General features: G+C 33.9%; 7 protein-coding genes and 1 pseudogene across 14 annotated transcripts in view; 3 read left to right on the top strand and 5 right to left on the bottom strand.

The window, feature by feature from the left end:
• LOC126719522 (uncharacterized) overlaps window positions 1-9966 on the bottom strand; it is a 14753-nt gene extending 4787 nt beyond the window's left edge. The window contains exon 1 of the mRNA XM_050422064.1: window positions 9517-9966. Coding sequence (XP_050278021.1) covers window positions 9517-9966 — 450 coding nt within the window. The remainder of the gene's footprint in view (window positions 1-9516) is intronic.
• Window positions 9967-21218: 11252 nt separating this feature from the next.
• LOC126717784 (RNA demethylase ALKBH10B) lies at window positions 21219-31929 on the top strand. 4 transcript variants are annotated; one of them, XM_050419675.1, is made up of 8 exons: window positions 21219-22585; window positions 23741-23845; window positions 24658-24752; window positions 24882-24999; window positions 28949-29080; window positions 29181-29293; window positions 29377-29531; window positions 30910-31929. In XM_050419675.1, the coding sequence occupies exons 1-8, from the start codon at window positions 21991-21993 to the stop codon at window positions 31637-31639; spliced, it is 2043 nt and encodes a 680-aa protein (XP_050275632.1). In that variant the 5' UTR covers window positions 21219-21990; the 3' UTR covers window positions 31640-31929. The 4 variants fall into 4 exon arrangements, with proteins under 4 accessions (XP_050275632.1, XP_050275635.1, XP_050275634.1 ...); XM_050419678.1 differs by having other exon boundaries at window positions 28949-29068; window positions 29193-29293; XM_050419677.1 differs by having other exon boundaries at window positions 21222-22585; window positions 24673-24752.
• A 10470-nt stretch (window positions 31930-42399) lies between these two features.
• On the top strand, window positions 42400-47841 carry LOC126717786 (uncharacterized; annotated as a pseudogene).
• A 1782-nt stretch (window positions 47842-49623) lies between these two features.
• Window positions 49624-93485, bottom strand: LOC126717787 (purple acid phosphatase 8-like). Of its 5 annotated transcripts, none has more exons than XM_050419684.1 (7): window positions 93392-93484; window positions 51910-52066; window positions 51372-51479; window positions 50793-50920; window positions 50147-50275; window positions 49954-50021; window positions 49624-49867 (listed from the first exon to the last, which is right to left on the bottom strand). In XM_050419684.1, exons 2-7 carry the CDS (start codon window positions 52064-52066, stop codon window positions 49651-49653), a joined length of 807 nt encoding a protein of 268 aa, XP_050275641.1. In that variant the 5' UTR covers window positions 93392-93484; the 3' UTR covers window positions 49624-49650. The 5 variants fall into 5 exon arrangements, with proteins under 5 accessions (XP_050275641.1, XP_050275640.1, XP_050275638.1 ...); XM_050419683.1 differs by lacking the exon at window positions 93392-93484 and adding an exon at window positions 77872-78079; XM_050419681.1 differs by lacking the exon at window positions 93392-93484 and adding an exon at window positions 55504-55741.
• On the top strand, window positions 64708-70138 carry LOC126717785 (uncharacterized). The gene is made up of 6 exons (XM_050419679.1): window positions 64708-65044; window positions 65279-65351; window positions 65800-65895; window positions 66001-66051; window positions 67902-68264; window positions 69735-70138. Exons 1-6 carry the CDS (start codon window positions 64761-64763, stop codon window positions 70062-70064), a joined length of 1197 nt encoding a protein of 398 aa, XP_050275636.1. The 5' UTR covers window positions 64708-64760; the 3' UTR covers window positions 70065-70138.
• Window positions 93486-97843: 4358 nt separating the features above from the next.
• Window positions 97844-102221, bottom strand: LOC126717788 (purple acid phosphatase 3-like). Its single transcript, XM_050419686.1, has 7 exons — window positions 101872-102221; window positions 100256-100412; window positions 99465-99572; window positions 99207-99334; window positions 98534-98662; window positions 98366-98433; window positions 97844-98277 (listed from the first exon to the last, which is right to left on the bottom strand). The coding sequence occupies exons 1-7, from the start codon at window positions 102064-102066 to the stop codon at window positions 98064-98066; spliced, it is 999 nt and encodes a 332-aa protein (XP_050275643.1). The 5' UTR covers window positions 102067-102221; the 3' UTR covers window positions 97844-98063.
• Window positions 102222-109874: 7653 nt separating this feature from the next.
• LOC126717789 (purple acid phosphatase 17-like) lies at window positions 109875-113651 on the bottom strand. The gene is made up of 7 exons (XM_050419687.1): window positions 113379-113651; window positions 111553-111709; window positions 111365-111472; window positions 110960-111084; window positions 110718-110846; window positions 110329-110396; window positions 109875-110223 (listed from the first exon to the last, which is right to left on the bottom strand). The coding sequence occupies exons 1-7, from the start codon at window positions 113574-113576 to the stop codon at window positions 110004-110006; spliced, it is 1005 nt and encodes a 334-aa protein (XP_050275644.1). The 5' UTR covers window positions 113577-113651; the 3' UTR covers window positions 109875-110003.
• Window positions 113652-114635: 984 nt separating this feature from the next.
• On the bottom strand, window positions 114636-120316 carry LOC126717791 (annexin D5). The gene is made up of 6 exons (XM_050419688.1): window positions 120148-120316; window positions 118595-118740; window positions 118166-118384; window positions 115772-115987; window positions 115602-115691; window positions 114636-115104 (listed from the first exon to the last, which is right to left on the bottom strand). Exons 1-6 carry the CDS (start codon window positions 120221-120223, stop codon window positions 114901-114903), a joined length of 951 nt encoding a protein of 316 aa, XP_050275645.1. The 5' UTR covers window positions 120224-120316; the 3' UTR covers window positions 114636-114900.
• Between the last annotated feature and the right edge of the window lie 23863 nt (window positions 120317-144179).

Raw genomic sequence — 144179 nt, forward strand, 5'->3', positions numbered from 1 at the left:
GTCAAGTCAAAAACCAGAACAGGACATTTCCAAGTACTTGAGCAGGTCTTTGAAAGATGCAGGAAATACAAGTTACGTATGAACCCCATGAAGTGCGCCTTTGGAGTGTCTGCTGGAAAGTTCCTTGGGTTCCTGGTACATCACAAAGGCATAAGCGTGGATCCAGCCAAGGCCACAGCTATTGCCACGATGAGAAGACCAACTACTGTTAGAGAACTCAAAAGCTTCCTGGGAAGAGTCTCATATATCAGGAGGTTTGTGCCTGGTTTAGCCTCAGCTACGGCAGGCTTATCAAAATTACTGAAAAAGGGAAATGAATTCACCTGGGGAACAGAGCAGCAGGAAGCTTTTCAAAGAATTCAGAGCATTATGAACCATCTGCCCACCCTCCAGGCACCAGTACGTGGGCGACCTCTGTTGCTATACTTAGCATCGAACTCTCAGGCAATAGGAGCCCTGCTGGCACAAGAAGATGACCAAGGAAATGAGCAGCCCATATACTATGTAAGCAGAACACTCAAGGATACCGAAACCAGGTACCCCAGAATAGAGAAAGCCTGCCTAGTAATCGTTTATGCATCCCAAAGATTGAAGAGGTACTTCTCAGCTCACCAAATCCTCTTGGTAACCAAGTCACACCCTATAAAAGCACTACTGCACCAGCCCCTCCTCACGGGAAGGATGGCACAATGGCTAGTATTGCTCTCACAATATGATATAGGCACAAGAACTCCCAAGGCTGTAAAGAGCCAGGCCATAGCAGATTTGCTAGCTCAATTCCCAGGGAAGGAAGAAGGCCCACTGAGCGAAGAAATCCCTGGTGAGGTAGCAGTGATGGAGATCCCGGGAAAGAAATGGACCATGAGGTTCGACGGATCGGCTACAGCAACTTCAAATGGGGTAGGAATTGTGCTAAGCTGTGAAAATGGGGATGTCATGACCCTGTCTTTTAAGCTTGGTTTCTCGTGTTCTAATAATGCAGCTGAGTATGAGGCATACTTGACTGGGTTGGCTATAGCACTCAGCATAGGAGTAAAACACATGAGAGTGCTGGGGGATTCTAATCTTGTAGTCTCCCAAGTGAAAGGTGACTTTGCATTACGGGAACAAAGCTTAGCAGCCTACAGAACTTGGGCACAAAGACTGGAAATGGAGTTTCAAACCTTCAGCATAGAATACACTCAAAGATGCGAAAACAAGTTCGCAGATGCTCTCGCCACCCTGGGATCCCAAATACCGTTTGATGGGAGAGATACACTGATAAAAATAGGAAGGCAGGAACATTCTATTGTGAGGATCCTCCAAGGAATGTACCCAGGGGAATCCAAACAGTGGGACTGGAGGGACGAAGTCAAAGAAAGGATGAAAGAAGTAAACCCAAGAGGGAACATCAAAGAGCTAATGGATTACACTCAGATAGAAGGAGAATTGTACAGAAGACTGCCAGGAGGAATACTGTCCAGATGTATCACCGAGAAGGAAGGAAAGTTGAAATTAGAAGAATTACACGCCCAAACATGTGGAGTTGCAGAAAAAATTAGCCTATACAGGGGAAATGCAAAGAATGTCGCTTGGCAATCGATAAAGAAGAAAGCTACGCTGTGTTTGTTATAGAAGATTGGCGGGTTCCTTTCATGGGATACCTGGCTCAGGGTATCCTGCCAACCGACAAGGAGCTGGCCCATAAGCTCAAGAAACTGGCGTGCAGGTATTTCTTGCAGAATGATATTTTGTTCAAAAAAGGATACCACGGGGATCCCCTCAGGTGCCTAGGACCAAAGGAAGCTAGAGAAGTGGTCAGAGAAGTGCACTCTGGAGATTGCGGAAGTCACCCAGGAAAGAGAAGGCTGCACAAGCAGTTACTGTTGTTGGGGTATTACTGGCCAACGATGAAAAGAGACTCTGAGGAGCTGGTCAGAACATGTCATGCTTGTCAAGTCCTAGGAGATGCGATTCACACTCACCCAAATGTCCTACAGGATATGACGACACCATGGCCTTTTCATACTTGGGGGCTTGATCTCATAGGACCCATAAACCCTCCATCCAATGGTTATATATGGATCCTGGCAGCCACGGAGTACTTTACAAAATGGGTAGAGGCCATCCCTTTGAAAAAAGCTACTGGAGCAACTGTAGCAAATTTCATTCGAGACCACATCATCACAAGGTTCGGGATCCCCAGAAGACTTATCAGCGACAATGGAACCCCATTCATAAACAAAGATGTGAAGGGATTAGCTGAAGCATACCACATCAAGCATAGAAGATCTACCCCATACTACCCACAAGGAAACGGCCAAGCTGAAGCTACTAACAGGGTAATATTAAAAATCCTTAAGAAAATGAAGCATGAGTATGGAGGAAAATGGAGTGACCATCTGGCAGATGTGCTTTGGGCATGTAGGAGCTCTGTAAAGACAGCCACAGGATTCTCCCCGTTCTCCCTGGTTTATGGAACAGAGGCCATCAGTCCTGTGGAGTTAATCATTCCTACACCAAGGGTAGTTCTTGAGGAAAATCAGGGAGAAAGTGAAGATGCAAGCAACAAAAAGAGATTAGTAGATCTGGAAGGAGTAGAAGAAGAAAGAGAACTGGCCAAGAAAAGGAGTCAAAGATACCAGCAAAGAATGACTAGAGCATATGCACAAGCAGTACGCCCAAGAGTGTTCACCAAAGGGCAACTAGTGCTAAGGATGGCGGAGCACGTGAGGAGGAACCTGCCAGGGCCTTCCAAGTTCACACCAAAATGGGAAGGACCCTACATCATCAATGAAGCTCATGAAAGTGGATATTATTACCTTGCCAAAGAGGATGGGACAGTCCTGACAGAACCCATAAACGGGAAATGGCTGAAGCAATATTATGCATGAGGACAAGGGGATTCCCAGTACCTCGGGATCCTTTCACCAACTTCACCATCTGCTAAGTTTCCTTTTAATTTATCTTTTATTTTTCAGCTTTTATCAAGAATTCTGGCTTAAGATAATTTTGTTCAGGAACATGTGATAGATTGACACTTTGTGGTCAATGCTGCACCAAAAGACTTTTGCTTTGTTCCAAAAAAAAGATGATTATGTTTTAACGAAATTCCTGTTTCTTCAAAGTTTAAGTTTTTCTTATTGCAAAGACCAAATGTGGAAAAATTTAAGGGAGGATACCTGAGTCAAAAAAAAAAGAGGAGAATATGTAATACCCCTTTTTTCATATGGCCCAGGATCCACCTCACCAATAATTTCAGATATCCCGCAAACAGTTCCAAGTGCATAGGTTTAGGATCACAGAATAAAAAAAATATATCTAGGATACCTAGCCTAGCACTTGGCAAAAAAGGGAACCTGTCAAAAGTTCATGAACTGGGACCGTATCTCAAAAAATAAATAATGCATAGAGAAGGATACTAGTGTACCCAGTTCAGTACTTGCACAATAAATCACCAGGTACCTGGACCAGAACTTACAGTGAAGCCTGTGGGAACCATGGTCCAGGACTCAGGAAAGAAAAGAATCACAAGAAAGTAAAGACAATATATATACATCCAAGAAAAAAGGCAGATTCACATACCAAGAAATAAGAAGCAGTTTTGAAGCACAAAAGAGAAAGAGCAGAGCAATGTTTTAAAAAAAAATTATACAACCCCAAATTGTTCATATGAATAAAAAAAAAGCTAAGGAATAAGGCCGGCCAGCAGAGAAGCATCTGGAGAAATAGCAGGAACAGCCAAAGAAGAAAGGATCCTCTGCCGCTTGACTTTCAAATCTTGTAGAACTTTATGAGCATGAGCCAAAGCTTCCTCAGCAACAGCTATCTCAGTGTCTATGCTCTTGAATGATTGCCTTTGAAACAGCATATGAGCCAGCAGACGCAAGTGATCCAGTAGGAAAGACAAATTAAACTTGGCCTCTAGAAGGTCCTGCACCACACCTCTCCATTCCAGAAGCTTTTCTTCAGACAACGAATCAACAGAGGAATTCTTTAGAGAAATCAACACAGCACACAGCAACTCCATCAGAATATTGCCTAGAAAAATGCCTCCCCTAAAGCCACTGGTAAAATCCCCGTGACTCTTGAGCAGGCTCTCTAGCAGCGGCAAGCCCTCCACAGGAACAGAGAAGCGCAGGAAGTTGCCATAAGAAGACCCAAAGACATGGAAGTGGCTAGCAGGAAGACTGTTGAATTCCAAAAGATCGAAGCGAGCCAGGAAAGAGGAAAGCCTTGAATCAAGATCTGAGGCAGCCACCTTCGAGGCATCCCCCATCACCGCGTCACCACTTGCAGAAACCTGAGGACTTGCAGCCTTTTGTTCTGGATGAGGGTCAGCAACTTCAACAGGTCTCACAATTCCTTCAGGGATAACAGGCTCAGAACCTGCAAAGCCTGTATCAATATTCAAAAAAAAAACGGAAGAAAAAAAAAAGGGGGAAGAACAGATTTAGAAGAAGCAAGCCGATTCCAGTTTCTTGAGGCAGAACCTCTTCTTCTTGATCTTCTGACGTCCTCGAAGATTCTGGGAAAGAACATAAGGCAAGTTGAAGAAAAGGTGAAGGACCGATGGCAAATTGGCTAAAGGAAGGGATAGATGCAGAGGGCTTCGCCATATATAAAAAAAAAAAAGAAAGGGGAGAAAGAAAAAGGAAAACACGATGGAACAGCCTGCACTCACCTTCTGAGCTCTCTGATTCTAAAGAAGAAGCAACACTATGAGCAGGTTTCTCACTGGTTTGACCTAAAAGGAAAAGAAGGAACTCAAGAGAAACTGGGAAAGAGAGTGAAACATAACGTTATTTCAAAAGAAAAACAAGTTTTACCTGTTTGTTTGGATAAAGGAGTGTCTCCCAAAGCATCTTTATCTGACGAGGACAGAGGAAACACAGTCTTGATAGGACTAGGAGTGCGTTCAAGATGGGGACTCTGAGATGATGGGATCCTAGGAGCTTTGGGATCCTGAGAGTCCTGGGAACCTTGCATCTGCTGCCCAATTCCATCAGCAGGGTCATCAGTAGGGGGCTCCTCCCCCATAACAGGAAAAACGACAGAAAGAGCTGTGATAGTTTCCTCCCCCAAAACCTTGCCAGTCACAGGAGGGGATACCTCCACCTAAAGAAAGGAGAAGCAGAGAAGACAATACTAAGTAAAAAAAAAGAAAGGAAAACAGCAAGAATACTAGCAACACAGAAAGAACAGAAGAAGGGGGAACACACGTACCACGTCGTCTCCAGAAGATTGACTTTTACCCTTCTTATAATCAGACTTGCGCTTAGACTGCAAAGAAAATCACCACTCGTCAGCAAAGATAGAAAAATGAATGCAACCAAAAAAAAAAAAGAGAGAAGAAGGAAAGAAGTCTTGCCCTTCTCTCTCTCTCTACAGATTCTCTGGAAGTCTTTTGCCTACTACGAGTACGCCCAGAGGGTCCTAAAGGAGGCTGGGATACCAAACCAGAGGATCCTAAAGAACCATGGACTGAAGCAGTCACAGGAACCTGGGGAAAAGAGGACTCTACCTTGGTCTTCTTCCGGGTCCTTGAAACTAAAGGTTCCTTGACATCCTTGCCTTCGTGAGATGCCAAGTGTACTTGAGATTTCCCCGTTTTCCTTCTTTTTGCTTCAGAGCCTATCTCCTCACCCCCTGCACTTTCGCCAACATCAGCAGCTTTCATTTTCTTCAACTTAACATCCTTACCTTTAGCAGTAGCAGCACTAATTGTCTCTGTTGCACCCTTTTTGATGGGTACCCCAAAGGAGGTACCAATGATAAGACTATCACCCAGCCAGGCCTCAGGAAGATCCTGTCCATAAGTCACCCAACCTCCCTTGGAGGAATGCCACTCTGCGAACCCAGTCTTGCTGCTTGCAGCAGCAGAAACAATCCCAGCAGTAGGAAGGGATAAACGTCTATTAGCTGTCGGAGCAGAAACAATGCTAGAGTTCGGGACTTCCCGAATTGTACCAGTGCCAACATAGTCAACAAAAGATTTCTGTACTCTTCTCCAATAACCGGTATAGCCATTGGAAGCAAAGACTCCTCTCTGGGAGTTAGGCACCACGAACTGGGGGCTCCTCCGAAACCAATAAGAAAAGGCCTGCAGCCTCAAGAAAGGATCCAAGGAAGGAAGGGATGGCACCACATCCTTGAAAACTGGCGGGATATCTTGATCAAAACCAAACTGTCGAAGCACCCGGTGTGCTGAATAATGAGTGTACTTTGGGCCACTTTAAGAAGGCACGGGAAGCCAGGAGGGGCTAATGCAGGCAAGATAAGCCAGACTGCCCTCATCGCCACGGCGCAAGTCGAAGGTATTACCTGTTGAAGATAAAAAAGAAGACAACACAGAATCACACGCAAAGCCAGGACCAAACTCACGAGGGGATCTCCAACATAAGCTCCCTGCTTGGTCAAACAACTCCACAAGGTTGAGGCCACCACCTTTTAAGCTAATCCAACGGAAAATAATGGGAAAGGCATCAGTAGAATTGCCACAAAGACCCTTCACTATGTCGGGGGATCCTTGGAACTTGTCCTTCACAAACTTCAAATTTCTACACTTAGCCAAGGTAGCTGCGGAACGATCCCACATGAAAATCTGAAGAATGGCACAGTGAAGGGATGAAGTAATCACATAGCAAGAGTCACCCTCAGCCTCATCTCCGTGAAGCTGGTCCAGTTGAGAATAAACGTGACCCAAAAACAGAGGGGCCAAAGGATATTGGGTACCTCGAGCCAATTTGATTGCCAACGGAAAAAGTGAAGACTTGACTCCGTACCCAGGGAACTCACTAAACAAAAATTTACTAAGCCAGAAGGCCAGGAAACCGGCCCACCTCACTTCTTTATCCTTTTCACGAGAGAGGGTCATCACCCATCTCCCCATCCTAGCCGGCTTACCACCAGGAGAGGCGGAGCGACCACCAAAATGACCAAACAATTTCTCTTCTACCACAAGATCCTCACTAGAAAGATCAATATCAAAGGGATTCTCTTCACCAAACACCGGGAGGAGGAAGTTATTAACCACGTCCTCCAAGGTGATTGTCAATTCACCAGTAGAAAAGAAAAAAGTATGAAGGGAAGGACACCAACGACGTACCAGATGCCTGAGCCCTTTGGCGTCTCTGAAACCCTCAAGGTTTCTGGAAATAGCCACTGCCTTTAGGATGCCGGCGCGCTCCAAACGACCCACAAACTCAGCATCAGACAGTTCCTTGTCTACCCATATGGGCCAACCCTGAATCTTCCCCGCCACAAAATCGAAGAAAATAGGAACCGCCTCTCGGATTCCTTGTCTGATCTGGAGATCAAAAATCTCTCTAGGGTCAGGAACCTGGACGGAACCGGCGAAACCCGCTTGGCCAGAAAATAGCCAAACGTGAGGGGATGGAGGAGCCTCACCATGAGAAATATGAGGAAAAAATAAACTGGGAGCATACCAAGGATCCCGTAGAGGAAAGGCTGGACGCGCAACAACCTCATGAGAATCGCTTGGAGCAGAACCAGAAGAACCTTCACCCTCAGAAGGACTGGGAGTACGCTCTCTCCTTTTCCGAGAAGAAGAAGAAGCCATGGAAACTCACACTGTGAGAAGGAAAGAAATTGAAGGTGCAAAAAAAGGAAGACCAAAGTAACGGAGAAGAAGAGAAAAGAAAGAGAAAACACAGAGAGCGAAATAACCCAGAGAAGCAAAGTGATAAGATGAAACGGCTACAATAAAGGCGCAAATAGCAGTTAGGGAAAACAGTTTATGAAAAGACGCGCCAGTTGCCAAAGAATTTAATTTGAAGTAGGAATTACAGCAGTTATTAATGAGGAGTAACGGGAAACGAGGAAAGTGGGTAGAGGAGTTTCACCTCAAATACCCAACTGCCACGTCCCGTATAAAGAGGAAGCTGCGAAAGAATAAGGGAATACAACACGCAAAAAAAGAGAGAAAGAGAGGTGACTAGAAGCAGCAGAAAAGAGCCGGGATCCCAAGTAAATAGGAAGGGAACCCAGTAGAAGTTGAAAAGAGGGATACCACAAAAACCTAAGGAAACCTAAATCACTCATGCGTGGGCTTCAGGCAACCCACGAGCTCGGGGGGCTAAATGTTGAGGTCTAAAAAAATTCACAGTAAAATAAGCCCAAGAAAGAATAAGCTAAGCCCAAGAACGAGTAAGTTAAGCCCAAAAGAAAAAAAAAAGAAGAGACCAAGTCCAAAGGGATTATACAAAAGGCCCTGAGGATCCCGAAGCCCAGAAAAGGAAAAGCAACCAAAGAAGAAAAAGAGAGAACATCACAGCAAAATACAAGGCGCAAGGATCCTCGGGCACCATCAACAAGCGCGAAGAAAAAAGAAGACCAGGACAGATCGATAGAAAGAAAAACAAAGAAAAAAAACAAAAGGACGCAAGCGACCCTTCATGGCACAGATAGAAAAGGCGTCGGGGAACCAAAACAAGGAAGAAGAATGTTAACAAAAGCGATTTCAAAAGAGCAGAACAGGATTCCGCCCAAATAGGAAAGAAACGGAAAAGTAAAAGACACCAGAAGTGAGGATGCCGAGAAGGGCATACCTCAGCACGCCCCAAAGAGGATGGCCAACCAGAAGCTTTCAAAGGAACCAGAACCAAGAGAAGGAAAGAATGAGTGAAAACGGAAAAGGGGACTTACCGAGATGATGAAGACAGAACGAACTCTGTTTGCAAAAGACCAAAACAGGGGAACCAACGGTTCCCCAAGACGCCCAGAAAACTCCACTATAAAAGGAGAGGATGGGTTGTGAAGAAAACGGCAAGAAAAAAGGGGAAAAGAAACACAATAGAAAGAAAAGATTCTCTAGAAAATTATCAGAAAGTTTAGGCAGAAAGAAAATATCAAGGGAAAACAAATACTGCTTCCCGATATCCTGTAAAAGCAACTATGGCACATACTCGGATCCAACGAGAATCAAACTTCGCAAGTTTTGAAGGCTGAAATAGCCATTCAAGGCTGCAATTTTTGAGCTTGATTGGACCTTGTATCACGTCCTAGTAAGCTTGTTGTGATCGAATAGACAATGCTTTAATTAAATATTGTTCCCGGGATCCCCACAGTACTTCTCTTTTATCGTCTTGTTAATCCTGCTTTTTCTTTTTTCTGAGTTTACGTTGTTAATTTCTGGCACTCCTCGATATCCCTGTTTGTCATCTTTTTTTGTCAGGAGCATTTCTCTGTATTCACTTGATTCTTAAACAGCCATTTAGCTGCGGTGAGTCAAGGCCCAGTCCATCAAATCCCCTCTTTCTTTTTCATTCAGGCTCGGGATCCTTGGGCCTGAGTATCCCGAAAAAGACACTCTCACAATCTCTAGAAAGCAAAAGTTACTTTGAGAGGTTTTCTCTATTTTCTTTACCTACTAAGCCTCGGGTTCTTGTTGTAGTTGTTTTGTGTTACAGATTTTGCTTTTACATACCTATGCTGCATTATAGATTAAATATCTGCCCCACAAAATCATGTAATAAAACAAAATGCAATGAATAACATCAAATCAATGAAAATTACCTTTAGTAAGAATGCAGATTGAGCAGCATTTAACTTGGTAAGGTCCTTAATTTTCTGTGCAACCTTAAAATCAGGATCATTTTCATCCAACCATTGGCACTGTATTGTTCTACCAGGCATTTTCGGGCGATCATCAAACATATTCACTTCTGCAGGAAGAGCCCTCACCGGCCTTGGCATCCCAGACACCATAAAATAATGGTGGGAGGTCATAGATACAACAGCTTCAGCTTGCATTAAGTCCTCCATCTCCACCAATGCGCATTGCGGGATGTTCCTTGGTTCGATGTAATTTGGAATGAAATGAACACTCTTCACATTCCCAAACTGATTAAGAGCAGATCTCACCACTGGTTCAGTGATATGTGGTGAGAGGTTATCAAGATAAACCGTTCGCTTCACTTCCTCTTCAAACGCAGCAGAATCAGCTTGGGTTGATGGTGATGCCATTAAGGTTCTGGAACATAGAGAGCCGGAGCTGATTAGCTGCGTTTGAAAAGAAGATGAAGTCACAAGTCTTGGAACACACACAGCCAGAGCTTTGGTGAAGAGAAAGGAGACAATAGCTGAATATCAACTGGTAATTTTATATTATAGTTTGGCATATATAAAGAAAAACAATTCGGCATACATATGCTAAGATAGAACCGTCAAGTTAGCCACAATCATATCATATTTGAACGAGCTACCTTGGCGTTAGTTTTAGACCTTCAACCCACGGAATACAAGGGGTGTTGCCAAATATGCATTCCTTGACCATTTCCAACTAATAAACCTCCACCTTATTAAGTGATGGTATCTCTCTACTGCTCATAATAGTATAATACTCTATCAAACCCAAGAAGGAGATTTGGTCTTTTTTCCATTAGTATATCTTCTGCACTACTATATTTAACTAGTAGTTGTTAAATAACAAATTGTTTTAAAAGTGTAAGCTATTAGGAAATTGTGAATTTAATCACTTAACCATTTAAAAAAAAAACCTTTCTTATGTGTGGACTTAAACTTCCGCTTAACAAGTGAGGCCCAATACGTGAGACTTTTAACATTTTAAATGAGACGTAGAATAAAGATAAGCTCAAGATCTCCTAATACCATTTTAAAATATTAAAAATCTCACGTATTGAGCCTCGCTAATTAAGGGGATGTCTAGGGCCTCTAGCCCACATGTGAGGGAGATTGTTAAAATTATGGTTAAATAATTAAATTTATCTTCAAATAGCTTAAGTTTTTCCATAATTCTAACCGTAGTAGCCGACTTAGTAAGTTGATATTCTTGAATTTATGAAATCTCATACCCTCATAAGAATTTGGTTGGCATAAGGTATCCAGTTTACCATTATAGAGGTTTGGTTTCCTCCTGAATTTTCTTGCTAAGGCTAAAGTATGCACTAGTTTGACAAGGACTGTTAGGGCAGTGAATGAATCAAGCCATTTATAAACAACTCGGACTTGGCTCGATAAAAAACTCATTTATGTTTGTTTGGTTATAAATAAGCCAAGCTTGATGCTTAGTTTTAGTCTTGTTTAATAAACAAGTTGAGTCTAAGTAAAAAAAAAATTGTTCATGAACAACCTATGAGCTATAAGGCTTGATACAAAAAAAATTCAAGCATAGACTTTTTTTTTTTTTGGATACAAGATAGAAATTCTACTCTAACCTAATCTAAGTGTATATTTGTGTAAAACTCCCTCTTGAAGACTTAGTAAGTTTGGTTTTTCCATAATTCTAACCGTAGTAGCCGACTTAGTAAGTTGATATTCTTGAATTTATGAAATCTCATACCCTCGTAAGAATTTGATTGGCATAAGGTATCCAGTTTACCATTATAGAGGTTTAGTTTCCACATGAATTTTCTTGCTAAAGACTAAAGTATGCACTAGTTTGACAAGAACTGTTAGGACAGTGAATGAATCAAGCCATTCATAAAAAACTCAGACTCAACTCGATAAAAAACTTGTTTATGTTTGTTTGGTTATAAATAAGCCAAGTTTGATGCTTAATTTTAGTCTTGTTTAATAAACAAGCTGAGTCTAAGCAAAAAAAATTGTTCATGAACAACCTATGAGCTATAAGGCTTGATACAAAAAAAAGTCAAGCATAGACTTTTTTTTATATTATTTTTTTTATACAAGATAGAAATTCTATTCTAGTCTAATCTAAGTGTATATGTGTATGAAACTCCCTTCTGGAGACTTGAACCCCGACCCTTACCTCCCACACCCCACAAACACTTATATTTATGGAGTGATCATCGCACTAAGAGTATGCGGTGGTAAGCATAGACTCATTAGTGGCCCACTTCTTTCTAAACTAACCAAAGACCACTTTAGACTTTAGTTACATGTTTCTTTTATTAAAAATAAGAATTTAAGTGGGTCATGTATGATCCTTCCCCATCAACCATCTAATATAAAATTATGAAACATGTTAGTATTTTTCCATCACAAATAATACAATATCTTATAGAATTTCTTTACAATTCTTTCCATAATTGTATTACTTGATTTATATTAAGAAAGGTTGAAAAATGTGCCAAGGATTTAACTTAGTGGAGTAAAAGAAGTTTTGGGAATGTCAGAAGATCTTTAATAGAAAAAAGGAATTTGCTAGCTCAAGTAGAAAGACTAGCAATTAGGAGTGAGTTTGGGTCGGGTCAGGTCGGATTTATTGTGACCCGAAACCCGACCCGATATTAATTAGGTTTGGCTGTCTGAAACCCGACCTGAATCGAAAAATCGAGTTTGTAATCGGGTCGGTTTTCCAGGTCTCAGGTTGGGTCTCGGGTTGGACTCCTCTTTTGTTTTTGTTTTTTTAACGAGGAAAAATATCTGTATGCCTCAATTTGAGCCATACAGTCTCAGCCTCCACAAATCAAATAAATAAATAAATAAAAGAGAGAGAACCCCAATAAATAAAACAAAAAGAAAACTCCAACAAGCCAAACCCACATACCTTCCTTCCAAGCCATCCAAAGCACCCATTTCACTTCACAACTCAATAGTGCACAAGCACAAGCACAAACACAAGCAGTATAACCCAAGAAACACTCAATTCCTCTCTTTTCACACAAACAAGCTCCAATTTCATTCCAAACTCACAACTCAAATAAACCCCAAAACTCCAATTCCATTCTGTGCTCTGCCGTATGCGCGATTTCTACATGGAGATCTCTTTCCACTTCGAGAGCTCTGTTATTCCCTTCGTTGGCAAAATCGCTCCCTCCGACCTATACAAGATCTGGAAATGCGATGGTAATCTTCGAGCCGATACTTCCTTGGTCGGCTTCGATGGCTTGAAAATCCAGCACGCCGATCAGAGCTTCCTCTTCCTCGATGACGACGACCAGAGCCACGACATTCCCTTCAGAACTCTCCTGGTCCTCAACCCAACCGAAGAGAGAACAACAAATAGCAGGGTTTCTTTCCCCAAAAAAATAATTTTGGGTTGAAGTAGTATATTTGTAGGACCCAATACTGACCTGACACCGACCTGAACCCAAAAATAGCCTGAGATTTAGGCCCGAAACCCGACCCGAATATTTTTAGACCCGCCCAAAACTTGTTGGGTCAGGTTGGGTCGATTGGGTTTTTGGGTGGGCCGGGTCCCTTGCTCAGTCCTACTAGCAATTACCACTGGCAGCAACTCACATGTTAGAGAATTACAGGTAGAGGTTAACGAGTTGATGAATAAAGAGATTCACTTATGGAAGCAGAGAGCTAAGTCATTTTGGTTAATAGGGGGAGACAAAAACTCAAAATATTTTCATAGCAAGGGAACCCAAAGACACCGCAGGAATAAAATTTCAGGGTTCCTTAATTCTTCAAATCTGTGGTGTACCAATACAGAGGATGTAGCAGCTGTTTTGACTGGTTTTTATCAAAACCTGTTCAAGGTTTCAACAAGAGACCAATGCTATTGTCAATGCTGATATGAATGCACAGCTTTCTCAAGACTTCATGGAATGGGAAGTTCAAGCAGCATTGAAGCAAATTGCTCATTTGAAGGCGGTATGCCTCCTCTCTTTTACCAAAACTATTGGTCTCTTGTTGACAATGATGTTACACAATCTATTCTTTCATCCCTTAACACTGCACCTCTCCCTTACCCTTAAAATCACACTTTTTTAACTCTCATCCCTAAAGTTAAAAATTCTAAGAGAGTGGATTATAGACCTATTAGTTTGTGTAATTTTCTCTACAAATTTTTTTTGAAAGTTTTGGCTAATCGTCTTAAAAGAATTTTGCCATCTATTATTTTAGAGCACCAGAATGCTTTCACCAAGAATCGTTTGATCTCAGATAACATTCTTGTAGCCTTTGAGACTTTACACATCATGAGCAAACATAACTTAAGGAAGACTGGGTTCATGGCTCTCAAACTTGACACTAGCAAAACTTTTGATAGGGTGGAATGGACTTTTTTGGAGGTAGTGATGGGCAAATTGGGCTTTAATGAGAAGGGGATAAATCTTATGATGGTGTGTGTCAAGTCTATTACTTACTCTATCTTGATCAATGGGGAACCAAAGGGCTTCATTCAACCCTTAAGGGGCATCAAGCAAGGCGATCTTCTCTCGCCATTCCTCTTCTTATTATGCACGGAGGGGTTGCATGGTCTTATCTCCTAAGCAGAGAGAGAAGGTAGTATTAAGAGTTTCTCTTTGAGTAAAAGTAGTCCTAGTTTAACCCGTCTACTTTTTACTGATGATAGTCTACTTTTTTGTAAAGCTAATAGGGATGAAGGTTAACAAGTTTTGAGTATCTTGACAGCTTATGAATAGATCTCTGGGTAACAAATGAATTGGAATAAAACAGCTCTCTTTTTTAGCAAATCTACTATGGTGGATAGCAAATAGGAAATTAAAGAACTGTTGGGAGTTCTTGAAATCAAGTAATATGAGAAATACCTGGGCTTACGTTCACTTGTGGGAAAAAGGAAAAAAGCAAGCTTCGACTACATAATAGAAAGGGTTTGGAGGAAGTTTCAAGATTAGGAAGTGAAGCTTTTATCACAAGCAAGGAGAGAAATCCTAATCAAAACTGTGGTCCAAGCCATCCCAACTTACACCATGAGTTGCTTCAAGTTACCCTTGGGACTTTGCAATGATATTGAGAAACTTGTCTGTAAGTTTTGGTGGGGCCAACGGGGAGATAGACAGAAAATCCACTGGGTTAAATGGGAGGAAATGTGCAACCCAAAAATTGAAGGGGGTATGGGGTTAAAGACTTTACTCTCTTTAATGATGCTCTCTTGGCTAAGCAAACATGGTGGCTGCTGCATAACAAAAACTCACTATTTTATAGAGTATTCAAGTCAAAATTCTTCCCTAATTGCTCGGTGATGGATGCTAAAGATTCATAGAATGGCTTTTATGTATGGAGGAGCATTCTAAAGGGGAGAGATGTTATAAAAAAAAATGGAGCTAGATGGAGGATAGGCAATGGAAATTCAGTCAACATCTGGTTTGAAAATTGGCTTCACTCTCTGAGCTATCCAAAAATCTAGACCCCACTGACTGAAGATGCTCAAGAGGTTACAGTGAGTTCCTTTATCAACCCTTTTGCATGACAGTAGGATGGGGAGCTTCTAAACAATTCTTTTAGCCCCACTGAAGTCAAATTAATATTGAAAATCCCCCTGAGCAATCACATCACAGAGGATGTTCTCTATTAGCCCTATGTCCAGTTTGGGGAATACTCAGTCAAATCTGGATATCAGTTCCTAAAGAGCCAAGAAAGGCAACCATAGGTTGCCTAAGAAGTTTCTACCTAGTCACAAAATTTTTGGAGGAAAATTTGGGGCCTAAAAGCTCCAAGCAAAGATAAAAATTTCATATGGAGCGCATGTAAGAATTTTATCCCCACCAACATGAATCTTGTTCAGAGAACTGTGATTGAGAATGGTTGCTACAAACTATGTTTACAGCAGGAAGAAGATGTCCTACATGCTATCTGGTCTTGCTCGTGCCTTGATGGGGTGTGGAGTTGTGATGCTCAGTGGAATCTTCGAGATGGTAAAACTTTCCTTAGCTTCTCAAATCTAGTAAGCCTCATTGTGGAATCAAACCTCAATCTTGAACTCTTTTCATTTGGAATAGGCATAATCTAGTCAGAACCACTTCCCTAGCTCTCCCTCTTGATCAGGTGTTTCACGGTGCTTTTACCTCTCTTCAAGAGTACCAAGATGCTCAACCATGCCTCCCTCCCCCTCCACCTAGATTGTCTTCTGCCTAGAGACTTCCATCGACGAATTGCTACAAAATAAATTTCAATGGTGCCATTTTTAAGGAGGAAGACATAGTTGGTATTGGTGTTGTCATTAGAAATGATCAAGGACTAATCATGGCTTCTTTGTCACCAAATGTTGCTCTTCCATCTTCTACAGTTGAGGTCGAGGTCATATCAGTAGCCAAAGCTTTGGAGTTCTCTTTGGATATAGGTGTGTTGATGGCTATTTTTGAGGGTGACTCAAGTTTAGTTATTAACTCACTGAAAGATCCAGCTCCATCACTGGCTTCCTTTAGTCACTTGTTCTTTGATGGAAAAATTTTAGCTTAGTCTTTTAATAATATTTCTTTCTCTCATGTTCGCCGTGAAGGCAATTCTGTAGCTCATAAACTAGCTAGCTAGGCATGCTATACATGTCATTGGTTAATCTGTATGGATGGAAGATGTTCCACCTCACTTTTATGTTGTAATTCAAGTTGATTTAGCTGTTGTTCCTTAATAAATTTTACAACTTCTTTCTCAAAAAAATAAAATAAAATAAAATAAAATAATCTTAGGTATGAAGTGAAGAATTTTGAATTACTATAGTTTGACAAGTGACAAGGAGGTCAAACCATTAAAATGGTAATTTGAAAAAATCCCATCAAATAATAAAATTGAAAATAAGAAAGTATTTGTATGATCATTTTCTGGTTCTTTAAATTAATTAGGTTATAACCCATGTTTAGTAACATTGATGTGATCTTACTTTTTACCTAAGTGATTGAGGAAGTCATCTCGATTTTCACATAAGCATTATAAATGGGTCATTTGACAAAAAAAATTAATAATTAAATGGACATTTCACACAAAATTAGACCACAATTAGAAGTTAATTTTGGATTTTAGTAGCATTTATATATATAGAGGGGGAAATTATACTTTACTGCCCTAAACTATACCTCATGTTACACTTTGCACTCTAAACTTTTCGAATGCATGTTTTGCACCCTAAACTATGACTCGTGTTACACTTTACACCCTGCCATTAACTTTGCTATTAATTTGGATGAAAATTCAAAGTTTAGAGTGCAAAGTGTAATAAATAGTATATTTCAGGGTGGTAAAGTGTAATTTATATTTTATTTTTAAAGTATTGAGAAGAGAGACAATTAGGTCTTTTCATGTGATGTCATATTTTCCATCCAAGTTAATAGCAAACTTAATATTGGAGTGCAAAGTGTAACAAATGTTATAATTTATGGTGCAAAAAGTGTATTTGAAAGTTTAGAATGCAAAGTGCAATATAAGGTATAATTTAGGGTGGTAAAGTGTAATTTTCCCTACATATATACACACACTAGCCAAGAGTTTTGAGTTCATTTTGCATCTTTTGGTAGTTCTAAGGGAGACATTCAAAGTTCAAATCTTCCACCCAACCATTCAACTAATAAAATAAAATAAAAAAAGATAATTGTAAATTAACCCTATCCAATGCCTCAATACTTTTGAAATAAATCTATATAAAAAAAAAAAAAAATGACGAAAGATTTGAAAATGATATTAGTAATGAGCTCATATGAGAGCCACTAAAAACTTGGTAACGTAGTTGTTGTGGAAAATATTGTGTCAGTGGTATTGTTCATTCTTTTCCTTAGTAGGTGCAAATTTTTGTAGGTGAAATCAACAGGTTGGCTTTTAAGGCTCTACGGCCGGCTTTTAAGGCTCAATGATATTGCTCTGACATAACAAGAAAGAAGATGCACCGTATAAGTTGGTGGATCTTATGATTTTGTCAAAAGGAACCATGTTTGTGTTAATATGGATAACGTTTCACATTGTTTTCATTAATTTTAAAGGTAAAAACAAAAATGTAAGGCCCAAATGAAATGCCACATGCCACACACAATCGTTTGAACAACAGGGTTTTTTATTTTTTATTTAAAAAAAAAAAAAATTTAGAAGGAATCAATGTATAGTTTTTTTTTTTGGATAGGAAGGAATCAATGTATAGTTTTTTTTTTTTTTTTTGATAGGAAGGAATCAATGTATAGTTGGTTACAGGTTTTCTTGAAATTGACATAACACATTGTAATAAAATAATGCCATAAATTGTTGCTACATATTTTCTTCCAAATTTATCGTTTAAAAAAAAAAAAAATCTTCCCGGCCCACTTCAGCGACCGGGGTTTAAATCCTGACCTTTTATATTATCCGAGTAGGTAATTCCGTTAGGCCTCGCTCGCGTAAATGATGAGTTAAACTAATTAATTTGGAAAATGTATAGTTTTTGAGCAACAGGTTTGAACAAAAATGTAAGGCCCAAATGATATGCCACATGCCACACACAATTGTTTGAACAACAGGTTTTTTTTTTTTTTTTTTTTTTTTTTTTTTTTTTTTTTAATATATTTTTTACAATTCAATATATACAATACTAGGGGATTTGAACATTGTTCTCTTAATAAATGAGAGCATATTAGCTATTGATTTATTAGACTCTTAGCAATTCAAATCACAATAAATTTAGTTTCGTATCTTTGATATCTTGCAAAAACATGAATTGCTATACAAATATGGATCAAGCTCTTAAATGTTAATCTATAGAAAATTATGTCTATCAATTTTATAAATCTATCAAAAAAATATCTATAGAAAACTACATGGTGTTTTTGAAGGGTAATTATTCCGTATTTTGAGAAAATAGCAATATGGTATTTTCACTTTTCACATTATAATGTATCCTATTAATTAGATTTATGGTGGATCTATTATTCGCGTGTGAAGGAGTACTATGTCTACTATACTTTGGGAGTATCTAATAATTTTTTCTTCCAGAATTAGCAATTTGATATTTCCTCCTATCATATAGATATAAATCCCACTAATTATTGTTGGAGTATCACGTTGCTATACTTATAAAGTAAGCAATAGTTTTTCCTTCCAAAGATAGCAATCTAGATCCACTCTGGACTCACCCATGAATTTAATTCTTCCTTCCAAAGTTACGATGTCATATGATATTCCCTTATCTCATATAGATGGTAGATCTCACCATAAATTTCGCTATTGAGATCTATTATTATGTGTTTTCTATAAAAAAAAAAAAAAATCTATTATTATATAAGAGATAGAAATCCTCCCACCTCTAACTTCCACATTATTAAAAAAAGGAAAAAAAAATACTACATGATTGTATGCTGCATAAAACAGTATCGCATGATAGTAATACCTAATACATTTTTAGATATTTGGTATGACAAATAAAATTCTTCAAGTAAACTATCAAAATTGGTGGGCCAGCCATCGGAGTTGCTAGTGACAAGACTGCTAGAACAATGGCTCCAATGATTAGACTGTTGGCGACTGCCACCGAAGCTGTGTCTTCGACGATCGAAATGGTGTCTTCAGCTATTAGATTGCCAACACTAGTGTTCGAAATGATGACTTTGGTTATTGGACCTTTAGCACTGGTTGCTAGAGCGATGGCTTTAGCCATTAGACCCTGGCACAAGTCACAAGAGCAGTGGCTACGACCACCTATTTGTTGACACATGTCATTAGAACGGCAAATTCTACCACCAAATCGTTGGCACAAGTCATTGGAATGGTGGCTTCGGCCACTGGACCGTTGGCATCAGCTGCCCAGCCCATCAGACCGATGACCTAACACTAGATGGGTGAGGGAAGTCATTGTGTGTTTTTGTAAAATGTTTTACCAAAATTTTAAAGATAAAACATTTTGCAACTTTTTATAAAGGATTTTACGGTCAATGGAAAATATTTTACAAGTTTGATCACGTTTTACCTACAAACACAAACAATTGAAATTGAGAAAAGACTTTTCAAAAATAAATTACTCAAGGATTACTCCATATCCGCATATAGATCATAACTACCTGTCTTAAGATTTGGTGAAACACTTCCCCAAAAAAAAAAAAAAAAAAAACTCTTAAATGAAAAACACTTCTAAATTAAAATAAATACATATTCTATCTTTTCATATAATAGCATGTTTTACTAATTAAATTTATACGTGTGACCTATTATTCATTTATCAAAGAGGAGTATACTTATGCCGGAGTATCTTATAATTTTCTTATATAGATGACAAATTCTACTAGACTCTAAAGGGAAGGTTACACGAGGGTTAATTTTAATTTTTCTAGATTCATTAGAAAAAGTTGATGAATCTTATAAATACTAGCAAACCTACTATTATGAATTAAAGAAAATGCAGACTGTAGAACAATTAAAAATACAGGATGGCTTACCCAAAAACAAAGAGGATGTACTATAAGATTTCACCCACCTACATGCCCTCTATGGAGTATGGTGGCGTTAAACTAAATTTAATTGTTATTTGGACTAAATGTACATTGCATCTATACTATTATTTAAGGAGTTTCCTTTATTTGGATTCCTCATTTTTTTAGTTCAAAAATGCTCTTACATTCTTATGTTTAAGTAGAGACAGAGTTAAAGGATAATCCGGTAAAAATGCAACTCTAACTCCCACTAAAATAAAAAATAGGATCACTCTCCTATTGATTTTCAATTTTTTTATTTATTTATAAATTAGATTTTTAAAATAAAAATTATATGTACATAAAATAAAAAAACATAATTTTTTTTCTACAAAATAGGACACTAAAAAAAAAAAAAGAAGCCTCATAGCTGGCACAAAGTATGTGATGAGGCTAGTTTAATAATAAAAAAAGGTACAGTATTACGGTTATGGCACTAGTGCTATCTACTATGAGGCTCACTCTATCTTTTATCTTGGAAAAAACAAAAGAATGGCTCAAGTTGCAAGTTGAGATTTTTTAAGACAGGAGCCAAACAAAAACTTACTTATATTGCCTCAAAAAATAAACTTTACAAAGAAAGTTTGATTTACAAAAATAACAACCAATAGTCCCTTAATCTTTTTTTTTTTTTGGTTGTTGAGAAAATAGTCCCTTAATCTGATCCAACTAAATCCAAAGAAACAGAGCAAAAGATTGAAATTATCCATGACAAGATAACTCATGTTTTAGAACCCAAAAATGAGAAATGAATTTTTATTCTCTTCAACAAACCAGAACAAAATAAAACAAAACCAGGTCTCTTTGATATCATAAAATGACAAGAACACCCTTACAACCTAACATAATTGTATTGGCTAAAAGAAAATAAACTTTAAAAATAAATTTTAATTTACAAAAAACAAATAATAGTGTAAATAATAGGAAAGTCACTTATAAATATCTTAAATAGTCCCATAATATGATCCAAACATATCCAATGAATGAGAGCAAAACATTGAAGTTATCCATAACAAGATAAAACCCCACCAAAGATTTTACAAGTAGTTTTTTAGAAACTCAGACCAAAACCCAAAAAATGAGAAATGAATTTTTAAGTAGTCTCTCTCTCTCTCAACAAACCAAAAGAAAACAAAAACAAAACCAGGTCTCCTTGAGATAAAATGAAAAATGTCAAAAACACCCATATATAGTCACGAATATTCTATCCTTGTCCGATCCACACTCTCAGGCCTCAGTTCCTCAGTACTGTAGACCGTGTGACCGCTCACAAAAACAGAGAGAGAGAGAGAGAGAGAGACATCCTCTTCTTATTAGCCACCATTTAAGACCATACACATGCGTGCTTAATAAGCCATTTCACATTCACTTCTATCTTTTTTCTCTTTCTCTTTCTCTTTCTTACTCTCACACACACCACTCACAAGGACAGGTCTCACAAACCCTAGATCTTGTGGCTAATCCCTACTATGAAAAGCTTAATATAATAAATATAATTCCCTCATCTTCAAGTAACTGTCTCTTTTTTCTCTTACACCCACAATCCCAATTCCCCCCACAAACCCCATTTCCAGATCTGAGCTTCAAATTTGGATTTTTGGGTATTTGGGAAAATTCCCATTTCTTCAATTGCAGCAATCTTAATCTGATCGGATTTGATAAGATAAACAAAACCCAGTTCCTGTTTTGTGTTATTTTTGTTTCTAAAGACTGAATTTTGTGCCTTTTGTGTTAGTAAAGTGTTGAATATAGATATAAATTCAATTGGGTCTAAAGCCAAAGGCTGGAAATTTGTTGTCTTTTGCTTGATTTGGTATTTGAATCTTTATGGGAATTTGCTCAAATTTGATTTGGATTTAGAGATATTCGTTCGTGTGCTTTATATGCATAGATCTGAGTAGTGAGCATAAGCTATATATGTGGTAGTAGTGACATTTTTCTGGGTAGTGGGTTCTCCATGGCAATGCCATCGGGAAATGTGGTATTATCAGACAAAATGCAGTATCCGAGTGGTGGTGGTGGGAGTGGTGCCGGTGGCGGTGAGATCCACCACCGACAGTGGTTCCCAGATGAGCGGGATGGGTTTATCTCATGGCTGCGTGGCGAATTTGCTGCTGCCAATGCAATAATTGACAATTTGTGTCACCATTTGCGTGCTGTAGGCGAGCCGGGGGAGTATGATATGGTGATAGGGTGTATTCAGCAAAGGAGGTGTAATTGGAACCCGGTGCTGCATATGCAGCAGTACTTTTCAGTGGCCGAGGTGATATATGCACTGAACCATGTGGCTTGGAGGCGACAGCAGCGGTATTATGAGCCGGCAAAGGGTGGGGGCAAGGATTTTAAGAGATCTGGTGTGGGGTTTAAGCAAGGGCCGAGGTTTGATGCTGTGAAGGAAGGGCATTATTCTAGTGTGGAGTCTCATAGTCATGATGGGAATTCCTCTGTGGGTGGTGGTGTTGTGGGTTCGGAGAAAGGCAGCGGTGAGAGAGGTGAGGGTGAGGTTGGGAAGTTGGAGGATAAGGCTCCAGCAGTTGGGGAGGATAAAAAAGGTAATCAATTATGCAATTGGGTTTACATTTTGCTCTGTGTGTTGTTATTGCAATATGGTGAATGCTACATTACTTAACTAAATTGCATCTTATGAGTTATAGCTTGTTGGCAATGAATGGAATGCTTAATTTCAAATCATCTGATGTTAATGTTATTGACTACGAAAATGACTTCTTTTGAAGCATTTTTGGTCATCCCTTTGATGTTAATGTTATTGAATAGGAAAGTAACTTCTTTTAAGCTTCTTTGGCCATGTGTGCAGCCATGTTACATGGGAATTTTGGATAAGTATTAATTTTCTTTAGGGTAAATATCAAGCAATTTATTTCGTAAGTCAATTAGGGGTAATTGTTCTCCTACCTGAAAGTTGCTTCCTTAGATTATGGCTACTTTTGAGATATGTAGTTACTACTTTTGATTGTTTGTCAATAGTACTGTTTTACCTGAAAGCTTATAGAACATCATATTGGATCATTGCACATATCTTTTGATGCGAACTCATTGCAAAATAAATTTTCTTAAGTGGCTTTTATATAGTTTTCAATACCAAGTGACAATTTACAAGGAAGGACAAGGGTCTGTTGCCTTTTTTTGGTAATGTAATAGTCTGTGGCTTAATTAAAAGAAAAAAAAAATGTTAATTTTTTATTATAAAATTTAGGTATGATTATCAAAATAGATCATTATGGTGTATATTGCAAAGCTGTTTATACTGATTTTTAAACAATCATTGCACATTAATAACAAAGTATCTGAAAATGAAAATTTAAATATATATATATATATAAACAAAGTATCACATAAATATTTAGACATGCATGGCATGCCTGTATGATGACAACACCAGTCTTGTGTTGCTCTGTTATTAGAAAGCCTAAAACTCTGGAAAGTTTGATTGCCTATGGGTTTTGTTTTGCACCTTCTTCCCTCTATTTGCCTGGTTTTCTGGAAATATATTGGATTTTTTTTTTCTTTACTATTAGCAAACAGTGACTCATTAACTAACAAATTTCGTTGCTCTCCTAATGAAGGTTCGACAACTCCAAATAGAATCAAGCTTAAAGTTACAGAATTATGAAATATGAAATATGCCTTATATTTGAGAAATTCTATGTGGCAACTTTGATGTTTATTGTTTCTGGTTACCAAAGCAGATGCTGGTAGCTTGAAGAGTTTGGGAAGTTCAGAAGGGACAACGTGTGGCAATTCTCCAACTGAAGCCAAGGTGGTAGATGATGGATGCACCTCAAATTGCAAAGGTAATTGGATTTCTTTATGGAATGTGCCAGTTTTGGGGAGAGGGGTTGTATCCATCAGCTCTTGATTGGCCAAAGAGAAAAAGGAAGTGGTGGCTGTACTGAGCAGGATATAATTTGAAGGCTAATCCTGGTAGCTCTTTAGGTATCAACGGTTTGGTGGTTGGAACATCTAGGTTCCATTTTTTGGCTGAAAGGGGAGAAACTCTCCCTTTCTCTTGCCTGAATTTAGGACAGAATACAGATGCTTCTTATCTAGAAATTTTTTCTTTAATTTATTTATGCTACTAATAATAGGATTCTCTGTCTAGATTTCATCATTTTGTGTACTTAAATATCCTCACAAAAATTCTTAAACTCTCTAAAATACCCCTATCTTTTAGTTAAATAATTTTAAATTAAAAAAAAAAACTGTTTAAAAGAGTAATTTACTATTTTTAAAAAAGTTCCTAAGTTTTAGGCTTTTTCCCTTTCTCTTCTCCAATCTGAATTACCTTTTTTTTTATATTTATTTTTATAAATTTTACATTCAAAACTTCAAACTTTTATCAACTCTCATGTAGAGAAATATCTTAGAAATTAGGACACTATATCTATCTCACTTTTAAACATTATTCCATGTAAAAAAAACTCACGTAGAGAAAGATCCTAAGAATTAGGACACTATCTCTATCCCACTTTTAAACATTATGACACTAAACCAAAATTAATATTGAAAAAGAGCCTCATCGCACACATGAAGCGTGTGTGATGAGGCTAGTTCTAAATATTTTTGCTATTGTATTTTGAGTTGGACTCCTATAATTTTCTTACAGAGAATCATTCTGCAGAACAAAATCAAAATGAGAAGCAGAATCTTGCTCCGGTTCCAAAAACTTTTTCTGTCTTTGAGATGCTTGACCATAAGGAGGTATTATTCTACTAAATACTTTTGTGGATATCTATGACTTAGTTTTATTGCTTAATATGTTGAATCTTGATACTGAATTTTCATTTATAATTGTTTTCTATTTTTGAGATGTGCTTATCTTCATGTCAGGTTAATGTGGTCGAGGGATTGAAACATTTTGAATCGTTACTTGATGACTCGGAAGTTCCCAAACTTGTTTCTTTGGTTAATAATTTGAGGGCTCAAGGAAAAACAGGACAAAATCAAGGCAAGTTTGCTAAGTGCATTTTTTTTTTCTGTACACTTGAAGAAGAAAGAAATTTTCATGTGGTTTCTTTCTCTAAAACTGTACCTGTGATTTTCAGATGATTCATTTGTTGCCATTAAAAATTTGGAACAAGTTTCACCATGTAGGCTTCAAAATTTTAAATAGACATAATCCATTTCCATGTATGTTTTAAAATCTAGGGAGATCCATTTCTGGACACATTGCTTGCAAAATGGATTCTGTAACATTTATGGATGACATCTGAGGTACAGAAAATTAAAATGACTTTCTGTGATAGCAGTGCAAGTGATCTCTGTATGAAATTGTGCAATTCCGTATGCCATGCTTTTTTCCTTGCATTCTTACTGGTTTGTTCAAATATAATCTGTGCCTGTTGTTTTTCTGGTTTCCCTAAAATATTACAAAAAGTTCATCAATTCCGAATTAAATGTAGACTACATGCGTATTATTTTTTATAAGAGACTGCATTTGAATGGAATGGAAAGTAACCTTGATTGGGAATTGAATGTAAATGACTTCTGTTATAAAAACATTGCCATTATGCCCTTTATTTTATTAAAAAAAGGGTTATAGACAATCATTAAAAAAAAAGAGGGGGGGGGGGGGGGCGGGTATTATGAGGACTTCATTAAAACTTCATAAAAGCACATTCCATTCTCTGATTCCTCCCAATTTGGGAGGGATTAAAAAATGGGTTCAAGAGGGCTATTAAATTCCTAAACGAGGGAATAAAAAAAATAATCTTTCATTTTTTCCCCCATTCCATTTTCCCCTATTCCCCTCTCCCAAACAAGCTGTTAGTGTCAGCATTATATGATTTAACAAGTCTTGAATTTGTTCATTGCACACAATTACTCAACTGCACTGTGTACTCTACAATCAAGGGTTAATGTGCTTATCTGTGTTTGTCTATAACTCTCTCTCTGTCCATATATATATGTGTGTGTGTGTGTTTGTGTGTGTGTGTGTGTGTATGTATGTATGTATGTATGTATGTATATATGAAATTATGAACAATTATATGATAATTCCAACATAATTTACAATTTTATCTTGAACAGTATTACAAAGTCATCATGTGATTGATGAAAATCTTTGACAGATTTAAACTCCATTAAATTACAAAACTTGAAGAACTAAATAAATCTATTAAACTAAAAAATTATAAAATTAATAAATGATGGTCTTTCTATCTAGAACGATCTTCTAAATAAAACTTTAAGGATTGAGCCTATAAAGATTTCCTTTTATCAAGTAATTATCATATGTTTAAGATAATCTTTTTATTTTTCTATGTTTTAAATTTAAAATCTTTCAGGATAATGTAATGCATTCCTGTCAGATGTAAACAACAACTGGTATTCTACTTTCTTTTGGCCATAAGGTTTATTCTTGTTTCGACAACTCATTTGTCACAATTTGCAACACTTGATTGTGTTGAGCTATATTAGATCAAAGGCTGATTATGTTGACACATAATTAACACTTCTCATTGTCTTTAAAGATTCTTTGTCCATCTTTTTCCTGACCCTAATTGGGGGTGTGGGATACTGTGTACTACTGTCTAATTCTGGATATTGACTCATAGGCTGTGCTTTTATCCCGCATCTTATGCATTTGGTGGGTTTAAATCAAACTAACTAATTCCTTGAATGGAGGTCACCATTTAATTTTTAATACAAACAGTGATCGATATCAATTTGATTTGTATGGCATTTTGCATATAGGGAAACTATTATTTATGTTCTTGAAAAAAATAGTGCGCAAAGCAGATATGGATCAGGTCTTTAAAAAATTGTAAAATATTTATATTCATGTAAGAATTTACTGAAACTTATTTTTGATGATGGGTAGGAAAGAATTATATAGACAAAAACAACAATTTACAAGAGCATAGGGGCATTCCCTACCAAACAAGACCAGCGCTTATACAAACACAGGAAGAAACGACTAGTTACCTCCTAGAAACATCAAGCTCTCTGCAACTATACCTATTCCTGAGTTCTTTCAGTATTCTTCTATAAGTATGGTCTATCTATGGCACAAGGATTTAATTTACACAAAATTGCATAAGCTTCTAATGGTTTGTCATTCCTCTCAGACGTCTCCTTCCACTGACAGTTTGTGAACCTGATGCAACCCTTCTGTTAGATGAAGGGCTAGGATTCTAGGGTTACTAATGGCAAGTCACCTGACCTTTTAAAATACTAAAGGCATAATAAGTAATTAAACATTAGAATTAATAGAGAATGGACCAATGGGACTTTTCTTTTTCATTGGGCCTACATTGTCCTGCATCAAAGCCTATATGATTTAGAGAATAAAACATATAAGAAGTGAACTAGATAGTTATTTGAGCTATCAAAATAGCAAGAAGACTCACATCCAATTCCTGAGAGAAAGGTAGAGAAAAACCACAAATGCTAGATGAATTTCATTCAATAATTTTCAAAGAAGCTACTGTTACAACTTTTGCAAATCCTTAAATCAGATAAGAGAAAGTTGCTGTAGTAAGACACAATCACAACCATAAAATCAGCTTTAATCTATAAATATGTTCTGCAGAGGTCATATGCCCAATTAAAAAGGAAACGTGACTTATTAGTGGTCATATGGCTCATTTAATGGTCACATGAATTCTTACATAAAGGAATTAAAAGACTAAAATAGCAAGCATGTAAGTCACTTTGTCCCTAATTGTTAGTCCTCTATTCCATTCTGAGATGTCCCAAAATAAAGTCCTCTTTGAAAAGAAAAGTCAATAAGTAAGTTTCATAACATATCTTTTACTTTATTTAAAAAGTCAGTGAGGGTAGTTTTGGAAACATGTACCTTTAAGACAATACATTAATATGCTTCCTTCTAGTGTTCCTTGGTGGTTGCTAAGTGTTGTAAAAAATCCTCTTCAACATGATTTGCATTAGTTACATATTCATAAGACTTAGGATCTGCTTACTGAAGCTTAATAGAATACTTTGTTAGAATTTTAGTTAAATTAGATGATTAAATTAACGATTTCCTAATAGCTTAAGCTTTTGAGAGAATATAATATAACATGGTATAGGAACAGGAGGTCATGAGTTTGATCTCTGTCTCCACTCTACCTTCCATTTAAAATGTTAAAAATCCCACATGTTGGGCACTATTTATTAAGGGCAGTTTGGGCTCACACAAGGGGGAGTGTTAGAATTATAATTAAATGATTAAATTCATCATTTTCTAATAGCTTAATCTTTTGGGGGAATTGGTAATTTAACAGACTCTATATTGGTTTGGTTAATGCTGAACCATTTGTTCATGGGACCTGTTTTTGTCTAATCCCATTCATCCTAGGTAGATATAACTTGTCTTCAACGCTGCGAAATTATTTTTTTTTTTCTCTTTTTTGACAAGTATGTCCCTTCATTCAAAGAACGTATTGACTACTGTTTTAGATTTCCCCCACTTCTGAAGAGATAAATTTTGGTTGGCTGTGGAATTTTTTTTTTTTTTTTTTTGGGGGGGGGGGGGGGATTGTGTTGATGTTTTGCGGGGACCATGAGATTGGTGGTATTTTGCATTGTAAGAAAGTTGTCCGAATCCAGAACAGTGATTTTCCTTTTGAGAAACTTTCTGAGTAAAAGGTTGATAGTGCTACTATTACAACTATTACCAGCACTGTTATTGTTATTTTTATTGCTATCTTTCTGTTGTTTGTGTACTTAACCTCTACTTCTTTCTAGAAAAAAAAGAATGGGAAGGAAAAAAGCCTATTCTAATTTTGTATACATTATTGGACAAAATTGTTTTTTATGTGATTTGTATTTCATTATTTCTTGTTAAAAATTCGCTGCTAGCTTTTGTAGAAGCATTTTTAAATTTATAAAGATTTTCCTTTTATGTATATAAGTAATAACAATGGGTAGGATCTTTGTTTGTTGAGAAGCAGGTCAGACTTATGTGGCCTTAAAGAGGCCTATGAAGGGACATGGAAGAGAGATGATTCAGTTAGGCCTTCCAATTGCAGATGCACCTCCAGAAGAGGATAATGCAGTAGGAACCTCCAAAGGCATGTTCCATATTAAGAATATTTGTGTTGGATAGTAAAATTTTAAGAGCTCTGTTGGTTATCTTTTTACTTAGATATCATTTCTTGGATCTCTATAAATTTAACTTTGCAGATCGGGGAACAGAATCCATCCCTTCCTTGCTGCAAGATGTTATTGAACGCTTAGTAGGCATGCAGATTATGACTGTGAAGCCAGACTCTTGCATCATTGATTTTTATAATGAGGTTGATCATTAAGGTGTTTTCTTTTTTTAATTATAAGTGTGTAATGTGCCAACCAAGCCTAATTTTATGGTGATTACTTCTAGGGTGATCACTCACAGCCTCACATTTTCCCACATTGGTTTGGAAGGCCTGTTTGCGTCCTGTTCTTGACAGACTGTGACATGACCTTTGGAAAAAGTATTTCGATAGGACAGCCTGGGGAGTTTAGAGGCTCTCTCAAGCTTTCTCTTACACCTGGGTAATCAATTTTAACCCTGAACTCTTTTCTTCTTGTTGCTTTATTTTTACTGGTTAAGAGGTTGCTACTTTAAGGGTATGTTTGGATGGATGGATAGAAGATGAAAGGTGAAGGGAAGGCTTGAGTTTTGAGGGAAGGGGCACCATTCAATAGCCTTCTTTTCAATTCCCTCAAATTTGGGGAATTTGAATGGAGGGGATATCAAGTTTAATAAAATTACTGATTAAAATTTCAACATCTAAATGACATTTATTTGTCATAGCACTCTATTGTTAATTTACACGATATCTTATCATTTCATCTCATTTCCTCCTTGCAAACATACAAAGGGGGCTGCCTGCACTCTCCCCTCCCTTGTATTTCTTAAAAGATCTAAAGGAGGGGTGGGATGACTGGTCCTTTTGACACAGGACAACCAGAACAAAATTCAACAAAAGGAAAATAATGGGATATGATCTAGGAGTAAGCCCCTAGGGCTTGGCACTAAGTGGGAAAACCACTAGGAGTTGGCACCAAATAAACCCAAAGGCCATTTTTTTCATTCATCAAAATATCTACTATCTTCAGAAGGAGTAAAATAGGTTGCTTATATAGGGAAAACTAAACTCTAGTTCTAATTGGCTAAGGAAACTCTAATTGCCTTATTACAAAAATAAACTTGCTTCAAAATGTTAAAATACTAATACCCTAATAAACTACTAGGACTTAAAACATAAAATTACAATTAGCTTGCAAATATAAATAATACTAAATAAAATTCTTCTTGCGTCTCCCGCATCACCTTCTCTCCCTCCAAACTCCAAAACATAGTTTTAATACTTATCTATTATCATCTTTCTAGAAGAAAAGTTATTTCTGTGTAGGTTGATGTGATTGAAAATTTAGGCATGCCAAGGAGAAAATTATGGAAGAATAATTGCTAGTGTTCTGGTTTAGTGGTATCAAGGACTAACTGAAAAGAGCAGATATTGTGGCTCCTTGGGAAAGTCAGTTGGGCTTTTCATACATTGAATTTTTAAAATTTTAAAATAGCATAAGAAGGAATTTCCCTTGACATTACTTCCACATACCTTAAGACCCTATAACTTTAACTTGCACCAAAGTCCACCCACAAACAATTGCTACTTTGTCATTTTTGTTTTCAAAAATTGTATATGGAGCTATTAGGAGCTTCATTTTTTTAATAAATGATGCGCAAAATGAGGCTTAAAATGAGCTTAAAACTTTTTAATGCATAAGGAAACATCTTACTACTCATGGTGAATTGACTTTATATAACAATTTACTTCCCAAGTTTCTTGCTTTTATTTTTTTTGAGATTTAACTGAATTTTCAGATCTGCTTTCTGATATAATGTTGGTCACCATGACAAAAACAGATCTCTCCTAGTAATGCAAGGAAAATCCTCAGATGTTGCTAAACATGCAATTCCCTCCCTCCGCAAAGAGCGAATACTGGTTACTTTCACAAAGTCTCAACCGAAGAAATTCACACCTAGTGATGGTCAGCGCCTTTCTTCACCTGCAGGAGCCCAATCACCCCACTGGGGTCCACCTCCCAGTAGATCTCCCAATCATATTCGTCATCATGTGGCTAACAAGCATTATGCTCCCGTTCCTACTACTGGTGTACTGCCAGCCCCACCCATTCGTCCACAAATCCCACCTCCCAATGGCATGCCAACACTTTTTGTGCCTGCCCCAGTTGCACCAGCAATTCCTTTTCCTACACCAGTTCCCCTCCCACCTTGTTCGACAGGATGGCCAGCTGCTCCACCAAGACATCCTCCACCTCGCCTTCCTATTCCTGGCACTGGAGTATTCCTTCCACCAGGCTCTGGTAATTCATCATCTCAGCAGTTACCAGGTACTGCAACTGAAGTGAACTTTTCTGCTGAGACAGCTTCCCTGCCAGAAAAAGAAAGTGGTTCAGGGAAATCTAGTCATAATACAAGTGCATCTCCAAAAGGGAAATTGGAAGGGAAAACACAAAGGCAAGACTGTAATGGGAGCATTGATGGAACTGGCAGTGGACATACAGCGGTGAACGAAGTAGAACAACTAAGTGTTGACAATGTGGTGGCAAGCAAGCCAGCCGGAGCAGTTTAGAGAGAGAGAGAGAGAGAGAGAGAGAGAGAGAGAGAGAGAGAGAGAGAGGGTTAAAGGAAAAAGGAGGTAGGCTGCGAACTTCAAAGAGTTTGAAGCAAATGTAAAGAGCGGCAATATTCAAGACATGACATTTCATACTACCAAGGGGAATGAAGGGAGGGGGAAGAACTTTTCGGTTCTCTTTAAAACCCCTTGTGTCCTCTGTTCCTTTTTTTTTGTTGTCTTATTATATGAATTCTTACATTAGGTGGAAAACTCAGATTCTTAATTTAACTGTGGCTCTTTTGCAATCTTGATCAAAAGTTTTGGTTTGGAGTTGGTTGTAGGTATGCAACCTATGCCTCAAATCAATCCACGGAACAATCTGAGATTGAGCCAGGATACCTTCTTTCAAAGTTTAACAGAAGGAGGCAGTTAATGGTCAGCTAGCAGGGTTATATCTGACAGATGAAAGTGACCAAAGCATGTACAAAATATTGTTTTGGGAGTAATTGATCAAAATTCTAGCATAGAAAATGTAGGTCTTTTGTCTTGCAATATAATCTGAAAGCCGAGTTTTAGTCTAGAACTTTAGATTGGTATGTATATATATATTTGTGTAGTTTTAAAAAAAGGAAGGAAAAGTTCCCAAGGCAATAAAAATCTCATGAATGCATGATGAACCCAAAGTAATTAAGATTTGGGTAATTATAGATGTCGAAAAGCTCCCATGATAAGAGCAAAAACATTCGTATTTGAGAAAAGAAATATAATTAGACCGGTGGATTTTGGGATCATTATTTTTGTCGTGGACAACAAAGAGTTTTTATAATTGATTTCAATGGTAGGAAGTGGAATCTCATGTAAAAATTGTCAAACTAATTTTAACTACAAAATTTGTTATAACTTAAGGCTATAATCTTATTCAATATTATTAATATTAGTACATTTTTCAAAAATTTAACTGTTGAATTACATGTTCTTAATAAATATGTCAAATTTTGTGCCAGTAAGATATTATTTATTATATGATTTATAAAATTATATTTTATGCATAATTTTAAATTACAAAAATTTGCAATTTAAATAATTTATTGATATGGCTATTGATTTTTAATTTTCTAGAAATTTTACAAACATGAAGGATAAGAAGAAAATATAATCTAGTGGTGAAGTCAAAATTCACTTTTAGTAAAAATATATTGAGTAAGGTTGTAATTTTATACTAGAACTAATTAAATGTAGCTAAATTTTGTTCAAAATTGTATCTAATCACTAGTTGAAGTCTCGTGTGTTGCATCGTTTTGCTCATAAACATATATAATATAATTTATTTGATAAGTAAACGAATAGTTTATACTTCATAATTTTAGAAGTCTCATTAAACGTATTGTGTAGCTGCTTATAATAAAGTGTTTGGATCTATAATGCTAGTGAGACACTGTAGAGATTTGTGTTTCATTGGTGTAAATTTGGAAGATATAAAATTGAAAAGGCGAAACTACAATATTAGTCCTTCAAGTTTACCCTGTGTGCAATTGGTCCCTCAAGTTTGAAGTGTGCGCAATTGGTCCTTCAAGTTTTCAAAATGAGCAATATAAGTTATTTTACTAACTGTCATTAACAGTGTTTCTTATGTGGCTAATGAAACAATAACTTGGCATTTTGTTTTAATGATGTGACATGTTTTTAATTAAAAAATTACAAACTAAAATTACACGTGAGAAACATTGTTTACCAAATTAAAAAACTATTTTCTACCAATTCTAAACACCCAGCCATGGCTAAAAAAAAAAAAAAAAAAAAAAAAAAAAAAACACCACAGAGAAGGGGAGAAAGGGAGCAACAAGCCCTAGTTGCCGCAACGCTACCATACTGCAACGCTATTATGTCACCCTCTCCAAAATTGCAACGCTACCATACGCCCAATGATTTAAATCATGTCTAGTGGAGAGGAGGCCCATCTTGAGATCCGGATTAAGCAAGTGTCTAGTTAGGTAGGCATTTTGATGAAGTGGAAAAGTCACATAGTGATCCTTATAGAACAATTATATAGAAAATTCTCTGTCTACAACAACATGGGAAACAAGAAAAGCGAGAAAACCATTTGATCCTAGCAGGCTTTGAGGACATTTGTGGTTTTAGAGGCTGCGATTCCGTAGCGGCTACTTCTGGGGTTGCTGGAGATCCAATTCCAATATCCTGGGGCTATTTACCGCACTATCAACTGTATAACTGGAAAAAACTAATCTATCATTGCAGCTGTTAGGGCTTGTTCTTCCCTCTCTCCCCTTCTCTGTCTCATGGCTGGGGTTTTTTTATTTTTTATTCTTTTAATTTTTTTATAAAGCCGTAGCTGGGTGTTTACAATTGGTAGAAAATAAATATATTTTTAATTTGGTAAATAATGTTTCTCATGTGTAATTTTAGTTTGTAATTTTTTAATTAAAAATATGTCACATCATTAAAACAAAATGCCAAGTTATTGTTCCATTAGTCACATAAGTAACACCATTAATGACAGTTAGTAAAATGACTTATATTGCTCATTTTGAAAATTTGAGGGACCAACTGCGCACGCTTCAAACTTGAGGGATTAGTTGCGCACACAGGATAAACTTGAGAGACCAATATTGTAGTTTTGTCAATTGAAAATGCAAAGCTATGCATGCACCTTGCGCGAGTACCACTTGTAAATTTTCTCACAATTGTTTTGAATATATATAGTTTTTCTATAGATACATACACATTCATTTCACTAATCATAACAATGTACTAAAAAAAAAGGACAAAGTTTAGCTACAAAATTTGTTATAGTTTAAAATTACAACCTTACTTAATATCTTTTTATTGGAGGTGAATTTTGACAAATGCACTATTGGCTTACATTTTCTTCTTATATCCTCTATGCTTGCAAATTTTTTAGAAAATTAAAATTCAATAGCTATGTCATCAATAAATTGTTTAAATTGTAAGTTTTTGTAGCTTAGAATTATACATAAAATATAAGTTTATAGATCATATAGTAAATAATATCTAATTGACACAAAATTTGACATGTGTAAAGAACATAAAATTCAACAGTTAGATTTTCAAATTATGTATTAATGTTTATTTTATTGAGTAAGAGTTTTATAGCTAAATTTTGTCCAATAAAATATTAGGCTTACATAGTTAAAAAGTAGATCATACTCTTATAAAAAAATAAAAATAAAAAAATAAAAAAATAAAAAAAGAAAAAGAAAAAGAAAAGAAGAAGAAAAAGGTTAGATCATACTTAGTAAAAGGGAAAATTTGTGATCTTGTCTTTATCAGTGTTTAAAAATGGCATAACTATTTGCAAACAATCCATCATCTTTAGAGTTGGAACTTAGTTGGTCTAAAAATTAAGGGAAAATTAAAACTTACCCACCGGTGGTCAATTGAAATTTAAGTTGCCTATCTGTGGTTTGAAATTTGACACTTTACCCATCTGAGGTTACCTTAGTTAGAGTTCTGTAACCCAGATCTGTTAAAAACATAGTTAAATATATAATTTTTCTCTACTTTTATGACTCTCTCCTCTAAAAACACAAAAAAAAAGATCAAATAAGATTAAAAAATAATCCAGTAGAACACTGATATCATGAAATTTCACACCGCAGGTAGGAAACTTAGATTTTGGTTAAATGTTAGGTGGGTAAAGTATCAAATTTCAAATAATAAGTAAGCAACTTAAATTTCGGTCAATCCACGTGTAAGTAAGTTGTAATTTGCCCAAAAATTAATTAAAAGGCACAACCCATGAATTATTGTAATATATCATACATAAAGAATGGGTGGAAAAAATTGGCCTTTGCCCTTTTTAAAAAAACAATCTAGCATTTTGCCATCTTTCCCAAACTAATTAGGGAAATGCTCCTCTTTTGAAACTCGATTTTCTCAAAATCGAGTTAAGCCCTATAGTAGCGTTTTTAAGGAGCCTATAGTGACATTTTAAGGACTTATAGTGGTGTTTTGTAACTCAATCTCCATGAAGTCGAGTTATAGGTAAAAAAAAAGAAAAAAAAATTGCATGTAATTCGACTTTATGGAGATCGAGTTACAAAACGTTACTATAGGTTTTTAAAACATCACTATAGGCTCCCTAAAACGCTACTATAGGGCTCCATAATTTTTTTTTAATTTTTTTTTATAACTCGATTTTGAGAAAATCGAGTTTTAAAAGAGGGGCATTTCCCTAATTAGTTTGGGAAATGGGGCAAAATGCTAGATTTTTTTTTTTGAAAGAGGCATTTGCCCATTTTCTCCAAGAATGGGCAAACAATACTTCCATGATCTTGTGGTGTGTTGGGTGGGTCCAATACACTAATTCTTTTTCCTCCAGTTATGTTGAAAGCCATTATTTCAAGATGAAATTTAGAGAGAGAGAAAAAAAGAGATTAATAATTGAAAACAAATTCATACGAAGGTTTTTGTTTACCGGATAGGTTGGTGGCTACAAAATAAAGAATGACTGTGTTTGTCCTCTAATCTTACCCACCCAATTTGTAATCCTCTTAAATATTTTGGTTGTTTTTCTTTGCATATAGAAAAAATGGCTTATGCAGTCACCGTTTAGAGAAAACAAAACGAATCATAAAAACCGAATTAAAAACTTATTCATGGAAGCATTTAAATGAATTAATAGAGGAGATAATTAAAGATAATTTAGAACTGGTTCTTATTAATTGGAATTCAAATTCTATTGGGCGTTATTATGAAACACCATATCTATGTGCAATATAAATTTACCTACATTTTCTAATTTTATAAGAAAAAAAAATGTTGTGGCAATAGATAATTGCATAAATTAAGAAATTGTTTTTATTTAATATCAATGATCTCTTTTAGTTCTTAATTAAAAAGAAAAAAAAATGATAATGCACTTGGACACGCAAATCTAATTTTTTTTTTTTGGAGAGAGTTTTATCCTATGACGTCCGTTTCTGATAATAGCTCTTTATAATCAGATTAAGACATCAATCAGTTTTTGGTATAGGCGGAGATTGAATTCCAAATCTCTTATTCAACCATCAGAGATTTTACTTACTAGTTAAGCTAACTGAAACCCATACAAATCTAAATAATTAGAAACCAAACAAAGTGGTTTTTGTAGGATAATGATTAAAAATGGTGATCAAGGTTTGTTCACTAATTCTAGTTGGCACATCCAATATCAAACAAAGAAGTAAACTACCAAATATAAGCATCCATACCCTTTAAGCAAAGCCATTGATAAATGCACCAAGTATTCCGTCCCAAAGTATTGTATGTAGTACTGACAGTGACACGTTCATATCTATATAGAAAGAACATTAATGATACATTATTGAGAAATAATACCTTTTTGGCGAGGTTTTGCATGCCGAAAATGTTTCTCTTAGCCTCTTAGGCTATTCTTGCGAACAATCACAATCTGTATTATAAGTAAAACCAAATTTTTTATACACACACAAACACACTATATAAATAAAATGAAGTAGAAATTAGATTGACCTTCTAAGCGACTGCATCATTCATACTAACAAAAGATGACCCAAAAGCAAGCAGAAAACTACATAAAGATACATCTCATTATAAAATGAAAACCATCAAAAAAGAAGAAAAAAAAAAATATAACCACAAAAGGAAAAAGAATTGTCATGATGAAGCTTGTGATTACTTAACCACCAAATAAGCATAATTGAATTGCAGTGTTTGGATAGGGTTTCTATAAGATGAATAAATTATGCACAACATAAATAATATGAGAGTTTAATTAAAGATAAATAGATGAACATATCATCTTTTTTTTTTTTTTATAATCTACATATTATTATATAAAAAAATGAGGAGAAAAAAAAGATGTTTGGACCTATAAATTGTCATAAGAACTAAAAATTAAACGATTAATAAAAAAATTAACTATGCACGTGCTTGCATTTGATACGAACTCAAGTTTGAAGTAAACAAATACAATTGAACTCTACAAAGTCTGAAAAATGAAATCATCAAACTTTCATTCTATTAAATTAGAAACAAACATTAGCATAGCCTTTAGATTGATGAAGATAGAAATTTACCTTGGTTTTTCAAAGAAAAGATAATATATATACTTCTTTTTTGCAATTTAATTTATAGCCTTTCTTTTCGATGACTAGATTTCCTTGTAGCAATGGAATTGAGTTACGTATTAGGATGCCACCAAATAATTTCAGGTAAGTTGGGTCTCGATAGTTGTTAGGAGTCCAAGTACAGTAGTACTGATAATTGGTAATTAGTTACTGATATGGACTGATGTATGGATAATTGGTGTATGTTAGGTTTGTTAGTTGATGAGCTGTCATGTTAGTTAGGAAGTTGGTTAGCTTGTCAGTTTTGGAGGGGACATAGAGTTATTTTTGTATATAAGCCTAGAGGGACATTTCAATAAGGAATAAGAAGAAAACTTATCCAATGCTCTCTCTCTGTCTCAACTCTCTAACTCCTCCCTGTCCCCAATTCTCTCAACTCAGGAGGTTAGTTACCCTCGAAGTAACTACTTTTCCCTCTCAATAGTTCTTGATTGACCAAGAACTTAACAATAGTTTTTGACTGATTTTAGCAGTAAGAGAAGTAGAGTTCCAGCTTTTTTTATTTTTTATTTTTTTATTTATATAATGAGTAGAGTTCCAATTAAACTCTATTATATAAAATCCCATAAAATTACTCCTTTCTCATCTATACTTGACAACAAATATGGAAATAAAAAAAATTGTTGATAATTCATAAAAGGAAAAATCCTGGTCCACCAAGGCTATCTTAGAATTCTGCTAATTCAAAATTCGATTAGGATATTGTTGGAAAAATTGGTTTTGCATCTCATACAAAAACCATAGCAGAAGCAACACAAGGATCTACTTCATTCATGAGAGATAACATATAACATTGAGTTCTAGAACAAAGAACAAAAAGCGTACCTTGATGCAGTGAAATATGTAAATAAGACTTGAGAATATCTTCAACCTTCATCTCAATTACGCATGGTGCTCAAAATGAGTGGTCTCTCAATTAGTTCTTAAGTACGTTGATTTTCCAAAAAAGAAAAGTATATTCAAAAGATATTACAGAGAAAAACTATTTTCTCTTCTTTTAATCATATGTACATATTAACTACCTTAACAGTTACTTTATAAAAACTGATTATCTAATTAGGTTAGCCTTTTAGGCCAGCCCAATTGGGCTTAAGTGTATGGCTTGGGATGGGACCAAAGGGAATAATAAGGCTCTAACCCCAATGGACCTCAGACTTATCTATCAACTCTTGACAAGCTCAAAGTTACCATTAATTATATAACAAGTATCACTATGGAAATATAATTGCACTCTAGGCTTTATTAATAAATTATATCCCAAGACTCTAATATAATATCATTCGACCCCTCCATGAAATATCCATAGTGAAAAAAGTCATAATAAACTGTCACTTTGTACACAATTTTTTAATTCCTTGAGTACTCGATTTAATCTTTTAGTTATTCATATTTATGAAATCTAATTTCAATAAATATAAGCTTTAGTAACTCTTACTAAAGTGGTTGGCCCTGAATAACCAGTTCCCATTAAACTTATCTCAAGGGGATATTTCGTGTCACTATAGAAAGAGATTATGGAATTCATCTTGAGAATATGTGTTCCCTCAACACTACATGTGTTTAGCCAACATACTGAGATTTTGACCGTTAAACTAGATCTCACTCTTGATATATTAAAGTAACCTAAATTTCACGATCAAGTTCAATATCCTCTTAGGATTGAGAGTCTATGAAATTAGAAGTCGTGAGATTAATTATTCAGGTGACAGTTGTTAATTGAATAATTAATCTCATAGCAGTTCAGTTTAATATGTCTTACACACTTAAGTCATATCAACACATCAATTAGAAGTCTCCACTTTCATGATCAAGACAAACCATCTTAGTTGATGTATAATAGTCTTCGTAGATGAAACGCCCAATTTCATCACCGACTACAAACTACATTTTGAGTTTACAAGGAACTTGTGATTTTTATCTTTTGTAATTAAATCACATAAATCACATACAATGCATCTCAAGGACTATGATAATGTCCAATTAGTTCATTTACAAATAGTCTCATATAATTAAACAATTTAATCATTTATAACATGCCAATAAATTGGATTTTAGGGCATAAACCCTAACAGATACCACCGCACACTTTTTTCGTGATGGTCACTTCATAAGTATAAGTATTTGTGGGGTGTGGAGGGCAAGAACTGGGGTTCAAGTTTTCAGGAGGGAACTTCACACACATATACACTTAGATTAAAGTAGAGTAGGATTTTTATCATGCATATAAAAAAAAAAAAATCATTTAGGATAAATACTTGTACCATAACTTAAATATAATTGAAAAATTAATATCAACTTTTGTGTCTATTTAAAAAATTTGAGGAGAAGTGATAAAGCAATAGATAAAAGGTTCATAAAATCAAACAAATTGTTGTTTTATTTAAAAACTTATTGAAATTTGGTGCAGCCAATTGGTACAACACGGCTTCTAAACCCAGCTTTGCAAACTCAGTTTTGCAATTTGGTGCAGTCACTTGGCGCAACTACGACTTCTAAGCCTAAATGTAGCCATTTGACACAACCACGACATTTAAGCCTAGCTTTACAATTTGATATAGTTACTTAGTGCAACCACGACTTCTAAACTTAACTTTTATTATATAATATATGATGATATGATATGATTTACCCATAGCATCTAGGAGGATGAACACTAAGTCAATATTTCACCAATAATCAAATGGGAAACACCTATGAACTATTGGTGAAACACTACTCATTGATGCCTTGGTGGGGTTAAGGTAGTCATGGCTTACTAAATCCAATGGTTAGGATGCTATTCTTTTAATTTTGTTGTGTTTGTGGCCAACTAAGCAATTGTGTGACATTTTTAAAAGTGTTAGTTTAGAATGTAATTATCTCAAATACCCTAAAAAAGGTTACATAACTATTTTGGTCCCTATACTTTACCAAATTTCTTTTTTCATATTTGAACTTTAAAAAGTTTGTTTTTTTTGTCACTAAAATATTGAAAAATTCATCTTTCCTCCATGAACTAATCAAAGTGTATTACTTTTGTAGGAACGTGTTCTGTAATTCTATGGTTTAAGATACTAAGCAAAACATGTGTTACAATTAGTTTGTGTTATGAGTTGATATTGATTCACAATGGGAAATTTGGACAAGAACACATAAACTTCCAAAGTCTTTTTATTAATTCAAGTGTGATATGTAACATGAATCTCTCTTAAGTGTTTTCCTTAGGGGTGGCAATTCGTGTTCGTGGGTTGGGTTCGTGTCGTGTCGGGCCATGAGTACTCTGCTATATGGGTTAACTCGAACCTGACCTCGACCTGTTTAGTAAATGTGTCAAGACTCCTCAACCCTAACCCGACCTGTTTATTAAACAAGTCGACTCGACATGACATGTTTAGCCCGTTTAATTGATAAGTCATGTAAAAGTCAATACAAATGACCCATTTAATAACCTGTTTAATTAATAGGTTGTACATGACCTAAATAACGTATTATCAATTTCCATATATCTAAAATTAAAATACAATTACAATAATAAATATAGTAATAAACATATAATTACAAAAAAAAAATTAGGCAATAATAACAAAATTTAAAACATTTATTATCTAAACGGATCAAATGGGTTCGCATGTTGAACACGAACACAACTTGTTTATTAAACGGGTCAGCCGTGTCGACCCGAATATGAACTGAACCCGTTTAGTTTCAACCCATGACCTGTTTATAAACGGCTTAGTCATGTTGGGTTTACGGGTCGTGTCAGATTTTGCCACCCTTAATTTTCCTTACTATTTTCTCTCTTGCTATATTATATGCGTCTCTCTTCTTTTTCTTCTCTTCCTTTTTATATGAGTTATCTTCACATTTTATCCTAGTCCACCTGGATAACTTCTGGCCTTATTGAGCTATTCTTTCTTGATTTTTCATCATGAAAGGAAAATTTTGAGGTCTACCTCACTATTCAGGCGTTCGCTTGGATAACTTCTGGTCTTATTGGGCTTTTCTTTTGTAGGTTTTTCATAAAGAATGGAGATTTCTGGGGCTTTTCTTACTATTTAGGCTTGTCCTTTTGCATTAAAGGCGGTGGTGCTAGACAGGTGATCTATATTGATGCGAGGGCTATTGTGGAATCATCAGGAACTTTTAGAAAGCTATCTCGGAGAAGTTTAGCCTCATTAGAATTTATCTCGGTAGTTTGGATATATCTCGGACATGACCTCGGTGTGTAGCCTGGATGGGTATTGGGCCTAGCCAAGGATCCGAGGTTTCGCGTTTGTTAAAAGAAATAGGCTAGCCAATACTAGATTATTTCCATCGTTTGGGTCGATACTTAAGTTGGGCCCAGTACTTACCTTGTTATAATAACGCCCAATATTTGCTCAATATTCACCTCATTACAACTTTATTTCATTAAAATTTTTAAAAATATCATTTTTATTCCTAAACTATTGAAAAATATATATATTTTTCATGATTTCATTCCTATTTTTGTCTTTATTTATTTATTTTGATATAGCTCTAAAATCTAATTTATTAAAAAAAACTCTTTATAAAAAAATAACTAAAGTTTAGGGGTGAGAAACAAAATTTTGATAAATCTTAGGGCAAAATAGTATTTAAAAAAAAGGGAAAAAAAAAAAGAAAAAAAAAAAAAAAAAAAAAAGACAATATGAGTCTCAAGAGGGTGAAGAAGAGAAGAGAGACGTTGGAGTTGGGGAAAAATGGAATCAGAGGCGAAGCAAAAGCAGAAGCGGCATCCGCGTTTGATTCTCCACAATTTCTTGAGCGATGATCAATGCAAGGAACTAGAATTCATACACAAGAGCAACAGCACCGTTGGGTACAGACCAAACGTATTCTCCACCACTCTTTCTCATCTCATCGCCACCAACTCTCCTCATCTTCTCCTTCCTTTCGTACCCATCAGAGAGACCTTGAAGGACAAGGTCGAGGACTTCTTTGATTGCCAATTTGACCTCTTCATCGAGTTCACGGGCTTAATCAGGTCAGATAACACCACCCTTCCCCTTCACTCACTTTTCTCAGTCTCAAATTAACGTGTCGTGTCTTTGTTTTATTTGAAATGCCTTTTCCGTGTCCGTGTCAGAGGTTCATAGCTTTTCATGACTCTCCTCTAGGCCAATGATTTATTATGAAAAAAAAAACCCATATTCTCAATTATTAAATCTGATCGTTTTTTATTTTTAACGTTGTTATGGAAAATCAGCTGGACCAGAGGAGCAAGCATTGGATGGCATAGTGATGATAACAGACCTTATCTCAAACAACGTGACTTTACGGTATGTTTATGTTACCTAGTACTCAACCGTTTCCTATATTGTCATATTGAAATGGGTCTGTTGTTTGTTTCAGCGGAAAATGTTTTCTACATTTTCTGGTATTATGTGTGACGGAAACGCGAAAACGTTTTATTTTTTATTATTATTTATGGTCAATGGAAAACAAACTTAATAGAAACGAAAATTCTTTCCCTAAGAGTGGAAAACGTTTTCCAGAATGCCACACTCATATACTCAACAAACCCCCCACAAACGGTTTTTTTTTTTTTTTTTTTTTTTTTTTTTTTTTTTTTTTATAATTTTCCAAAAAATGAGTCATTTCCAGAAACATTTTTCAACATAATATACTTAGTGAATCCTTTCTTATTAGTCACTCATCAAAAAATATAAAAATAAATGAAATGCCATTTTTTTATTTGGTTCTCCTTTGTGTTGGTGAAAGGCAGTGTGCTATTTGAACAGTTATGGGAGGGATTTTAAAGGTGGACTTTTTCACTTCAAGGATGGGGAACCAACAACTATTGAGCCCTTGGCTGGGGTAAGTCTAGCCTTTTATCCTATCTTTATTCAGTTCTTACGTTAAACAATGAACCATTTGAATGTTGCAATCAGTGTTCACTAATTTAATTTTGTATTTTATCAGGATGTTGCGATCTACACAGCTGACAGCAGCAACATTCATTCTGTTGATGAGGTACTCTCAATTTCCTCTCTTTTGTGGGGTGAAATGTTGCTTTCATTGTAGTTTTGTAATTGAAATTTGGTTTCTAAGTCAAGGGGTTTTTTCCTCCCCCCCTTCCCCCTTAAGATTTGGTATACTAGTCCATTATGATTTGTTTTTTCAAAACATAGTTCCGCTATTATTTGATATCTAAGGAGAGATAGGAAAAACATAAATAAAATAAACAGTAATCAAAGATAATGTATACACTTGGTAGATCTACTGTATTGGTGCTCTGCAAAAGTTGCAACTATGCTAGATAGCATTATTTATCTTGTTAAATTACTGATTGTCCTAAAAACTTAAGCTATTAGGAAATGGTGAGTTTAATCACGTAACCATAATTCTAACATATCTCATGTTTATATTAATTTAACTAATGCTGATTACCAATATTTTGGTGAGCATAATGTGCAGCCTCATCCAACAATGGAGAAAAACTACCTTTGCTTCTTACATGCCCGTGACAAGCCTTGTCCTTGGAGGGGGTTATCTCATGAGACAGTCTCATGAGGCCTCTCTTTCACAACATGTGAGACCCACACATGCTGTTCTTCTACTTGCCTCTTTAGCTTAGAATGTTCATTGGAGCTCATACTTTAGTGAGGCAGGTTTGGGAGAGTTGCTTCTACAATAAAGTCAATAGCATGTTGGATGTCACACAGGTGTCAGTTGGTGTGCGAATTTTTTGGGAAAGATGTCAAAAAACTCCTTAAGTACATAAAATACTTTTAATTTTTTTGGACAAACGAGGATATCCAGACCTCTTCGAGTATCTGATTGTTCCTTTAGGTACATGCAGTTTCCCCATTCCACATACATTGGGTTAGTATAGGGTGGAATCTCTTGGGGTTGGTCCCAAGATGTTGGCAAGAGGTTTTGAACCTAGGATCTCATGGATATCATGAGGTCTTAAGAACCATTTATCCAACCCCTCGGGGTTACATAAACTTCTTCTAGTGGCTCATCATGAGTTCTTGGTGCCACTTCCTTGGCTACTAAGGAAAAAATTATAGACTTCTCATTTGCTACTCTTATTACTATTATTAGAATTAGGTCCCATGCCTTATGTCATGTCAATTGCAAAATAAATCTTTTTTTGTTTGATTAATATCAGGGGTTTGGTCACCTCACAAATTGGGATTTGGTGATCAATGCATAATTTTGGACTAGAGTTTTTACTTGTTCACAAATCTATACTAATAAAATCACTTAACTGTAGTTGAGATTATATTATTAATAATTTTCTTTTATAATCTTATAAAATTTAGATTCATTGACATTGTTTTGTAAAAAAATCATACATAACTTTTTACTAGGAAATGGACTATTTATATTTATCAGTAAATTACAAGTAATAATTTGATGTCTTATAAGCTAATTTACAAATTTGCAAAATTCAATCTAAAATCTATGCAAGTTTATTTTATATTTGTATACTTGTGAAAATAAAATATTATATATACTCAAATTGAGCCCCATACTCATGACCTTGTTCACAAACACATTATTATGTTGAGTTTGGCTCGTTTAATAGGCGAGCCTAAAGTTGGGCTTGAGCTTGAATTGTTTGATAAATGAACAAACACAAACCAATTTTTTTCGAGTTGAGCATGAGTATCATAAACAACTTGGGCCCTACAGAAAATTCCTTTATGTTCTAAGTAAGCACATGTATGTTGATCATTGCTTAGACAGTATGCTTTTATGCATATAAAAAGTGAAAACAGTTAGTGTTTATTCTGTGTCATCGAATGAGATGTAGTCCTGATTGCTAAATTCTGAGTCTCATTGTTGTCTGATGCTAATTTATCTTTTGACAGATAACTGATGGGGAAAGACTTACGCTTACATTATGGTCAGCCGTGATGCTTCCCATGATGAGGATGCTAAACTTGTTTCTCTTCTCTCACAAAGTCTTTCACACTATAATGAGCCTGGTCCATGTCTACCTTTGCCAGCATCCAGTAATATGTACTGGTTTTCACCTGGCCAATCTTCCTATCAACAGTTGGGTTTTGATATATTCTGGGCAAGGCTGCATGTTCTTGGATTTGATGTTTATTATGATCAAGATACAAGTTGCGATTTAGATTTCTCAGATTTACTGATGAAGCCACTACGATTAGCAAGGGGAAATGAGTTGTTTGATCAGGAATTTATCAACATTTTGCACGCTCTTCAGGTACTCTAACCTAAAAATTTTACATTTTCTGTTGCTATTACGGAGACAACAGATGGATATGATTGTATCTTAAGTTCAAACACCATAAAAGTGTCCCATGAATTTTACATGATCCTCTCTCTGCAACTTTTGCTAAACCAATTCCTTGAGCTTTGGGGTTCAATGGGTATTGTTCAAGCAACGTAGGATGTCATATATGGTTATTGGAGGAATTTTCTTATTTTATTCGTAATTTTTAGAATATTTTAGGATAGGGTTTTATTTTATTGTTTTTTAGTAGTTTGAGTGTTTTAGTCAAAACTAAGTCCTTATATGATAGGGTATTAACTAGGATCTATTTAGGAATATTTATGCTTAGAAATTGATTTTTTTGGTTACTTTAAGTGCCTTTTTGATGCAACTTAGTTTTCAACTTTTACTTATCAAAAAAAAAAAAACTTAGTTTTCAATTTTTTGAAAATGGGGGTTGTTTGAAAAAGCTCTGCCTAGAAAAAAGTGAAGTTGAAAAAAGAGCACGTGCATTGGAACCCAACTGGAGAATAAAAACCCTTTCCCCCTCCCTATATGTTCTCACAAACTGTACAGGAGATTGTTTAGACATTAGCTCCTCCACATTAAACAACAGATGCTTCACACTCTCCTTGCCCATGAGCACCGAATATAAGGAGTCCCATTCTCCCTCATAAATACGTAGCATGTAAAACGTACCATTGGTTGTGGAGTTTTGTTTTTAAATCTTTTGGGGTTGCTTGGGTGGTTCCTGAGAGAGTGAAGAATCTTTTACTAGGATGGAGGAATTGTTTGAGGAAGCATTCTTCCGAAATTTGGAATTTGACACCATTGTGTTTGATGTGGTGTATCTTGAGGGAGAGCTACAGGAGCACGTTTGAGGATATGGAGAGCTCAGGGGAGCAGCTTCTTGAGTCATTTATAGGGACTATGTTTGATTTTTCTTGGGTTTGGGGACTCGCATCTAGTGACTCCCTCCCGATGTTTTTAGATTCCCTTTCTTCTTGTACATAGGTTTGAGTCTTTTCTGTATTTTCTTGGCTGTCTCATGTTCTTTTTCCATGGAGTAGTCTTTTTTTAATGATATTTTTATCATACCTATCCAAAAAAAAAAAAAAAAAAATGTACCACCTTTCTCTATTGAAAACTCAAGTTTTTGATTCAATGAAGAAAAAAATCGAACCTCTCATAGCGACAAAGAAAACAGGAAAACATAGGGATTCAACAAAAAAAAAAACTAATATTCTATGGCTAATTCGAGGTAGCGGGGCCTTGTTTTTGGCTAATTCGAGGTAGCTGAGGCCTCAAGAACCATTCGAGTGTCATTAGTTGTGACTTGTTGAAGTTAAATGGCTAGAAATGAAAATATTTTAAGGCCATTTGTTTCCATTTCTTGCAGATGGTTCAATAGCACCCCTGAGTCTTGCAATTGCCTCAATAATATTTGGTTTCTATACAGGTTTTTCTGTTGATAACCCTAATTAGGTCATTGCAGGTTGTGCAGTATTACTGTTGGAAATCCTCTACTTTGCAGACTTCCAAATTTCAAATAGACACTTGCAAGGTGGTGGAATTGTCTCAATCACAAATGGAAAAAATTAATAGATTGAATCCTGTATTTTCAAAGGATAATCAACTGGCAGAGACAGTCTTAAACTGCATGACGTGTGAGAGCAGACAGCATTTCCTTGATTGGGCAAATTTTGTCTCATCAATCTCTCTATGGAGAGATTATGCATCAAAGTTACACGAAGAACTAGTTAGAAGCTTACCATTTTGGAGAACCCACCAATCTATATTTGGAGTTCAATTTAATGGGGCCTGAGAAGGAACTCATATATTCTTTCATTGTTACCTCTTGAAATGCATGATTCTGGGAATTTAATTTTCTCTAACTCATTGCCTTTTGTGTCATCTTTCTCTTATGGATTTTAATCTGCTGCAAAATCTACTTTGGCAAATTTTGTGCACTTTCTAGTTAGCACATCTGCACCACCAGCATTTATGTAGACTCTGGAATATGGGCAGCAAATCTTGAGACTATAACTGTGTTTACTCCCAAACAGGTAGCACCTTAAGCTATTACTCCCACCGACCAAAAAAACAAAACAAATCCGATCCTGTGATATCCAGTCTAATCATGGGAGGCAAAGACGTATGGCTACAGCGAATGAAATGGACACATCACGTGAATGCAGTTAAGAGGACCTCATTTATATAAAAAAGAAGAGAAAATTTCTCTACTGGAGCTATCCAAAATTGCACAAAGCCATGAATTGAATCTTTCTTGCTCATCCTCCAAATATATGTATATAAGCACCATAAAAACTTACCTTCCCCTTCACTCCCTCTCTTCCTCTTGGTGTAAAAGCAACATATGGATGTTATATACATATTATCTCTTAGTGATAACACTAACAGGGCCTCACTAGTCACTACCTCTTCCTTCAAAGCCTCCAAACCGCTCCCAAAATATGAAAAACCAGCACTGCAAAAAAGGTCTACCCCGGTACATTAAAACGCCGCTATAGGTCTTGAAGCGTCAGCATAGGTTCATTTGAGCTATGGCTATATCAGCACTTTCTATGCCGGAAGCCCCCTGAAGTTGAAGGCTTGAAGCATTACCCACCTCTTCAATTCACCTAACATTTATTTAATAAACACAACCACCCTTGTTTCTGTCTCTTTGATTAATTTGCAATGTGTAACGCCAAGACAAAGCTGAGGGTGGTGCCTTCATTCCATGTCTAGTACTACTATTTCAGTGTCTTTGATTCAAACATCAACCACTTAATCTACCCCACTGAGTCTCCAATTTACTTTACCTTATAATAAATCAGAATATTACAAATGTCATGTTCTTTACTTGATACTCTTACTTCCACATTAATGAAGTGTATGTATTGTTTTAACTTTGATACAGCTAATCTATATATATATATATATAAAACCAAAACCTTTGAAGCTCCCACAATTTTCCACATCATCATTATTTTCTTTTTCTTTTTATTTTAGGTTTTATATATTATATATTTATTATTTTTCTTCAACGTGTAATTATCCTATCAAGTGTTACAATAGTTTAGTTTAAGTAAAACTCTATTAAATATATGTTTCAAGAACTTGAATTCTACTTCAACTAAAATTCTATAACAAAAATTCTATAAGGACTCACGTTTACAATTTTTCACACCCATAATTACACGGCTTCTGCAAAGAGTAATTTAGATCACATAAACAAATTGAAACACGCCTTTCCCCCCTTGGTTCCTTATTTAATCCGAATTCATTATTCACCATCACATGCTGAAATTTTTAGAACTTGAATCGAAACAGAAAAATCTAAAACCCACAAACCCAAATTCTTAAACAAAGTTTGTTAGAGAAAATTTCTCAAAAACCAAATGGCTCTCGTTGTTACCTCTTTTAAGCCAAGACATAAACCTTTAAGCAAAATAAATATTTTTAATTTTTGCTCCAAAAAAATAATAACTATTTTTAATTTCTATTTACTTACCCCGTGCATTGCATGGGTTAGCGATTAATAATTGAGTAAAATGGAAGAAAAAAAAAATCATTTTTTGGTAGTTAACAAACTTAACCTAGGGAACATGTATATTTATGCCGCCTCTTTTTTCACCCTCGATCTCTCTCTTGGACAAGTGGAGCTTTTTGTCCATGGTACTGCTAGCATATATTTCTCTTTATAATTCGGCAGCGTCATGGTCTTTGGAGATGCCCCATTTGTGCAAAACATTGCCAAAAACATCATAGAACACAATATCCACATGGGTTTGAGTAATTTGCATTGACATAAAACCTTGTCCATCATAATATAGCTTCAATTCCTCGGGGTTCCACTCCCTAATATCACCCCTCCATGCCTTAGAGCCACCTCCACTTGTTAGAAATTGAATTTGGCTGCCACAAGAACAATTTTATTAATTAGCTGTTAAAAGTAAAACTAAATTCTATGAATTATTTTCACACATAGTAATAATACTAACCTGTTAGTGCTACTAATGTGTTCCAAGCAGTGGTCATGCCCATTTACGTACAAATCAATATTATTTGCCTGAAAATACAATGGATTTAGGAAATTGTTACTTCAATTACAATAATCTTTTACCAAAAAATTGTACGATTTTATTGGAAACTTAACTAATTAGAATATATTTACTATTAATATTAGTCTATTACCTGAAGGATTGGGAGAAGCTGCTCTTCAAGCTCTATAGTGATACCATGCTGCGCAGCACTTTTGATTGTATGGTGACCGACCACAATCTTCCATTTTGCCGTGGAATCCCTCAATGCTGAATCCACATCCTATTGCAAAACCAAAATCGAACTATTGATTACCTTGCTTCGTATGCCAATACATAAGGAGGTTCAAGTCATGGTTGAGGTCTTTGGTTCAAATCTCTACCCAATATCTTGGGGAGACTCCTAGGATTCCTCTATATAATCACTTAAGTGTGTATAAAATGTAAGGATTACACACACAAACATGAAGAATAAACAAGTGCTCGAAGAGTTCTGGACACTCACATTAACAAATTAAAAAAGGGTTTTGCATTTAAAATATATACCATTTGTAAGATAATATTGATTATTAGAGATAAGGGAGTATGGGTTCTCCAGAATATTTACTAATTTACATCATATATATATGTAATATGTGTGCACATGTATATCTAGCTATGAAATATCAACGAGAATATATGTGTGCACGTGGATGCTAGCTTTATAAGTGATATGTAATGCTTTATCTATTCCTCCCCCTTCTCCTTTTCCTCCCAAAAAAAAAAAAAAAAAAACCAATGAGAAAAGAATCTTAGGTTACCTCCAAGAGGTTTGAAAGATATTCCTGGCGTGGCAAAATACCTTTCCAATCATAGGTGCTCTCCTTTGGGTCAGTAAAGTATTCATTCACGAATGGAGTTGTGTCCACAAAGAAAAATTCCACAAATCCTGTCAAATGGAAATCCAAAAAATTGTTTTATTTTTAAGTAAGTGTTTGTAACATGTATGTGTATATATATATATATATATATGATGTTGTATAAATCCAAAAAATAACAATAAATATTCACCCCCCCCCCCCCCCCCCAACAAAAAAAAAGGACAATCCAAGTAGTTTATTATTATTATTATTTAAGAAAAGGTTAGAAAATGTAGGCGGTATTTAACCATTATATTTTTCGTTCTTACATTATATATGTATCGGTGCAAAAGTAGTACTAACATATATTTCACCTTACAAATCACATTTCAGAATAAACACATCCAAACAACGAGAATGTGAGATCATGTATGATTGTATTCCTATCCATCTCTAGTTTTATGACTGGATCTCTCCAAGAAATTAATATCACAAATTGATGATTTTTTCATTCTAATTAATAAGCAAAAAATTGAATACCTGCATTCACAATGAAAGATCTCAAGCAAAGCCATCTGTGGTCCATCTTCGTGAGGATGGGACTCAATTGTGCCTCTACATTGCCCCTGTAGTCGTGGTTTCCCAAAACTGTTGCAAATTTAATATGAATAAAACTTAATTCTACCCTGGCTTATAGCACTAGCTATGTATCAAATATCAATATTCATACAAAATAAAAGTTACCATTTGTTGCATATGGATTTGAGGATTTGAAATGAAGGGATTTAAAGAATAATTGCTAGTATAAATAGCTACATATAAATTTACTGACTTTGGGTAGTTTTGGAGATTTTGTTAAAAAAAAATTGTGATATCATGGATTTGAAATGACATTGTGTACCTAATCATTTTAAATCTTCGTATTAATAAAACTCAAATCTATTTACAAATTTTATTATCAGAAAAAGAATTGTTATTTTATGCTTCATTAATGTATTTTGAAGAAAAAGTTAAGATTCAAAGGAACCAGTTGCAAGAATAGTTAACTGTAAATCCTAGCTAGCTAGGCGAACCTTACCATTATACCATTGTTTCTGCAAGCTTGAGGCAGTGTAGATATTGATAAAGGACTCATTGAATGCTGGATCAGACACCCCTGTCAATCCATCTTCGTAGAAATTATCCCCAGTCGATATCACAAAGTCTATGTCTAGTTTCTCCCCTACTACTCCCATCTACAAATTTAGGAATTAGAAAAAAAAAAAAATATTAATTGCTTATATAAAAAGATAAAATTAAGAAGCTGTAGAAACTACAAAGTTCAGTAAACCATGCATATTTCATAATGTTTTGTGTGGAAAAGTTTAGGGCGTAATTAAAATTTTTTAGGCCACAGGCAACTTTAGAATTTCAAGTACAATTTTCCACAATTTGTTTCCTCAACTTCACTGTTTTTACTTTTTATCTCTAAATAACAGGTGCCATTTTCTTTTTAGAGTTTTAGTATCGTATGCACTCAGAGTATATATTAGTAAACTATTTTAGAAAAATTTTTATGAAAAAATGAAAAAGTAATTAACATTTTTGACTGTTTTTTCAATTTCTCAAAAAATATTTCTTAAAATGGATGATTAAGGGCATATATTAATTGGACCACTCTTTTTATATTGGTTCCAAAACTAATAATTTAGAGACCAGATTGTTAGGGTTTACAACTAGCTATTTTTGATCCTTTTGAAAGCTACATCTCTAAGAATATTATTAATGTGCAGCTAAAACTCTTTTGGCCGTAAAAAAAAAAAAATATATATATATATATATATATATATATATATAAAGAAAAATATTAAGATATTTTTTGGAGACTAACAATGAGGGTTGTGTTTCCACTTTCCACTTCTTCATTCCAACATGGTAGTTGGAAACATGGAATATAATAGGTCGACATTTTTTTTGCTGGTAAACGATATAATAGGACATTTGTTTTCATAAATGACGTGGGTTCAATTCAGCCACATGAGTGCTAAAAATAAACAGCACAGAGGGATATACTTTATTATTGCGTGTGTGTGGAAAATGTTTATAGATGCCTTGAGAAGCACGTGTGAGTGTGAATATATATAGTTTTGGTGAGCATCGGTACAAAATATAGTTGATGACATAAAAGTACTTTCTACTGGGTTTAAAAGTACTTTCCCACTAGTTTTTTTTATTAAAGCTCTGTTTGAAAACTGTTTGTAATTTTCTTTGGGTTTAGTAATTTTTTTTTTCATCACTTAGAAAAGAAAACAAGGAAGTAATTTGAAGAACCACAATGGGCATTATTAAAGCCTATTGTTTTGATGACTTTCAAACCATGCAAAACAAAGTCAAATAAATATATATTTTTTCAACCCCAAAAAAAATCTTGATACAATGAAAAAATGATTGGGATAAAGCCTAGAAAAATTTTGTCTAAAGAAGAAAAAAGATCAGAATGATCGGTCTTCACATGCAGGGATTTTTTTTTTTTTGGGTGATAATCTTCACATGTAGTTGCTTAGTCATTTGGAGGATGCATGTGTGTCTATACGAAATGTGAAAGCAAAATTGTCCAAACTCCTCTGAAGTTTCCACAAAATATTGCAATCAAGGGGAATCAATGCATATACATGAACTGGCAGAATGATATTAAGATGTTTTTACCACTGTATGATCAGCCAGTACTTGGTGGAAATGCAAAAATTACTACCAATTTTACTATAAAATATTTACATATTGTTATAATAATAAATATGATTAATGACACATCAACAATTTAATAGATAATTTTTAATTACTTTTTTATGTTATGTTTTAAAATTGACATATCAATTTGAAATTTTCATGACAATAAAATTTGTAATATTCATGTTATCACTATGACTATTACCAAAGGGAAAGGAATTTGCAGAAAGGTCTTTATTGAATACTTATTTAACGTGTTGTATCCATCAATTATTTGTTTCAGATGAAAGTGACTCCTGATTCTCAAAAAAGAAAAAAAAAAGAAAAAAGAAAAGAAAAACGAACAAAAGTGTTAGCAATGCAAGCATAATTCTGCCAAAATTTACCAAAAAAAAATTGTTTCCTTTTAGAAAAGGAGAAATTGATTCCTAAAAATCATAATCTATTTCTCTTTTCTCTAGAAAGAACCATTGTTAAGAAGTTTAATCCTTTATTTTATGCGCAGATTAAAAGTGTGAAGAGAAAGATTAATGTGAAATTGGCATAGATGCCAAAAAAAATTCGTTAGTGGGTGATGAGGATTTGTAGTGTATTTTCCAAGGATCAATTTGGATTGTGCAAGGAAATTGCCCTCTGAAACATCGTAGTCTATCATAGTTTAATGACGTGGGCTTTACTTCTCACAAGAATAATGATCAAAAGGAAGGAAAAAAAGAAAAGAAAAAGAAATATCCGTATATTATATCGAATATCCTTTGGGAGTATAATTATTTCACGGCATTAGCTGATCAATGCTAAGGGAAGCACCTTCATTAGTACATGATAACTAGCCTCTTTGCAAGTACTTTGCGCGTGTAATGATACTTTTTTTTTTAACCAAAAAAAAGATACTCTTTTTTTTGTCTAGTGTAATAATTTTTCTTTTTAAATTTTTTTTTGATAAGTTTGTTTTGAAGATATGGATTAATAGGAGAGTATCATATTTTGTAAGCATTTTAAATGGAGATGGAGATATATTTTTATCGGATTATTCTCAAATTTTTCCTCTACTAAACTAAGGTTTGCGGGTATTTTTGAACCACGTAAAAGTTCAGTTTAAAGACAGAAATCTTCTTATAGATAGTATAGATAGATGTAAAGCTTGTTTACTTAAATTTATTTATTTATTTTTTTATAGAGAATTTCAACCTATAAAGTCTGTTTCTGATGATAGTTTTTTATTATTAGATCAAAACACCAATCGCGTGGTTTTTGGTATAGGTGGGGATTGATCCACAGATCTCTTATTTAACTATTAGACACTTTATCAGTTAAGCTAACTAGAACCTATTAGTTTATTAATATTAAGTACTAACAGATATTATTACTAATTTCCCTATGTATAAAATCTACTCTTAGTTAATAGCTTACGTATTCTGTAAAAAAAACTTGAATCTTTTAATAAGGTTGCGGTCATGGATAATGCATGAATTCTTTTAATCTCTTAATATAAAACATCCTATTACATTTTGTGTTTATTTAATTCAATATTTATAGCATTGAGGAGGAGAGGAGGATTTGATTTCTAATTCTCGTGTTGTACAATAGAGAGCAAACAATGCAATAGATATAGAGCTACGTTTATCTAATCACATTATTTTGTTTTGTTTTGTTTTTAGCAAACAAAGACATCAAATATGTCGGTACGTGACAGTTATATCCAACTAGACAGAGAACTACTTGTATATTGATTAATCTAGTTTTATTTGGCTTTTACAGCACTACATGTGCATATTGTTTATCAAAGTGTCAAAAAGATTTAAGAAAAAAAGTGCATATGTAAATACACATACACATGCATGTTGACATGAAGATAAGCTTGGTTTTTGGGAGTTTAAATATATTAATTAGAGAATTTTTAAGCAGATAAATCAAAGTAATTGTTGTAAGAGCTCTAAAAAAGAAGAGGAGAATATTGTATAATGACCTGAGTAGCAACAAGGGATTGGTTGTAGAGTCCTTTTCTTCCCCAATCTCCAACGACCAAAAAGCTTAGAGACCCATCAGCTTTCACGGGGTGTTCAAAACGCTTAAGCTCCGCCGTGGAAGGAACAAAGCATAGCCAAAGATTTGCAGTAAAGAAAAGAAAGAAAAGCATGGAATTGTGAGAGGGAGAAACCATGGTTGCAATGCTTGGAATGAGAAAAAAAAATGGTAGCTTTGGTGAACCAACGTTCCCTTTATAGCTTAGGAGTTAAGAAGACGTGCAAAATATGCAATACGAGTCAAAAAAGAAAAAAATAATTCTAGATTATAACAAGGGAGTAAATATTGGTATTTGCGTAAAGAATTACTCAGAAACTTCAATGATGCAAGTGTCCGATTTCCTTCAAAATGAAATATTGCTATGGTCCTTTCTATGAAAAAAAAGAAAAGAATATAATCATAAATATTGCTAACATGTGTTAAAATATTTAGTATTTTCAAAAGAAAAAATAATGGATGAAAAAGTTTAAAATCTGTATTATATATTCAGAAATTAGATCATTTTAAATATTCACAACTGTCCATTTTTTTTAAACTTTCACTCTTATTTGCGTATGTTTAAATGAACCCTAAGTAGTTTTGCTGGCCCAATCTCATAATGGTAGTTTTTAATTACGGGCTTCTCTAGAGGTGGTACGGCACATACCCAGTTGAATGGATTCTTTAATGGGGAAAGAAGGAATAGTTGTTGCTATTTCTAGAAGCAAGGAACCAATGAAGGATAAGATGCTGTTACAAGTAACATTGGGCTGGGTCAAGGAATGACCTCAATTGTTGAATACTTAAAAAAAAAATAAATAAATAAAAAGACACATATATACCTGCCTGGGTTAATATGTTTGAAGGATATGAATAGCACATATATTATATATAGGGAGAAAAACATAAAGAAACTAAAATATAAAAAAAAATTATTGGAACTAGAAGAGTTTCCATCAAATAAATTTTTAAAAAATATCAGAAAAAAGTGACTCATACAATTAAGAAACCAGCATATGCCTTAAGGAGATGAAAATATATAAATTGGTGTATTACCATCATAAATTCAAATCTGATCGTATTTATGTATATAAAAGGAAAAAAAAATACGTGCCATGTTTATTTGGTCATACACTCATGTCAATTTGATTAAACAGGGAAAATTTAAGAAAAATGCTATGTTTACAACAGAAAAATGCTATGTTTATAACAATTTCACAATATATCCTAAATAGCCTATTGTTATGGGTGGTTACGGGTGGACAAAAAAGTAATCTAAGTTATGAATTCTAACCAGAATTAATAACAATCTATTACTTATAATTTATTGTAAAAATATTGTGAACGTAACACTTCTCAATACCACATTAGAAGTTAATTAATGGAAGTCTTTGTTGAAATGAAGTGTAGGAGACATACGAGAAATAAAGTTTCCCTTTTGGCATACTGATACTTAAATGGAGGTCTATTAATACACCACTCAATTTAAATGGAGGTCTGTGTCATGACTCATGAGGAGTACTTGTCCTATCCCAAGAGCTCAAGGTAAAGAAAATTAGTGCCTAAATAAAAGCTGTGTGCCTAATTATCGTGACTCATTTCATAGTCCTTCACGTGTAAGCATATATTTAAAAAAAAAAAAAAAAAAAAAAAAAAAACACACACACATATAACTTCAATAAAATTGTGTGTAACTAGATGAATCATTAATAAATGTTTTTTTTTCTTTGAGAAATGTGTATTATATCTCATAATTATGTATTTATTAATCCTAATTAACTTGTGCCCTTAAGGCACTCATAACTATACTTGTAGGGTATAAGAATTCCAGTAAGGTAATTGTGCCACGTGTCATACTCGTGGTTGAGGAAGGCCATTATCATGCCGAGGAGGCCACACCCTTGGACAGTAAGACCACATCAATAACGCGTCACTAGGGGAAGTCGTACTATAGAGAAAGAACTTCGGAGAAGGGATTAGCATTGACGTGACTGAGGGATTGGTGGTTGCCACCACATTTAATGCATCCCACCAAACCTCCTGGCTACATTTATGTGGAGAAGACTCCTGAACAATGCTACCTTAGTTGCCGCACTCACAAGGGGTTTGAGAAGGTGTTTGATAGGACAAACACTTAAGTAGCGGCCTGGATGATTAACAAATAGAGGGTCAAGATCATCTAAAGGGAGATATATAACGTAGGAGACCTTCCAAGGATAGGGAGAGAAGGTGAGGGGGAGAAAACACTATAGCAACAAAAACTGCAAAAATATTCAAGTCCAAAAGAAATATTTTTGCAGGATCACTCTCCTCAGATTTTGCTGAGGAAGGTTTTCTTTACATAAAACTTGTTCTTCTTTACTTTCTTACTGTCTTTGACCCATGGCACGTGTTCTTGGATCTATTGAAGTCTAGCTTTTAAGCCCACTCTCTACAAATTCATTGTATTGGGCTCTTTGGACCTTAACCCATTCATCTTTTGGGCTTAAGAACTAAAACCCGCCCTTACAGTACCCATATTAAAATTAGATTATAACTCGTATTTACACACAAGTCATATGCTGGCTACATTTACACAAATGGAAGCCTGTCTCTATGTTGCTAAAGTCGCGGGTGAATCCTTTTCCCCCATAAAAGCATGTTGTTCAATTGGTTGATTTTTGACAAGTTTTATGACATTAATCAGCTTTCCTAGGGTCGACTTATTTTAGAAAGTGAAGTCAATCAAGTTTAGTCAACATTTATCCTTAATCATGACTAAAACAACTCCTTTCTTTACCTAAGCAAAAGCAAATTTAAAGTTTACCACTTGTTTATGAACATGGGGTCAATAGCTTCACTCTTTAGCAACTGGAGAGTAGCAAAATATTATGGGCTTAATGTGAATTGTAGGGGGGAAAAACCCCCCTCAATGTCTATGTGTAAATTAAAATAAATATTACGGGCTTAATGTGAATTGTAGGGGAAAAAACCCTCTCAATGTCTGTGTAAATTAAAATAAATGACTACCAAGTAATAACAATATATATATATATATATATATAGACACACAGACGGAAACAAATTCTTAGCAAGCACTATAGATACACAAACATACAAGAACATAAAATCTTACATGAGAACCCCTTTAATATTGTAGAGGGAAAATCCACGGGATAAATCTGAAAAAATCCATTATGAAAATACAGATTACATCTCTTTTAGTTCTTAATTAAAAAGAAAAAAAAAATGATAATGCACTTGGACACGCAAATCTAATTTTTTTTTTTGAGAGAGTTTTATCCTATGACTTCCATTCCTGATAATAGCTCTTTATAATCAGATCAAGACATCAATCAGTTTTTGGTGTAGGCGGAAATTGAACTCCAAATCTCTTATTCAACCATCAGAGATTTTACTTACTAGTTAAGCTAACTGAAATCCATACAAATCTAAATAATTAGAAACCAAACAAAGTGGTTTTTGTAGGATAATGATTAAAGATAGTGATCAAGGTTTGTTCACTAATTCTAGTTGGCACATCCAATGCCAAACAAAGAAGTAAACTACCAAATACAAGCATCCATACCCTTTAAGCAAAGCCATTGATAAATGCACCAAGTATTCCGTCCCAAAGTATTGTATGTAGTACTGACAGTGACACGTTCATATCTATATAGAAAGAACATTAATGATACATTATTGAGAAACAATACCTTTTTGGCGAGGTTTTGCATGCCGAAAATGTTTCTCTTAGCCTCTTAGGCTATTCTTGCGAACAATCACAATCTGTATTATAAGTAAAACCAAATTTTTTATACACACACAAACACACTATATAAATAAAATGAAGTAGAAATTAGATTGACCTTCTAAGCGACTGCATCATTCATACTAACAAAAGATGACCCAAAAGCAAGCAGAAAACTACATAAAGATACATCTCATTATAAAATGAAAACCATCAAAAAAGAAGAAAAAAAAAAATATAACCACAAAAGGAAAAAGAATTGTCATGATGAAGCTTGTGATTACTTAACCACCAAATAAGCATAATTGAATTGCAGTGTTTGGATAGGGTTTCTATAAGATGAATAAATTATGCACAACATAAATAATATGAGAGTTTAATTAAAGATAAATAGATGAACATATCATCTTTTTTTTTTTTTTATAATCTACATATTATTATATAAAAAAATGAGGAGAAAAAAAAGATGTTTGGACCTATAAATTGTCATAAGAACTAAAAATTAAACGATTAATAAAAAAATTAACTATGCACGTGCTTGCATTTGATACGAACTCAAGTTTGAAGTAAACAAATACAATTGAACTCTACAAAGTCTGAAAAATGAAATCATCAAACTTTCATTCTATTAAATTAGAAACAAACATTAGCATAGCCTTTAGATTGATGAAGATAGAAATTTACCTTGGTTTTTCAAAGAAAAGATAATATATATACTTCTTTTTTGCAATTTAATTTATAGCCTTTCTTTTCGATGACTAGATTTCCTTGTAGCAATGGAATTGAGTTACGTATTAGGATGCCACCAAATAATTTCAGGTAAGTTGGGTCTCGATAGTTGTTAGGAGTCCAAGTACAGTAGTACTGATAATTGGTAATTAGTTACTGATATGGACTGATGTATGGATAATTGGTGTATGTTAGGTTTGTTAGTTGATGAGCTGTCATGTTAGTTAGGAAGTTGGTTAGCTTGTCAGTTTTGGAGGGGACATAGAGTTATTTTTGTATATAAGCCTAGAGGGACATTTCAATAAGGAATAAGAAGAAAACTTATCCAATGCTCTCTCTCTGTCTCAACTCTCTAACTCCTCCCTGTCCCCAATTCTCTCAACTCAGGAGGTTAGTTACCCTCGAAGTAACTACTTTTCCCTCTCAATAGTTCTTGATTGACCAAGAACTTAACAATAGTTTTTGACTGATTTTAGCAGTAAGAGAAGTAGAGTTCCAGCTTTTTTTATTTTTTATTTTTTTATTTATATAATGAGTAGAGTTCCAATTAAACTCTATTATATAAAATCCCATAAAATTACTCCTTTCTCATCTATACTTGACAACAAATATGGAAATAAAAAAAATTGTTGATAATTCATAAAAGGAAAAATCCTGGTCCACCAAGGCTATCTTAGAATTCTGCTAATTCAAAATTCGATTAGGATATTGTTGGAAAAATTGGTTTTGCATCTCATACAAAAACCATAGCAGAAGCAACACAAGGATCTACTTCATTCATGAGAGATAACATATAACATTGAGTTCTAGAACAAAGAACAAAAAGCGTACCTTGATGCAGTGAAATATGTAAATAAGACTTGAGAATATCTTCAACCTTCATCTCAATTACGCATGGTGCTCAAAATGAGTGGTCTCTCAATTAGTTCTTAAGTACGTTGATTTTCCAAAAAAGAAAAGTATATTCAAAAGATATTACAGAGAAAAACTATTTTCTCTTCTTTTAATCATATGTACATATTAACTACCTTAGCAGATACTTTATTTAATAACTCTTATTAAATAAAAGCTGATTATTTAATTGGATTAGCCTTTTAGGCCAGCCCAATTGGGCTTAAGTGTATGGCTTGGGATGGGACCAAAGGGAATAATAAGGCTCTAACCCCAATGGGCCTTAGACTTATTTGTCAACTCTTGACAAGCCAAAAGTTACCATTAATTATATAACAAGTATCACTATGGAAATATAATTGCACTCTAGGCCTTATTAATAAATTATATCTCAAGACTCTAATATAATATCATTCGACCCCTCTATGAAATATCCATAGTGAACAAAGTTATCATAAACTGTCACTTTGTAAACAACTATTTTATTCATTGAGTACTCGATTTAATATTTTAGTTATTCATATTTATGAAATCTAAATTCAATAAATATAAACTTTAGTAACTCTTACTAAAGTGGCCGGCCCTGAATAACCAATTCCCATTAAATTTATCTCAAGGGGATATTTCGTGTCACTATAGAAAGAGATAACGGAATCCATCTTGAGAATATGTGTTCTCTCAACACTACGTGTGGTTAGCCAACATATTGAGATTTCGACTGTTAAACTAGATCTCACTCCTGATATATCAAAATAACCTAAATTTCATGATCGGCTTCACTATCCTCTTAGGATTGAGAGTCTATGAAATTAAAAGTCGTGAGATTAATTATTCAAGTGATAGTTGTTAATTGAATAATTAATCTCACAGCGGTCCAGTTCAATATGTCTTACACATTTAAGACATATCAACACATCAATTAGAAGTCTCCACTTCCATGATCAAGACAAACCATCTTAGTTGATGTATTATAGCCTTCGTAGATAAAACGCCCAATTTCATCATCGACTACGAACTACATTTTGAGTTTACAAGGAACTTGTGATTTCTATCTTTTGTAATTAAATCACATAAATCACATACAATGCATCTCAAGGACTATGATAATATCCAATTAGTTCATTTACAAATAGTCTCATATAATTAAACAATTTAATCATATTTAACATGCCAATAAATTGGATTTTAGGGCATAAACCCTAACAGATGCCACCGTGCACCTTTTGCGCGATGGTTACTCTACAAGTATAAGTATTTGTAGGGTGTGGAGGGCAAGAATTGGGGTTCAAGTTTCTAGGAGTGAGTTTCACATACATATACACTTAGATTAGACTAGAATAGAATTTTTATCATGTGTATATATATATATATATATAAATTCATTTAGGATAAATACTTGTACCATAACTCAAATATAATTGAAAAATTAATATCAACTTTTGTGTCTATTTAAAAAATTTGAGGAAAAGTGATAAAGCAATGGACAAAAGGTTCATAAAATCAAACAAATTGTTGTTTTATTTAAAAACTTATTGAAATTTGGTGCAGCCAATTGGTACAACACGGCTTCTAAACCCAGCTTTGCAAACTCAGTTTTGCAATTTGGTGTAGTCACTTGGCGCAACCATGACTTCTAAGCCTAAATGTAGCCATTTGACACAACCATGACGTTTAAACCTAACTTTACAATTTGATATAGTTACTTAGTGCAACCACAATTTCTAAGCTTAACTTTTATTATATAATATATGATGATATGATATGATTTACCCATAGCATCTAGGAGGATGAACACTAAGTCAATATTTCACCAATAATCAAATGGGAAACACCAATGAACTATTGGTGAAACACTACTCATTGATGCCTTGGTGGGGTTAAGGTAGTCATGGCTTACTAAATCCAATGGGTAGGATGCTATTCTTTTAATTATGTTGTCTTTGTGGCCAACTAAGCAATTGTGTGACATTTTTAAAAGTGTTAGTTTAGAATGTAATTATCTCAAATACCCTAAAAAAGGTTACATAACTATTTTGGTCCCTAATCTTTACCAAATCTCTTTTTTCATATTTGAACTTTAAAAGGTTTTTTTTTTTTTTTTTTTTTTTTTTTTTGTCACTAAAATATTGAAAAATTCATCTTTCCTCCGTGAACTAATCAAAGTGTATTACTTTTGTAGGAACATGTTCTATAATTCTATGGTTTAAGATACTAAGCAAAACATGTGTTACAATTAGTTTGTGTTATGAGTTGATATTGATTCACAATGGGAAATTTGGACAAGAACACATAAACTTCCAAAGTCTTTTTATTAATTCAAGTGTGATATGTAACATGAATCTCTCTTAAGTGTTTTCCTTAGGGGTGGCAATTCATGTTTGCAGGTCGGGTTTGTGTCATGTCAAGCCATGAGTACTCTGCTATATGAGTTAACCCGAACTTGACCTCGACTTGTTTAGTAAACGTGTCAAGTATCCTCAATCCTAACCCGACCTGTTTATTAAACAGGTTGACCCGATACGACATGTTTAACCCGTTTAATTGATAAGTCATGTAAAAGTCAATACAAATGACCCATTTAATAACCTATTTGATTAATAGGTTGTACATGACCTAAATAACCTATTATCAATTTCCATATATCTAAAATTAAAATACAATTACAATCATAAATACAATAATAAACATATAGTTACAACAAAAAATTAAGCAATAATAACAAAATTTAATACATTTATTATCTAAACGAGTCAAACGGGTTCACATGTTGAACATGAACACGACCTGTTTATTAAACGGGTCAGCTATGTCGACCCAAATATAAATCGAACCCGTTTAGTCTCAACTCATGACCTGTTTATAAACGGGTTAGTCGTGTCGGGTTTGCGGGTTGTGTCAGATTTTGCCACCCCTAGTTTTCCTTACTGTTTTCTGTCTTGCTATATTCTTTGTGTCTCTCTTCTCTTTCTTCTCTTCCTTTTATATGAGTCATCTTCGTATTTTGTCCTAGTCCACCTGGATAACTTTTGGCCTTATCGAGCTATTTTTTCTTGATTTTTCATCATGAAAGGAAAATTCTAAGGTCTTCCTCACTATTCAGGCGTCTGCCTGGATAACTTCTAGTCTTATTGGGCTTTTCTTTTGTAGGTTTTTCATCAAGAATGAAAACTTCTGGAGCTTTTCTTACTATTCAGGCTTGTCCTTTTGCATTAAATGCGGTGGTGCTAGACAGGTGATCTATATTGATGCGAGGTCTATTGTGGAATCATCAGGAACTTTTAGAAAGCTATCTCGGAGAAGTTTAGCCTCTCTAGAATTTATCTCGGTAGTTTGGATATATCTCGGACATGACCTCGGTGTGCAGCCTGGATGGGTATTGGGCCTAGCCAAGGATCCGAGGTTTCGCATTTGTTAAAAGAAATAGGCCAGCCAATAATAGATTATTTCCATCATTTGGTCCGATACTTAAGTTGGGCCTAGTACTTACCTTGTTATAATAACGCCCAATATTCGCTCAGTATTTACCTCATTACAACTTTATTTCATTAAAATTTTTTAAAATATCATTTTTATTCCTAAACTATTGAAAAATATATATATATATATATTTTCATGATTTCATTCCTATTTTTGTCTTTATTTATTTATTTATTTATTTTGATATAGCTCTAAAATCTAAACTATTGAAAAAACTCTTTATAAAAAAATAACTAAAGTTTAGGGGTGAGAAACAAAATTTTGATAAATCTTAGGGCAAAATAGTATTTAAAAAAAAGGGAAAAAAAAAAGAAAAAAGAAAAAAAAAAAAAAAGACAATATGAGTCTCAAGAGGGTGAAGAAGAGAGGAGAGAAGTTGGAGTTGGGGAAAAATGGAATCAGAGGCGAAGCAAAAGCAGAAGCGGCATCCGCGTTTGATTCTCCACAATTTCTTGAGCGATGATCAATGCAAGGAACTAGAATTCATACACAAGAGCAACAGCACCGTTGGGTACAGACCAAACGTATTCTCCACCACTCTTTCTCATCTCATCGCCACCAACTCTCCTCATCTTCTCCTTCCTTTCGTACCCATCAGAGAGACCTTGAAGGACAAGGTCGAGGACTTCTTTGATTGCCAATTTGACCTCTTCATCGAGTTCACCGGCTTAATCAGGTTAGATAACACCACCCTTCCCCTTCACTCACTTTTCTCAGTCTCAAATTAACGTGTCGTGTCTTTGTTTTATTTGAAATGCCGTGTCCGTGTCCGTGTCAGAGGTTCATAGCTTTTCATAACTCTCCTCTAGGCCAATGATTTATTATGAAAAAAAAAACCCATATTCTCAATTATTAAATCCGATCGTTTTTTTTTTTTAAAATTTTTTTTAACGTTGTTATGGAAAATCAGCTGGACCAGAGGAGCAAGCATTGGATGGCATAGTGATGATAACAGACCTTATCTCAAACAACGTGACTTTACGGTATGTTTATGTTACCTAGTACTCAACCGTTTCCTATATTGTCATATTGAAATGGGTCTGTTGTTTGTTTCGGCGGAAAATGTTTTCTACATATTCTGGTGTTATGTGTGACGGAAACGCGAAAACGTTTTTTTTTTTATGGTCAATGGAAAACAAACTTAATAGAAACGAAATGTTTTCCCTAAGAGTGGAAAACGTTTTCCAGAATGCCTCACTCATATACTCAAAAAACCCCCACAAACGTTTTTTTTTTTTTTGATAATTTTCCAAAAAATGAGTCATTTCCAGAAACATTTTTCAACATAATATACTTAGTGAATCCTTTCTTATTAGTCACTCATCAAAAAATATAAAAATAAATGAAATGCCATTTTTTTGTTTACTTCTCCTCTAGCTAGATCTATTCTTTGTTGATATGTTATTTGGTTCTCCTTTGTGTTGGTGAAAGGCAGTGTGCTATTTGAACAGTTATGGGAGGGATTTTAAAGGTGGACTTTTTCACTTCAAGGATGGGGAACCAACAACTATTGAGCCCTTGGCTGGGGTAAGTCTAGCCTTTTATCCTATCTTTATTCAGTTCTTACGTTAAACAATGAACCATTTGAATGTTGCAATCAGTGTTCACTAATTTAATTTTGTATTTCATCAGGATGTTGCGATCTACACAGCTGACAGCAGCAACATTCATTCTGTTGATGAGGTACTCTCAATTTCCGCTCTTTTGTGGGGTGAAATGTTGCTTTCATTGTAGTTTTGTAATTGAAATTTGGTTTCTAAGTCAAGGGGTTTTTTCCTCCCCTCCTTCCCCCTTAAGATTTGGTATACTAGTCCATTATGATTTGTTTTTTGAAAACATAGTTCCGCTATTATTTGATATCTAAGGAGAGATAGGAAAAACATGAATAAAATAAACAGTAATCAAAGATAATGTATACACTTGGTAGATCTACTGTATTGGTGCTCTGCAAAAGTTGCAACTATGCTAGATAACATTATTTATCTTGTTAAATTACTGATTGTCCTAAAAGCTTAAGCTATTAGGAAATGGTGAATTTAATCACTTAACCATAATTCTAACATATCTCATGTTTATATTAATTTAACTAATGCTGATTACCAATATTTTGGTGAGCATAATGTGCAGCCTCATCCAACAATGGAGAAAAACTACCTTTCCTTCTTACATGCCCGTGACAAGCCTTGTCCTTGGAGGGGGTTATCTCATGAGACAGTCTCATGAGGCCTCTCTTTCACAACATGTGAGACCCACACATGCTATTCTTCTACTTGCCTCTTTAGCTTAGAATGCTCATTGGAGCTCATACTTTAGTGAGGCGGGTTTGGGAGAGTTGCTTCTACAATGAAGTCCATAGCATGTTGGATGTCACACAGGTGTCAGTTGGTGTGCGAATTCTTTGGGAAAGATGTCAAAAAACTCCTTAAGTACATAAAATACTTTTAATTTTTTTGGACAAACGAGGATATTTAGACCTCTTCGAGTATCTGATTGTTCCTTTAGGTACATGCAGTTTCCCCATTCCACATACATTGGGTTAGTATAGGGTGGAATCTCTTGGGGTTGGTCCCAAGATGTTGGCAAGAGGTTTTGAACCTAGGATCTCATGGATATCATGAGGTCTTAAGAACCATTTATCCAACCCCTCGGGGTTACATAAACTACTTCTAGTGGCTCATCATGAGTTCTTGGTGCCACTTCCTTGGCTACCAAGGAAAAAATTATAGACTTCTCATTTGCTACTCTTATTACTATTATTAGAATTAGGTCCCATGCCTTATGTCATGTCAATTGCAAAATAAATCTTTTTTTGTTTGATTAATATCAGGGGTTTGGTCACCTCACAAATTGGGATTTGGTGATCAATGCATAATTTTGGACTAGAGTTTTTACTTGTTCACAAATCTATACTAATAAAATCACTTAACTATAGTTGAGATTATATTATTAATAATTTTCTTTTATAATCTTATAAAATTTAGATTCATTGACATTGTTTTGTAAAAAAATCATACATAACTTTTTACTAGGAAATGGACTATTTATATTTATCAGTAAATTCCAAGTAATAATTTGATATCTTATGAGCTAATTTACAAATTTGCAAAATTCAATCTAAAATCTATGCAAGTATATTTTATATATGTATACGTGTGAAAATATAATATTATATATACTCAAATTGAGCCCCATACTCATGACCTTGTTCACAAACACATTATTATGTTGAGTTTGGCTCGTTTAATAGGCGAGCCTAAAGTTGGGCTTGAGCTTGAATTGTTTGATAAATGAACAAACACAAACCAATTTTTTTCGAGTTGAGCATGAGTATCATAAACAACTTGGGCCCTACAGAAAATTCCTTTATGTTCTAAGTAAGCACATGTATGTTGATCATTGCTTAGACAGTATGCTTTTATGCATATAAAAGTTGAAAACAGTTAGTGTTTATTCTGTGTCATCGAATGAGATGTAGTCCTGATTGCTAAATTCTGAATCTCATTGTTGTCTGATGCTAATTTATCTTTTGACAGATAACTGATGGGGAAAGACTTACGCTTACATTATGGTTCAGCCGTGATGCTTCCCATGATGAGGATGCTAAACTTGTTTCTCTTCTCTCACAAAGTATTTCACACTATAATGAGCCTGGTCCATGTGTACCTTTGCCAGCATCCAGTAATATGTACTGGTTTTCACCTGGCCAATCTTCCTATCAACAGTTGGGTTTTGATATATGCTGGGCAAGGCTGCATGTTCTTGGATTTGATGTTTATTATGATCAAGATACAAGTTGCGATTTAGATTTCTCAGATTTACTGATGAAGCCACTACGATTAGCAAGGGGAAATGAGTTGTTTGATCAGGAATTTATCAACATTTTGCATGCTCTTCAGGTACTCTAACCTAAAAATTTTACATTTTCTGTTGCTATTACGGAGACAACAGATGGATATGATTGTATCTTAAGTTCAAACACCATAAAAGTGTCCCATGAGTTTTACATGATCCTCTCTCTGCAACTTTTGCTAAACCAATTCCTTGAGCTTTGGGGTTCAATGGGTATTGTTCAAGCAACGTAGGATGTCATATATGGTTATTGGAGGAATTTTCTTATTTTATTCGTAATTTTTAGAATATTTTAGGATAGGGTTTTATTTTATTGTTTTTTAGTAGTTTGAGTGTTTTAGTCAAAACTAAGTCCTTATATGATTGGGTATTAACTAGGATCTATTTAGAAATATTTATGCTTAGAAATTGATTTTTTTGGTTACTTTAAGTGCCTTTTTGATGCAACTTAGTTTTCAACTTTTTGAAAATGGGGGTTGTTTGAAAAAGCTCTGCCTAGAAAAAAGTGAAGTTGAAAAAAGAGCATGTGCATTGGAACCCAACTGGAGAATAAAAACCCTTTCCCCCTCCCTATATGTTCTCACTTCTCACAAACTGTACAGGAGATTGTTTAGACATTAGCTCCTCCACATTAAACAACAGATGCTTCACACTCTCCTTGCCCATGAGCACCGAATATAAGGAGTCCCAGTCTCCCTCATAAATACGTAGCATGTAAAACGTACCATTGGTTGTGGAGTTTTGTTTTTAAATCTTTTGGGGTTGCTTGGGTGGTTCTTGAGAGAGTGAAAAATCTTTTACTAGGAAGGAGGAATTGTTTGAGGAAGCATTCTTCCGAAATTTGGAATTTGACACCATTGTGTTTGATGTGGTGTATCTTGAGGGAGAGCTACAGGAGCACGTTTGAGGATATGGAGAGCTCGGGGGAGCAGCTTCTTGAGTCATTTATAGGGACTATGTTTGATTTTTCTTGGGTTTGGGGACTCACATCTAGTGACTCCCTCCCGATGTTTTTAGATTCCCTTTCTTCTTGTACATAGCTTTGAGTCTTTTTTGTATTTTCTTGGCTGTCTCATGTTCTTTTTCCATGGAGTAGTCTTTTTTTAATGATATTTTTACCATACCTATCCAAAAAAAAAAAAAAAATGTACCACCTTTCTCTATTGAAAACTCAAATTTTTGATTCAATGAAGAAAAAAATCGAACCTCCCATAGCGACAAAGAAAACAGGAAAACATAGGGATTCAACCAAAAAAAAACTAATATTCTATGGCTAATTTGAGGTAGCGGGGCCTTGTTTTTGGCTAATTCGAGGTAGCTGAGGCCTCAAGAACCATTCGAGTGTCATTAGTTGTGACTTGTTGAAGTTAAATGGCTAGAAATGAAAATATTTTAAGGCCATTTGTTTTCATTTCTTGCAGATGGTTCAATAGCACCCCTGAGTCTTGCAATTGCCTCAATAATATTTGGTTTCTATACAGGTTTTTCTGTTGATAACCCTAATTAGGTCATTGCAGGTTGTGCAGTATTACTGTTGGAAATCCTCTACTTTGCAGACTTCCAAATTTCAAATAGACACTTGCAAGGTGGTGGAATTGTCTCAATCACAAATGGAAAAAATTAATAGATTGAATCCTGTATTTTCAAAGGATAATCAACTGGCAGAGACAGTCTTAAACTGCATGACGTGTGAGAGCAGACAGCATTTCCTTGATTGGGCAAATTTTGTCTCTTCAGTCTCTTTATGGAGAGATTATGCATCAAAGTTACACGAAGAACTAGTTAGAAGCTTACCATTTTGGAGGACCCACCAATCTATATTTGGAGTTCAATTTAATGGGGCCTGAGAAGGAACTCATTTATTCTTTCATTGTTACCACTTGAAATGCATGATTCTGGGAATTTAATTTTCTCTAACTCATTGCCTTCTGTGTCATCTTTCTCTTATGGATTTTAATCTGCTGCAAAATCTACTTGGCAAATTTTGCGCACTTTCTAGTTAGCACATCTGCACCAGCAGCATTTATGTAGACTCTGGAATATGGGCAGCAAATCTTGAAACTATAACTGTGTTTACTCCCAAACAAGTAGCACCTTAAGCTATTACTCCCACCGACCAAAAAAACAAAACAAATCCGATCCTGTGATATCCAGTCTAATCATGGGAGGCAAAGACGTATGGCTACAGCGAATGAAATGGACACATCACATGCATGCAGTTAAGAGGACCTCATTTATATAAAAAAAGAAGAGAAAATTTCTCTACTGGAACTATCCAAAATTGCACAAAACCATGAATTGAATCTCTCTTCCTCATCCTCCAAATATATGTATATAAGCACTATAAAAAATTACCTTCCCCTTCACTCCCTCTCTTCGTCTTGGTGTAAAAGCAACATTTGGATGTTATATACATATTATCTCTTAGTGATAACACTAGCAGGGCCTCACTAGTCACTAGTCACTACCTCTTCCTTCAAAGCCTCCAAACCGCTCCCAAAATATGAAAAACCAGCACTGCAAAAAAAGTCTACCCCGGTACATTAAAACGCCGCTATAGGTCTTGAAGCGTTAGCATAGGTTCATTTGAGCTATGGCTATATCAGCACTTTCTATGCTGGAAGCCCCTTGAAGTTGAAGGCTTGAAGCATTACCCACCTCTTCAATTCACCTAACATTTATTTAATAAACACAACCACCCTTGTTTCTGTCTCTTTGATTAATTTGCAATGTGTAACGCCAAGACAAAGCTGAAGGTGGTGCCTTCATTCCATGTCTAGTACTACTATTTCAGTGTCTTTGATTCAAACATCAACCACTTAATCTACCCCACTGAGTCTCCAATTTAATTTAACTTATAATAAATCAGAATATTACAAATGTCATGTTCTTTACTTGATACTCTTACTTCCACATTAATGAAGTGTATGTATTGTTTTAACTTTGATACAGCTAATCTATATATATATATATATATATATATATAAAACCAAAACCTTTGAACCTCCCACAATTTTCCACATCATCATTATTTTCTTTTTCTTTTTATTTTAGGTTTTATATAGTATATATTTATTATTTTTCTTCAACGTGTAATTATCCTATCAAGTGTTACAATAGTTTAGTTTAAGTAAAACTCTATTAAATATATGTTTCAAGAGCTTGAATTCTACTTCAACTAAAATTCTATAACAAAAATTCTATAAGGACTCACGTTTACAATTTTTCACACCCATAATTACACGGCTTCTGCAAAGAGTAATTTAGATCACATAAACAAATTGAAACACGCCTTTCCCCCCTTGGTTCCTTATTTAATCCGAATTCATTATTCACCACCACATGCTGAAATTTTTAGAACTTGAATCGAAACAGAAAAATCTAAAACCCACAAACCCAAATCCTTAAACAAAGTTTGTTAGAGAAAATTTCTCAAAAACCAAATGGCTCTCGTTGTTACCTCTTTTAAGCCAAGACATAAACCTTTAAGCAAAATAAATATTTTTAATTTTTGCTCCAAAAAAATAATAACTATTTTTAATTTCTATTTACTTACCCTGTGCATTGCATGGGTTAGCGATTAGTAATTGAGTAAAATGGAAGAAAAAAAAATCATTTTTTGGTAGTTAACAAACTTAACCTAGGGAACATGTATATTTATGCTGCCTCTTTTTTCACCCTCGATCTCTCTCTTGGACAAGTGGAGCTTTTTGTCCATGGTACTGCTAGCATATATTTCTCTTTATAATTCGGCAGCGTCATGGTCTTTGGAGATGCCCCATTTGTGCAAAACATTGCCAAAAACATCATAGAACACAATATCCACATGGGTTTGAGTAATTTGCATTGACATAAAACCTTGTCCATCATAATATAGCTTCAATTCCTCGGGGTTCCACTCCCTAATATCACCCCTCCACGCCTTAGAGCCACCTCCACTTGTTAGAAATTGAATTTGGCTGCCACAAGAACAATTTTATTAATTAGCTGTTAAAAGTAAAACTAAATTCTATGAATTATTTTCACACATAGTAATAATACTAACCTGTTAGTGCTACTAATGTGTTCCAAGCAGTGGTCATGCCCATTTACGTACAAATCAATATTATTTGCCTGAAAATACAATGGATTTAGGAAATTGTTACTTCAATTACAATAATCTTTTACCAAAAAATTGTACGATTTTATTGGAAACTTAACTAATTAGAATATATTTACTATTAATATTAGTCTATTACCTGAAGGATTGGGAGAAGCTGCTCTTCAAGCTCTATAGTGATACCATGCTGCGCAGCACTTTTGATTGTATGGTGACCGACCACAATCTTCCATTTTGCCGTGGAATCCCTCAATGCTGAATCCACATCCTATTGCAAAACCAAAATCGAACTATTGATTACCTTGCTTCGTATGCCAATACATAAGGAGGTTCAAGTCATGGTTGAGGTCTTTGGTTCAAATCTCTACCCAATATCTTGGGGAGACTCCTAGGATTCCTCTATATAATCACTTAAGTGTGTATAAAATGTAAGGATTACACACACAAACATGAAGAATAAACAAGTGCTCGAAGAGTTCTGGACACTCACATTAACAAATTAAAAAAGGGTTTTGCATTTAAAATATATACCATTTGTAAGATAATATTGATTATTAGAGATAAGGGAGTATGGGTTCTCCAGAATATTTACTAATTTACATCATATATATATGTAATATGTGTGCACATGTATATCTAGCTATGAAATATCAACGAGAATATATGTGTGCACGTGGATGCTAGCTTTATAAGTGATATGTAATGCTTTATCTATTCCTCCCCCTTCTCCTTTTCCTCCCAAAAAAAAAAAAAAAAAAAACCAATGAGAAAAGAATCTTAGGTTACCTCCAAGAGGTTTGAAAGATATTCCTGGCGTGGCAAAATACCTTTCCAATCATAGGTGCTCTCCTTTGGGTCAGTAAAGTATTCATTCACGAATGGAGTTGTGTCCACAAAGAAAAATTCCACAAATCCTGTCAAATGGAAATCCAAAAAATTGTTTTATTTTTAAGTAAGTGTTTGTAACATGTATGTGTATATATATATATATATATATGATGTTGTATAAATCCAAAAAATAACAATAAATATTCACCCCCCCCCCCCCCCAACAAAAAAAAAGGACGATCCAAGTGGTTTATTATTATTATTATTTAAGAAAAGGTTAGAAAATGTAGGCGGTATTTAACCATTATATTTTTCGTTCTTACATTATATATGTATCGGTGCAAAAGTAGTACTAACATATATTTCACCTTACAAATCACATTTCAGAATAAACACATCCAAACAACGAGAATGTGAGATCATGTATGATTGTATTCCTATCCATCTCTAGTTTTATGACTGGATCTCTCCAAGAAATTAATATCACAAATTGATGATTTTTTCATTCTAATTAATAAGCAAAAAATTGAATACCTGCATTCACAATGAAAGATCTCAAGCAAAGCCATCTGTGGTCCATCTTCGTGAGGATGGGACTCAATTGTGCCTCTACATTGCCCCTGTAGTCGTGGTTTCCCAAAACTGTTGCAAATTTAATATGAATAAAACTTAATTCTACCCTGGCTTATAGCACTAGCTATGTATCAAATATCAATATTCATACAAAATAAAAGTTACCATTTGTTGCATATGGATTTGAGGATTTGAAATGAAGGGATTTAAAGAATAATTGCTAGTATAAATAGCTACATATAAATTTACTGACTTTGGGTAGTTTTGGAGATTTTGTTAAAAAAAATTGTGATATCATGGATTTGAAATGACATTGTGTACCTAATCATTTTAAATCTTCGTATTAAAAAAACTCAAATCTATTCACAAATTTTATTATCAGAAAAAGAATTGTTATTTTATGCTTCATTAAAGTATTTTAAAGAAAAAGTTAAGATTCAAAGGAACCAGTTGCAAGAATAATTAACTGTAAATCCTAGCTAGCTAGGCGAACCTTACCATTATACCATTGTTTCTGCAAGCTTGAGGCAGTGTAGATATTGATAAATGACTCATTGAATGCTGGATCAGACACCCCTGTCAATCCATCTTCGTAGAAATTATCCCCAGTCGATATCACAAAGTCTATGTCTAGTTTCTCCCCTACTACTCCCATCTACAAATTTAGGAATTAGAAAAAAAAAATATATATATTAATTGCTTATATAAAAAGATAAAATTAAGAAGCTGTAGAAACTACAAAGTTCAGTAAACCATGCATATTTCATAATGTTTTGTGTGGAAAAGTTTAGGGCGTAATTAAAATTTTTAGGCCACAGGCAACTTTAGAATTTCAAGTACAATTTTCCACAATTTGTTTTCCTCAACTTCCCTGTTTTTACTTTTTATCTCTAAATAACAGGTGCCATTTTCTTTTTAGAGTTTTAGTATCGTATGCACTCAGAGTATATATTAGTAAACTATTTTAGAAAAATTTTTATGAAAAAATGAAAAAGTAATTAACATTTTTGACTGTTTTTTTAATTTCTCAAAAAATATTTCTTAAAATGGATGATTAAGGGCATATATTAATTGGACCACTCTTTTTATATTGGTTCCAAAACTAATAATTTAGAGAGCAGATTGTTAGGGTTTACAACTAGCTATTTTTGATCCTTTTGAAAGCTACATCTCTAAGAATATTATTAATGTGCAGCTAAAACTCTTTTGGCCGTAAAAAAAAAAATATATATATATATATATATATTTATATATATATATATATATATATATAAATATATATATATAAAGAAAAATATTAAAATATTTTTTGGAGACTAACAATGAGGGTTGTGTTTCCACTTTCCACTTCTTCATTCCAACATGGTAGTTGGAAACTTGGAATATAATAGGTCGACATTTTTTTTGCTGGTAAACGATATAATAGGACATTTGTTTTCATAAATGACGTGGGTTCAATTCAGCCACATGAGTGCTAAAAATAAACAGCACAGAGGGATATACTTTATTATTGCGTGTGTGGAAAATGTTTATAGATGCCTTGAGAAGCACGTGTGGGTGTGAATATATATATATATATATATATATAGTTTTGGTGAGCATCGGTACAAAATATAGTTGATGACATAAAAGTACTTTCCCACTAGTTTTTTTTATTAAAGCTCTGTTTGAAAACTGTTTGTAATTTTCTTTGGGTTTAGTAATTTTCTTTTTCATCACTTAGAAAAGAAAACAAGGAAGTAATTTGAAGATCCACAATGGGCATTATTAAAGCCTATTGTTTTGATGACTTTCAAACCATGCAAAACAAAGTCACATAAATATCATTTTTTTTCAACCCCAAAAAAAATCTTGATACAATGAAAAAATGATTGGGATAAAGCCTAGAAAAATTTTGTCTAAAGAAGAAAAAAGATCAGAATGATCGGTCTTCACATGCAGGGTTTTTTTTTTTTTTGGGTGATAATCTTCACATGTAGTTGCTTAGTCATTTGGAGGATGCATGTGTGTCTATACGAAATGTGAAAGCAAAATTGTCCAAACTCCTCTGAAGTTTCCACAAAATATTGCAATCAAGGGGAATCAATGCATATACATGAACTGGCAGAATGATATTAAGATGTTTTTACCACTGTATGATCAGCCAGTACTTGGTGGAAATGCAAAAATTACTACCAATTTTACTATAAAATATTTACATATTGTTATAATAATAAATATGATTAATGACACATCAACAATTTAATAAATAATTTTTAATTACTTTTTTATGTTATGTTTTAAAATTGACATATCAATTTGAAATTTTCATAACAATAAAATCTGTAATATTCATGTTATCACTATGACTATTACCAAAGGGAAAGGAATTTGCAGAAAGGTCTTTATTGAATACTTATTTAACGTATTGTATCCATCAATTATTATTATTATTTTTTATTTGATGGATCCATCAATTATTTGTTTCAGATGAAAGTGACTCCTGATTCTCAAAAAAGAAAAAAAAAGAAAAAAAGAAAAGAAAAACGAACAAAAGTGTTAGCAATGCAAGCATAATTCTGCCTAAATTTACCAAAAAAAAAAAAAGATTTGTTTCCTTTTAGAAAAGGAGAAATTGATTCCTAAAAATCATAATCTATTTCTCTTTTCTCTAGAAAGAACCATTGTTAAGAAGTTTAATCCTTTATTTTATGCGCAGATTAAAAGTGTGAAGAGAAAGATTAATGTGAAATTGGCATAGATGCCAAAAAAAAATTCGTTAGTGGGTGATGAGGATTTGTAGTGTATTTTCCAAGGATCAATTTGGATTGTGCAAGGAAATTGCCCTCTGAAACATCGTAGTCTATCATAGTTTAATGACGTGGGCTTTACTTCTCACAAGAATAATGATCAAAAGGAAGGAAAAAAAAGAAAAGAAAAAGAAATATCCGTATATTATATCGAATATCCTTTGGGAGTATAATTATTTCACGGCATTAGCTGATCAATGCTAAGGGAAGCACCTTCATTAGTACATGATAACTAGCCTCTTTGCAAGTATTTTGCGCGTGTAATGATACTTTTTTTTTTTAACCAAAAAAAAGATACTCTTTTTTTTGTCTAGTGTAATAATTTTTCTTTTAAAATTTTTTTTTGATAAGTTTGTTTTGAAGATATGGATTAATAGGAGAGTATCATATTTTGTAAGCATTTTAAATGGAGATGGAGATATTTTTATCGGATTATTCTCAAGTTTTTCCTCTACTAAACTAAGGTTTGCGGGTATTTTTGAACCACGTAAAAGTTCCGTTTAAAGAGAGAAATCTTCTTATAGATAGTATAGATAGATGTAAAGCTTGTTTACTTAAATTAAATTTTTTTTTTTATAGAGAATTTCAACCTATAAAGTCCGTTTCTGATGATAGTTTTTTATTATTAGACCAAAACACCAATCGCGTGGTTTGGTATAGGTGGGGATTGATCCAAGATCTCTTATTTAACCATCAGACACTTTATCAGTTAAGGTAATTAGAACCTATTAGTTTATTAATATTAAGTACTAACAGATATTATTACTAATTTCCCTATGTATAAAATCTACTCTTAGTTAATAGCTTACGTATTCTGTAAAAAAAACTTGAATCTTTTAATAAGGTTGCGGTCATGGATAATGCATGAATTCTTTTAATCTCTTAATATAAAACATCCTATTACATTTTGTGTTTATTTAATTCAATATTTATAGCATTGAGGAGGAGAGGAGGATTTGATTTCTAATTCTGGTGTTGTACAATAGAGAGCAAACAATGCAATAGATATAGAGCTACGTTTATCTAATCACATTATTTTGTTTTGTTTTGTTTTTAGCAAACAAAGACATCAAATATGTCGGTACGTGACAGTTATATCCAACTAGACAGAGAACTACTTGTATATTGATTAATCTAGTTTTATTTGGCTTTTACAGCACTACATGTGCATATTGTTTACCAAAGTGTCAAAAAGATTTAAGAAAAAAATTGCATATGTAAATACACATACACATGCATGTTGACATGAAGATAAGCTTGGTTTTTGGGAGTTTAAATATATTAATTAGAGAATTTTTAAGCAGATAAATCAAAGTAATTGTTGTAAGAGCTCTAAAAAAGAAGAGGAGAATATTGTATAATGACCTGAGTAGCAACAAGGGATTGGTTGTAGAGTCCTTTTCTTCCCCAATCTCCAACGACCAAAAAGCTTAGAGACCCATCAGCTTTCACGGGGTGTTCAAAACGCTTAAGCTCCGCCGTGGAAGGAACAAAGCATAGCCAAAGATTTGCAGTAAAGAAAAGAAAGAAAATCATGGAATTGTGAGAGGGAGAAACCATGGTTGCAATGCTTGGAATGAGAAAAAAAAAATGGTAGCTTTGGTGAACCAACGTTCCCTTTATAGCTTAGGAGTTAAGAAGACGTGCAACATATGCAATACGAGTCAAAAAAGAAAAAAAAGAAAATCTAGATTATAACAAGGGAGTAAATATTGGTATTTGCGTAAAGAATTACTCAGAAACTTCAATGATGCGCGTGTCCGATTTCCTTCAAAATGAAATATTGCTACGGTCCTTTCTACGAAAAAAAAGAAAAGAATATAATCATAAATATTGCTAACATGTGTTAAAATATTTAATATTTTCAAAAAAAAAAAAATAATAATGGGTAAAAAAGTTTAAAATCTGTGTTGTATATTCAAGAATTAAACAATTTTAGATATACATTACCATCAATTTTTTTTAAAAAAAACTCTCACTCTTATCTGCGTATGTGTAAATGAACCGTAGTTTGGCTGGCCCAATCTTATAATGGTAGTTTTTAATTACGGGCTTCTCTAGAGGTGGTACGGCACATACCCAGTTGAATGGATTCTTTAATGGGGAAAGAAGGAATAGTTGTTGCTATTACTAGAAGCAAGGAACCAATGAAGGATAAGATGCTGTTACAAGTAACATTGGGCTGGGTCAAGGAATGACCTCAATTGTTGAATACTTAAAAAAATAAATAAATAAATAAAAAGACACATATATACCTGTCTGGGTTAATATGTTTGAAGGATATGAATAGCACATATATTATATATAGGGAGAAAAACGTAAAGAAACTAAAATATATAAAAAAAAAACAATTATTGGAACTAAAAGAGTTTCCATCAAATAAATTTTTTAAAAATAGCAGAAAAAAGCGACTCATACAATTAAGAAGCCAGCATGCCTTAAGGAGATGAAAATATATAAATTGGTGTATTACCATCATAAATTCAAATCTGATCGTATTTATGTATATAAAAGGAAAAAAAAAAAAAAAATACGTGCCATGTTTATTTGGTCATATACTCATGTCAATTTGATTAAAAGGGGAAAATTTAAGAAAAATGCTATATTTACAAAAATTTCACAATATATCCTAAATAGCATATTGTTATGGGTGGACAAAAAAGTAATCTAAGTTATGAATTCTAACCAGAACCAATAACAATCTATCACTTATAATTTATTGTAAAAATGTTGTGAACGTAACACTTCTCAATACCACATTAGAAGTTAATTAATGGAAGTCTTTGTTAAAATGAAGTGTAGGAGACATACGAGAAATAAAGGTTCCCTTTTGGCATACGGATACTTAAATGGAGGTCTATTAATACACCACTCAATTTAAATGGAGGTCTGTGTCATGACTCATGAGGAGTACTTGTCCTACCCTAAAAGCTCAAGGTAAAGAAAATTAGTGCCTAAATAAAAACTGTGTGCCTAATTATCGTGACTCATTTCATAGTCCTTCACGTGTACGCATATATTTAATAATTAAAAAAAAAAACACATATAACTTCAGTAAAATTGTGTAACTAGATGAATCATTAATAAATGTTTTCTTTTCTTTGAAAAATGTGTATTATATCTCATAATTATGTATTTATTAATCCTTAACTTGTACCCTTAAGGCACTCATAACTGTATCTGTAGGGTACAAGAATTTCAGTAAGGTAATTGTGCCACGTGTCATACCTGTGGCCAAGAAAGGCCATTATCATGTCGAGGAGGCCACACCCTTGGACAGTAAGGCAACATCAATAATGCGTCACCAGGGGAAGTCGTACTGTAGAGAAAGAACTTTGGAGAAGGGATTAGCACTTACGTGACTGAGGGATTGGTGGTTGCCACCACATTTAATGCATCCCACCAAACCTCCTAACTACATTTATGTGGAGAAGACCCCTGAACAATGCTGCCTTAGCTGCCGCACTCACAAGGGGTTTGGGAAGGTGTCTAATGGGAGATATATAATGTAGCGGCCTGGATGATCAACAAATAGAAGACCAAGATCATCTAAAGGGAGATATATAATGTAGGAGACCCTCCAGGGATAGGGGGAGAAGAAGAGGGGGAGAAAACACTGTAGCAACAAGAACTGTAAAAATATTCAAGTCCAAAAGAAATATTTTTGCAGGATCACTCTCCTCGGATTTTGCCGAGGAAGGTTTTCTTTACATAAAACTTGTTCTTCTTTACTTTCTTACTGTCTTTGACCCATAGCATGTGTTCTTGGATCCATTGAAGTCTAGTTTTTAAGCCCACTCTCTATAAATTCATTGTATTGGGCTCTTTGGACCTTAACTCATTAATCTTTTGGGCTTAAGAACTAAAACCCGCCCTTATAGTACCCATATTAAAATTAGATTATAACTCGTATTTACACACGAGTCATATGCTGGCTACATTTACACAAATGGAAGCCTGTCTCTATGTTGCTAAAGTCGCGGGTGAATCCTTTTCCCCCATAAAAGCATGTTGTTCCATTGGTTGATTTCTGACAAGTTTTATGACATTAATCAGCTTTCCTAGGGTCGACTTATTTTAGAAAGTGAAGTCAATCAAGTTTAGTCAACATTTATCCTTAATCATGACTAAAACAACTCCTTTCTTTACCTAAGCAAAAGCAAATTTAAAGTTTACCACTTGTTTATGAACATGGGGTCAATAGCTTCACTCTTTAGCAACTTGAGAGTAGCAAAATATTATGGGCTTAATGTGAATTGTAGGGGGAAAAACACCCTCAATGTCTGTGTGTAAATTAAAATAAATATTATGGGCTTAATGTGAATTGTAGGGGAAAAAACCCTCTCAATGTCTGTGTAAATTAAAATAAATGACTACCAAGTAATAACAATATATATATATATATATATATATATATAGACACACACACGGAAACAAATTCTTAGCAAGCACTATAAAAACACAACCACACAAGGACATAAAATCTTACATGAAAACCCCTTTAATACTGTAGAGGGAAAAACCACGGGATAAATCCGAAAAAATCCATTATGAAAATACAGATTACACCTCTTAAGTTTATGCCAAACTTAAGTTCACAATAAATTGGAGATATAACAAATAAATCTCAAGAAGTAAATACAATCTCACCACAAAACTTAGTAGTAAAGATCTTCTCTTTAAACACTTCAACTCTCTATGGTTGTAGCACTAAAAAAGAGTTCCATTATTTCAATATCGTGTAATGAATTACTCTAGGTTTTTCAGTGCAGTTCTAAGACAATTTGTGATATGGAATTGATATTTAGGATTGACCAGTGGTTGAGAACTCTTTGAACCAAGACCAAACAGATGTTTTTAAACTACAAACTTCATTGATATAGATTACATAGGTTTGAAAGCATAAAATGAATACCATAGATTAATAGATATCCTCCTCTTCATACTTCCTTTTCCTTGCTTTTGTAATATATCTCCCAACAAGCAATCGGCAAAAGAAGTTTCTAATATAATACATATTTGATATCTCCCAAGCCTCCTCCTACTTTTTTTTGCTTTTATAATAATACCAATACATAATAATCTTTCTTATTTCTTAAGACCCCAGTAGAGGGCTAAGCTTCATATTTTTGCATATATTATAGATCTTAAGCCCTTCTTCTTTGCAGTGAAACTTCTCTAGATGGTAGAGTAGAGCTGTTTGGTTGTCCCCCACTTGTGCAAAACTCTGCCAGAAATATCATAGAATGCAATATCAACACCAGCTTGAGTAATTTGCACTGACATTGAATCTCTCTTCCTCATCCTCCTTCAAATATATGTATATAACCACGATAAAAAAAATTGCCTTCCCTTTCACCCCCTCTCTTCCTCTTGGTGTAAAAGCAACATATGGATGTTATACATATATCTCTTAGTGATAACACTAACAAGGCCTCACTAGTTTATCAAAAAGATAACACTAACAAGGCCTCACTAGTCACTACCTCTTCTTTCAAAGCCTCCAAGCTGCCTCCAAAATAAGAAAAACCAGGAAGCTCCTTGAAGTTGAAGCATTACCAAGCTTTTCAATTCACCGAACATTTATTTAATAAACACAACCACCCTTGTTTCTTTCTCTTTAGTGTGCGTTTGGCTCCAACTTAAAAAACCAGCTTATTTTACTATTCAACTTATTTTTGTTATTATTCATAGGTCTCATTGCACTTTTTGATACTATTCATGGATTTCATTATACTATTTCAACTAACTTTTACTTTTATCTACAGTACTTTCAGCAAAAAGTTTTAAGTTTCAGCAAAATAAGTGGATCCCAAACAAACCCTTAATTTGCAATGTGTAATGCTAAGAAATAACCGAGGCTGGTGCCTTCATTCCATGTCTAGTACTACTCTTTTCAGTGTCTTTGATTCAAACATCAACCACTTAATCTACCCCACTAAGGCTCCAATTTTACCTTATAATAAATTATAATATTACAAATGTCATGTTCTTTAAGTTGATACTCTTCCACATTAATGAAGTGTATGCATTGTTTTAACTTTGATACGGCTAGTAATTGAGTAGAATGGAAGAAAAAAAATGCCATTTTTTGGTAGTTAACAGACTTTACCTAGTGAACATGTATATTTATGCTTCCTCTTTTTTTACCCTCGATCTCTCTCTTGGACAAGTGGAGCTTTTTGTCCATGGTACTGCTAGCATATATTTCTCTTCATAATTTGGCAGCGTCATGGTCTTTGGAGATGCCCCATTTGTGCAAAACATTACCAAAAACATCATAGAACACAATATCCACATGGGTTTGAGTAATTTTCATTGACATAAAACCTTGTCCATCATAATTTAGCTTCAATTCCTCAGGGTTCCACTCCCTAATATCACCCCTCCATGCCTTAATTAGAGCCACCTCCGCTTGTTAGAAATTGAATTTGGCTGCCATAAGAACCATGTTATTAGTTCGCCGTTTAAGTAAAACTAAATTCTATGAATTATTTTCACACATAATAATAATACTAACCTGTCAGTGCCACAAATGTGTTCCAAGCAGTGGTCATGCCCATTTACGTACAAATCAATATTATTTGCCTGAAAATACATTAATGGATTTAGGAAATTGTTACTTCAATTACAATAATCTTTTACCAAAAAATTATATGATTGGAATTTGGAAACTTAACTAATTAGAATCAGGGGCGGAGGGAAGGGGGGGGGGGGGGGGGGGGCGAGGGGGGTCAAATGCCCCCCCTGATGCCCCAAAAATTCTCAAGTAATATATAGTATAAGGTCTTATTTGCATACACAAGGACAATCGACTTTTTTAAATACATATTGTACTTGTACTATGTATTAGTTCACTGTAGGAAAACAATTTCCTACTTCTCCACCACTATTTTGTTGAACAGAATTATGAAGAAAAAAAAACTACTCTCACTCACTAGTCATTATAGCACCTCAAAAAAATTGAGGACCACAAAATTTTTCACAACTTTTTATCATAACTGTTGCATGGCAGAGTATGATTGTTAAAAAAAAAATTTGTGAGTTTATGTGTTAGTATTTGTTAATCACTCACAGTCTGCCATATCAAAGTTTTGGCAAAAATATTATGAAATAATTTATGGTCTAGAACTACTCATAGCACCTTTGTTACATATAGCAATTTTTTCTTTCCTCACTAGCATTTTTCAGTCTCAGACCCAAATATTTTTTACAAACCCAAATTTTAATTGTATATGACAATTACATTTGCATATAGTTGTTTATTTATTTTTTTATTAATATCAATTAATATTTTTTCGAATTAATTTTACTCTCTTTTGATCTTGCCCCCCCTAACCTAAAATCTTGGCTCCGCCACTGATTAGAATATATTTACTACTATTAGTCTATTACCTGAAGGATTGGGAGAAGTTGCTCTTCAAGCTCTATAGTGATACCATGCTGCCCAGCACTTTTGATTGTATGGTGACCGACCACAATCTTCCATTTTGCAGTGGAATCCCTCAATGCTGAATCCACATCCTATTGCAAAACCAAAATCAAAACTGTTGATTACCTTCGTGTGCCAATACATAAGGAAGTTCAAGTGAAGCACTAAGTGTGGTTGAGGTCTTTGGTTCAAGTTCCTAACTAATATCTTGGAGAGACCCTTAGGGATTCCTCCATTAATTACCTAATGTGTGTGAAATGCAAGAATTGTAACACACACATGGAGAATAAGCAAGTGCTCGAACAGTTCTGGACACTCACATTAACAAATTAAAAAAAAAAAAAAAGTTTTGCATTTTCAATATATACCATTTATAAGATAATATTGATTATTAAAGATGAGAGAGTATGGGTTGTCCGGAATATTTATTAATTTACATCATATATATATATATATATATATATATGTGCACACGTATGTTTGGCTATGAAATTATCAACTAAAATATATGTGTGCACATGGATTTTGAGGTAGGTTTGTGGCTTTCCCTTCTCCTTTCTCAAAAAAAAAAAAAAAAACGTGATGAGAAGAATCTTAGGTTACCTCTAAGAGGTTTGAAAGACATTCCTATTGTGGCAAAATGCCTTTCCAATTATAGGTATGCTCCTTTGGGTCAGTAAAGTAGTCATTCACGAATGGAGTAGTGTCCACAAAGAAAAACTCCACAAATCCTGTAAATTGGAAATCCAAAAAATTACTTTATTTTTAAGTAACTATTTGTAACACTTATATGATGTTGTATATAACATATTTACCCTTACCGAGTATACTTTAAAATTCAAGAAAAAATAACAAAGATGATCCCAATACGTATGAAATAGATATAAAAATAATGAAGCATATTTTGTAAATATGTAGGTGGTTTTATTTATTTAAGAAAATAGGTGGTATTTAACCATGATATTTTTCGTCCTTACATTATGTATTGGTGCAAAAGTAGTACTAACATTTTTCGTCTGTGTGTGTGTTAAATACTTAGTATTCTATAAAAAAAATAAAAAAAACATATTTCACCTTACAAATCACATTTCAGAATAAACACATCCAAACAATGAGAATGTAAAATATGTATGATTGTATTCTTATCCATCTCTAATTCTATGACATTAATATCACAAATAGATGATTTTTTCATTCTAATTAATAAGCAAAAAATTCAATACCTGCATTGACAATGAAAGATCTCAAGCAAAGCCATCTGTGGTCCATCTTCGTCAGGATGGGACTCAATTGTGCCTCTACATCGCCCCCGTAATCGTGGTTGCCCAAAACTGTTGCAAATTTAATAAAATCAAAGCTTAGGCATACATTAATTTTCCCCCTGTGGTTGAGCACTAGCTATGTATCAAATATCAATATTCATACAAAAGAAAAGTTACCATTTGTTGCATATGGATTAATTTGAGGATTTAAAATTAAGGGATTTCAAGAATAATTTCTAGTATAAATAAAATAGCTACATATAAATTTACTGCATGACTTTGGGTTTTGGATATTTTGTTAAAAAAAATTTGTGATATCATGGATTTGAAATGACATTGTATACGTATAACCTAATCATTTTAATCTTTGTATAAATAAAGCTCAAATCTATTCACAAATTTTATTATTAGAAAAAAAAAATTGTTATTTTATACTTCATTAAAGTATTTTTTAAAGAAAAAGTTAAGATCCAAAGGAAACCAGTTGCAAGAAGAATTGTAAATCCTAGGTGAACCTGACCATTATACCATTGTTTATGCAAGCTTGAGGCAGTGTAGATATTGATAAAGGACTCATTGAATGCAAGATCATACACCCCTGTTGTGTGTACCCAAAATATGACTATTGGGCTCAGTCTCTACTTGGGCTCACAATCTATTTGTTTTGTGAGTTTTGGGTTTCCTACTATGGGTGGATCTATGCTCGGCAGCCCAAATACCCTCCTATTTCCTCAAATCCCTCTCCCTAACTCACAGAGTTGTTCCCTTTCTCCCTTAGAATGACTGCTCTCTTCTCTCAATGTTTTCTCCAGAATTGCCAACCCCTTGTTCTCATTCTCTTCTCCTATTTATAGGCTAGGATAAGCGGAGGAGCTATGATTACTCCCCCTTACTAGTGCGAATGGGGGTTCAATTACATCGTCTCAAAGTGGAAGCTCCGTTAGGAAGGTGGAAGTGGCATTGGAACTGATTCCCACCTTCAGAAGCCTGTTCGGCAGCGATGTTCTCAAAGGCATTACCAGATAGCCAAATGCAGGGTGTCTCCGAGCAATAGCTCTCCTCGACCAGGTCAGAAGAGATCAGGGGGTTCGCTTGAGGTATTCAAGCTAGCGTGGTCTTGTTTCAGCTCTTGGATCCAAACTGGGTCCTAAGGTGTTCGAGTTGAGGCTAAGGGTCCGAAATGGGGATGGGAGGTGGCCTAGGTTGCAAGGCCTAGTCCCTAGGCCCAGGCGCCCGTACAATAGCCCCCCCCCCCTTGATTCCTGCTCAGCGACCGAGAGCGAATCAAGGACAATCCGCGTGGTGTTGATAACTCCTCAGGAAGCCCAACCGTCAGCTACTGAAAGGAAGAGACAGCCATTAATGCTTTCTCAAAGGAAGCACTACGCCTGCTTGTCATATTTAACCATCGTCATAATCTGATGGTTCGGAGCCCGAGTTCACGCGTGTGGCAATTACAGGCGAAATCCAGAAGGGTTTTTCCCGCCTTTTTCATTAAATGCCTTCACTCCTATAAATAATTCCCACAGTTTGTTCATTTCACTCTTTGCATCTTCTTTCCTTCGATTTCCTCTCTACCAAGCATATTTGTCACGACCCAAACCTGTACTTCAGAATTTAGAGCATGACCGGCATGTTAATATCAAGTTTACCTCAATACTAACACGAACCAACCTAAATTGAAGGTGTTTAACAAGAATATTTTCTTGTATTCCTACCTATTTCTTGCATAAAAGCCATAATATACAAAAATGGTGAAAACCTTGAAAATTCATTTCATTCGAACTTTGCAAGATTGCCACTTAGCTGAAACTTAAGGTATACGTGTAAATATTACATAACTAAACGTTTTAGCAAAAATCTTATTACAAACCTAACCCCAAAGATATACAATTGAGGTTCAAAACAAACTAAGGTTCCAAATTACATCTGTGCTCAAAGGATAAAGTACATCTTGATTCCTTATATACAACAAAAGAGCTAAACTACTATACAATAAAAAAAAGTCTACATTCTAACAAACGAGAATCACAGAATCTCTGCCACCTCTAATACTCTCGCTGCTTTTAGGAAGAACCTGTGCACTGAAATATAGTGCCGGTTTGGATCCAGCTGAAAGTCAAGTCTGCGTTTTGCGTTTTGCGTTTTACTTTTTCTTTTCTTTTTTTTTCCCCCTGCACTGTTTCTGCTTGAGGGGGACAAGAGTACTGTTCACATACTGTTAAGCACTGTTCATACACTGTTTGGCACTGTTTACGGGTTAAAAAATATTAAAAATGGGTCTCACGATACTATTCACACATTTAAAAATAATTTTGCTATAGTGTTTTCAGTTTCAGTAACAATAAGTTCAATCAAAACGGACCCCTAGTATGTGTTTGGATATGACTGAAACCTGCGTCTATGTTTTCATTTCACGTTTCCTTCCTTTTTTTTTTTTTTTTTTTTTTTTTTTTCTCCAACGCATGAACAGTGAATTTACTGTGCAGAGACAAAAATCACTGTTTATACACTGTAATAGCACTGTTCACGTATGGTAGCAACATTGTTCACACATTTAAAAATATTAAAAATGGGTCCCACGGTACTTTTCACACATTTAAAAATTATTTTGATACAGTGTTTTCAGTTTTCAGTTTTAGCAACAATAAGTTCAATTCAAACGGACCCATAATAGGGTAAGCTACGAAGCCCAGTAAGGTTTTAAGCTCCATGAACCTTTAATAAGAATACATGTAAATCAAATATTTTATGGATATACAAATAGGAGAACATTTTTTCATGCATAATATTTTATACTATTCATAATAACAACTTACACATTTTTCATAGGGAAATAATTGTTCTCATTTTCCTTATCAGATTAATACTACAAAATCCTTCAAACTAAATTCCTCTCATTTCTTACAAAGTCACTAAACTTTATATTAACTCTTTAAAATCATATAAAATAATCATTTCATTCATAAACTTCTTCTCATAAATTATTATAACTTTCATAGTCATAAAACTTAACATTTTGATATTAACATTTACTTATACTTTGATCGAGCGTAGACACACCGCCATCCTTAGTACATACTTTATTTTAGCGCGGATGCACCACCATCCTCAATAATACTTTGATTAAGCGCGGACGAATTGCCATCCTCAATTCATATTTTAATTGAGCGCGGATGAGCCACCATCCTCAATACATACTTTAATTGAGCGCGGACAAACCACCATCCTCAATACATACTTTAATTGAGCTTAGATTACCAGAGAACATAATCCAAAACATTTCTTACTTATATATCTTACTTAATCAATTTCTCTTTATTTAATTACGTTCTCTTTATGTTGATACTTAAAAATGATTTCCTTAATTTCATTGAGATAATGAAGTGGGTGTTTGCGATTGAGGTTTCCATATTTTGTTGTGAGAATAGAGTGGTTGAGGAAGTGTTTGGTAGGTAGCTTAAATTTATGTAATTTTAGAATATATAAATATTTTATGCTTTAAATTCTTATTTATAGATTTCAAAATCATTTAATTAGTTTAAAAAATAAAATCTACTTAATTTTAACGGTAAATATTATAATATGTTATAGTCTTATAGTGTTATACAAATTTTTTAATAAAATATGAATTAATAAAATCAAGTTTTAAAGTATTCAATAATATTGTGAACAAATATAAATATTATATAACAAAATAAGTACTATATGTAGGTCTTAATATATATATATATATATATATATATATAAATGATTTCAAAAGAAATTGTAAAATAGTCTGTGCATCGCACGAGACATTATCTAGTTATATGTAAAAGTAAGATGCAACAATAATAGGACATTAATTTGTTATCATAAATGACGTGGCTTCAATTCACAATTCAGCCATATAAGTCCTAAAAACTAGTCGCTAACCCGTGTGATGCACGAGAAAGCTACTGGGTATGAAGGTTTAACATTCTCAATTATTTAATAAATGTATGAAAGACAAATTTAAAGAACAAATTATTCAATATTTCTAATTAATCATGATGAACCACAACAATAGCAAATATGTTAACCCATCCAACAACAAAAATACAACTCATAAGCTTAAATTATATCCAAACGCAAACAAAAGAAAAAAAAAGTCACATATTAATACAAAGAGAGAAACAAAACAAAAGGCTAAATGTAAATTAAAATTATAAAAATTAATAGTGGTTGTTGTAAAACACAAAACATATACACAACTATTTAAAATCACTACTATCTAAAGAACTGTCAAAAGACATAGCACTATTAATAAAATAAAAAATCAATACTTAATATAAAATAATATAAATAATAAAATAAACAATCAATACTAAATATAAAATAATATAAATGATAAAATAAATAATGCAAGCGCACGAAGTTAACACTTGATGGACGTGGCAAAGGCATATAAACTTGAATTTGAAAGCTTCACAGGCTTGGTCAGGCAAAGGCACACAAAACAAAATAAGGTTGAGAAGACAAAAGAATGAAAGGAAAAAGAAACAAAGCAAAAAGAAAGGAGTCTTGGCGAAGAAGATGAAGAAGATGGAGGTGACAGCAGCTATCTGGTATCGACTTTCGTTTTTCTCTATGGGTTTTTTTGTGTGGATAATATTTAAATGATCTGAGTTTTGGGTTTTGGGGGAAGGAGATTGTATTGAGCGAATGTCAAAAGAATAATTCAAATGTTAAAATATTGAGGTTTGTATTGCTTTTATAGTGTTCATGATGGGTGGTCTGAGGAAGGAGATCGATTCTGAGGAAGAAGATGTCTGTTGGTGGGTATAGTGGGTTTTTAGATGCGATGATGCTTTGCTGTTGGCTTGCTGTGGGTCTGATTGAGGAGGAGCTGGAAGAGAATGCACAGTATTGTGAAAAGTAAAGGCAGAGTTTTTGTGAAAGGGAAAGGCAGAGTTTGGTTTTAAAAAATTCAATTACTTTTTTTTATTTTTTATTTTTAATATTGTGCTGATGTGGAAAATTGTGGGAGTTTCAGAGGATTCGGTTATATATATATATATATATATATATATATTGATAAATAACACAAAGGGCTATACTTTTTTTTTTTTTTTTTTGATGAGAAACAAAGGGATATACTTAATTATTGCGTTTGTGAAAAATGTTTATAGATGCCTTGAGAAGCACATGTGAAAATATGTTGGCACTGGCAGGTACAAAATATGAAAATATAGTTGATGACATAAAAGGACTTTCTACTGAGTTTAAAGAATGCTCAAAGTATGACCACTCATGTTGGGCAGAATGGTACTTCCCCAAGCCTAAAAGGGTTGTGGCGTTTGAGGACCTAAGTTCGAGTGATCTTGGGTGGGGAGGAGTGGGGTAGTAAATTAGGTTCATTAGGGTTTAGGGTCTGTGGGCTTTTAATTTGTCTTTTGAAGGTCTTAATTATTAATGTCTTTAAACGTTTATCCAATTATCCCACTAGCTTTTTGTACATCTCTGTTTGAAGAGTCTTCGTAATTTTCTTTGAGTTTGATAATTTTTTTCACTTTGGGAAAAAAAGAAAAAAGAAAAAGAGAGAGAGAGAGAGAGAGAGAGAGAGAGAGAGAGAGAGAGAGAGAGAGAGAGTAGAAAGAAGTAATTTGAAGAACCACAATGGGCGTTAAAGCCTGTTGTTTTTGATGACTTTCAAAGCCTGTTGTTTATTAGTACTACAGATCAAGGTCTATTGGCTTTTAATTTGTCTTTTGAAGGTCTTAATAATTAATGTCTTTAAATGTTTATCCAATTATCCCACTAGCTTTTTGACATCTCTGTTTGAAGACTCTTTGTAATTTTCTTTGAGTTTAATAATTTTTTTCACTTGAAAAAAAAAAAAAGAAGAGAAGAAAGAAGTAATTTGAAGAACCACAATGGGCGTTAAAGCCTGTCATTTTTTATGACTTTCAAACCATGCAAAACAAAATCACATAAATTTTGTTTTTTTTTTCAACCCCAAAAAAAATCTTGATATAATAAGAAAATGATTGGGAAAAAGCCTAGTGAAATTTTGTGGGTGAAAAATTCAGTACCGGTGGCAAAACTCGTCTTCCCCTAAGAAGAAAAAAAGACCAGAATGATCAGTCTTCACATGTAGTTGCTTTTAGTCATTGGAGGATGTGTATATTAATGTGAAAGCCAAATTGTCCAAACTCTTTCTCTTAATGTTTCGCAAAATATTACAATTAAGATCTTCTACTCTGATACCATGTTAAATTATCAATTTTTCCAAAATGTTAAGTTATTAGGATATGATAAATTTAATTATTTAATCACATACTTCTAACAATTGTCAGCCAGTAAAAATGCTAAAATTACTACTAATTTTACTATAAAATGTTTATAAATTAATATAATAATAAATATGTTTAATGACACATCAACAATATAATAAATAATTTTTTAATTACTTTTTTATGTTATGTTTTAAAATTGACATATCAATTTGAAATTTTCATGACAATAAAATTTGTAGTACTCATGTTATCACTCTGTAATTGACTATTACCAAAGGGAAAGGAATGCGCAAAAACTCTATTTATTGAATACTTATTTAAAGTGTTGTATCCATCAATTTTATGCACTGATTAAAAGTGTGATGAGAAAGTTTGATGTGAAATTAGCATAGATACCAAAAAAATATTCGGTAGTGGGTGATGAGGATTTGTAGTGTATTTTCCAAGGATCAATTTGGATTGTGCAAGGAAATTGCCCTCTGAAACATCGTAGTCTATCATAGTTTAATGACGTGGGGTTCACTTCGCCAGTCTCCACAAGAGTCATGATCAAAAGGAAGGAAAAAAAGAAGAAGAAGAAGAAATATCCATATATTATATCGAATATCCTTTTGGCAGTATCGTTATTTAACGGCATTAGCTGATCAATGCTAAGTCAAGCATCTTCATTTAATTAGTAAAAGATAATGTAAAGCTTGTTTGACTCAAATTAATATGCTCATGCTGAGAGGCCCACCTTAATTTGATTGGGCAGTTGTTACTTGTTACTTGTTCCCTCAGTTAATTACTGGCCTACAAGTTCACTTTCTGTTGTCTTTGTTTTGAAATTGACACATTCACAGTATATTATCATTATTTTTATGCTAAATAGTTTATTAATAAGGTTGCCGTCATGGATAATGCATGAATTCTTTTAATCCCTTAATAAATGAAAATATCCTATTGCATTTTGTGTTTATTAATTCAATATTTATAGCATTGGGAGGAGAGGCCTTAATTTTGTGTTTATTAATTCAATATTTACAGCATTGAGAGGAGAAGAGGATTTGGACTCTAATAGAAAGCAAACAACGCAATCGAGCTATATAAGTCTTTTGGCACCTTACCAAAGCAATTTTCGCAAACAAAGACATCAAATATGTTGTACATAACAGTTCTATCCAGAGCCGGTCATGGCCTAAGGCACCCTAACATGAAGAGGCCCCCAAATATGGGGTGGTAAGGGTTTTTTTTTTTTTTTTTTTTTTTTTAAAAAAAAAATATAATTAAAGAAAAAAAAAAAAAGTGAGTTAGGAGTAGTATATTTTTTTCAAAATCTTAAGAAGGCCTAAAATATTAGAGTTATGCTAGTATATTATGAGTTTTATTACATAGGTTCTACAAATTGTATGTCACCAATGAAGGAATTCAATACTCATTTATTCTTTTGTTGAAGTGCCACCTCATAACCACATCAGTTTGTAAGCTTTTTGTAGTAAAATTTGTAATAAGTTTAGCATTTTCTCCAAAAAAAGAAAAAAAGAAAAAAAAGAACTAATAGAAATACAACCAAGTCACCATTAAGTGTATGAAAAATACTAAAGCTAATACAAATTTTAGGACAAAAAATTTACAAACTGATGTGACATAAATATGATCAATGTTACTTAAATAATATAATAAATGAATATTTGAATAACTCTTTTTTAATTGGTGATATGTTAATTTGTAAAACCTATATAGTAAATAATTATCATTAACTTACTTTAGGTGAATTAGTCATATTAATAAGTAAAAATTAATAATAGATTTGTAATTTTTTTTAAAGACTAAATATTATCTAAGTGATATTTAGATGTAAAAAGGTCCCATAAAATTTTTAAGCAAATGAATCAAAGTTATTGATGTAAGAACTGCAAAAAAAGAAAAGGAGAATATATATATTGTACAATGACCTGAGTAGCAACAAGGGATTGGTTGTAGAGTCCTTTTCTTCCCCAATCTCCAACGACCAAAAAGCATAGAGACCCATCAGCTTTCACGGGGTGTTTAAAACGCTTAAGCTTCGTCGTGGGAGGAACAAAGCATAGCCAAAGATTTGCAGTAAAACCACTGCACACCCTTGGTGCGATGATCATTCCACAAGTATAAGTGCTTGTGGGATGTAGGGGGCAAGGGCCAGAATTCAAGTCTCCAAGAGGAAGCTTCACACACTTATACACTTAGATTAGGTTAGAGTAGAAATTTTATCTTGTATAAAAAAAAGAAAAAAAGATTTGCAGTAAAGAAAATAAATAAAAGCATGGAATTGTGAGATGGAGAAACCATGGTTGCAATACTTGGAAATGAGAAAAAAAAATGGTAGCTTTGGTGAACCACGTTCCTTTTATATATATATAGCTTAGGATAGGAGTTAGAAGACAAGCAAAATATTAGGGTTGGCAATTCGTGTTTGCGTGTCAGGTTCGTGTCATGTCAACTTAAGAGTATTCAACTATATAGATCAACACTAACCCAAAATGTTTATTAAACAAGTCAAGATTCCTCAACCCTAATACAATCCCTTTATTAAACAGGTCAGTCGTGTTGACCTGTTTATTAGATTTTATCAAAATGAAAAAAAAAAAAAAATGTAAAAACAAGCGCATAAATATTTTTAATATAAAATTCAGAACTAACGAGTAACTGCATCATAAATAATCATCTAAAACTAAAGCATATCTTAATATTACAAATAATTAATCACAATATGTCCAAGAAAATAAACCACAACAACTAATAAGTTTATAAACTTAAGGTTTGAAGGGTATATTAGTAAAATGTCATTTAATTAAACAGGTCAAACGGGCCAAACAGGTTCCATATGTTGAACACTAACCCAATTTGTTTATTAAACGGGTTAGTCGTGTCAATCCAAATATAATATAAACCCATTAAGTTTCAACTCATAACTTGCTAATTTCGTATTGTGTCGTGTTGGGTTTATGAGTCATGTCTAATTTTGCCACCCCTACAAAATATACAATACGGTCAAAAAAGAAAACAAAATCTAGATTATAACAACGGAGTAAATATTGATATTTTGCGTAAAGAATTACTCAGAAACTTCAATGATGCAAGTGTTCGATTTCCTTGAAAATGAAATATTACTAACGGTCCTTTCTACCAAAAAAAACAAGAAAAGAATACTGTTAACAGTCAAGGAAATTTTGATATGACATGGGAAAAGCTGATTTGGAAATTTTATTAGCTGACGAAGTGTTTTTATAAACTGAAAACATAATTTTAGTTATAAAAATAGTGGGTTAATCGGAAAATGAGTGTGAGTTAAAGAAGTTTAGGACCCGTTTGGTATATGTGTTTAAACATATGTTTTCAGTTTTTAAACAACATTACACGTATTTTCACACTTTTTTACCCACATGTATTTTCAAAAAAACTGAAAACTGTTATTTAAACACATGTATCAAACAGGCCCTTAAAGCCTGTACTGTGTATCTAAGAATTAGGTCATTTTAGATATACACTACTGTCAATTTTTTTAATACCTTCTCTCATTTTTCCGTGTATGTTAAAATACTTAGTATTCTTAAAAAAAAAAAATCAATTAAATTCATTACTAGGTAAATTTGTAAATTTATTTAATAAAATTAATAGCAAATTTAGTATTTTTGTAAGATTGGCTCCACTAAATTAAAAGGAAGTGTCAAAGTTATAGGAAAAATGTTAACAGGTACTTACCAAAAGACACCAAACAGTACTTATAAAACTAAAAAAGAAAAAAAAAAGAAAAAAAAAAAGAAAGAAAGAGATGAAGCTCTAAAAAAGACAAAATTTTCAAAAAAGTTGTTATTAACTGTAGCCAGCCCAACTAAGTCCTTTGGCTGGTTCAATCTGATAATGGTGGTTTATAATTTTACGGGCTACTGTAGAGTTGGTACATAGTACATACCAGTTGAATTAATGGAGAAAGAAGGAATAGTTGTGGCTATTACGAGAAGCAAGGAACCAATGAAGGATAAGTAGAGCATAAGATACGAAGACACATATATACCTACCTGGGTTAATATGTTTGAAGGATATGTATACCACATATATAGGGAGAAAAACATAAATAAATAAAAACAATAAATTATTGGAACTAGAATAGTTTCCTTCAAGAATATATATATATATATATATATATATAAATCAAAACAATAAATTATTGGAACTAGAATAGTTTCCTTCAAAATATATATATATATATATATATATATTTAAATAGCAGAAAAAGTGACTCATGCTATTTAAGAAACCAGCATGCATGACATGAAAATATGTCAATTGGTGTCTTACCGTTATAAGCTCAAATCTTATTGTATTTACGTATATAAAAGGAAAAAATATATATGCCATGTATAACTAGTCATGTCATTTTGATTAAAAGGGGAAAAGGTAATAGAAATGCCAAGTTTATTACAACAATTTCATAGTATATTTTAAATTGTATGTTGTTATGAGCGATTATGGATAGACAAAAAAGAAATTTAAGTTGTGGATTCAAATTAGAACCAACAACAACTTATTACTTATAATTTGTTGTGAAAATGTTGTAAAAATATTGTATTGATAACACTTTTGAAAAGGCAAAGACCATGCATATTGCAAGTAAATTAATGTAAGTCTTCAGTTGAAATGAAGTGTAGGAAAGATACGAGAAATAAGGTTTTTCTTTTGGCATAAGGAAACTTAATTTATTTGATTTGGAAAGTAAATTAAACTCAACATAAGTGTCACATACATATCTATTAATACACCACTCAATTTAAAAGTTAGAATCCCTAAAATCGTATTAAATAAACTATAAAGATGAAGTAAGTTCTGTTTTATTCGTATTCTGTTGCCAAGTTGAAGTTTTTCATCTTTGGAAAGTTGAATTTTGAGTGGGATTGGCTGTCATTTGGGGAGAAATTTTAAATTCACAAGATAGTGAGACACTACCTTTACATATGCTTGATTGTGCATGGAACTAGTTGATAAAATTGATATGGACAATAAAATGTTCAAGTGGCCAGGTAGATTATCAATAAGTCCAACAACATCAATAAAGATAGTCCCCCCCGACCCCCGGCCCCGTGCCCAAAAAAGAAAAAAAAAAAAAAAAAGAATATGAATGGATCGAGTTTTGACAAGTGTTATTGTGGAAATTTAGAATATGAAAAGTTTACTTATCCTGTTGTCCTAGAAGTTGAAGGTAAAGAAAATTAGTGCCTAAATAACAGTGGTGGGTGGTTTGTAGGCAGAAAAGTAGGACGCGGAACATAAAGTAAGGTTGGTTGAAAAACATAATTATCCTTACTCATCTCATAGTCCTTGCGTGTGTATGCATATATTTAAAAAAAAAAAAAAAAAAAAAAAAAAAAAAAAAAAAAAAAAAAAAAAAAAAAAAAACACATATAACCAATTAACCTTAGTAAATTTGTGTATGTAATCCAGTGAATTATTAATAAATGTATTTTTTTTTCTTTAAAAAATGTGTATTATAGCTCATAATTGAGTATTTATTAATTCTTAACTTGTGCCCTTAAGACACTTATAACAGTGTACATTAAAGTTAGGTTATATCCCATGTTTACACACGAGGCATATCCAAGCTACATTCATACAAATGGAAGCCTATCTTTATGTTGCTAAAGTTGCAGTTCATTTTTCCCCCCATAAAAGCATGTTCCGTTGATTTTTGATAAGTTTTATGAAATTAATCAGCTTTCTTTGGGGTTGAATTATTTGAGAAAGTGAAGTCAGTCAAGTTTAGTCGACATTTTTCCTTAATCATGACTAAAACAACTTCACTCCTTATTCAATAACCAGGCCCTAGGGACACCCCAAGCTAGCTACAAATTCTCTCCTTAGATCTTGAACTAAGAACTCTCACAACTCTCATTACTTATTCAGCTATCGTACTTGCTACATTCAAACCTTCTCAACAACTTAAGACTAAGGGTGTGTTTGGATACTGTTTATTTTGTTGAAAACTGAAAACTGAAAACATTATACCAAAATAATTTTTAAATATGTGAATAGTACCGTGAGGCTCATTTTTAATGAAAATTTTGGTGAAAAAAGAGGTTTGTGAGTCCCGTAAACAGTGCACATGATCCACTGAAAACACACCCCAGCCACAAAATGCGCATCTAAAAAAGAAAAAAAATGCATACGCAAGACGTTGTCTTTTCATCAATACCCAAACAGGTACTAAGAGTAACAAAATATTAAGGACTTGGTGTGAATTTCCATTACTTTTCCTCATATTTTTTTCCCATTATTTCAGTATGTTCAGTGCAGTTCCAAGACAATTTATGACATGGAACTGATTTTTAGTATCGACCAGTGGTTGAGAACTCATTGAACCAAGACCAAACAGATGTTTTTAAACTACAAACTTCATTAATACAGATTACAGAGGTTTGAAAGCATAGCATATATGAAACCATAGATTAATAGATATCTTTAATCTTCCCCTTCATCCTTTCTTTTCCTTGCTTTTGTTAACATATCTCCCAACAAGCAATCAGCAAAAAAAGTTTCTAATATAATACATATCCCCCAAAGCCTCCTCCTACTGTTTTTTGCAGTGAAACTTCTCTAGATGGTAGAGTAGAGCTGTTTGTTTGTACCCCACTTGTGCAAAACTCTGCCAGAAATATCATAGAATGCAATATCAACACCAGCTTGAGTAATTTGCACTGACATGAAACCTTGTCCATCGTAATAGAACTTCATTTCCGTTGGATTCCACCAATCAATAGCACCCTTCCATGCCTTTGACCCACCACCACTTGTTAAAAATTGAAGTGCACTGCATCAAAATATATGGTTCAATTTTATGATTTTCTCCATTTCAAAAATTAAAGTTTCGGATTATTATTATTATTATTCATATTTACCTGTCAGGACTACTTATGTGTTCCAAGCAATGGTCGTGTCCATTTATGTAAAAGTCAACATTGTTTGCCTGAAGATTAAAACAGAATTGAGTAGAAGCATTCATTTACTTCGAAAATAATTTACATGGGACTCTATTTTTTTTAGATCATTTGAACGTTTTGAATTACCTGAAGGATTGGAAGAAGTTGAGCCACAAGCTCTACCGTGTTGCCATGATTTCCAGCACTTCTGATTGTATGGTGACCCACCACGATCTTCCACTTTGCTGTCGACTCTTTCAATGCCAAATCCAATTCCTAAAATGGAGGATTCATTATAAATTTAGATTCTTACATTATAAACAAATGGTAGTGCATAGATAAATTTTGGTTTTTCAACTTTGTGGTTTTTGTTTTTTGGTGTTATAATGTGACAACATTATTTAAATTTGGGAAATCGAGTTCAAGATTTTTAGGAAAATCTTTTTATAGATAAGATAGTATTTTAATTTTATAGTATCCGTTTCATAATGATTATTTTTTATCATCATGTTAAGATACCAATTGATTTTTGGTGTAATCTGAAAAACTTTACCAATCAACTAGAACTCACAAAATTTTTAGGAATTAATGATGAATTTTTAAGAAAACTTATTTATTTGTTGAGACAGTTTAATTCTTTGGCTAATTTTGTTCTTCATTTCGCATTAATTGATCCCATCCCCTCTATTCCAAGTCCTTTTTCTCACTAAATTTCTCATTATTTAGTTAAAAAAAAAAAAAAAGCTTATTTATGTGTTGAGAAATTTTTATTTTATTTTTTTTATAACATATGATATGAGCATATAATTAAATGATTTACCTTTAGGAGATTTGAAAGGTATTGGTCTCGAGGTAATACGCCTCTCCAGTCATAGACATCATCCTCAGGGTTCGTGAAGTACTTATCCGAAAAAGGAGTTGTATCTACGAAGAAAAATTCTACAATTTCTGCCAAAAATAGAAAATAAATTCAAATTATATAAAAATCTACTGAATTTTCTAAAATTTTAAATAGTTATATCTTCAAAAGTTGCTTTTAAAAAAGAAAAGGAAAAGCTGAAAAGTGGAGTTGTATTACCTGCATCCACGATAAAAGATCTCAAGCAAAGCCATCTGCTGTCAAATTTCCTGAGGATAGGATTGAGTTGTGCCAAAACGTCCCCCCTATAGTCATGATTGCCCAAAACTGCAACATAATAATAAAGAGAAGTCAAAAAAATGTATCACTTTTTATTTTACTTTTTTATTATAATGTTGTTAATATTACTTGTATTTTTTTCCTGAAAAGTTACATTTTAAACTTTTTTTTTTAAAAAAAAGACATAATATTTTAAACTTTATAGTGTAGTAAAATAGTAAATTAAATTTAAAAATAACAAATTAAATCATAAGATTTTCGAAAATTTTAAATTGAAACCTATCGTTTCAAAAATAACAAATTAAATCATGAGATGTTAATAGGTCTAAAGTTATAATATTTTTCATAACTGTTGAGTTGACAAATTATAAATGTCAAATAATAAAGGAATATTAATAATGAGTCCAAATGAAAATAAATAATAACTTGCCAACCCATTAGTTATAAAATTTGTTGTGAAATATATTATGTACCGGGTAGCATTGCTCTATTTTTTATTTTTATTTTTAATTATGAAAAACTAAATTCTTTTTTGAGACCAGAAAAACTAATTTGTTTCTATTGAAAGTAGATGATTTAATTTGTTATTCCTAAAACTACATAGTTTAATTTGTTACACACCATATTCTCAAAAAAAAAAAAAAAAAAAAATTGTTACACACCAAAACTATAGGGTGTAAAATATAATATTTGCACTATATTTAAATAGATTATTGTTTTGAGAATTATACCAGTGTACCACTGCCTTTGCAAGCTAGGTGCTTTATAGACATTGGAAAATGACTCATCAAATGCTGGATCATCAACTCCAGTCAGTCCATCATCATAAAAATTATCTCCAGTGGATATCACAAAATCAATGTCCAACTTGTCTCCAGTTATTCCCATCTGGATATTATTCAACAAAATCACATATAATTAATTTAAATAAGAACCAAAAAAAAAAAGATTCTTATTTAATATCCTCTAACTTAAAGCAATGAAATTACAATATAATTTTCTTAATGGGATTGAGTTACAGATAAGATATAAAAAAATGTTGTGAATATTTGAATAGAAGACAATCCAATAGAGAGAAAGCATTGGTCTTTATTATCTATGATTTACCTAGCTAGCTTGATAAATAAACAAAAGCAATTGTGTAAAGTTTGAAACGTGCAAGGAAAACCCATGTCGATATTTCAATGGGCGGTGACCTGTCTAGTGGCCCCTTGTTACCAGGAGTTTAATTTTTTTTTTTTTTTTGATGAACTACCAGGAGTTTAATTTAAATAATCGAGTTAGGCTCAGTTTCATACACATGCTTGTTGTCAGAAATTGATAGGTCTTATAATTTTGGCCTTTCCACCCATATTATTTATTTTTTATTTTTTAACTTGATAAAGAGGAGGGGATAAAGTTTATATATTATAACCATCGTCTGAATGAGTACTTTCACACTTAACAATAAAAATTACAAAAATGTAAAAACCTCTGAAAAAGTGAAAAGTAGTAATAATAATAATAAATAAATAAGAGAAGGGCCCCGAGGGAACTGTTTGATGGAAGTTTCATATTAATAAGGTGATCTGGAAACAGGAAACCAAGACTTGAATAAGTTTGTCTTATAGTAATTATGTAGGTAAGGTGAACTTTTTACATGCTTCTCTGGCTCCATAAGGTACAAAGAACATGACTTGGACTGAGAGAGCATAAGGAATCTATGTGGAATTATTCCAATACATAGCAACCAAAAAAAAAAGATAAGAGGGGAATAATGATAAAAAAATTTAAAAAAAAAAAAAGATTCTGATGTTGGTGTGATGAGCTATCATGGTGTTCGAAATTCAGAAGGCTAAGAACTAGTAGATGATGGGAAATTTGCTTCCACAACACACTGGTTAAGGTTCCATTGTTAAGCAATTGAGATTGGTTAACTGGCGTATCTCACTTAATATGTGTTATTTATAAGCGTTAGGTGGAGGATGAGGTTTTGGTTTGGTTTTAACTTTTAAGACTCGAATGCAATGTAACTTGGTAAAATAAAAATAAAAACAAAAATAAAAACTAGTCCAGTAAGGTATGTGCCATTTTCCTGGTCATCATGGTTTAAATTTGCATAAGCTTACGATGATTATAATTCTATATCATAATAAAGAGTATTTTAGTTCGACTAGTTAGAACAAGTAATCAACATTTTTTTTTTCCTTTTTAAGTACAACAAATAAGCAAAATAAATAATTGAAACAACAGCATCATGGAGAAAAAAGAAGAAGAAAAAGTTAGAATTAATGTTGATGGAGGTATATCAAGATAAACTTAAAGTAGGAAAAGAAAAATATAAATGTAAGGTAGAAAATATAGTGACCTGATGAGCAACTTGAGATTGGTTATAACCTCCTCTTCTTCCCCAGTCTCCGACCACCAAAAAGCTAAGAGATCCATCAGCTTTTGTCGGTTGTACAAACCGCTGAAACTCAGCTAGGGAGAGAACCAAACACAAGCTCAGTATAGCAGTGAATGTAACACACAAAAGCATAGGTTTCGTGGAAAAGGCAGCCATGGTTTTTGGGGTAGAAACTGAGATAAAAAGGAGGAAGCTTTATGCTTATGGGAATTGCAGAGAGGCAAGCAAGCTTTTTATATGGGTTATAGTGGGGGTTGGGGTGGGGGGTGGCAATAATAAAGCAACTAACTAGGGATGAATTATCAGGGGGTGGTGTCAATAACAGGGCTTATAATATCGTCATAAGAGTTTACTATAACCCCATAACTCCCTAAAGTTGGAGCCTATGCATCGTTTGGGAGAGAATTATTGTGCGTTTGTGTTTTTAGTGGGTCCTATGGTATTATTTATGACCCAGTCAAAAATTTAGCAAAAACTACTGCACTGTTCACTATCCACAACACTATTTATTATTAAAAATTATTTTATTACAGTATTTTTAATAATAAATTTTTAATTTTCAACAAAATAAGTAATATTTAAACAGACTATATATATATATATATATATATATGACATTTATGACTAATCATCCACAAATGGACAATAAACTGTGGAGTCCACTAGATAATCCTTGGACCCAAAAAAATTCTACACCATGGTACCAATCTTTGGAAACTGCCGTTTGTGCATGGTATCTTTTTCTTTTTCTTTTTCTTTTTGGCAAGGACAAGAGTTTGTGAATAATATTAGATTGCATTTGTTTTAGCATAATTTTTTTTTTGATGGAAAATATTTTCATTTTAAAAATTTTTAAGGAAAAATTCATTGTTTCCAATAGTTGGTTTGGTTCATATGAAAATTTAAAGAAAAATTCCTATTTTTCTCTATGTTGCACGGACACGGACACGATACGGGGATACGACAATTTTTGAAAAATAAGGACACGACATGGCAGGGACATGGCGGTTAAATAATTAATTAAATTTTATATTTAGGCATATTTTTTAATATTTTTAGACATAAAATACGTTTATGTCTAGAATTTAAATTATGTTAGAACTACAAATAAGTAAACTAACACCCAAAGTAGTACAATAATACACATAAAATGTTTAGAGTACAAACCATAAAAGGATAACAAGTTCAACATCAAACTAAAAACATAAAAGGATAACAAGTTTTAAACTTTCAAGATTATCACAAAACAACAACATCATCGTCATCAACATAGTCATCATTCTCAACAATACTTGTCTCCATCTCTGGCTCATCTAGTGTGAGATAAGCAATCTCAAGCAACCCAGGTCCTCCAAATGGTTCATCCCAATTATCTCCACCAATGTCCCACTTCTTAGATTCTCCTATAGTGTACTCGGGCCTCCTTGCTTTTTTTGAAAGCAACATTCCCACCACCAACACTTGCTTTTTCTAACTTAGTAACATTTTTTCATAGAGGAGCAGCAGCTGTCTTAGCTGATGATTTTTCACTTTCAGTTTCAGTATTCATTTTAGTAAAATCACCTACAATATGTAACTTTAATAAATAAATAAAACTATAGCAGGACACACAAAAAAAATTTTATAACTTATAACTTATATAAATAATAAAAAAAAAAAGGACAGAGGGCACCCACAGCAGTAGTGAAAAAAAAAAAAAAAAAAAAAAAACAAAACGCGTTATAACTTATATAAATAAGTGAGTAACAGTACACCCACCCATTCACCAAAATTAATATCTGAAAAAAAAAAAAGGGAGAGAGAAGAGAATCAAGAGATCGAACCTGTTGTCCACACCGAGAGAGAGAAAGATCAAAAAGGACAGAGGACAGAGGGCGCGGCGTCAAAGTCGAAGCTCGCCGATCAGCCCAATCTAACTCTAGTGAGGGATAGAGGGCAGCGGCAACGACAAAGGGAGGGTGGGTTGAGAAGAACTTGAGATGTGGTTTCAACTTTTAGTCTAAGAGACTCTAAACTTGCTTTATTGTTTTAGGGTTATCACAAAATCAATGGTATTGGTAAGTCCACTTGTCAAAATCAGTGATTTTTTTTTTCACTGCTGCCGTGTCGGACGCATCGGAGCTGCGTTGGCGTCGTGTAAAAAAAAAAAAAAAAAAAAAAAAAAAAGACACCGTCGAACACCGGAATCCGACGCGTTGTACCCGTTCCAGTGTCCGACATGTGTCAGACACCAACACGACGCCAAAAATGGCATGTTCGTGCAACCTAGATTTTTCTCCTTGTTTCCCACAAAATGCTATCCTTTAACTTAACTGAATTTAATGCAAGTTAACATACTAGTTCATTAACATAGTATAATCTCAAAATATCACAAGAAAAATACCATAAAAAACTGAAAGAAATTAATTTTGAAATTAAAAATTACGAAAGAGAGAAACTGAAAGATATTAATTTTGAATTTAAAAATTGTGAAAGAGAGAGAGCAACGACAACTATGGTTATGGGGAAGAAGCAACAACAATGACGAGGATTAGAGCACCAACATCAGCTCTGCTATCCCAAATATCATTTTGATGCACTAAAACTTATTTTATTTATTTTACCACATCATTTTACAATGCAACATATAATGGTAATTTTCACTTTTGATACAAATATATATATATATATATATATAATGGAAAAGTAATTATTTATTTATTTATTTAATGATATCATGTAATAGGGGCATGAGAGTAAATTTTATACAAAACACATTTTCTATCATCTTATTTTTTTTCTCAATCAAACAAATGAGTTTTCTACCCCTTCCATTTTCCACCCTCCCTACCAAACACCATGAGAAAAAACTAAATTTTTTTCTATGTTCCCACTTTTCTTTTCCATCTCCCCAACCAAATGGATCCTAAAGAATTCACATTTGATAATTTTGAATTTGAAATTTGAATTAGAAAGTTTATTAAAAATGGACGAGACAACTAATGACTCAATTGATGTGAGAATCCTTCCTTTGATTTGATTTTTTTTTAATACAAAATAGAATTTTTACTCTAGTCTAATCTAAGTGTATATGCGTATGAAACTCCCTCCTAAAGACTTAAACCCTGGCCCTTGCCTCCCACACCTCACAAGTGACCATCGCACCAAGGGTGTGTGGTGGTAAATTTGAATTTGAAATAGGTTGGCTATTAAAAGGGCATTAATGGCTACTTGATTGATGAGATGCTTTCTAAAAGGTAAGAGCATAGTATTAATGAAAGCTAAAAGTACATATATTCTCAATGTACAAACTAATTTGGGAAGATATTTAAGATTTAATATAGACATTAATCTAATCAAGAACATCCTAAATAAAACTTAATCATTAAATGTCAATCTCTTTTGGATGATCATATGCTTAATGTTTGGATGATTCATTTTATGCACTACTCCCTTTATTTTTATTTATTTTTTTTTTTCGTCCTAGTTAGATTTTAGGGTTAGGGTGCGAGAATGTGTATAGGGCCTATTTAGTAAAGTCCATTTAAGTATAACTCTGTAATACAAATAAGAGCCAACTAGAGCTGGGTGGTCTTGAATGCCTAATGACCCTAACCTTTGCTTGAGATTTCCCCCTATTTTCATACTAAAAGTCCTTTGGCAATGATTATTTTTACCAACTTATTTTACTATTCAGCTTATTTTTGCTACTGTTCATGGGTCTCATTGTACTTTTTGGTATTATTCATGAATCCTATTGTATTATTTTAGCTAACTTTTACTTTTATCTATAGTACTTTCAACAAAAAGTTTTTAATTTCAACAAAATAAGCAGATCCCAAATGAACATTTAGTTTGGTGTGTAGATCTTCATCATGGATTTATAATGGTTCATGGATCTATAATTAGGAAGTGATTCCTTTCATGCCTCTGTTTAGAGATATTTGCATACTCTCTATTCATCATCAATAATGAGCTCAAACTGTAGAAATGGAAATTAAGCGGACCGTGCATCCTGGCTGCATGACAAGGACAATTGTAAGGCACAAAAGGGGATGCGGTCCACGCCAATTGTTGGTGGCTAAACCCTTGGTGTGTTTTTTCATTGGTAATAGCCGTTATTTTTTGACATCATACACAAATCACTATGTTCATTTATACTTTCACATTTTTATTTTTGTGATTTGTTGCATTGATTTAATTGACCATGAATTGAAATTATTATTTCCATAATTGATAAATTAATTATCATGGCTAAATTTTTCTAAAATTGTCAATGAGTCTAAACAATAACTCAAAAATTCCCAAAATTTAAGACTTAATCTTACCAAATTAAAAATGAGTGATGTAACAGTTCTTAAAGTTATATACATTATAACTTGAATGAATTGTTCTTTCTTGTGATGGCGACTATTGTTGAATATAATTATAGGCAACGCAATGTGTTATACCATGTTGTATATGCTAGAGTGGATGCGGAAGGAGAAGCATAGAATAGGAACACCAAGAACATGAGGATTACGTGGTTCAGCCTTGTTGGCCAACATCCACGGAGGAATCCCTTAAGGGCTACATCTTTATTGTATAAGAGTGTAGTACAATAACCTGTGTTACAATGAACCCTAACATGAGTATATATAATAGACTAAACCCTAGATTAATAGACTTCTTGTACAAGTAGGAGACTTAACTTGCACACAAAGTAGAATTAGGCTTGGGCCTATTACATTAGGCTAATATGTCTAATATATCTCTAACACCCTCCCTAAAACTCAAGGCAGAAACTCAATGAAGGCTTGAGGTTGAATAAGCATGAGAAGATTCCTTGGAGATGCCTTGAAGAATGCCTTTGAAAAAATCACAATGAAGAATATGCCTTGATCAATTTCGGAGCTTCAAATGAAGAAATGAAGTCCAAAATTGGAATCTACGCGAAAAACTGAGCAAGATAGGTCATTTTTCGAAAATTTTAACTTTTGGTCAAAAGTCACCGGTTAGAGCTTACGGGTCAAAACCGGGTGGTCCGGGTCAATGGTCAGCTAGGTGACATGGTGCTAACGAGGCGACATTGCTGACGTGGCTAGCTGACATGGCTGCTGACGTGGCTTTTTCTGACGTCATGGATGACAGCATCACAAATTTCAGTGCGTGGTTGTTCCATCGGTGCGTGGAGGAGAAGCCAGAAACCCAAGTGGCGCGTGGAGGTGCGGTTGAAAGCCATATTTCTTTCGTAGGCAGATCGGTGGTCGACATGGCTGATAGGACGGCACGTGTGGCCAATGGATGAGCTACACATGAGGAAATCGTGGCGGTGCGTGGAAAGGATCTTGAAACGCAAGCAGCACGTGTTGGCGCGTGTGAACGCGATAGACTGTTGGACTTCTTGAGTTTTGCAAATCGCCGAGCAATGAGGCCGACATGGCGACGCGTGTGGCTATGATTTAACTGGGTCTCGAGATTTTTTTGACGGTGTGTGGGGATGTTTCGGAGTTGTTAGCGGTGCGTTTTGGTGCGTGAGCTTGCTATTGAGGGCCAAGTTTCTGGGTTTTTGTCGCGGGAAGTCATGGAACACGTCTATGGTGTTGGTTTCATCAAGTGAAGCAAGGATTTGCACAGATCTAAAGAGTTAAGTCATAGCTTTGCTTGAGTTTGTGGATCTTGGACAGAGCACTAAGCCACGGTGGCTGCGAGATGTCGTGGAGTCTAGATCCAGCAGAGAAGCATGTGTGACTTCTGATGGTGGTGTGCACGTGATATTCTTCTTTGCTTGCTAAAGATGTTTTGTTTGATGCCAAGAACGAAGTTTGGCTCTGATACCATGTTGAATATAATTATAGGCAATGCAATGTGTTATACCATGTTGTATATGCTAGAGTGGATGCGGAAGGAGAAGTATAAAATAGGAATACTAAGAACATGAGGATTACGTGGTTCAGCCTTGTTGGCCTACATCCACGAATGAATCCCTTAAGAGCTACTTCTTTATAGTATAAGAGTGTAGTACAATAACCTGTATTACAATGAACCCTAACATGAGTATATATAATAAACTAAACCCTAGACTAATAGACTTTTAGTATAAGTAGGAGACTTGACTTGCACACAAAGTAGAATTAGGTTTGGGTCTATTACATTGGACTAATATGTCTAATATATCTCTAACAACTATAAAATTCCTTTTTTTTAAATGTTTTTTTGTGAAGTGGTATAGTTAAATTTGTCTCAACTAAAATAAAATAATGCAAAATAAGATGGATTTAAAGTGAAAGGAACCTATATAAATCTGCCCATGTATAACAAAAGATGGGAGAAACTTGCCGATGGATAGATGTCACATGGGAGCTAGAAAGACAATGCAAACAACTAAGGATCATGAATTCTCATTTTCAACCCATATCCATAATGGATATGCCAACCGGATTTGAATATTCTTGCCTATCAAAAAAACAGTGCCTCAGTGCAAGCACGCTAAGAATAACGCTAGGTTTTGTTGGTGGTAAACGTAAAATATGAAAATATGATGTAAATATGTAAGACAATAATTTGAATGGAAAATAAAGTTATTTATATAAGCATAAACTTCTCCTTTTATTTATATTTTTATTTATTTAAGAGACTCATATAGGATGATCTTAAACATGATTCATGAGTTGTTAAATTTGTCACATAATCTAATCATTTTACATACAAAGTGATGAAACATTACTGCAAATGATAGGAAACATGTATCACAGAAACTTATTATATTAACAGATTTTCTATTAAAACTATTAATATATGTAATTTGGCCACTTTTTTAAAAAAAATTCTGGCTTCCGGCCTTTCGCATTGCTTCCAATCACGCGGAGGCACAATCTTAAGGGCACGGGCCTCCCAAAACTTTTGAAATCCCTAGCTAATATTATATAAAAATAAGGTGGCCCCTACTAATGTAGTGATTGCCACCCCCTTTCACATACCCCAATCCACCGACAGAATTTATGTTTTTACCTCTGAAATCCCACAATGACTGGCTTTGTATTCAATGACTTTGAAATCCCACAAGTTGACCACGTCTAAACAAAACAATGATTTTTTCAAAAATCTAATACATCCCTAGCGCGCCTTTTATTTATATATATATATATATATATATATATTTTTTTTTTTCTAAGAATACAAAATTGTTGTACTATTTATTTATTTATTGCATTTTTAGTCTTGAGGTTGAATCTCTCTCTCTCTCTGGCGTTAATTTTTTTCACAAATTTAATCTTTTGGGAAAATTACAATTTATCTACTTGTGGTATAGTTAAATTTAAGTTGCTTATATGTTATTTGAAATTTGACACTTTACCCATCTGAAGTTAACTCAGGTAGATTTCTATAACCCACTTATATTAAAAACAGAACTAAATATATAATTTTGCTCCACTTTTATATCTCTCTTCTTCAAAAACACAAAAAACATAAAAATATAAGATCAAATAAGATCAAAAACTATCCATAGGAACACTTGTTTCATGGAATTTCAAATCACACGTAGACAACTTAATTTTCAACCAAACTACAAATGAATAAGTTGTAATTTATTCCTAATATTTTTCTCCAAGTTATATATATTTTTCTCCTGTTACATCATCAATTTGTTTTTATTAGTTGATTTTTGCTTTTAGGTTTTGATTAGTTGTGCCAACATTGATTAGTTTCTAATATAAATTTGGGTTGCCATAGTGATAAGGTAGTCTCTTTCTTTTTCTTTTCTTTTTTTTTTTTTTTTTTTTTTGGTATGAAAATAAAATTGTTAAGAAGTTCCATGTGAAACTGATAATTGATAAATTTTATTTTATGAAAGATTTTTTACGGGAGTTGCTAAATGTTTTTTTTTTTTTACATGTTTATAACATATTAGACAATCTTTGCATAATAATTTGAGTTTAGAAATATTATAATATGTTAAATTTATTTATTTTATATACAATATACAATATTACTAATGTATAAACACATAGTTCGGCTCCCAAAGTTTAAAATCCTACTCACGCCCCTGGTTCAAATTCCATTTTAAGTAGTGAATATGTACACAATCCAGCTAAAAAGCAAGAGCTATGATGCGACTGTTTGTAGATCAACATTTACATGGCTGAGTAAAGCTGTTTGGACACCTCCCATTTGTGCAGTTCCTTGCCGAAGACATCATAGAACACAACCACAGCTTCTGTCTTAGTCAGTTGCACAGACATGAAGCCTTGACCATCATAGAAGAATTTAACATCATCACTGTTAAGTCTCTTGACATTGACATCACCCCTCCATGCCTTCGATCCTGCTCCACTTGTTAAAAATTGGATAGGACTGCATTTTAATCCCATATATATGTTTTCATTAGCATAAATTTGATCACCCAGATGGCTTATTTTGAAAAGAAATTCTGCAGAGAAGGGCTCTCTAAATATTTACCTGTCAGGAGTACTAATGCGTTCCAAGCAATGGTCGTGACCATTTATGTATAGTTCAACTTTATTAGCCTGCGTATTGAGCATAGCAGATGTGAAGGAATGAGATAAAGCATTGTGAAATTCAAATCATAATATAGGTATATGTATATATACTTAGCCCTTTGCAAACAGGGTTTATATTATTTGAGTAATACTAATGACACAATTTATCACAATTTTTTTTATTAATATTGACATGGTAAGTTGAGATTAAAGCAGTATCACTTTTACATGGATTTATTACTATCACTATTCTTATTAATACTAACCACAACATGTTATCTTGACCATTATTAATAAAATATTATGCCTCTAGACTTATTGATTTTGTTTGAAAGATGGTGATATTACCTTTAGTATTGGGAGAAGGTACTTTATGAGCTCCGGTGTATCGCCATGATGCCCAATACTTCTGATTGCATGGTGACCAACCACAATCTTCCGCTTTGCGGTTGACTTCCTTAATGCTGATTCCAAATCCTTGGTAACAAAAATTTATGACCATTAAATCATGGTATATATGATCAAGGTTCTCTTAACAGAATAATTATTCAGACTGTATTATTTACTAGCTTCTTATTCTAGATAGATACCTTAAGAAGATTAGTAATGTAAGTCCTTCGTGGTGATACACCTCGCCAATCATACTTATGGTCTGTCTCTTTGTAGTAATCGTTTACAAATGGAGTGGTATCCACGAAGAAGAATTCCACAATTTCTAATGAATCAAGGTAGAAGCAAAATGAGAAAAGTGTTTTGGTATGGTAGTATTATATTACAATAAGACCAAGGACAACATTTTTCATAGTGATTGACATAGTTTATTGTAATTGGTACATAATAAAAGTATTATTAGTGTTGGACTAGGTGAAATTAAGTGGCATTACTCTAATCACAACAAGCCCATTTCAACTGTTGAGAAAAAATTGCAAAAACTATTAACTTCCAACCTTTGCACATATATAAATACGTGTATGTTTGTTGACATATTGACATACCTGTGTTAAGGATAAAAGATCTTTGGCAAAGCCATCGGCTGTCAATCTTCTGCAAGACAGGGCTTAACTGTGCTTCTACATTGCCCCTATAGTCATGATTTCCTAGAACTGCACAAAAATCTGGCATTTGAGAGAGAGAGAGAGAGAGAGATCCTTATTTGTAGAGGGCATTACTAGCTAGTACTTACCACTATACCACTGTTTCTGAAGACTCTTGGCAGTATAAATTTTAGAAAAGGACTCCTCAAATGCAGGATCATTGACACCCTCTAATCCATCGTCATAGAAATTGTCTCCAGTGGATATGACAAAGTCTATGTCTAATTTCTCTCCGATCCTTCCCATCTACAATACATTGCGCAACTTAAGAGTGTATTTAGACAAAAACCATTTTAAAAAGAAAAGATAATACTACTAATAAAGCAAAAGCGGCATCACTGGTATGGAAGTTTTTTTGCGTGATACTTGTTGCACTCATTTTTTAACTAAAACTGTAACTTAAAGTCAAGATTTCCAAGTGCAAAACTGTGTGACAGTTTGTATATTATAAACCCAACCCAATTTTTCCCCCTATTATATAGGATCTTACAACTAATTAGCAATTAATTTCCCATATCACCTTACGTTTTTATGGCATGATAATGTAATTAACGGTTATATGTATATATTTCCTTAAAAAATGAATAAAAAAGAGTAAAATGGCATTGTAAAAAATGCATTTTTTTTTTCATACAATAAGATAGGCATGCCTTCCAGTATATAAATAGGTCCTCTTCATTACATTAATAAAGGAACAATAACAATTATACAGTGGATCAAAAAAAAAAAAAAAAATTATACAATATTTAGAACACTGGTCGTTCACATATAATGAGGTTATACATTTGCATCACTTTCCTATGTATGTCATTCTAATTATTGGACATCTTTTAGAGTGATAAATTTTCTAATTTTTCCATATTGTTTGACACTATAATTCCTTATAAATGCATATAAAGTTACAAACTCAAAGGAATGGAGGAGGGTTCATGACCCTTCTTGTAATTTACCCTTGGTATCTAATGGACCAAATTCCCTGTCTTTCCTATATATATGTTCCTCGTTTAATTACCGTACTTATGGAATTTCTTGTGGAGCTTTCAGGAAGTTTGATCATGAAACTACCTTCTCTTCCATTAAGAAAGGTGAAATGAAAATTTGGAGCTTCTAAACACTTCTATTTTATTCATTTTGATATCTGACTGAGTCATTCATTATAATTTTTATTACTTGCTTTATGCTAGGGAGCATAGACACTTTTTTTTTTTTTTTTTTGGTAATCAAGAGCATAGACACTTTAAAACCTTAGGTGTGTCCAAATCCGACACTTGTTGTATTCGAAAAAGAAAAAAAAAATTAAAAAAGTTTTATTTTTTTATTTGAGATATGTTTTTAAAATTTTTTATAATTATTATTTATTTTGAAAACTTACCAATAAAATATGCATATAAATAAATAAAATACACCTAAATATTTATTAATTAATTGTTGTATCTTATCACGTTATGCCTTAACTTTTTATAAAGGAGTATGTGATTTTTTAAGGATTTCAAGCTACATATAGTATTAACAAACTATCAATCAAGACAAATACACAAAATTATTATTTCTTAATACATTAAGGTACAATTATTTATCAACAAAGGTAAAAGACATAAAATACCATTGGTTTTTATTTTGTTTTTTAATAAAAAATTTTATGTTTTGGATTGAAGATTTACATGAATTTGGGCTGGACTGAGCTGAGTTGGGTTGATGATTTTGGAAGGGATGGGGCCAAGCTACGTAAGGTGCCTAAATATAAATATTTTTTAGGCTTAAAATATACTTACTATTTTTTTTTCCATAAGACTAGGGGCCCGGCCCCTTTGGGCCCGTTCCATCTTAGGCTCTATGCATACATGAACATGCATGAGAGAGAGAGAGAGAAGTAATTGGAAGCAAAATAATGAAGAAGAATAAAGGTTTTTTTGACCTGAAGAGCAACTTCAGATTGGTTGTAAAACCCTCTTCTGCCCCAATCTCCAACCACCAAAAAGCTTAGTCGCCCATCGGCTTTTGCCGGGTGTTCAAACCTTTGAAGATCTGCAAAACTGGGTAGCACCAAAGAAATGCATAACATAGCAGCTGTCAAATGAAGGCACTGAGCTTTGGTGGCCATGGTTACAACCATAGCATTTCTAGGGAGAAGGGGTTAAAGAGACAATCAAACAAAGGTTTCAAATGGCGGAGAGAGAGAGAGAGAGAGAGAAGAAGAAGAATAAGAAGAAGAAAACAGTACTTAAAAACTAAAGGAAACAACTCAAGAAAAAAAAATTTACTTTTTTATATCGTAAATTGTGATCAATGAGGCCTTGTGTGATTGTATTTATACATCCTAGTCTTGCAATGCTATTATCACCAAAATTAAGGGATCACTTTTTGTCACCTTGGGAATATACTAACTGGTACTCCACGTTTCAAGGGACTCAAACTATGTTTAGGTAGCAAAGGGTGGATAATCTATGAGATAGAAACTGGAATATTCTTCTTCATGTAATTGCTGCCTCCCATCTCATGCATCTCTATTATACTCACAATTTCTTGGGTTAACGACTTAACGTAGAGCTAAATTTGACAGACCAACTTAATTATATATATCTCAATGAATGATATAAATAGTTTTTTTAACAAGTGTTTGTTCAATTTCAAGCCAAAGTTTTAGAAGGCCAATGATGGGTTAATATCATTTAAAGAGGCAACGGATGGAAAAACAGGGAAATATTGAAAAATATTATTTAAAAAAAAAAAAAAAAAGGATGTAAATTAATTTTGCTTTCTTTGTTTTTCCACATTTGGCTTAAAATTGGGATTGCTTAACCATTGCCTGTTAAAAATTAAACCTTAGGCAAGTAAGCTTGAAAATGGCTTGTTCAATTGGTGAACAAGTATTAGCTTTTAATGAATCAAGCTCGCCCACTAGCTGCTTAGTTTGATTAACAGAATTATAATTTATAAGTACTTTCCATTATCCTTGATATATTTATCCTATTTGTGCTAAGGATTATTGAAACTTTGGTACTCTTTAATTTGCAGCTCTGCATTCCCACGCTATCCTCACAAAGGATTTCTCATATTTGAGACGTTCAGGCAATATATTTTCATCACAAATCAAACTTCTACACATTACAGCTGTCATATGAATGCCCTAAAAAACAAATACAATCCAATCCAATCCAATCCAACACAAAACTGTACAAAACGGCTGAGTTAACATCAGCATCAGAACAAATGCAACATTCAAGATGTTTTGCTTCTCATCCCATGTTTTCTGATATATTTACAACCATAAAGCAGACATTTCACACGACAGAAAACGAACACCATAGATTTGGATCATTCTTGACAATGACTGACTTGACTTCCAGGTTCACAAACTGCCAAACAAATTGTACTTAGGAAATGGATAGTTCATACTTCATGTCCTACTTCACACAAACCTGAGAGTGATATCTAGTCTAATGGCTGGGGCCTAAAAGAGAAAGAAGAAAGGCCCTGTAATGGCCTGATGTCTCTGAGTGAACAGCATCATTCAAAGTTTTTCCATATTTCTTCTGGTACTCTGCCTTTATATACTGCATGTCGATCTCAGCCCTTGTTACAACTATCCTTATAAGTGTAGTGTCATTTGTTCCAAAACCCTTCATTGCATTGTGTAAAACCTACAAATTTTTATGAATGTTTACATTTCTATTTGAAGTAAACTAAGTCACAACTGACACATGAAATTTAGAGTTACAAACTGCCAAAATTTATTCCAGATTCCATCACATCAAAAAAGAATATAAAAATGGAATTCAACAAATCAAATAATTTTCATTATTTGCAGAATGAGCATAATTTAATTTATATTCAGGGTGTAGTTCCAGCCAACCCCAAACAATTTGGGATAAGGTTTTGTTGTTCTTGTGGTTATGTTCAGTGTGTGGTTCCATGATTCTCTAAAGTCAAAAGTTGTGAGAGGGCAAAGGAACATCCGGAGATGATATAGCATCTCCTCCAAGTATATTAAAAGTATACAATTTTTATGTCCAATGAAATCTCAGAGCAAAAATATGTGGAATTAGAAGAAAAGGAAATGCATCCACCTCTTCTTTTCCATCAAACTTAAGGAAATTGTGGGTCAAAACATTTGTCCAGAAAAATGTTAAATTGATACCTTTGCGAAGTACTTTCCTGGATTGTGAGCACATTGTAAGATAGTCAGAAGGGCAAACTCAAAGTTCCCAGAGGTTTCCTTTTTTACTGCCTGCAATAAGTCAAGGATGCATGAGCAGGGAAGCAAAGATTTTGTAGGGAAGATGGCTCAACACTGCACTATAGACATACCTTTTTTAACGAGTTTCCATAAAAATTATGGTAAGCAGAATCAACTGCAACCAATTGTGCCCTGCTTCTTCCACTGAAAATGTGTATGAAAGTGTTCTCATCAGTTCCCAATTTCTTCTCCCCGGCTTTGAAGAGAGCTTTTGCATCCTTCTCCACCATCAATTTATCAACTTCCGGTCCTTCATGGCGTGGTGTACTTAGATATGCAAGCAGTAACTATACAAAAATGATATAAATCATGACACTGATTATTTAAATGCTTAAAAAAATCCAGAAGAGGATATCAATTTGGATTTGTATTTGGGAGAGCAGGGGAGGGGCTCTGCTGCTGGTGGCTGAAGTAAATTTACAATGAATGGGCAAAACTACTCAACAAAGGCCCATATTGCCTGCACTAGAACATCTTTGAACCTGAGTCACCATCATAGTGGAAGACCTTTGTGAGGTGATAAAAGGTGGGCAATAAGCAGTGAGACTCCTCCAACATTGGGTCAGTGGCAATATGACCCATCATGGTTTCAATTTAAATTAACCCCACACTGATAAAGGTGGCAAAAAGAAAAAGTCATTAAAGACAAAAATTAGACATAAGGTGAATGGTAGAAGCAATTTTACCATTTTTTGTAGATTGAAAGCGTGAGAGATCAATTTGCAATCAACTTAAAGTTATAGGGTTCTCATTGCATTTTACCCTTCAAAAAATGAAACTTTATTTCTGATTTGTTCAACTGTTTTTTTCCTTTTTACACAAACTTTGTGGACATTCCTAGGACTTTAAATGCATTGTTGTTACATCTATGTTCTAACATATCAACAAAAATGAAAGAAATATAGTTCCAAAGCACTTCCCTTCCTACATACTTCATGTTACCGTAGATTTTCATTACATCCTTACTGAGAATATATACAAGGGTCATTATACTGTACACACTTTTTCTTTTTTGTGTGTATTATACTACATAATCTTAACTGTTGATCCACTATTATAAAATATATATTAAATTATCTAACATCCTATATGGTACATATAGAAATTAGAATTCTCCTTTACAAGAATTATTACAGGTTGGTGCCTTCATTCATATTTTCATTCTTCCAAGAAAGAGTGACTTTATGCCGTCAATTCATTCCATAACCAATGCATCCTTTTCCCAAATTTTACATGAATAGGTAGTAGAATGACAAACACTTCAAGACCACCCATATATTGTCCATATGTCTATTTTTTTCTTTAAAGGTTTATAAACTTTAATAATCCTCATCTCTCAAACACATCGCCAAAAAACTATGACCATACATCAGCAATCTACAGGAGCTGATTCTCCATCACAAAAGGCTGTCACTTTTTTTTGGATAGTCAAGAATAATTTATTTAAAAGAGACTACTTCATTAAAAAAGACACGAAATAGCCTAAATAAAGAATTACAATAAAAAAAATATCTACATATGAAATCTTGAACAGAAGTATTATCTGTAGACCTGAAGCAAATGACCACTCATAAAGAGAACTAATGAAAGATTCTAGCAATTGAGTTGACGTGCATTCCACATCTTCAAAAGTACATTGATTTATTTCCCACCATATGGTCCGTAGCACACATAAGGGAACAAGGTTCCAAATAGCTGACAAAAGATTAGGTCCCCCAATCCGTCACCCACATAATAAATCAAGAACCTTCTCCGGTACTACCAACTGAATCCCAAACATCCTAAAAACATAACACCATAAGTCAAAAGCCATACTGCAATGTATCAAAAGGTGGTCCATAGTCTCCCATTGCATCGACACATACAACACAAACTCATACTTAACATCAGTAGAAGAAATAATTTAGAGGACTTGATAATATCTCAAGTGCTCAAGAGCAAGTGCATGAGTTCAATTCTTATGAGTGACAACTACATGCAGAAATTCTCAAGATCAATATCCATTATCCAAATCTCCCTATCTGGAGTACAACCTGTATAGGACTCTAATTTGGCAGAACCAACACTACATAGCGCCTTGCTTTATTAAGCAGCCCTCCTTTGGATGAACTGGCACGATATAATTTGGAAATAGTGAATATTTTTGCACCCATCACACAAATATCAGAAAAGAATTTTCACCCATCACATATGTAAATTAGTAATACAACTAATTTAAACATAAAACTTTCTATCAACATGCTATTTTCATTAAAAGTTTTGAACAATGCCTCTAAGGAGATTGTAATGTTATATATCTGGGTAATAGAGAACTTAGAAGATACTAATATCAACAAGGTAAAAGTATGAAGACCAATTTAAACTACATAACTATTAACCTAGAGACTAGAAAGTTAAGCAACTTAATAACAACATAAGCACTGAAGCACACACATGCAGAGAGAGAGAGAAAGAGAGTGGATGACCTTTTTGTGATCTCCAGAAGCTTGATATTCAATGTCATGCTCAAGGTAAGTACCAAATCTTGAAAAATAAATTTGTTTAAATTGTTGAAGTTGGGACGGAGTACGGGAACATATTACTTCAGTAGCAGCTTTAAGATCAGCAATATCACCACTTAATGCCTGCCTTACTATCGTAGCATCCCGTGTTGCTGGATCATGCACCCAGAGTAAAACTGCTTTCTGACATAAACCAATAAAACAAAAATATCTAAATGAGCACCCAAAACAAGAGCAAGAGTTTGTTAGTGGAATAACACTTGCACAATTCACATGAGAGAGAGATCCACCTATTACTACTGCATGGTAAAATAATAGACAAAAGTAGAAAAGATAAGGATTACGACTTTTCAGAAGAGGTGGGAATGAAACCACAAAAAATATTTCACATACCTTGACATTGTTACTTAGCTCTGAAGACAAGCGTTTGTTAAGGTCTTCAGAATACATGGCTCTATATTCTTGTTGAATAAGAGCACGCTGGGTTGCATCTCGATGGGCAAGAATATTGATAATTGCTTCAGTATCACAGCCAAATCCTGTAAATGAAGATAGATAAATAAATTAATTGAAACAATAAATATATAACTAAACAAAGAGCATAACTTTCAGAACCCAATTTCATATAGATTGTATTTCTCGCTAACTGTTATGAAAGTATCAGACTTAAAATGAAATAAGATTATCTATAAATGGAACACCAATGTACACGAGAAGGGAAGGTTAATTAATGGATTGATGCTTAGTGTTATAAATTTCGTTCCAAGCCGGTCTTATTAAGCCCGGAAAAGGAGGGTTGCGATAGGTTGACGGCCATCATAAAGTTTAGTCACTCCATTATGCTTCATTGTCGAAGGAGTAAAGTTGACAAACGAGCAAGATGAAAACATTTTGAAGTATCTATTTCAACCCACCACACATAATTGCCAAAAGCCTTGTAGTTAAATTGGCATCTCTCTATATACAAAGTGCTTGGAGGTCTAGGAGAGAGAGGGTTCGAACTGCGGAGTTAACAGCATGTTGTAATTATTTCTCAAAAAAAAAAAAAAAAAATACCCACCACACATAATTAAGGTCATCCTTTCGTTTCAATTCATTGATAAAATAGCATATTGCCATAATCATAACAAAACAGAAATCAACAAATAGTCAGAATACACTTGCTTTTCAAATAGGACAATGAACTGGCAAGGTAAAAATGATACAAATAAAATACATATGATTGTCAAGGACCCAAGTTTCAGGCACAGCTTCAGTCCAATGCTCCAGTGTACTAGACCGTACACAATGCAGATACGTGGCCAATTTTGAACACATTTTCAAAATTATAAACAAGTGCTGGCTCTATGCCCTAATTGGAATATATTTTTTGAGCAAAAGTTAGAACTAATTGGAATATATTAACCCCTTATTTGTGGAAATATTGTATACATGAACTCATAATCCAATCAAATAATGAAAGCAATCAGAAGCAACTGTGTTTCTTGTAAATCTTTTATGTGTTGTTTCCTACTTCTGCCAAGCATTTAATCGGTATTTACCATAAATATTGAGTCACAGACCAAACCAAAAAACTAGGGCACCGTTTGGTAAGGATATTTAAACAATGAAAACTATTATTTATTCCCCACAACACCTATTTTCACCAGTTTTCACTCACAAGTATTTCCATAAAACTTAAATAACGTTATTAGAAATTTCATAGCAAACCGCCTGGGCCTTTCGAATCTTCTTCTAAATGGGCTTTTTTTTCCACCTCATTTTCACTCCCCATAAATTAAAATTTTTTTTTAAGTTCTCATCTAAACAGGAAAATTTTTGTGAAAAAAAAAAAGAAAAGAAAAAAGGTCATCCTTATGAAATTATTGAAGAAAGAAAAGAGAACCCAAAAAAGGAGTTTGGGTATGCTTGCTTGATACCCAAAAAAAAAGAAAAAAAAAAAGTACCTTTGAAAGCACGGTAGAGGTGCATAGCATCATCACGAGGCGAAGTTAGCACCGGAGGTATAGTCACCGTAGACATTCTTCTTCTCTGTTCTCTCAAACAATATCGAGATACTCTGTCCTTTTAGCTCCGGCAAATAGTCTTCTTTGCCAATATATGCACAACTGACAGTCAACAACCTTGTACCAAGTCAAGATAAGAAGTCGTTTTGTATCTATTGTTTATTTTATTTTTAAACGGTAATAAAGCATAAAATTATTTATTTATTCTCTAGATTTTATCTACTGTTTTTTTCAAATTTCATTTTTTAGTCGCTTTTTAAAATTACTAGTGTGGGCAGCACGTGTTGTATTTATTGTTTATTTTATTTTTAAACGGTAAAACATAAAATTATTTATTTATTCTCTAGATTTTATCTACGGTTTTTTTTCAAATTTCATTTTTTAGTGCCTTGCACATGCAGCCCCTTTAGTGAGAAAATAATATAATTTTTTTTTTGGGTTGAAGATGTATGAAATCATGTACTTAAATTTAAAATAGTTATTTGAATATCTATTTAGTATTTACTATGACAAATTCTTAGAACCTATTGACTAAGGGTACGTTTGGTATATTGAATGAAGATTATAACAGAAATTGTAATCTTTATTATTATGAATAAAATGTAATGTAATGTAATAACTAAACATATTCATTAATTTGGTTGTGAGTTATAACATTAGAATGAAACTTAAGATTTATTTTAGGAAATATCTTACGCATACAATTATATCTTCTTAAAAATTATTATTTTTTAAATTTAAGAGAGATATGTGTTATTTTTTTTTTTTTTTTTTTTATAATTGTTAAATGTATATGGAAAGTTTGTTTATTTGGAAATATATTAAGTTTTGAAATTATTACATTTACTAAAGAATAGCTAATACAACTTTTTAAAGAGGAATAATTATTTTTTATTTTGAAGAATAGCTATTCATAAAAAATGACTATTGCTTGTAATAAAAACATAGGCAAACTAAAGAATAACTAAACCATTGGAATAACTATTACATTACAGCGCCTATTACAGTCTACCAAACATGCCCTAAATATAATATCTACTCACCAAAAAATGCTACAAGGAATGATAATGAATATCATCATCTTTCCACAATATTTAAATTTTCGCAATGAATGATAATATATGCTATAATTTTTTTGAAGATCTTTATCAAAATAAATACTTACAACCATCTACAATGAAGATTTTGTTATTCATACTTCATTCTTTGTCATCTTATTTTATGAGTCTAACTACGATGTTTAGCTTACTTATTTTTAATGAACACCCTTTTAAGTATGAAAATAAATTAAAAAAAGAACAAAATAACAAAAGACATCTGTCATCAAAGTTTCTATTAGATAAAATTATAAGTCAAGAAGATTTAAACCTAATAAATTAGCGTTCTCTAGGTAACAAATTGAACACCATATATCATTTTTCTAACTTTCTAAGCATGATTACCAGTCTACTACATAATATTCAAAATACAAGAAGAAATATTTTGGGACATTAAAATTTATTAGGAGTATTTTAGACATTGCATAATGGAATATTTTAGGAATTATAAGATTTCATTAGGGTTTAATTAAGAGAGTAACAGTAGAAGTATATGCTCATTTACAAAATATAAAAGAGGAAATTATTCAACTTTAATTTAGGGGGGAATGAAACTACCCCAAACACAAAGGAGAAAAGTGCTACTTCATCAATTTATGTGTGTGTGTGTGTGTTTTTTTTTTTTTAACTTGAAACAATATGTTAAAAAAAAATCAACCTAAAAAAATTACACATAAAACAATGAATTTTGGTTCAACAAATTGACTAAACCAAAAACGAAATCTAGGAACACAACAAAATGTCACAATATTTTTACAATACCTTTATTTCTAGCTATGGTGGGTTCTAGTATAATATTTTATTATATTATTTTAGAGTAATGTTACATTCACAATATTTTCATAATAAATCGTAAGTGGTAAATTGTTACTGGTTTTAAATTGGGCTAACCACTTTTGACCGTGCATTAAAAAAAAAAAACAAAAAACAAATAAAAAGCCAATTGAAGAAAATTGTGCCTAAAACAATGAATTTTGGCTTACCAAATTTGACTAAACAAAAAAAAAGAAGCTAAGAAGACAACAAAATGTCACATAAAAAAGAATCCTAGGAACACAACAAAATGTCACAACATTTTTGCAGTTTTTTTTATTCTCGACTATGGTAGGTCTCAGTTTGATATTATTATTTTATTTTTTATGTCTATAGCATTTTCACAACTAATTTTAGGTGAAAAATTATTACTGGTTTTAAAATTATGCATTAAAACAAAAAAAAACAAAAAAAAAACACAAAAAAAATTGTGTGAAACTGTAAATTTTGGCTCACCCAATTTGACTATATTAAAAAAGAAGTCTAAGAATTCAATAAAATATCACAATATTTTCACAATACCTTCATTTTTAGGATCCGAATAGATTTTTTTATTTTTTATTTGAGAGAAATGCTACATCCATAACATTTTTAGAACAATTTCTAAATGACAAGTTGTTATTGGTTTTAAACTAAGCTCATTACTGATATCACTTTTTTATCCATAAAAAATACCTGGCCACATAAAATTTGTTGTGAAAATGTTGTGGACATAGCATTACTCCTTAATTTTAAAATCAAGCAATTTTTCCCTTAATATTATAGAAAATAGCAAATATGTCATATTGTTATTCTCCCAATTAAACCTTAATAAAAGCTTATGATTTTTAAAATATTTATTTTGTAATGTCTAAAATACTTCCACTAAATTTTAACATCCCCAAAATTTTCCTCACGTATTTTGAGTTTTAAATGATAGTAATTCTCAGTCTCTTATTTTATTTTGACCTTTAAAAAATTGACACATTAATAATTGTGAAAATATTGTAAGAATGTGTTGTGTCAGTGTAACTATGTATGCACATATAAATACTTAAAAGAAAAGACAAAAAGAGCACAAGCAAAATCAGAATACGGTGGAAAAAAGAAAAAAAGAGGCCTATGAACGTTGCAGATTGTCAAATAATTGTGAAAATATTTTAAGAATTTGTTAAGTCGATGTAATTGAATATACACATATAAATAATAAATATTTAAAAGAAAAGACAAAAAAGAAAAAGCACAAAACAAATCGAGAAAAAAGAAGAAGAGGAAGGCCAATGCACAGTGCAGTTGAACAAACCAAATAAATATTGTCAGGGTAATTGTGTAATTGAATATGTACATATAAATAATACATATTTAAAAGAAAAGACAAAAAAAAAAAAAGCACAAAACAAACCAGCAGGAAAAAAAAAAAAAAAAAAAAAAAAAGGCCGTTGAACGGTGCTGACTGTCAAATAATTGTAAAAATATTGTAAAAATTTGTTAGGTCAATGTAATTGAATATGTACATATAAATAATAAATATTTAACAAAAAACACAAAACAAACCGGCAAAAAAAAAAAAAAAAAAAAAAAAAAGCCTGATGAACAGTAAGGGTTGAACAAACCAAATGGATCTGACATTAAGTTTAATATTAGTTTCAAAACTACGTCGTTTTGGTATTATCTTTAAAAAAAAAATGACAGCATTACAATTTTAAACCCTAGAATTATTAGATACCCACCTCCTCACTCTCTCATCAACCGCCCAAGCCCCAAACTCTCCCTCTCCCATAAATGTCTACCTCCTCTCTCTTTCTCTCTCCTCACTTCTCTGCCTCCACCTCCACTGCTTGCTACTTGCTACTTGCTACCACTATATTCTACCTCTTAATATCACAACTCTTGGAGTGTCATTCTTTCCTCTGTCGTTTTCGCTATTCTCAGGAATTTTTATAGATGATTTCGAATTTTGATGCTCCTCCTTACAATGCTTTCTTTGAGGTTTGTTTATGTATCTTATTTTCAATGGTTTTGAATGATCTTTTATGGATTCAGTTTAGTTTAGTTTCCTTTTTTTTCTTTTCTTTTTTAAATGGGTTTTTTGTGATTTGAAATAAGATATTTTTGAGAGAAATATTGTGAATTTGTTTGTGTTTGTGTGTTTTCTTTTGTTCCTTTTTTCTTTTTATGGTATATTTGGCTTTTTGAATGATTATGATGGGGTTTGAGTTGTTAACTACATTGTGTTTGATTTTGGGTAGTGATTGACGAAACCAGAAACTCCTGAGCCGATCTAGTCCTCTCATCCTGAAATGATAGAGAGAAAAGATAGAAAAGAGATACAGAGAGTTCTTCCAGAGAGAAAAGAGAGAAAGAAGATATCCGGAGAGTTCCAAATCCCTTTTATTTTTTTATATATTTAGCCAAAACGCATCGTTTAGCCCTCCACAAACGGACAAAAAAGGACTCACAAAACCAAAATCACTGTAGATGGCATAGGCGCTTTTTATATAGTTAATAGATAATAGAAATAGATACAGTTTTTTCATTTTTCTTTTTTTTGGTTGCTTTTGGTATATTTTAACACATTTTCAATAAAAAGCTAAATAAACTGATTTTAAACCCACCTAAAGTTTTAGGTTTTTACTTATACTCAATTAAAGTCCAAATTATTTCTCAAAAATCATAATAAAAAATATTAAAGTCACAATTAAATTTATGCGAAAGTTTTAACAAAAAGCTCACATTTATCCGTTACTCAAAGCAAAACAAAGCTAAGAAAAATGAATTTTTCATTTTTCATTTTCATTTTCTAACTCTAACAAAGCTCTCTCTTTATCTTCTTTATATAATAATTATCAAATTAATTTATGAACAAGTTCGAGGTGAAACATAGTTTAATTCACGGTTTTTCACATTTTTCAACTTTGTTATTGTTTAGAATAAGGAAAATGAATAACAAAGATGGACACATGCTTCAAATTAAAATGATTTCATAAATTTAGGATTTTAATTGACATAACTGACTAGATACAAAATACGATTGAAACTCTAGACGTTTTTATGTAATTTCCCCTAGATTAAACTACTCGTTTTCACCTGTAGAGTTTAGGTTTCTTTTCTTTTAGATCCTTTAAGTTTGAGATCTTTTGTTTTGGTCCACCAAGTTTGACTTCATTTTAAAAAATGATACTTCCATTTACATGAATAATCTGGCCTCTCAGAGAGAGAGAGAGAGAGAGAGAGAGAGAGAGAGAGAGAGAGAGAGAGAGAGAGAGAGAGAGAGAGAGAGAGAGAGAGAGAGAGAGAGAGAGAGAGAGAGAGAGCTTTTTGAAAATAAACTCAAACTTGATGGGCCAAAATTAAACACCTTAAACTTAAAAGATCTATATGAAAATAATCTCAAATTTTAGGGATCAAAAGTATGATTTGGTTTTGAATAAGAGATGACTTTAGGGAGGATGAAAAAGGTATCAAGGAAACAGAATCAATGAATAGGAGGTTTCTTTTCTTCACTTTTCATAAAAGATAAGTAAAAGGGCAGGGGGAGGTTTTAGATAGTCCATACTTTCCAATCTTTCATCTATGAAAGAGAGGAAAAAATTGAACAAAAATACAAATAAGATATTTAAAATTTTGTCATTTAGCATCCTTTATTTTCTTTTTCTTTTTCTTTTTACATAATCACCATTTACACTCATGGTTTCTTGTAGCAGAGACCATATTCAATGCCAAATAATTTATTCAATGATAAGAAATTTTAAAAAAAAAAAATTTATATAACTTGGGTTAATTGAGACCCACCCTAAATTCTAATATTAAATTCGTGTTGGTCAGGAAGGATGCATGTCAGACCACTATATCATATTTATCTTATTTCAAATATTAAATTAATATATATATATATATATATAAACCGTGTTATTAGTCTGAGAGACTATGACCTCAGCCCATTTTTAAGTTCTCGTTATTTGGGCTAAACTCATGTGAATGAGTGAGACTATGTTATTTCCTCTCAAAATAATGATTCAACAAATGATAATGTTCCTCCTAATTGGAGGGTTTTACATTTGGAGTCACCACTAAGTTGGCAAGGTACTTTATGTGTGTGTGTGTTTTTAATAAAGTCAAAACATTTAAAAAAGAGTACATACATTTACCTTGAATTTAGACACTTGTAACAATTGACTATAATATTTTTCTTTTTGACTAACTTACATTTTGAACCTTTATGTTGGGGATGATTTTCATTTTGGTTCTTTTGCTTAAGAACTTTCAATTTTGTCTTTTGTGTTTGATGTTGACCTCCACCCAAATATGTTAACCTCACTTTTGTTAAATGTCACATAAGCTCAAAATTGCTTAGGCTATGTTTGGCAATATATAAAAAATTTTCAATTGAAAATATTTTATGAAAAGGAAATTTTTTTTCAGGTGTTTGTTTGTGTTCTGTAAAATACGCAGGAAAAGTATTTCTAGTGTTTGGTATTGCATGTAAAATCCTATTTCCCAATTTAAAATATTTTCTAGAAAAGTTGTCAAAAAATATGCCTACAATACAAATGAGTATCTCACCATACCTATATACATCATATATGCACAATACAAGACAGTATATAAAAGTTCAATAGTACAACACAATAATTCCACAACCAAATACAAAAAATGCCCAAATCCACAATTTTTGAAAGGAAAAAAATATTTAAATTCAAGTACAATAACTGTGGGAGGGGAGGGCTTAAAAAAGGGAATATTACCAAATAGGTTCGAACCGAGGAAGCAATTAGGCTTGACTACTCATTATCTCAAGTCTAGCTAGACATGGCAATACGGGTCATAATTTTCTGACCTGACCCGACCCGACCGGAAAAATACCTGACTCAAACCCAATTTTTTTTACCTGAAGTAAAAACGAGTTGACCTGTGACTCGACTCGATTTTTTTGCGAGTCAACCCGACCTAACCCGGATAACAAGTGACCCAACCCATTAAAAAAAATTCACTAAAAAAATATTTAAGTTACGTCTTGATACTAGGTGCATAAAGCACAAAGTACCAAAACTAATAATCAATATATTATAGATATAAAATTATAAACAATTAAGTTTCAGTGCTTCACAAACATGACATGAGACATGAGATAAGACAACACGTTACACAAGGCTGTCAAGACTCAAGACAACCATTAAAAAAATCTCATTCAATACTAGGCCTAGCTGTAGTCGGCCAATGGCCTCCTTTAAGTCTTGTTGGTTCCGTCATTGATGTGACCAATTTTAGTTTCTAAAGAGTTACCGTTCAATGGTCCATAAAAATAAGTCTTATGTTCATTAAAGCACTAATTTGGATTGAGGGGTAGAGGAGTAAAGTAGTGTTAGCTGAAAATTAGTAATTTTTAGCTAACAGTACTACTCTACTCCTCAGTCCTCTCTATACCCCTCAATCCAAACAATAGTGTCCCTTGAATTGTTGAACCCCTTGGCCCATTTATTGATAGGACAAAATTTAGATATAGTACCTTAAGTGCTGTTCCTTAGGTTCCCCTCTTAACATTCAACTATGTGACTACTTAACTAAAAAATACACTTCCATCCCATAAAAAAAAAAAAAAAAAAATCTACATGGCAGAATCTTAAAGGAGGAATCTAAGGAATAGCACCTAAGTATTATACCTAAGTCTTGCTCTTATTGATATGACCATTATAGTTTTCAAAGAGATACTATTTCTTTTGTGGTACATAAAAGGAGCTTTTATATTTATTTATTGTTAGCTTGAGTCAACTACATGCATGATACACTCACAGATTCATTCAAAGGATTAAACGGCAATGCAATTTTATCAATTTATTACAAATTTTGTTTACATTCAAACCAATGTATAACTCAAACAATTTAGGAGACATGGACCAAATATTATAGATTGAAATTTTATTATATCTATTTAAAAAATAGAAACAATTTAAATGAAATTTTAGCTGTTTTTCATAGCCCTCTTCAAGCTTACTTGATCCCTTTTGATGTCAATAACTATAGTTTCCAAAGGTTAAAAGTCTTTTAGCTTAATTGACAACTTTTAATATTTTCAATAAAAATGTTCATGGCTCAAATCCCTAATATATATTTAAACATTTTTTTAATCCACATTCAAGAAATTTCAAAATGTTATTTATCCTAATCCCATAATATATCTCTAAGGGAAAACTAAAAAATTTAGTAAAAATATTTGATTAAGTTTAGGAATACAATTTTTTCCACAACTTGTTGAGGTGACAGCTTGTGAGTGATAGAAAATAAGTGATGTTAGTAATAAATGCATGGAAAAATAATTATCCACCACTTACAACCTATCATTTCAATAAAGTATGAAAAATACTATGAATGAAAGATATGTTTATACTCTATATATGCATTTTGACAGTGAACTATTTATATTGAAGACTTTTTCCATCATAAATTTATGACTATAAATAATTTTTGTCATACTCAAAACTGTCAAAATTGGAAGGATATTAACAAGTGGCATTAAGTGCAATTCATTTGCTTAATTAATTTTATTCATTCTCTTTAAACACGTTGTCATTGATTTGTTTTTGTAATTGAAGGAAAAAAAAAAAAAAAAAAAAACCCTTGTTTGAAAAATATAGGTTAACCCGATCCAACTCGCAACACGATTAACCCGACCCAAACTTGACCCGGCCCACCCGTTTTCCCACGTCTAAGTCTAGCACAATAAGGATAATCCAGATAGTGAGACCGAGGAAGTTGACCCGCCCGAGAAGTGTACACTCCTCGGGAGACTGTAGACAAACTACCAAGGTCATATGACTAAAGACCGTGAAAGGAAGTAGAGACGTGCAAACAACGCAAGGAGGAAGCTTCCAGATAAAGCACCCCTCACCTCCACATTTAATGTATTGCACCAATTCAACCAGTCGCGTTAATGGTAGAATGACCCCTAAACAGTGTCCCCAGACCCTACGTCCTACTCTACCACCACCAACAAAGCAACTATGGGACAATTATCTAAGGAAGGATCAACGAGCCTCCAAGTGGAAGGCAAGGATGTGATCCTAGCAGCTATATATAGTAGAAAAGATCCTCTTAAAAGGGGATCAAAAAAACTGAGAGAAAAGAAAGAGAGAGAGGAATTAGGAATTATGTAAACAAAAGACTTGTTATCATAAGAACAATTGTTCCTCGAACAGCCCGAGGAGAAAGCTTGAATAATACTCATTGTTCTTTCTTTCTACTAATCTCTTCTTAAACTATTGACTCATACATTTCTTTTTCTTTAAATTCACCAATTGAGGCTACTAAGACTTGAAGGGTTGACCTTAACAATCCACCTCTACAAATAAATTGCATTGGGCCTAGTTTCCTGTGTTGCCCCTTACAATAACAAATAATTAAAAAATTAAAAGTACAAAATGAAAATGAACAATATATAATTCCAATACAAGAACAAATAATTAATAAATCAAAAGTAAAAATATATATATATATATATATATGTTTTTTTTTTTTTCTAGTGGCAGATCGGTAAAGAGAGGGGGTGTGGGTCTTGAGTAGGGCTATCCACGGGTCAGTCTAGGTCAAGTTTATGCCCAACCCGGAACTAACCCGATGGAATCAAGTGGTAGAAAATCTCACCCATCGCCGATCACTGGAGTAATCGGGTTAGGCGGATCAAACCTTCAATGGGTGGCAGACGGGTCAGTTGGTGTCATAGATCTGAGAAAATGGCGAGAAAAACCCAGATCTAGTGAAAATCTCATCAGATTCTATGAGATTTCGCCAGATCTGGTGGAAATCTCATTGGATTCGATGAGATTTGGCCAAATTCGGTCAAAATCTCACTAGATCTACATGAAATATCGCCGGAATCTGGGTTTTTTCGCCAAGATTTGGAAAACTTTTGCCGAGATTTGGAAAAATTTTGCCAAAATTTGGGTATTTGTTGGTTAGTTCAAGTTTTTCGGGTTTTGGGGGAGGGAAACCGAAACCGACCCACCGGAGTCAGTTTCTAGTGGTGAAGACTCACCGTCGACCGCCGGAGTAGTTGGGTCGACTGGTGTCGAGTCGGATCCGATTGGTTTCTTTGGGTGGGTCGAGTCTTTAGATGGGTTTGGATTGCCCTAATCATGAGGGAGAAAGAAGGAGAAAGATGGAGGAAGAGGGAGAAAGAGATGGAAGAGAGATGGGATCAGGAGGAAGAGGGACTTTTCAACCTTAGTTGGTCAAAGTGAAAGAGAGAGGAAGAGAGAGGAAGAGAGAAGGTGGGCACAAGCTTGACTGGTGGTATCTCTCTCTCTCTTTCCTTCGATTTGGCGTGAGTGAGGAGAGTGGAAATAAAATGAAGGTAAAATCATAATGTAAAAATTCATTTTCGAGTCTAAGGGTATTAATTTATGATGTCACGGAAGCTTGAAAAAAACACACACGATGCTCTCTTAATGGAACGGAAACTAAATTATTAGCTTCTAGTAGTAAACCTCGAATCCACGAGGGACTTCTCTAAATCCACCAGGAGATAAACTAGAATCCACCAGAGAAAAAACTTGACAAAAGTCATTATTTATTGATAATAGTCTAATTTGTCTTTGACGGCTACAAAACATATAAATACTGAGAAAAACGTCTAAAACCCTAATTCGCACTAATTACGTGATTAGGTGACAAAATACCGAAATTAACCAAAAATGGGAAAATTGAGTTAGGCTTTGTTTGTTTCAGGTGTAAAAAGAATACGGAAAATATTTTATATCATGATAAATGTTTAGGTTGGCCGAAAAACTTAGTCAAATGGAAAATCTTTTCTGTTGACTGTAAAATATCAACCCTTGAGATGTAAAATAAATTACACTTCTAATTTACCTTCAAACCACTTACACCCATTTTTCTCTTCTATCTAAACCAAGAGAGAGGGAGAGAAGAGAGTAGAACACTTACAATGGAGCATGGAAAGAGCATGAGCCACCAGAAAAAGGATCAGACCATCGTGTTGACCCAGTGAACGAGCTTTAAATGTAGCCTTAAATGCAGAATCATAAATTACTGACTTTAAGGATTGTCCCAAAACAAGCGGAACCTCATTCTGTTTTTTTAGTAAAAAGTTATTAAGGAAACAAAAATTACTATAAACGGCAAAATCGTAGTTTCCAGGGCCTAAATAAGGGAATTCGCGATTTTCAAGGTGGTACCTCATGGCAAAGCGACGATTATTGCTTAGAAGACTGTTTCGTTTCAGCCTGCCAAATTTCATGCGATTCCGACTTCAAGGCTCGTGATTTCTACTAGTGCCTTTTTGCCTTGCACAATGATTTTAGGCGCGCGTGAGAGTATAGGAAGGTCATGGCAGTCTATTCTACATCAATTTACGATTGTTGATGATCATTTTTGGAAGCCTAATAGAAAGAAGAAGTCCAGCAACGTGGGCAGAAAAGAGTTAGTAAGTGGATAAAAAAACTATTAAGCCCAAATGGCAAGAATGATGGATTGCAGGCCCATAAAATAAGCAAATGGGCCTTGAGGAAGTAGACGGGCCTAAAGGAGCCCGGAAAAAGAGAAGAAGCAAACTTATGGGCAGTATGTGATGTAGAAAAGTGAGAATAGGCCACAGCAAGCCCGAAGTAATGAAAATAAAGAAAGTAAGGAGTTGATAAAAAGTCCATGAACCCCAAAGATGAAGGATAAGGTAATTAGGTCAGGGAAGCCTAAAGGAGTCAATAAAAGCCCATGGGAATGCAGAGTTAGGAAAAAGGGCAAAATGGCTCAAGGAAAGTAAATGGGCCAAGGATGCCCAACGTAACTAAAAAGGCTTAAATAACTATACTGAGTCATTGAGGGAAAAATAAGCCACAAGCCCAAAGAGGCCCAGCAGGCTTAGGTCAAATAACGCCACGACAGGAATGGCAAAGTAGTACTGCAGGACACACAAAGATTGTAGAAAAGAACAAGAGAGTGGGCCGAAGGAGGAAAAGCCCACGGCCAAGCAAAAGCCCAGCCTCAAAAGGAGCAGGCTTTAAAGAATGGGAAGCCAGAAAATGGTTCACGCCATAAGAAGCCAAGGATGGGCGGTAAGATGTGCAGACAAGTCTCCAGACCACGGCAGACGCGTGAGCAGCAAGCGGATTTTGGACCCAGACATCACCAGCCTGTACCCAGCCAATACAGGAGGTGGTGAGGTCATGGGTCAGAGGTAAGAGGGCATGGTCTGGTGGTGGGGAGACGGGAAAACCTATTTTTGGATTCCTGTTGAGGCTCTTTTAGGGGATACGTCCTGTTGGGATGACATACTACCCAAAGGAAGCAAGGATGAGCTGGGACCACTAGATGCATGCCATGAAGGATAGGAAGAGAGAGAGAAAGCACTCATTGTAGCATGATAGGTAAACAAACAAAATAGCATTCTTTGTTTGGTGTCACAGCCAGCGCAGGTAAATGGTGGTGGCTAGCAAACCAACAAGTGGTCGGCAAGGACGCCCAGACCAGACAAAGGTTGTTAAAGGCTAAAATAGTAAAATCTAATCATAGCAGGCACAATAAAAAGGGCTTTGCCGTGCACAGTAAAAGGGGGCACGTCAGGATCACAATCACAAAAAATATTGTAATAGCAACCTCCAGGAGAGTATCCCAACAAAAAAAAAAAAGGAACACAGAGAAAGAAAATAAAGAAAAAAGAAAGAAAAGAAAAACTAGGAAGGATAGAGAATAGAGAGTATAAAATGGCAGGCATGCACCAATAGGTTGATCTCCTCTCTCCCTCTAAGGCCCTGCTCTCTATCAAAAAGATAGAGGATCACCCATTAAACATAAAACCATTCAGGCCCATTCCCTCAAAGCAATTAATTTCTTTCCCCTGGGAGATTAGTCGCATTGAGGAAGTAGTTTACCTTCTTGGTTTCAACTCCGCGGCGTAACTTGGCATGGCAGATTGATTTTCCCCTCGTTAATACAATAACCCCATTATTATTCCTCATTTATTTCTCTATTTTCGGCCTACGGATATCCTCTTGTTGCTCCCTTTTATTCATTTTGTCTATCATTTTCTTGTATTGTCTTTATCATATATGCCTGCCATAACTTACCCGCAGTAGTTCTGCCTACCATGGGCCTGTGATCAAAGCTTGGCAAATGGGGCATAGTTTGTACACAAGCTGGACCAAAATAAATTGCAGTTGGACCGATCCGGACTCCCTTACTCAGAACATTTTGTCCTAATACCGTAGGAGGCAGCCCAGCCCAACATTGTAAAGAAGGCCCATTACAACGGTCAAATGAAACATATTTTTAGCTTGACCATATTTTCATGTACACCCAAACACATTTATGGGTGTAAAATATTTTCCAAATTTCCTTTTCACCCAAAACAAACATAGTCTTAGTTTTTTCTATTTGAAAATACTTTATTTTGAGCATAATCTATAGACACCTCATTTTGTGCAGACTAATAATCTTAAACCCCCATTCTTAACAATAAAATTGTAAACTCTCAATAACCATTATTACAATGTAATGAGGTTATTCATAGAATGTCCAAAAAATTCAAAACTTAAAGGTGCTTAACTAGCTTAACAAGTGTTGCTAGAAGATTACATTTCTTTATTATTTTACCCATATCTCACAAAGTACAATTTGAGAAGAAGAAAATATGGAATACCTTCTATCAATAAGAAAACACTTTAACACCTTAGAGCATTGGCATTGGGTCTTGCAAATGGTATATGTTGGGAGGTTTTAGCATCAAAACCATAAAAGTGTGCATTATCCGGTATTGTAATTGTAAAAATATTTACAATTGTGCTACAGTAGCATCTTTTTTATATGATGCTACTGTAGCAAAATGGTATTCTTAAAAAATATTTTTTAATTGTCTCTCTCCTATTTTTTATTAATAATTCTAACAAATTTCTCTCTCCTCTCTCTCTGATTATTTCTCTTCTCTTCCTTCTCTCTCTTTCTCATTCTGCTCTCTCCTCTCTTCAAACCCAAAACCCTATAGCCACCACACCATGGTCAAACCCACTGTCACGAGCCACGACGAGCCACCACTCATTCTCATTATTTCTCTTCTCTCTCTTCCTTTTCTCTCTCTCTCATTACAGATTGGCGTGGTAGCGTGGAGATCGGTGTTTAGGGTTTAGTGTGGAGATAGGTATTTGGGCGTGGTGTGGAGATTGTCGTTTGGGCATGGCAATTAGCGTTGGGTTGGTTGTTTTGATGTGGCAATGGGCATTGGGGTGTAAGGCGTTAGGGAGTAGGGCATGGCGATCGGCGATTGATTTTTGGTAGTTGTTGATTGTTGTGGGCATGCAGTAATGGTGTGTGTAAGGGTCTTAGTGAGTTCCAATTTGATAAGGTGTTGGTGGGTTCTAATCTAAATAAGATGGGTGGTTGGTTGTGAATGGTGATGGTGGTGGGTTATGTATGGGTGTGGTTGTGCTAATAGAGAGAGAGGGGAAGAGATAGAAAGAGACACTAAAATTAATATAAAAATAAAGTGGTTGTGGTGGTGGTGGCTTTTTATGGTTGTTGTGGTTGTTGGTGGTGGCTATTGTGGCTGGTTGTGAATGGTGGCTGTGGTGGATTGTGTGTGGGTGTGGTTGTGCTAAGAAAGAGAAGGGAAGAGAGAGAAAGAGAGACTGAAATTAATATAAAAATAAAGTGGTTGTGGTGGTGCTGGTGCTGGTCTATTATGGTTATGGTAGTGGTACAGATTGAACCCATGCAGTTATGAAATTGATAAGAAAGTAGTTATGGTGGCCGGTTGCTTAGAGGAAGAGGAAGAGAGATAGAGAAAATGAGAATTAGTATATAAAAAAAAAAAAGAATATTCAATTAAAGTGACAAAAAAAATAGAGTTTGGGATGTTGGGTGTGTTGTAAAATGATATGGTATAATAAATAAAGTAGTTTGTAAGATGATAAAATATGATATTTTTTAGAAACCAGGTGTGAATGCTCTTACATGAATCCATGAGGAAAAAAGGGGGGGGGGGGGGGGGGCTCAAAATACACTGTTGATACTTGAAATGTTCACTTTGAGCGCTTTTAGTCCTTAATGAATAAAATAATCGATTTTAGTCCCTACAAATTTAAAAATTAATGAACTCTTTTGGTCCATTTATCATGTTCCATTAATTTTATTTTATATGTCATGAACTAAACAATGAGGTAGCCTATTTTTAATGGCATCTACTTGTTTTTTTAATCTACAATGTCTCAACCCACCCATTTAATTTTTCATCTTGAAAGATGTTACCTAACAACCTAGGTTATTAGGTAGACCTCAATTATCAATTTTACAACTAAATCAATTTTAATCCAAAACTAACAATTTATGCCTAATGTTAGAAGTACTGAATGAATAGTATTATATTTCTCAGATAATAAAATATACATAAATGTCTTTATATAAGAGGTAGAGTGTGTAGTACAAGCATGTGTATAGTACAAGTATTTGTGTTATACAAGTAAACAAGGTGGGCCTAAGGCCCACAGTCTATTACATATTAACAGCCCCCCTTAAACTCAAGGTGGGTGTGAGATCAACTTGAAGTTGTTAACCAAAGCACAAAGGTGTCCCTTAGAATGTGACTTGGTGAAGATATCTGCAAGTTGATTTTTAAAGGAGACTGAGAACAGCTTGAGAGTACCATAGACAAGATGATAACAGATAAAATGACAATCGATCTCAATGTGTTTAGTCCGTTCATGGAAGACATCATTATGAGCAATATAAATGGCACTTTGGTTGTCATAATAAAGAAGAGTAGCAGCGGATATAGACACACCAAAATCCTTAAGAAACCATCGAAGTTAAAAGAGCTCTGATGTGGTATCAACAAGGGTACGATATTCTACTTCAGTACTGTAGCGGGCTATAACGGTTTGTTTCTTACTTCACCAAGAAATCAAAGAAGAACAAAAAAGAAAGCAATAACCAGTGGTTGACCATCGATCAGTGGGATCTCCTACCCAATCAGCATCAGAGAATACACGAAGAATAAGAGGAGACTGAGTAGAGTAGAAAAGGCCATAAAAGAGAGTGCCCTCCAGGTATCGAAGAATGCGCAAAACAGCAGCATAGTGAGTCAATTGTGGAGCAGATAGATACTGGCTCACCTAGTGAACAGCATAGGAAATGTTTGGATGAATGACAGTGAGATAAACTAGACTGCCAACCAATCGTCTGTAAAGAGAGGGATTAGACAATGGTTTCCCCCCTGAGGGAGCCAGATGCACATTAAGTTCAACTGGAATGTCAATAGTCTTGCTATCAGTGAGTCCAACTCGTGACAAAAGTTCAGAAGCATACTTGGCTTGAGTAATATAAAGACCATCTGTGGAATGAGTGATTTCAAGACCCAAGAAGTAGATGAGATTTCCAAGATCTTTCATCTCAAATTGCTGACTGAGAAAATTCTTGAGTTCTTGAATGCCACTGAGGTCATCACTAGTTATGATCATATCATCCACATATAGGAGAAGCAAAGTAGTGCATTTGTCGGTGTGATGAAGAAATAAGGCAGAATCATAAGGACTGGCAGTGCAACCCAAGCGAAAGATGGTGGAGCTGAACTTGGCAAACCAAGCTCATGGAGCTTGTTTAAGGCCATAAAGTGCAAATCGAAGGTGACAAATCTTGTTTGATTCAACAAATAGGCCATGAGGAGGTTGCATATAAACTTCTTCACTTAAATCCCCATTAAGGAAGGCATTTTTGACATCTATTTGAAAAATGTCCCATTTACTTGCAGCAGTAACAACTAAGAGGGCACGAACAGATGAGATATGAGTAACCAAAGCAAAAGTCTTTTCATAATCAATTTCAAACTCCTGTGTAAAACCTTTTGTAACAAGACGAGCCTTTATAACGCTTAATGGACCTATCAGAGTGAGTCTTGAGGAGGGGGAGTAACCAAATCCCAAGTATGGTTTTTAGATAATGCATCAAGTTCCTCTTTCATTGCAATCTTCCATAAAAGGGTTAATGGAAGCCTTACGATAGGTGTGAGGCTTGTGTAGTGTAGTAAGGGCAGTGTAACAATGATAGTCAAGTAAATGTGCAAGAATGGATCTTACCCAAGTTGAGTGACGAGGTGGAATGTCTTGTGGAAGATCTTTAGGCGAAGTAGGAGCAAGGGACCCAGGCTCAAAATGGGGTAGCTCATCATCAACCTGTTCATCTTCCACCTGATCATTTAAGGGTGATCTAGGAGAAGCATAAAACATATTTGGTGATTGGATAGAGAAGTACAAAGGAGGATCGGGAGCATTTATAAAATGAAGATGTGACTCGTCTGGAAAGATTTCTAAAATAGAGGAGGTAGTCAGGGAAGAACGGAAGTGAGAGAGTTCAACAAAGGAGCGGTGTTCCTAAAAGACAACATTTTGGGAAACACGAAGATGATGAGAGACAGGATCATAACACCAATACCATATTTGAGTTTCGCTATAGCCAAGGAAACAACAGAGTCTGGATCAAGGCTCAAGTTTTTTGTGCTCATGAGGCTGAAGAAGAATGAAACAGGTAGAATCGAAGGAGCGCAGGTGATGATAGTCAGGGGGTGACCCAAAAAGGCTCTTATATGGAGTTTGATTATAGATGACAGTGCTTGGAATGTGATTAATAGCATGAATAGTATGAAAAACAGCTTCACCCCAAAATGGGGCAGGAACTTTGGCAGACAGGAGAAGAGCACGAACAATGTTAAGAACATGGCAAAGATTTCGTTCAGCTCTACCATTTTGTTGAGAGGTACTTAGACAAGTTAGGTGATGTATAGTGCTATAGGAATGCAAAAGAGCTTGAAAAGCATATTGAATGTATTCAAGAGCATTATTAGATCAAAAAATTTTGATACGTTTGGAAAATTGTGTTTCAATCATTTTTGCAAAGTTATTATAGATTGGTAGTAATTCAGAATGAGATTTCATAGGAAAAATCCAACTATATCGAGAATAATCATCAATAAAGACAACAAAATATCGAGATCCACCAATACTAGTAAGAAGGGAAGGTCCCCAAACATCAAAATGAATTAACTCAAAAATACCATTAGAGATAGATTCACTATTATTGAAAGACAAAGTTGGTTGTTTTCCTAATTCGCATGAAGTACAATCAAAATTTTCTTTGGACACAGAACCTAACAGACCCCCAGAAGCTAACTGTTGTACCCAAGAAGAGGGTGCATGACCAAGACGAGAATGCCAAAGTGCGAGAGAAGGTAAGGAAGAAACTACAGCGGCTGCAGCAGCAACAGAAACATGAGCAACTGGTGGAAGATGAAGGTTGTCCACGAGAAACATAAGCTTAACTCTAGAACCAGTCCCAAGCTCCTACCCTGTCCTCGGATTCTGCACAATACACATAGAATAATAAAAAATAAGGCGATAGCCTAGTTCAGTTAATTATCCCACAGAGCATAAATTATAGGATAGGTTAGGTACATGGAAGACTCCAAGAACTGAGAGGTTGGAGGTCGAAACAAAACCTAGACTATTGCCATGCATGGTGGAACCATCAGCTATAGGAATATTAAAAGGATGTGGGGCAAGTTCAAGTTTGGAGAATAAGGACAAGTGAGGTGTTATGTGATTGCAATAAGAAAAATCAAAAAGCCAAGAGTAAGACTTACCAGGTTAAATTGAGAGAGCAGTGAAAAGAGATACATTACCAGCCATATGAATAACAGGCTATGATGTCCTGTAGTTCAGTGGAGGAGAGGTTGATCGTGGATCTAGAAGACTGGAACTCAACTGAGATGGAAGATATTGGCGGAGTAGACTTAATATTAGCAACAACAGCAATAGATTTGTTGTGACAATAGCAAGTCTCAATAGTGTGGCCAGGACGCTTGTAATAGTTGTAGAACTTTTTGTTAGACTACTTGCGACAATTGCTAGAGCTATAGGCCTCAAACCCTGATTGCAGAGGTACCTCTGTGGGGGGAGCAAAGAGAGCAATAGCCGGAACATTAAGCTTATTCTGGGTTTGAAGGGTTTCAAGACGAGCTTCTTCTCCAACCAACTCATTTACAACAATATCAAGAGAGGGAGGAGGACTACGATTAACAAGCTGACCTCGAATGGGCTCATAGTCATTGTTAAGTGACATCAAGAATTCATAGAGGCGAATTTCATCTTGAGTAGTAGCATATTGCTGAGCATCCTTCGAGCATGCCCGAGTTGGATTAGAAAGGTCAATTTGGTTCCAAATGAAGTGAAGCTGATCATAGTAGTCATTGATAGATTGCCCTAGTTCTTGCCTGAGCTAATGCAACTCAACCACTAACTAATATTTCATGGATCCATGAGAAGTGGAGTATCTTTTGGCCAACATATCCAATGCAGATTTTGCATTATCAAAGCTACCTAACAGATTGGAGATGAAGGAAATAGAGGTGTTCCGGATCCAAGTGTGGATCATGTGGTTGTGACTATCCCATTCAACTATGTGACTGATAAAGGCAGTATCTTCTTCAACTGCCCCCTTGACAGGAATAGTGATTGTACTAGCACAATATTGCCAGAGCATGCGACCCTTAGCTTGAGACCAAGATAAGTAATTCTTATTCCCCTCCAATATAGCATTGATGGGGCGAGGAGGAAAAATATCATTTTTATCCATTTAGAGGCAAAATATGCAAAAATAGACTACAAAAATGAAATCTACGCGAAAAATTGGGTAATGAGCACCTAGATAGTAAAAAAGTCAATGGTCAAACTCACGGTCAAAGTCAACTAGTGGCAGTCAAAGTCAACGGGTGGCGGTCAACGACACTAACGTTGGCAGATGACGTGGTGATGACGTAGGTAGATGACTGTATGATGACATTAGCTAGGGCTGACGTGTCAATGATGACATCAGCTAGGGCTAACGTGTCAATGATGACATCAGCTTAGACTAGAGGCTGGCGCGTGACTGAGGCGTAGCTTCTTTGGGCGGTGCGTGCAGTCTCCAATGATTGCAAGATTTTCATGACTGAGTAGATTGGGGCGAGACGATCACAGTGGTAGCTACAAAAAATTAATCGAAGCAATATTCATGACGAAGACGGTAAGTGTAGTGGTCTTTGTGGTGCAGGACTACTTAGTGATGGCGACTGCAAGTTCGGAACCCAAAGATGATAGCTGAGAGACGTCAAAGGTTCAACGGTGAGTGGCTGCGGTGGCTGTTGTGACGGCGGAAGCGATAAGAGTGGAGTTACACCAAGAGAGACAAGACTACTAAGAGAAAGGTCAGAGCAATAGCTTTAATACCATGTTAGAAATACTGAATGAATAGTATTGTATTTCTCAGATAATAAAATATACATGAATGTTTTTAGAGTATCTACAGCAGCTTAGCTAAATTTTCACATTGTTTGGAGAGCAAACAGTTTTACCTACCTACTTTTTCAAATACATTTTCCAACAGACTCTCTAACCATTCTCTAGTACATTTAAATATTATTTTTTCATCATTTCTTAAATATTATTTTTATTCTTTATTCTTAATGTGCACAGAAAAAGTAAGAGAGGTTGAATATTTTAGTCATAAAAATTCATTTGAAGAGCAATAGTAACTCTTCATGTGTGAAGAGTACTGTAGCTTATCCACTCTATTTTTTACAATTTGAAGAGGTTGTTGGATCTAATTTTTGTGGGTTTGCTCTCCAAATATAGTTTTAGAGAGGCTATTGGAGATGTCCTTATATAAAGGCAAAGTATGTAATACAAATATATGTGTTATACAAGTAACAAGGTGGGCCTAAGGCCCACAACCTATTACACGTTACACTCAATATACATGATTAATCAAATTCACATTGCATGCATATTCAAATGTTGAATATGGAAATAAACAGGCAAGTTAGCAGTGAATTCGAGATGAAAGTTTTGGGTGCAATTAAGTAGATTTTGGGAATGGAGATCCATAAAGATTGAGAAGCAGATAAGTTGTTTTATGTCATAAAAGAACTATATTGAGAATTTACTTGAACACTTCGGTATGCAGCGGTCTAAGCTAGTGAGTACTCCATTAGCAATACATTTTAAGCTTTTAATGGCTTTGTCACCACAATCTGCTGAGGAAAGCACATGTATCATGTTCCTTGTTATATAGTGCAGTTGATGTTGGCTTGGTATGTAACATGGTATCCACATAAAGTAGTAGTGTTGTTGGATTGGTAGATTATGGTGGTGATGGTGATTTGTATAGGATGATATCTTTGACGAGTTATGTTTTCACATTATCTGGTTGTTCCAGTAGATGCAAGGCGACGTTGCGATTGACAATCACTTTGCTTGCTACAGAGGCATAGTATGTGGCAATGACAGATGCAAGTGAAGCTATTTGGTTGAAGGGTTTAGTTAGTATCTGGATTTGCAGCAGAATGCTGTTATGTTTTGTGGTATCCAGAGAGTCATACATTTACTATAAATGTGAGAACCAAACTCATTGATGTCAGATATCACTTCATTGGTGAGACTATATCTCAGGGAACCATGACAATTCACAATCATAAAGGTTGCTTCAAATAGATATTCTCAAAGATATGATGATTAACTTGATTCCTTTGAACAAGTTCAAGTATTGTTTGGACTTAGATTAGTGTTTACAGTTTGTGATAGCTCTTAAAAACTTTGATAGAAGTTCTGGAAGAGTTTTATTTGTTGGGCTTAACCAAATTCAAGCTAAGATGGAAATTTGTTACATTTATCATGTATGGCTTGCTTTGGTCAACTAGATTGACCAAGTCCTATTTAGGACTCCAAAATTAGTCGTTTTTTGGTTTGCTCTCAGTCAACAACCCCCTAACCAACTTTGCTTAGTAATATATATGTACATATGCAGCAAGCCGGCAACTGTTTAAAATCATGAGAGTGCCGCAAAACAGAGCTAAGTCGTGGCCTTGGTTTGAGAGAAATTTCAGGTTTTCTCGTGTCATGTGATTTTGGTGTGAGGAGCTCTCTGCGTGTATTTGAAATTTGGAATTTGTGAGTGTCTTTTGGTACCATTTTTGTAATAATCTCCCTAAGTGAAACTTTCTATTCAAATCCACTAGACGTAGTAGGTCTAAAACAATCCCTTGTAAATCTTTTTGTTTTTTTGTGTGATTATCTTTTCTATTTTTTATATATACCCCTGAATGGGCCGGCTAGTGGTGGCGCCACGTTGAGGTCAGGGTGTTCCCAGGAACACCTTGACCTGAAATTTTTTTTTTTTATATATATAATAATTAATTTTTTTTTTATTTGTTTACCCTTAAAAAAAAATTAGGAGCACCCTCAACCAAAATTAGGAACACTGAAAAATTTAAAAAAAAAAAAGAAAAAAAGAAAAAAAAGGCTCAACATCAATCCTAACCAACAGATTACAAACCCAATCTAACGGAAAAAAACAATGTAGCAAACCCAACATGGTAGCAAATTAGAAGTTGTCAAAACAAAAAAAAAAACCTCAAATCTCTAAAATTTTTACCTTTCTTTTTCTCATTCTTGCTCTGTTTTTTTCTCTCAACTCATGCTCTCCGCCTCTCTCATTCTCTCTCCACTCCTACTGTCAGGGCCGGCCCTAGACCAAGCTTCCTCCGATCTCATCTTTTTTTTTTTCCGCTGCTGCTGAGTGCTGCGTTGGGTTTTGATTCTGCAGAAGCAGAACTGAAGAATGGCTGGTTTTGAGTTTTGAGGTACTGCCTTTCTCTAGACTCTTCTAGTCTTCTTAGATTTGTTAAAGATAAGTTTTCTCTAGGCAGTGGGCTGGACGTTTCACCACGTCTGGGCCTTTTTTTTATTTTTTTGCTTTGTTAAGCCCGGTTTTTTTTTTTTTTTTTTTTTTTTTTTTTTTTTTTTTTTTTGGTGTGTGTGTGTGTGTTATTGGTGCAATAGAATTTGTTTTTTTTTTTTGGGTGCCATCTTGGCTGGGCTAGGGCTCTGGGCTTGTGCAGTATTGTGTTTATTTTTTATTTTTTTGTTTTAATCTTGTGTATTTATATATATTTTTTAGTTATTGGGAATATAATGAATAAATTTTTATTTATGCAGGTTGAGATTGCTAAAAATATTTTATTGTTCGGTGAAACTACAATAATACTTTTTATATAAATCGGGTTTTATTTCTCATTTGCTCTACACTTGAAAGGTTTTTTTTTTTTTTTTTTAGTCTTTGTAAATATATTGTTTGATTAGAAATGTTTACTAGAAAATATGCATTTGAATATGAAAAACTTAAAAAAAGAAAAGAAAAACTAATTGAGTCTCAAAAAGGATCAATGGATAAATCTGTTATTAGTAATAAACAAAATATAACACAAAATTTAGATGAAAATATCACAAATAAGCAAGAAATTCACCAAAAATGGATTTTAAATGAAATATATTATAATATAAAAATATTAAATAAATATTAATTTAATTAATACATAAGTATAAACAATAATTTAATTAACCAATAATTAATTGGGAGAAGCAACTAATAAACAATAATTAATAATTTAATTAACCAATACATTATAAAAGACAAAAAAAATTAAATTATGTTAGGCTAAACAACAATTAATAATTTTATAATTAATGAAACAATAATATAACAAATTATAATTTATAAAAGACAAATAAATTAATGAACAACTAAACAACAATAATTAATAATTTTATTAATATTTCAAATGGACTTATAGTTTATTATTTATTCTTTTGCTAAAATTATAGACAAATATTTGATAAGAAAACCATGTACAAGACAATTGTAAATTTTATGTCTTTACATGTTTTTTAATTGTTGTTGTCAATATACAAAATTTTCTTTTTATTAGATCATATAATTTATTTTTATTGAGGAACACCCTAAAAAAAATTTATGGAGCCGCCACTGGGGCTGGCCCTAGGCCTAGGCCACTTAGGCCACCACCTAGGGCCCCTAATCAGAGGAAGGCCCCAAATTTTGGGGTAAAAATTAATATATTTTAAAAAAAAATGGAAATATAGGAAAAAAAATTAGTTGTATAATTTTCCTCTACTTTTAAGAAGTTCCAAAGTATTGAGTAATGTTAAAGATAATACAACTTTAAATACATGGGTCTTACAAATAGAATAATGTTATAGTTTT

This window comes from Quercus robur, chromosome 3 (genome assembly GCF_932294415.1).
Source record: "Quercus robur chromosome 3, dhQueRobu3.1, whole genome shotgun sequence".
Taxonomy (NCBI): Eukaryota; Viridiplantae; Streptophyta; class Magnoliopsida; order Fagales; family Fagaceae; genus Quercus; species Quercus robur.

Bases quoted from the DNA above. Each gene is read 5' to 3' on its own strand.
- LOC126717784 (XM_050419675.1), top strand. From the start codon at position 21,991: ATGGCAATGCCATCGGGAAATGTGGTATTATCAGACAAAATGCAGTAT. The intron at 22,586-23,740 runs GTAATCAATTAT...TTACCAAAGCAG, and splicing joins AGTTGGGGAGGATAAAAAAG to ATGCTGGTAGCTTGAAGAGT. The intron at 29,532-30,909 runs GTAATCAATTTT...TGACAAAAACAG, and splicing joins AAGCTTTCTCTTACACCTGG to ATCTCTCCTAGTAATGCAAG.
- LOC126717785 (XM_050419679.1), top strand. From the start codon at position 64,761: ATGGAATCAGAGGCGAAGCAAAAGCAGAAGCGGCATCCGCGTTTGATT. The intron at 66,052-67,901 runs GTACTCTCAATT...ATCTTTTGACAG, and splicing joins ACATTCATTCTGTTGATGAG to ATAACTGATGGGGAAAGACT. The intron at 68,265-69,734 runs GTACTCTAACCT...AGGTCATTGCAG, and splicing joins ACATTTTGCATGCTCTTCAG to GTTGTGCAGTATTACTGTTG.
- LOC126717787 (XM_050419683.1), bottom strand. From the start codon at position 78,066: ATGGTTTCTCCCTCTCACAATTCCATGATTTTCTTTCTTTTCTTTACT. The intron at 52,067-77,871 runs GTCATTATACAA...CTAAATTTGTAG, and splicing joins AATCCCTTGTTGCTACTCAG to ATGGGAGTAGTAGGGGAGAA. The intron at 50,921-51,371 runs GTATTCAATTTT...TCCATTTGACAG, and splicing joins ATCTTTCATTGTGAATGCAG to GATTTGTGGAATTTTTCTTT.
- LOC126717788 (XM_050419686.1), bottom strand. From the start codon at position 102,066: ATGGCTGCCTTTTCCACGAAACCTATGCTTTTGTGTGTTACATTCACT. The intron at 99,573-100,255 runs GTATAATTCTCA...ATTATGTTGCAG, and splicing joins GCAAAGGCAGTGGTACACTG to TTTTGGGCAATCATGACTAT. The intron at 98,278-98,365 runs GTAAATATGAAT...ATTTTGATGCAG, and splicing joins CACATAAGTAGTCCTGACAG to TGCACTTCAATTTTTAACAA.
- LOC126717789 (XM_050419687.1), bottom strand. From the start codon at position 113,576: ATGGTTGTAACCATGGCCACCAAAGCTCAGTGCCTTCATTTGACAGCT. The intron at 111,085-111,364 runs GTATGTCAATAT...TTGATTCATTAG, and splicing joins ATCTTTTATCCTTAACACAG to AAATTGTGGAATTCTTCTTC. The intron at 110,847-110,959 runs GTATCTATCTAG...TTTGTTACCAAG, and splicing joins ACATTACTAATCTTCTTAAG to GATTTGGAATCAGCATTAAG.
- LOC126717791 (XM_050419688.1), bottom strand. From the start codon at position 120,223: ATGTCTACGGTGACTATACCTCCGGTGCTAACTTCGCCTCGTGATGAT. The intron at 115,988-118,165 runs GTCATCCACTCT...ATTTTTGTATAG, and splicing joins CTTCTGGAGATCACAAAAAG to TTACTGCTTGCATATCTAAG. The intron at 115,692-115,771 runs GTATGTCTATAG...GACTTATTGCAG, and splicing joins ATGGAAACTCGTTAAAAAAG to GCAGTAAAAAAGGAAACCTC.